This window comes from Pleurodeles waltl, chromosome 9 (genome assembly GCF_031143425.1).
Source record: "Pleurodeles waltl isolate 20211129_DDA chromosome 9, aPleWal1.hap1.20221129, whole genome shotgun sequence".
Lineage (NCBI taxonomy): Eukaryota > Metazoa > Chordata > Amphibia > Caudata > Salamandridae > Pleurodeles > Pleurodeles waltl.
In genome coordinates, this window is record NC_090448.1 from 373,524,224 (window position 1) to 373,668,402 (window position 144,179).

Consider the following 144,179-nt stretch of genomic DNA (forward strand, 5'->3'; position numbering starts at 1 on the left):
ACCATTTTGTTCTCTATTTTCTCTTCTCTTTTCCTTTTGTTCCTTGCTTTTAACATTTTGATAGCTTTCCATATTCCCCAAGAGCCTAATAGACAAATTAATATTATTAATATTCCCTTTACTATTTTTAGTAACAATCCGTTCCAAACGTTGCTGAGCCAATTTCCCACAGAAGCAAATCCTTTTCCAACTTTCTCCCAAACTCCTGGTTCTTTCAAGTCCTTTAAATCTATACTTTCATTAGTTAAATTTGTAAGCATTGTTCTAATTTTTCCACTGCTGTCCGGTATATATGTACAACAGTGACGTGTACCAAGCATTTTGCAAACGCCGCCATCCTTTGCTAAAAGAATGTCTAAGGCAAGCCGATTTTGAAGAGTCATAGCTCTTTCTGCAGCGAGTTCAGCATCCATCAGGATTATAGCTCCTGAAAATTTTGTCAGCATGTTATCCACTATATTGAATTCAATATGACTCCCACTGAAGGAATCAAAGCTCCAAATATATCTCCTACCACACCAGAAGCTGTCTCTCTTTTCTGAACATGGTGTGATTCAGACAGCTTTGGAAATTTCTTTAAGTCATCCAGTTGGTAAATCTTTGGGAACACTATTCCCAAATAACATCTCCCATACCATCCTTTAGGAAGACGATAATAGGCGTTAAGTCCACAAATATAATATATTCCAGGAATAACTGGGTCTTGTCCATTCAGCATGAATGTCCACTTAGGTTGAAACAAAAACGTATGTTTGCATTCACTCGTTCCCACAAAAACTGTGTCATAGTATGATTTATGTCTATGTATACAAAATCTCCCTACGTGCAATGTATCTAAAGCTATTTTCCCTTGTGTCTTTATTGCGGCAAAAGCATAGTTATCTACAGATGTCCTTTTGTGTAATTCCCTTTCTAATTCCTCCTTCATTTCTTTCCTCCTATCATCAGTGCGGTCTAAGAAGTTTATCTCTACCTGTGAAAGCAAGCATGTAAGGTTCTTTCTATGCGCGTGAGCTGTGTGAAAGGGTGATAACGGTTCAAAGAATTCCCTCATTAATTTGAAATAATAATCTCTAGCTATTTTACTCAGATACTCTATTATGGGGACATGTGCAAATGTGACATCATAATTGGAGTAAAAATAATGAATGTACGTCTGACCATAAAATCTGGACGTTATTATACTACATGTAATTCCGTACGTAAGAGGCATGCTATGATATGTCACCCCTTCCACTACTGAGGTAGGTATTTGTGTGCACACATAACAATCTTTCGCATCCATTGTCTCAACATACTCACTCAACAAGCGATAGAAAACGTTAGATGAAAGTTCCTTTTTATCATGCAAATGTCTCTCATCTTGCCCGAGTCTCTTCAAAGCTGTTAGTTCAGTAATAATAGTAGGTTTAGAAGTAGAAGCATCATTCATCTCACTCTCGTTCTTCCCATGCAGTCCAAGAACTATCGCTACAATTATTAGTACGCATGCGGTTATTAGACCTATACACATGTATTTACAACACTTCATTTTACGCCCCTGTGTAGTAAAGCTAGTCATGATCTGTATAGAATCAGAAAGTTGAAGGCACCTTATCAAAGCGGATTTGCAAATATTTACAAAGCTGAACGAGTTCAATGTTCACACAGTTTTCTTTAGCAGCTTAGTCTCTTATCGGTTAGCAGCGTTGTCTCAGAATCGGTTTCAGAAGTCAATCAAGTTAGCAATGTCTTAGCCGGTTGAAAAGTCAATCAGATTTTCAATGTCTCTATTCGATAAAGTTCATGGAGTTTCACTCCTCATGTGCCAAAGTGAAGTTCTGTCTCTTCGTTCTCGAGACTGAGGGATACGAATTCGTCTGACCAATCGTTAGTGGCTAAATATGCCCACTCAGGACCAGAATATCTTTTGCTTGGTTTTCTTTTTCTTTTCAATTTTGCATCTCTCTTTGACTCTCTCTCGCTGGTACTTTCTTCCTTGGCCAAGTCCTTTTCTTCACTTGGTGCTGTTATTGCGACAGACACTTCTTTTCTTTTCTCTTTCACCTTTGGCCCTTCACTTTCGTTTAATGCTTCTCTGATCCTTAATTTCACTGGCGATATGCTTTGTCTCCGTTTTGTACTGTCCCCACTTGATGGACCTGCAATCTCTTCTGAAGGAGTTTGAATCGCTTCGCTCTGTCCTGTCTTGTCTTCTCCCTCTGGGAAGTCAATCAGGTCTTCCTTTTCTTTTCCTGTCTCATCTGCTTCTGGGAAAGCCCTCCTCTGATCAGACTCTCCTGCTCCTTCACTTGTCTCGAGCTCTTTGTCACTGTTACCTGCTTCAGGCTCTTTGTCGGTTTCAGCTGTTTCAGGCTCTTTGTCACCTTCAGGACCTTTGTCACTTTCTGAGGCTCCTCCTTGGTCTTCCCCAAATGAATCGGTTGCTTCGTCCTCAGAAAATATTTCTCCTTCCTCTATTTCTACCTGTTCGCTTCTGGTTCCTCTTCGCTCTGTCTCGGCGCTTGGCACTTTGTTATTAGACACAGGTGATTTCAGCGCCTCAACTTCCTCTTCTGTGGGACACAATACCCTCTTTGTGTGACTGGCGTGAATCCAGTTGGGAACTCCCGCACACTTCACAGCGGTGGTAGTCGTCAGAATCACTTCAAAAGGTCCTTTCCAACGGGGTTCCAAACACGACTTCCTCATGTGCTTCTTTATCACGACCCAGTCACCTGCTTTCAGGGCGTGTCCTGGACCTTGGATCGGTGGCAAGGTGGTTGCCTCCACCTGGTGAGAGAAAGAGCGGACCACATCAGCTAGACCTTTGCAGTAGTCGAACACCATATCATCTGTAATATTCAAAAGAGCATTTGCAGGAACTGCTGGAAGCCTCATGGCTCTGCCGATGAGGATCTCGTGCGGGGACAGTCCAGTCTTTCTGTGAGGGGTGTTCCACTAAACCCGAGGCTTCAGGGCGGTAGCTACAATGCAACAATGCAACTTCAATGCTACAATGCAACTTTTGCTCAATGTTCAGCGCTGCACAAAGTAATTTTATTACTTCGTTATTGAAGTGACTTCCCCTATCTGATTCTAAGGAGATCGGGAATCCGAAACGTGGTATTAGCTCTCTCAAGAGCAACTTTGCAACTGTGAGACTGTCATTTCTGCGTGTAGGGTATGCTTCGATCCAGTGACTAAAAATGCACACAACCACCAACACATACTTCAAGCCTCCATGCACAGGCATCTCAATGAAGTCCATTTGCATCCTGCTGAAGGGACCCCCTGCTCTTCCAATATGGCTCAAGTTTACTACGGTTCCCTTCCCTGCGTTCATCTGTTGGCAAATGACGCAACGATGGCAAACTGCTTCAGCAACTTGACGGAATTTGGGGTTAAACCAATCAGTTTTAAACAGTCTAATCATGGCATCCCTCCCAAGATGGGCTTGTCCATGGTAAAATCTGGCTAACTGTGTCAAAAGACTGTTTGGCAGGACAAACTTCCCTTCACTTGAAACCCACAATTCATCTAGTCTCTTTACACACTGCAATTTGGTCCATGAGAGTTTCTCATCCTCACTGACATCATTCTGTAAGGACTTCAATTCATCCATTGTATCCACAACCTTTAGAGCCAAGACTTCGCTCGATTCAAGTTCTGGCTCATTTATCAAGTTCCATTCATCCCTGAGCAATATACAGTTCAATGCGCAAAATCTTGCGACTTGATCCGCATATCCATTTCCCAGAGAAACATAGGCCCTCATTCCAACCCTGGCGGTCATGGACCGCCAGGGTGGAGGGACACGGAAGCACCGCCAACAGGCTGGCGGTGCTTCCAGGGCCATTCTGACCGCGGCGGTAAAGCCTCGGTCAGAAAAGGGGATCCGGCGGTTTCCCGCCGTATTTCCCCTGGCCCGGAGAATCCTCCATGGGGATTCCGACCCCCTTCCCGCCTGCCTGTTTCTGGCGGTTTACACCGCCAGAAACAGGATGGCGGGAACGGGTGTCGTGGGGCCCCTGGAGGCCCCTGCACTGCCCATGCCACTGGCATGGGCAGTGCAGGGGCCCCCTAACAGGGCCCCATAAAGATTTTCACTGCACCCGTCGCACCCCTGCAACTCCGCCGGCTCCATTCGGAGCCGGCTTCATTGTTGCAGGGTCTTTCCCGCTGGGCCGGCGGGCGCCCTTTTGGCGGTCGCCCGCAGGCCCAGCGGGAAAGTCGAAAGCACCCCCGCGGTCTTTTGACCGCAGAGCGGTCTTTCGACGTGGTTACTTTGGCGGGCGGCGTCTGCCGCCCGCCAAAGTCAGAATGGCCCCCATAGTCTTGTCCCTTCGAGTGTGCACTGCATTTTACCACTGCTACTTCTCCTGGTAACTGGATGGCATGTAACAATTCTCTTATTCTTTCACCATTTTTCACTGGTGATCCTGAAGAGGTCATGAAGCCTCTCTGTGACCACAATTGTCCAAAATCATGCACTATTCCAAATCCGTACTGACTGTCAGTGTAAATGGTGACTTTCATTAATGCGGAAAGTTGGCAAGCTCTAGTGAGGGCTACCAATTCTGCTACTTGTGCGGAGTAAACTCCTTGAAGCCAAGATGCTTCCAGAACACCTGTTACAGTACATACAGCATATCCTGCTTTCAATATTCCCAGTGCATCTCTCAAACATGAACCATCAACAAAAATAACTTGATCATTTTCTTCCAACTGGGTATCTTTGATATCAGGTCTTGGTTTGGTGCAAAATTCAGTCCCCTGAAGGCAGTCGTGCTCAATGTCTTCAGCGTTCTCAATTTCGGCATTTTCACTGGGAAACAAGGTTGCCGGGTTCAACGTAGTGCACCTTTTCAGCTGCACATTAGGCGATCCCAGAATTATTGTTTCATACCTTGTTAGTCTAGCACCAGTCATGTGCTGCGTTCGGGAACGTGTCAAAAGTATCTCGACTGAGTGAGGGACCATGACTGTTAAAGGGTGTCCCTTCACTATTCCTTCACTCTGAGTGAGGCTGATCCCAACTGCGGCTACGGCACGCAGGCACCCTGGCAGTGCTGCTGCGAGCGGATCCAAAGTAGCTGAAAAATATGCTACTGGTCTGTTTACGCCACCATGGGCTTGGGTCAAGACAGACAAGGAACATGCATCACGTTCATGACAAAACAATGTGAAAGGCTTCGTGTAATCAGGCATACCTAATGCTGGAGCCCTGCACATGCACTCTTTCAATTCAATAAAAGCATCCATCTCATCTCTTTTCAGCTCTATTTCATCCAGCGCATCCTTCTGGGTCAGTTTCAGTAAAGGTTTTGCTAGGGTTGAAAAATTGGGAATCCATTGGCGACAGTAGCTCACCATTCCCAAAAACTTCCTCACCTCCCTCCTCGTCTTCGGGGTTCTCATTTGAAGTACACTTGTTATTCTTTCCTTCATAATTCTTCGTGACCCTTTCTCTATTTGGTGGCCCAAATATTTCACTTTCCTCTGGCAGAACTGTAATTTTGAAGGGGACACCTTGTGTCCATTCCTTCCCAAATGGTTCAGTAGGGCAATAGTGTCAGCTGTGCAGTCACTTTCGGTCTTGGATGCAATCAACAAATCATCAATGCATTGCACTATGGTTGACTCGAATGGCAACTCCAATGCTTCCAAATCTTTCTTTAGAATCTGATTGAAAATTGATGGTGATTCCGAAAAACCTTGAGGAATTCGACACCAACTGTAGACTCTGTCTAGGAATTTAAAACAAAAGAGAAATTGGCTGTCCTCATGAAGAGGCACCGAAAAGAATGCTTGTGACAAGTCGATGACTGAGAACCATTCAGCATCACAAGGGACTTGAAACATTATCACAGCTGGATTTGGTACTACAGGGCAACATTTTATTATTATGTCATGTATTTTCCTCAAATCCTGAACAATTCGGACCTTTCCACTTGGCTTTATTAGTCCCATGATTGGCGAATTACATGGGCTGCTTAACACTTCTTTCAGTACTCCCTGCTTTACAAACTCATCAATGAGTTGTGCGACTTTTATGAGGGTGTCTTGCGCCATATGGTACTGTGGGGTCTGGGGAAAGGTTACATTGGGTTTTACAGTCACTTTCACTGGTTCCACTCCTTTCACCAATCCCACCTCTTTCCCTGTCATATCCCACACTTCCTTTCCGACTGTTTCTTGTAACTCAGCAGGAATGTCTGCTTCAGTGATCATTGGATAAAGAGTAATCAGGGGATACTCTTCATCGACAGTCTCCATTTCGTCCCCTCCTACACTGTCCTCTTCTTCCCCATCACTGTTTGTCTGAATTTTAATTCCATCATTTGAACACATAATCGAACACCCCAATTTGCACAATAAGTCTCTTCCTAACAGTGATATCGGGCTTGAGTCACACACCACAAATTTATGTGACCCTTGATAGTTACCAATTCTGACTTGAACTGGATCTGTGATTGGGTTCGTCAGGTACCTGTTTGCTACTCCCACTACTTGAACTGTTCTCCCTGAAAGTGGCAAATTTAGTACTTCAATGCTCCTGACAGTGGAACGTGTAGCTCCTGTGTCAACCAAGAATGAAACGCGATGACCCATAACTCTTCCCTCCACATACGGACCCTTTTGATCAACTTCCAAAGATGCTGCAAGCATACAATTTCCTTCCTCATCTGAACTTTCACTCTCCCATGCATCGTTTATTCCATTCTCACTATGTAAGGGGAATTGGTGCACTGTGTCACTTTGATTCATTCCTTGACCCGTGACCTGTTGAGGAAGCATTGCTTGCTGCTGATTCATTGGTGCTAAGGGTATTTGCATTTGCTGATTAGGTACCATAGGAAACTGCTATTGTATTGCCTGCAATTGTGCCATTTGCACACAGGGCATTTGCACCTGTTGCGGTTGCATGGGTTGTAAACCCTGCATCTGGTTTATATTGTTTTGAAAATTTGGGTTCGGACCTCTCAATTTTTGTCCTCTCATAGTCTGAAATGCATTGACATCATTGTTTTGCTGACCTACACCTTCCTGCACCATCATCGGGCACTCCCGTTTCCAATGCCCGACAATTCCGCACGTGTGACATGGCATCACCTTCTTCATTGCATGTATACCGTTTGGAACCATAACGGTATTCAAATCAGGAACATTATTCACAAAACCTCCTCGGCCTCTGCCTCTCATCTGCGGCTGAAACATAGCATTTCCCTGCTGCTGCTGCTGCGGCATCTGTTGTTGGAAACCTTGCAACCCTTGCAAACCTGTCTGAGCTTCCCTAAGCTGCATCACCATCACCTTTTCTTTCAGTCTTTTCTGCTTTGTCTCAATCTCATCACTGCAGTATTTTGCATAATTCAACACTTCATCGATCGACTTTGACTGCCAACAAATCAAATGCGATTTAATCATCTGGCTGATTTCGGGTCTCAGCCCTTCCACGAACCTGAACACAAAATAGAGCATGTCCTTTGGCTCAATCGTTTCCGTGCCACTGTAATTTTTAAACGCCTTCAACAATCTCTCGTAGTACGCATGTATAGACTCTTTAACCTCTTGGGCTGTTCTGTCAATCCTCTGCCAATCCACATTTTTCGACGCAACCTTGGTTTTCAAGTGCTCGATCACCTTGTGGTACAAACTCATTACCTTAGGTGATGGCGCACCTGTGTCCCTATCTCTCTCTGGTTCACTCGTCGGCCAACCTATAGCCCTTTTACAATCTTCCCACAAATCTGCCAGAACCACAATTTCAAATAAAGTATTCAGGTCTTCCCAGAGACATTTCGCGAGTTTCCCAAATCTATCTGTTTGTTGATACCACTCAATCGGCTTCTCTCTCAATTTGGGAAAGTCATCCGTAAAGGATTGAATATCGCACCTGTGCCATGGTACATGTACAAGTTTTCCCCCTGCTGTCTCTCTCATTGGTAACATAGTTATCAGATCGTCATTCTGTTGTTTTTTCTCATTCCGCTCTGGAGTATTTTCTTTCTTTTTGTCCTTTTTCTTAACCCACCTGCTTTCCCATTTGTCTAAACATCTCCAGACCTGTGCACTCTGCAGTATCTCTTTTAGGTGTGTTTTCATCCCTGCGGATCTCATGTGTTCAAAAGTTTTTGTCTCAAAGTCCAACCTGTAACTTCTGCTCAGGTGTTTAGTTTTACTTATATCGATCTCGTTTCTGTCTGCAATTTCTTGTAACTTCTTATGTATGCTGCTTACTTCTCTTGTAATCCTAGGACACATGTATCTTAGTTCTTCCTCTGTGTATGATTCTAATCTATTCAAACCCATTGTTCCCTCTACCAATTCATCTGCCTCCATACCCAACCTTATTTTATTCAGGTATTCTTCTCCCTTCCCGCTGGATGTACTCTGTGGGGAGTTCAGGCTGTTGAACCATTGTGTTAACTGTTGCGCGTTCAGTCCCATTAGTGTAGCAGTTACATCAACTGCTACTGACGGTTTCTGTAATGCTTCAGTCTCTGAGGTTAACGGTACTAATAGTGGTGGATGTGACCTTACCACGGTCGACGGAGCACAAATTGGAATTGGACTGAATTCCGACAAGGACCCAGATCCATTTGGCAGTGCCGCTATTGGAGTTGTTTCTGGAGTGGTCTCTATGCATCTTCTCCCTGTCCCACTCTGTGTCATTACTACCCCTTGTTCGCATACGTTTGGGTCTCCTTGTATGTACAGTGGTACTGGTGGACCTACAGTAATAGGCAGAGATATCGCGTCTGGATTCTGTCTATTCCCCTAATTCTGTGGCATGTTAATCCCCACATTATGGTTCATCATTGCTGGCATACCTAACTGGCTCTCCGTCACTCGAGTATACTTCGGCCCTTCTTGTGTCTGTTTTTGAGGCATCAAAAACTGTGTTGATTTGGCTTGAATCAATGTCGGTCTCTGGTAGTTTTGTCCTCCCTGCGCCATTGAATCAGAAGTCATTCCCATGTTATGCTCATCACAGCAGTGCCTTTGAACCTGTGGCTGATAATTATCAGCAGGTTTCAAATTAGGCACGTCTGGGTATATTCTCTGAATCTGTGGTATTTGTGGTGAGAAAGGCATGTCGGAGCTGCTCGGCCTCTGAGATATTCTCAAATTTGGTGTTACATTACCCTGTACTGGTTCTGGAGGGGCAGTACTAATGCTTGAGCCTTTTTCGCTTTCCACGTATGGTGGTGGGCGATCATTCAGCAATTGTATAATGAACTCCTCATCGTCTGACTCGTCTCCCCTTTTCAAGTTTCTATTGTTCTCTCTATCTCTGGACTGACTCCTGTTTGTCTTATAGGTGGCTTTCCTTCCTTCCGTCTCCGTTTCATTGGTAATTGCTGGAAACAATTTAATCCCCTGCAATACGTCCGATCTCCAAACCTTTTGTGTGCTGTCCCATCTAGCATCCGCTAGTGTCTTTTCTACTTTTCTTATTCTGGTCTCGAACTTCTTTTGTTGTTGGTTTCTAGCTATTAGCTCCCAAATTGCTAGTGCCTCAAACTGTGCTGCTCTTGGAGGTACTTTCATGTCGTATAGCGCAAATCTCAGATTTTCTAAAACCCTTAGATTAAACGACCCATGGATAGGGAACGCTACACTTCCATGCTTCTCTGTTAATTTACACCATTGTTTTAACCAAAGACATGGTGCTACACCCTTTTCTTCAATGACAATGTAAGCTGGTGTACCCTCAGGCGGTGTTTCTTCTCCTACATTTGCTTTAATATAAACATCTCCCCTCATGGCACTCTAAAATGCTTTGAAAAATTTCATTTTTCCGTCTTTTGTTTTTCTAAAATGTAATCAATAAGTGACTTTGATTCCCGGAATACTCTTCGCTCGCCTTTCTCCTACCAATGGCGCTTCACGGACTGTGTCCAATCCGTGCGCGACCCTTCTCATCAACCAACCTATCCCAGCGCCGCTCATAGTGACGTCACACTCACACACTGCGGCTGACAAAGTCCCGCGGCTTGTCCTCTTTTCATTCGGCTTCACTCATAAACTAATTTCTGCAATATAACGCGAGCACTTAACCAAAACAATAAAACAGATCTGTCGGTTTACTACAGGAAAGGTAATACAATCGCTTCAGAAACCTTAGGGATTTTTCACTAGCCTCGGCAGTTATTCCATCTTTCTCGGTTTCCCGCTTTCGCAAGCAAAATTTGACCCACAAACTTTACTCTCGACCGATCAATTAACTATTCTAGTGCACTTTAGAATTCGTCAAATCTCAAAGTCGAAAATTTTCTTTCATTCCTCAAAATTCATACCGACTCGTTGACCACGCCCGATAAACCTATTAAACCGACCAGATCACAACATCAAACAAGTGTCTCATACACTTTTCAACATACTCCGGAGTCTCTTGACCTCGCAGGGCCCGTCTGAACATCAACAACCACGTGGACAATTTTTCTGCACAAAGCGCTACACACACATGAAGTTCGACGACTTCCCTACTCTCACACTTTTGGAGTAACACTCCTCTAATATCTTTTAACCCCCCTAAAATCCTCACAAACTTCTCAATTAATCTGCGGCAATAAGCTCTGCAAGCGCGAAACCCTAACTTCACTCATACCGTCACTAGAAACGCCGAAAACATTCTCACACCTCCATGTCCTCCATTCGCAAGCTCCGAGATCCCGGGAAAGTCACTGGGGACTTAGGGCATCATCATCCCTTCAACTTGTTTCATAAAGGAAAATTCTAACTTAACTCCGTCTATTGCTCGGGTGGGGTCCCAAAGGGCTAAACCATCAATCTCTGCTACTATCTACTGATAACGCGTCCAGCCCTTATAAATTACCTGTATCTGGACACGTTGGAGGTCGGTGAATCTTTTAACCAAGTCGGGCTCTCCTCATCCTAGAATAGTCGGGTCACTCAGATCAATAATCAATAACTATTGTAATCGGTAATCAATACTCAATTAATAGATCAATATTACACATCAGAAATCAATAACAGTTGGTATTCCGGCGCACCATGACCTTTCAGTCATGAATAACCACACCAGTTTATTAAAGTTAGTGAGTTTATTTCCCTATATTAACAAAGCTAACACGATATATATAAGTCTCAAAACCAAATGATATATGTAGATGAACATTACTGGCTGTCCATAACGGCGGAAGAAACGCAATCTACGCAAAATCTGGATAATGATACCCTCAGTTATCGCAATGCAAATTACTAATATGACTAACTGTATTTGACTAATTTCATACATTGGTCAGCATAACAAGATTTAAAATTAGCATGATGCATCGAATGAATACCTCGACTAACCTCTAATTAGCATTGGCATGTGGGACTTCATGCAAAACGAATTTAGTCAACACAAATTTGGAAAACTTCTAGCTAGGACCCTATCAAAATAGCAGTTGGTACCTAAAAGGAAAAACACAATGCATAATACATTTGTCCTTTCATATTTACCAAATACAAACAGCATTCAAGAAAAGACTTCGTCCCTCCGGTACCGGTTCGATCAGCATGGAGCAGGTTTCAGAGGGGCAAAGTTAAGGGCAAGCTTCCTTGCAGCGGCAAGGAGGATGGGGCAAAGTTACTGCATGGGCAAGACGGGCAAATCAAAGTTAAAGTCTCTAGGGTGAGAATTCTTAAAGTCTCTTTCTCTCAGATAGAGAAAAGGGCATCAGAGTATCGTCCAAAATGGAGTCTGGCATCTGGCTTCAAACTGGCATCAAAGAAAATGGCTGACTTCTCTTTGTCCAGTGGGTTTAAGTAAGGAACATTCCAAATTCTGCAGGGTCTTCCATTGGAGGGTTCATAGGTTGGCTTCAAATTGTCCAATGAAAATTGTCTTTTTACTAGCTCTCATTTATGCATACACTGTCCTTGGAGCCTTGGAACACAAGTTGTAACATGGTTTGCCAATTATTTTACTATCTGTACCTTCATTGTCCGCACCTGCAGAGACTGACCTTGTATCAAAGGGGAGGAAACCGGCCTAGTACGAAACCTTGGAGATAAGTGTATTAGTCATCTCTGCTAGAAAAATACAACTTCAAGCAAGAATATATGTTTCATTAGTTCAAGGAAAAAGCCACGCAGTTAGAATTTGAGACCAGGCAACTAGGCCAAAGCCTCTACTAAATTTAAGCTAAGCGAAACAGTTTCAACTAAGAAATCATGGCATACATTTGCAATTATGACGGATTACTACAATTTTCAATACTTCATGATTAATAAAGCTCGTTTACAATGATGGCGAACTACCCAGAGGGCACAATTTCCCTCATACATTATTTTCTTTACTAAAATCACACTACATTATGTGCTTTTGATTACATGATATGTATGAATATATGTTGGACCCTCTTTCCTGCGTCATCAGGGGCACACCTGCATTTGTAAAGACTGTGCCCTGGCCTCACACAATAGGGTCGTTAACCCCCCACTGATGTTTGGAGCCTGTGCTGAAAGGAGAGAGGGGGCACTCCCAGAACCAGTTGTAACTGGCTGGAACCTCCTCTCCCTACCATTGTAAAACACTGTAAGAACTGACTATAAGTACAGGGGAATTTTCCCCACAATTTGGAGACTCTTGGAATCATCTTGGAACTGGACACCAAAGGCTGAAAGGACTCACCAGGAACCGCCATGGACTGCTGCTGCTGTGCTGACCTGTGACCTGCCTGGTCACTGTGAAGGACTTGCCACTTGCTGCCTTTCCCTTGTTCTGGCCTGTAGCTGGGCCCTCCACCTGAGGACCTTGTCTTAAGATTCTGCTCCCCAGGGGCAGGGTGCTGTGGCCCCTGACCCCTGCATCAATTTCTTCACGAGGGGTGCTTCTCCGTGGTTTGCAGCGCGCTTATGGAGCCTTGGGAGCTCGTAGGCTCCTGGCTGCATTGTGCCCCTTTATATAAGATCACCGCAGCGGCCCGGGAAGCTGTAATAACACTCGCGCACCGCATCAGGTGCAGGCGAGTGTCTGCTCGGGCCCCAGGAGGGGTCCGATCTTCTTGTGGCTTCACAGCAGGACCAGGGGAAGGCGCGGGGAGTGCCCCCTGGACGCTCCTTTTCTGCTGTTAGGTAAAACGGGCATTATTGTGCCCCCCCCCTTGGTGGAAGGGCCAGTGGAGGCCCGGGGGGCCCCCAGAGATCGCAAGCCCCAGGAGGGGCCTGTCATTAAACCAGAGGGGGTGCGTGGTGCCCCCCTCCTGCCCTAAGTTGTTTTTGCTGGCTTTGGCCCCCCTCGTGAGGAACGGTTGAGGCCCTGGGGGGCCCCCAGTAATCACAGTCCCCGGAGGGGCCTGTCTATATAAGAGAGGAGGTGCATGTCGCCCTCCTCTGACCCCAGAGTATAAGGGAGGCCCCCATTTTGCGAATAGGAGCGCCGGGGGCCCCATTGTTCGCCTTCTAGGCACTGGATGTGCCTTCATCAAGCCAGGTACTGTTAAAGGAACAATATATGGAACATAAGTTCTTATTAGAGACTTCTCCTGATTTATATTTGCCTACCTGTTTTTGATGGTGTGTCATATACATCTGCAAATGTTCCTTTTATGGGCATGACTTGCTAATATGTTTCCCTAACTTGCCATATGTTTTCTAATGTTCCTACTATGGGCGTTTTATGATATTCTTATGACAAGTGTTCTAATGTGATAACGTGTTTCCTGACTACTGCTTATGTTGCAGAATACTAAGTAACCTGTGTGTTATGTGTGACTACTGCTAGTTTGCAGAGTAACTAATGTGTAACGTTCTGACAACTGCTAAGGTAGCAGGATAGTACTGATATGTGATGTTTGGTCTGATAATTGCATTGTGTACAATACAGTATATTTTCATATAATCTGGTGTTGTGTTTCCTTTGTGGTGGGGATATTGCGTCACATGTGTGTGTGTGTTTTGTGCAAACGCTTTATACATTGCCTCTGGGTTAAGCCTGACTGCTCGTGCCAAGCTACCAAGGGGGTGAGCAGGGGTTATCTTGGACGTGTAACTCCCTTGCCCTGACTAGAGTGGGTAAGTTCTGCCTGGCTGAGGTGCATACCCTAGCCAACCAGAAACCCCATTTCTAACACTCTTCTTGCCAATGGGCAGTGCCAGTGCGCACAATGCGGGTGTGACTAGCGCTAATGCTCTGTGTTACAAGTGGGGTGGCCAAATTTTGAACAGAAAACAACGGGACAGGTTTGACTTAAAAGTAGGGCAAAAGCCTTTAGTTTCACTTTTATATCTGCCCTGTCCTGTAAAAGAACGAAAGAAAGAAAAAAAGAGCGCGAGGGCGTGTGTGTGAGAGACGGAGCAGGCATCAGAAGTACTTGAGACTCTAGAGGGGCATGTGACAGGACAGCACACCTTTCACTTCCGATTGGCTGGTTGACCTGACCTTTGTCCTAAAATCCGGGATATTTATTTCAAATTAACAAAGGAGTTTGCAGGTTGACCTGACTTTTGCCCCCCACAAACGGGACATTTGTGTAAAATGAACAAAAGCGTCGGGACACCAGGACAGTCCTCTGAAAACCGGGACTGTCCGGGGAAATCGGGGACGTCTGGTCACCCTAGTTACAAGGGGCAGTACAAACACAGTGGGCGGCGCAGCAATCATGTGAATGCATGAATGATGCACCACCCTTCATGCCGGGTTCACCGTGACCGTATCTTCTGACTCCGCTATTTCTTGACATTACTTCTGTAACCCAGGGGTGCCTGGAAAAGCTGCGAAGCGGCCGAAAGGCTGCAAGTTGGCGCTATACAAAACACACAAACTCATCAAATCTTAGCGAGAGCTGCGGCTTTAAAGGGCCAGAGAATGTCTTTGGAAGTCCCTCCTTGGGTGCGATTCCCAACTCCGCATTGGCTCCTGGGGCCGTCAGTGGCCTTGGATCCCGGGACAGAGTCCAGAGTCTGTGCAACAACACGGGCGGCGTGACCGGCCGAGCCCAGAAGCCCTGGGCTGTGGGCGCGGTCCTGGTACCACCGGGGCGAAGGCGGCACAAACACCAAGAAGGGATCGGCGCTGCGGGCTGCGAACATGGGAGGCCACAGCTCTCATCACCTCAGCAAGATCCCAGATGTAGAGGAGATCCGCAGGGACACGGGCTGTGAGTAGAGAGCCTAGAGGCAGGCTGTGAATTATGTGCCTAGAGACGGGCTGTGCATTCTGTGCCAGGAGATAGGCTGTGCGTAGTGCGCAAGGAGACAGGTTGTGTGTGAGTAGAGTTTCGAGAGAGGGTGTGAATATTGTGCCAAGAGACAGGCTGCGAGTAGAGTGTTAAGAGACAGGCTGAGAATATTGTCCCAAGCAGTGATTTAAATGGAAAAATAGAAGTGCAGGTACTCTGTACCCGAGTACCTGCTTGTTTCCGAGAAGTGCCGGTACTCTCCAATTAAAAGTATTACGTTTTTCTTGAGATATGCCGGTACTCTCCCTCTCAGAATAAAAAAGTGCCGGTACTCAGTACCGGAGAGTACCGGCCCATTTAAAGCACTGGTCCCAGGAGACAGGCTGCGAGTAGTGTGCCAGGAAACAGGCTGTGAATACTGTGCCAAGAGACAGGCGGAGAGTGCTGTGCCAAGAAACGGGTTGCGAGTGCAGTGCCAAGAGACAGGCTGTGAGTACAGTGGCAAAAGACAGGCTTACAGTATTGTGTCAAGAGACAGGCTGTGAGTAGTGTGTCAAGAGACAGGCTGTGAATACTGTGCCAAGAGACGGGCTGTGAATACTGTGCCAAGAGACGGGCTGTGAGTAGTGTGTCAAGAGACAGGCTGTGAATACTGTGCCAAGAGACGGGCTGTGAATACTGTGCCGAGAGACAGGCTGTGAGTAGTGTGTCAAGAGACAGGCTGTGAATACTGTGCCAAGAGGCGGGCTGCGAGTAGAGTGTCAAGAAGCAGGCTGTTAATACTGTGCCAGGAGACGGCCTGTAAATACTGTGCCAAGAGGCAGGCTGCGATTGAAGTGTCTAGAGACAGGCTGTGAATACTGTGCCGTGCCAAGTGGCAGGCTGCGAGTAGTGTGCCAAGAAGCAGACTGTGCATACTGTCCCAAGAGACAGGCTGTGAGTGCAGTGCAAAGTTACAGGCTGAGAGTAATGTGCCAAGAGACAGGCTGTGAGAAGAGTTCCGAAAGACAGGCTATACATTCTGTGCCACGAGACAAGCTGCGAGTAATGTACCAAGAGACAGGCTGTGAGTAGTGTGTCGAGAGACGGGGCTGTAAGTATATAGTGCCAAGAGACAGTCTGTAAGTACAGTGCCAAGAGACGGGCTGTGAGTACATTGTAAAGAGACAGGCTTTCAGTAGTGTGCCAAGAGACACGTTGTAAGTCGAATGCCAAGAGACAAGCTGTGGGTAGATGAATATGCAAGGACGTTATAGACATGGAGGTCTCTTAAGGTGCTCCAGGAGACAGCTGTGGAGACCAGGTGACACGCTGTGAGTACTGTAGCATGTTAGGAGACATGTTGAGTTTAACGGAGTGTGCCATAGAAAGACAGCTAGTAGAGCAGAAATAAGTCAGCAGACAGGGCGTGGGCATGTACTATGCCAGTAGACAGGCCCTGGGTGTCTAGTATGTCAGCACAGGCAGTGGGTCTCTAGTATGTCAGCAGACAGGCCGCAGGTCTGTAGTATGCCAGTAGACAGGCCCTGGGTGTCTAGTATGTCAGCACAGGCAGTGGGTCTCTAGTATGTCAGCAGACAGGCCGCAGGTCTGTAGTATGTCAGCAGACAGGCCGCAGGTCTGTAGTATGTCAGGAGACATGCTTTGTGTACTGGAACATGCCAGGAAGTTACCAGGGGTGTAACGGGACACAGGCTCTGAATACTCTGTCAGGAAACAGATTGTTATTAACGCAGTTCGCCAAAAATAGCCAACTTGTACACCCGAGGTGTGCTAGGAGACTGTGGACACTGTGCCTCGTTTCATACACCATACTCCTCTTTAAAACCCTACCCCTGTGATACAACATCATCTAATCACCACCAGCCTACCTCACCAACCATTCACCTGAAAGCACATAGCCCCTGCTAATGACCGCCCCTACCCGGTGTTAATGTGTCACAAAGTGACTGGAGTAAATGCATGCGATGTTTCTTGAGAGTTCATGACTAATCAGAGTAACCAACAGTAATCTCTAAATTACCTACTAACCTTGGGTTCCGGAGTAGCGTGCTACTCGCCCTAAAGAGCTTTAACAGCTTATCGGGGCTAGTAAGCGCTAAATAAATCCAAATACAATGTCACGAGACAGGCAGCTTGTGTCTCAGTAGCGTGTCAGGGGATAGTACTGCAGCCTGCCAAGAGACAGGCTTCAAGTACCCCAGTATTGTGTAAATAGACGTGTTGTAAATACATTAGGCTGTCATAAGAAGGCAGGAGCCCCCCAGAGGCGCCAAGAGACGCACACTGACTGCTGTATTTAACGAAGGTTGCCAAAAGCCAAGCTACTAGAACACTAGAGCTGGGCCAGGAGACAAGCTGTGGGTACATTAGGAAGCCAGAAACATGATGTGATTAACTAGGTGTGCCAAAAGTCAGGCAGCTAGTACAGCAAAGGTGTGCCAGCTGACAGGCTGCGAGTACTGTACCACCTCAGAGTGCAGGCTGTGTTTAACACTGCACGCCAAAAGATAAACAGCTGGGCACCAGAGATGTGCCAGGAGACAGGCCACCAGTATTGTATCACCCCAGGATGCAGGCTTTAACACAGTACGGCAAAAAACAAACAGCTGGGCACCAGAGGTGTGCCAGGAGACAGGCCACCAGTACTGTATCACCTCAGGGTGCAGGATTTGTTTAACACTGCACGCCAAAAGACAAACAGCTGGGCACCAGAGGTGTGGCAGCTGACAGGCTGCGAGTACTGTATCACCTTAGGGTGCGGGCTGAGCTTGGGCACCAGAGGTGGGCCAGGAGACAGGCTTCGAGTACTGTATTACCTCAGGGTGCAGGATTTGTTTAACACAGTGGCAAAAGACAAACAGCTGGGGCACCAGCGGTGTGCCAGGAAACAGCCACCAGTACTGTGTCACCTCAGTTTGCTAGGAGACAGGAGGTGAGTATGGTAGTATGCCAATAGTTATGCTGTGAGGAACCTAGATTGCCAATAGACAGACTGAGCGCCCGAGGTGTGCCCAGATACAAGCCGTGACTGCTGTTGCTTGAATAGAGACATACATCAAGTATGATGGGATGCCTGGAGACAGACTGTGAGTATTCGGGTTGTATTTGTGGAGACAGACATTAGGAAGCATAGTATTCCATAATGCAGGTAACGAGTACGACAGATAAATGCTGATAAACTGAATGTGGATGGTGATGTGCCAGGCGACAAGCTGAAAGCACAATACTGTGCCAGGTGACAGGCTGCATATACAGTGGTCTTTCAGGATGCAGGCAGTGAATACCCAAGGGAGTACCAGAGAGCTGACAATAACACCAGTACTATAGTAAGCCAAGATACAGGTGTTGTGGTATGCTTGTGGAGAACAGCTGGCAGTATGGTATGCCAGTAGACAGGCAGTGAGAACCAAAGAGACGTGTTGCAAGCACCCTGGCGGTGTGGTAGAAGACTGTCTATGAGTACCAGTTGGTGTGCCAGGGAAGCCAGCAGTTACTGAGTATTATAGCATTGCATGATAAGTGGTATGAGCAGTATGGTATTATGTTAGTTTTGCTGCATTTACATAGCCTTACTACCCCTATGTGGGGCACTGAATCTCTTGCCTACATGGGTAGCACACTACAGAGTGTAGCATCTGTGGTTAGAAGGATGTTGTCTTTTTTTTGATCCAATGTGAGAAGTTGTTTCATGTCGTGCATGATGACCACAGAGGTGCGGTTATCGTGTTATGGGACGCAGTATGTAACAGTGTGTCGTATGATGAAGTGTGACAGACAGACGTGCACTTTTATGGTTTTCAGAATGCTGATAGCTCCCTTTATGGTATTTCTTATGATATAGTTTGTTGAGCTGGCTGTCGCACTAGGTTGTCCAAATGGGATTTTGTGTATAGTTGTGGTACTGACCTATCGTGGCTGGAGAAAGAGCGAAGTAGAGAGATCTGATCGGATGGGCATTGTTATCAATATCCCATATCTGAGTGTCATTGTGAGATATGAAGAAGCAATCGGAGTGTATAGATATTTTCAGGACCTGCAATAGTGGACTACATTAAAATCCTCCAAATTGTCCAATAGTGTGTGACATATTACTTCAGATATTCCATGCCTGTTTTATTTTATGATCTCTGATTTTTTTGACTGTACAGTTCTGGTGACGGCAGTCTTATGGGAATATAAGAGGTATAGGTTAATGTTACAATTTGCTACTTACTGTGCCTTATTGTGGTCTTAGTATTATACTGGGTCATAACTGTTATATATGGAAGTACATAACTATATAATGCCATGGTGAACCATAGGTCAACCCTTCTCAGCTTACTTCCATACTGAATCAATTTGTTGGTTGGGTTGTTTCCAATCTGTGGGTCGTAAGCTGAGGAATGCGCTTGAGGGTGCAACCGTTTTTTTGTCTCTATTGCCAGGATGTGGGTTGGTGTAGTTATCAAGGAAATAGCCATGTTTTCAACCATCTTCAGAAGTGCATATGCTCCAGGGTGCTTCTGGGAGGTAGTGAGTTCCAGAGCTTCACAGCTTGTACTGAGAAAGCAATGCCTCCTATGAATTTCTCAGGGCAAGGTGGTATGTTAGTAAGTGGTGTAAGTATGGAGTGCAGTGTTCTGTTTGGTTTGTATTACTTGAATTTACCTTGGAAATATAGCAGTCTTTTTTCTCGGCAGGCTATGTGGGCAATGCAGAGTGTCTTGAACATAGCCTTTCTAGCTAAAGGTAGCCAGTGGTGTGATTGCAGGACTGGAGGCATGCACTCTCTTGTGTAAAGGTGGAGAATAAGCTTTACAGTAGCATTTTGGATGAGTTGTATTTTGCATTTATGAATGTGGGTGCACCAAGGTATAGGCGGTTGGCATAATCAAGTTTGGAGTTTACAAGTGTGAGGATGGCTTGCAGTTTATGTTGTTATGCAAGGTATGGGATGATGCAACGTAGTGTTTTCATTGTGTTGCAGGCACTTTTTGTGACGTTGCTAACATGCAGTATCAGGGGTAGGTCTGAATCCTTGGTTACTACTACGTTTCTAACTTCTCTTGATGTTGTAGGAGGGTCTTCAAGTTCTATAGGCCATATGGCGGTATGCTGGTACTTTTGCCATTGTCCGCAGATCATAACCTCTGTGTAAAGTCGGAGTCCTTATATTTGGTATGAAATATTTATTAAGTATCAACAAGAGATAAGGCTTGCCGAATACACTGCACTGCGTGTCTCCTCTCCAATCCTCTCTCCGATCTCCCAACAACTCCCCATCCATTCTCGAATCCGAACTCCGACACGCGATGGAGACACGCGCACAATTCAACAACATATTTCAAATAACAACTCAGTATCTAGAATAATAGTATCTAGAATAATTACATACATAACAACACAACACATCTTCCCCTTAAACAATTACAAAAGAGTAAATAAAACAATACATACATATTAAAAATAAATCACAAAATATAATCATTTAACCATTTAGGTTTACAAGAAATCCTTTTACCCATTAAACTTGAACCTTCCTTGTTATCAACATTTCCAAAAGCTAATTGCTTTTCCATAGATCTAATATTTTGCCCTACTTCACTTCCCCCAACGTCACTAGTCACACATTCCAGAACCTCCTCATCCTGCAAATCTGACACACCATCCTCAACCCTGTCATTCATGAGATTGTCACTCACCATATTCTCTTCCATCCTAATATCTTCTAAAAAATCATCTACGTTCCGCCTATTAATAGGCTGTCCTTTAAATACTGCAATCCTCTTAAGGTTCCATACCTTCCCATCACTCAAAAGAACCGCATTGCGCAGAACTTTACTCACTTGAATAGGTTCCGAAAATTGACTCTCACCCTTCTTCACTTTCCATGGTTTCTTCACTTTAACCCAACTACCTACCCGAACTTCCACATCCTTCCTTGAACCTCTACTCTTGTCAAATGTCTGCTTATATTTCCTATGTTTTCTTACAATTTGATCTCTTACTTCTTCAAATGGTACTTTGCATTCAGAAGCCTCCAATAACCATTCCGGATTACATTTCGTCCTTGGTACCCTACCCCTCATTAGCTCAAAAGGAGATAACCCAAGTGCTTCATGATAACAAGTTCTATACGACCATAATGTTTTATTAACCTGGACCATCCAATCACTTCCATTCTTACACGCAATCTGAATCGCACCCTTCATAACTCTATTAAACCTCTCAATCATACCATTTCCACTAGGATTATATAAAGATGTCGTTCTATGTTTAATACCAACTCTTTCAAAATACTTCTTCGTTAAACCAGATGTAAATTGTACCCCATTATCACTAATGATTTGTACTGGTAAACCTTCCTCAACAAACGTAGAGTCCATAAATGATAGAACCTCCCACAAATCCACTTTATCCACCATTTTCACCACTGGCCACCTGGAGAAAACATCAATCATGGCAATAATGTACTTCCCAGGATTACCAATGGGACCCATAATATCAATGGCAATAGTATGCCAAGGTTTACTTGGAACAATTGGTTCACACATATTAGGCCTTAAAGTATTTAAGGTTTTATCAGAATTTGCACACACGATACACTCTCTCACAACCCTTTCTGCCTGAATATCAATTCCTGGCCACCAATACCATCTTTTTACCCTCTGTTTAGTTTTCACTATTCCACAATGCGTTTCGTGACATAACTTCAAAATCCTGTACCTAAGTGTCATTGGTGGAATAGCTCTATCACCTCTAAAAACAGTTCCCTTAACAACTGAAAGCTCACTCCTCACCTCCCAATACTGTTTAAGTATATTAGGCATTTTAGATTTGTTAGGCCAACCATTCATAACACATTTTAACAGGTTTTGTAAATCACAATCCTTGGAATATTCTTCCTTCCACACCTCTTCCCTTATGCTCAAATTTTCATCATCATGAATCAAAGCAACTTGTAACTCCTCCACTTCTTCTTCATTCCATTCCAAAATCTCTGTGGGCATACGGGATAAATAGTCTGCCAGTACATTATTTCTTCCAGGAACATACTCAATATTATATACAAAATCCTGCAAACGCATTGACATTCTTGCAATTCTTGCTGATGCCTTATACATTCCTTCTGTGGTCAGTAATTTCACTAGCGGTTTGTGATCCGTTCGTAAAATACATTCCTTACCCCACACAAAAGATCTGTAATGCTCCAGTGCCCATATACATGCAAGTGTTTCCTTCTCAATCACCGAAAAATTATCTTCATTCGGTGATAATGCACGAGAAGCAAAAGCAATTATGACCTCTTTTCCTGAAGCATCAATTTGTGTCAGTACACCTCCCAATCCTTTGTTGCTGGCATCCACGGTTACTACACTTGTACAATCAGGATCAAAACTACCCAAAATAGGAGCTTGCACAATTGCATTTTTAACATCCTCAAACTCCACTTCACACTCAGGTGACCAATTGAATTTAACATGGTTTTTCAACAGCTGTCTGATATTGTACACTCTGCTAGAGAAACCTTTCACAAATTTTGCATAGAACTCGATCATTCCTAAAAATGACCTGACATCATCTTTACACATAGGATGTGGAGAATTCAAAATGGCATCTACTAATTTAGGTTTCATGGTCACACCATTTCCACTTAACAAGACTTTATCATGTTCCATTCTATCCCTCCCAAACAATAGTATGTCATCTTGGAAACATCTTACATTGGTATGTTTCCCAAATAGCTGATACATCAATCTCTGAAAGATGGCAGCTGCCGAAGCTAAACCAAACGGTAATCTCTTGTATTGAAAACATCCCACTGGAGTAATGAACGCTGTGTACTTTTTACTTGCTTCATTTAATTTGATCTGATGGTACGCTGCGGACAAATCTATGGTGGAAAACCATCTAGCCCCCTTAATTAATGTCAACATTTCTGAAATCCGTGGTAAAGGAAATTTGTCCACTACGATATTCTTATTCAAGTGGCGCAAATCTATGCATAAACGAATCTTACCATTCGCACGTTAAGCTACTACCACTGGAGAAATCCACTCGGAAGATTCAATTGGTTCAATGATATTCGCTTCCTTCAACTTATCTAATTCTTTCTCAACTTCACTTCTAATCAGAATGGGAATATTCCTCACCTTGTGAATCTTTGGACAAGCATTGGACTTGAGAACAATATTATGTTCAAAACCTTCTAAAATACCAATTTTCCAGCTAAAAACCTTAGGAAATTTCTTTAACATTTCTTTTGCAATGCTCTCTCCCTCATCGACTACCATGACAGGTTCCGAACTATTCGGATCAAGTGTGATGTGCAAATCTCCCTGGTCCTTCCAACCTAGGACTGAAGGTCCCTTCCTTGCTATATATAATTTTCCTATAGACTTCCTGTTCTTAAAAGCAAAAGTAAGTTCCCTGAACCCTAACAAATCTATTTTTTCCCCAGAAAACCCTTCTGGACTAATATCAGGTTCCTGTAAACCTTTGCCTAATTTTCCAACAAATTTTGACCTCCACACTTCCTCATTAATTATAGTAAAAGGAGAACCTGAATCAACATAAACTTGAATTTCTATCCCTCCTATGCGCATTAAACATACTGGTTTCTTTTTACTGCAACATGACTCTTCACGTACATTGAACACAAACATTTGATCCTTGTTTATCAATTTACTACTCTGCATGACTCTATTGATCTTATCCTCATCTTCACTTGAATAATCACCTACTTCATCCACATACTTCACAGTGTTATTCTTTTTCTTTTTCTTACAAACCCTAGCAAAATGTCCTATAACTCCACAAGCCATACACTTCTGCTTCAATGCTGGACAATATTTATAGGAAGCCAAGTGTGAGCTACTATTACAGCGATAACACCTTTGACCATCAAAATTTGATGTCTCTTGACTCTTTCCACTTTCTTTCTTTAATTTACTCACATCCCTATATTTTATTTTGTTAACTGTGTCTTCCATAAACTCCTTATTTTCCATTTTAACTGCCTTCGCACTACGACTTGATAATTCAGCTTTCCTTACAATAGCTAAAATATCATCCAACTCAGCATCTCCATGAATCCACAGTCTTTCCTGAATTGCTGGATCACGGGTATGCATTACTACTTGATCTCTAATTAACTGCCCCTGCAAATGGTCAAATTTGCAATCATTCGCTAAAACTCTGAGCGCAGTAACATACTCATCCACCGTCTCACCACATTCTTGTTTCCTCTGAAAAAATTTGTATCTTAGGATACCTAAACATACTTTAGGTGCAAAGTAATTATCAAACTCCTTTAACACATTCTCAAATACATTAGTGTCCCCACTGCCACTAATCTTTGTCATGGATTCATATATTTTTAGTCCTTCAGGGCCCACCGAATGTAGAAAAATCTTTTTCTTCCTTTCTGAACTCATTCTTCCTTCCTCGTCTATAGTCTCTAGAAAATTCAGAAAATACGACTTCCATTCTGTCCATTTCATACATGGACTCGCACCCGCTGGCCAAAATGTCTGTGGAGGTTGAAGGGAAAATTGCTGTGTAGCCATATTGAATCTGTTAACGTCCAAAATTATATATTACATTTTTTATTTTAATATACAATAACTGGAATGAGAAGAAAAAAAAATTATAAATAAAAAAAATGTCACTAGAAATCGTTCCATAAAATTTACTTGTATAGATAAAGTTCTTAATACACATTTCCTCTTGTTAAACGCATGTCCAAAATATTAAAAAAAAATAAAACTCTTTGTATTTCGTTTCCTTGTCTCCTCGTCCTCCAATATAGCAAAAACGCTTCAGCAAGCGTTAACAGGTAGCGTTGCCAAAACCTTTCCTTTAATCAGTTAACACGCATGCGTAAGAGCGCGTGCAGCGTAGTTGGATCCTTTCCAATATATCTCGTGAAGAAGAATGGTGAGCGTCGTTTCAACTGTCACCAAAGATTAACGGTAACGCTTCTTTAACACTTCTTTTACCAACACATCCTCATTAAAAAAAAATAAAGGATGATAGAACGAATCCGTAGACGAAATCCAAGTACAGTAAAACCGAGTTAATTCTCTAGATATCCCGGCAAGCCTTACCGGTAATGCATACCCTTTCTTCTATGCCGCGCGGGTTTCTAACGTCGTTACAACCTCTTCCGATTTCCCTCGTCGCCAAATCTGTAAAGTCGGAGTCCTTATATTTGGTATGAAATATTTATTAAGTATCAACAAGAGATAAGGCTTGCCGAATACACTGCACTGCGTGTCTCCGTGTCTCCTCTCCAATCCTCTCTCCGATCTCCCAACAACTCCCCATCCATTCTCGAATCCGAACTCCGACACGCGATGGAGACACGCGCACAATTCAACAACATATTTCAAATAACAACTCAGTATCTAGAATAATAGTATCTAGAATAATTACATACATAACAACACAACACTCTGGGGGTGATTCTGACCGCGGCGGACGGCGGTCGCCGCCCGCCACGCGGTTCCCGCCGAAAGACCGCAGCGGTCATTCTGGCTTTCCCACTGGGCTGGCGGGCGAACGCCGAAAGTCCTCCCGCCAGCCCAGCGGGAAACACCCTTCCCACGAGGACGCCGGCTCAGAATTGAGCCGGCGGTGTGGGAAGGTGCGACGGGTGCAGTTGCACCCGTCGCGAATTTCAGTGTCTGCTAGGCAGGCACTGAAATTCTTTTTGGGGCCCCCAGGGGCCCCGCGGCACCCCCTACCGCCATCCTGTTCCCGGCGGGAGAACCGCCAGGAACTGGATGGCGGTAGGGGGTGTCAGAATCGCCATGGCGGCGGAGGGCAGCGGAAAGTCGGCGGGACACCGCCGACTTTCCGTTTCTGGCCGCGGCTGAACCGCCGCGGTCAGAATGCCCAGCGGTGCACCGCCAGCCTGTTGGCGGTGCTACCGCCGACCTCTGCCATGGCGGTAATTACCGCCAGGGTCAGAATGACCCCCTCTGTCTTTAAGATATTGAGCTTTAGATGATTATTCATCATCCCTGTTTTTATGGCATAAAGGAACTCATCAAGTTTTGAATTGCAGAAGTCTTTGTGCTATCCATTTTTTAAAATGATTTGGGTGTCATCTGCATAGTTGTAACAGGTGAGGTTGAATGTAGGAGAATGACATGGCAATACCTTGGTGGTGTGCCAGGAAACACGGTGCGAGTATATCAGGAGAATGACTGAGTGCCGTGGTTATTTGCATGGAATTGGTCTGTGTGTAGAGTATTGTGGCAGCAAACGGTCAGGAGGCAGGCTGTGAGTATGACACTATTCCTCTTGTATTCCTGAACAGCATGCCACTTGCCGAAAGTCGCTTTGACACCTCTTCAGAGGTAGTAAGCATTATATAAATACAACTTACAAATACAATTTACATGTGAACGGCTGTAAGTACCCTTGGTGGTGTGCCATGAGAACCATAACGTAACAGGAGACTGGCAGCGAGTACTGTCATAATGTGCAAGATGAGAGTCTGTGAGTACCCACCAGGATGTGAGTACCATATTATGCCATGAGGAATGTGAGTACTGGAGTAGCTTGCCAAGAGGCTGACAGTGGGTACCTCCATTGTGTGGTGTGCAGGGAGACCAGGTGAGAATGCAGTCATCGTGTACCAGGAGACCCGAAACAAGTTCAGTCGAATGATAAGAGACTGGCAGTGGGTAGCAAGGTAACATGTCAGAAGACTCTACAAGTTTACTTTCCCTAGAATTTTTTGGGGATGAATAAACTGAATTCATTATGTGACAGGAAAAGGCAAATTATGCAGTGTATTGCAGCATTTTCCTTGGCAGTATTTCAGTGTTTTGTAGTTTTAATAAACGTTGGGTCTGTATCAGCAAAGGTTTCACCTCATTAGTGCCAGTTTAACACCTTTAACAACAATTCAACAGTTTCCGCACTCACCTTTTCATGGAATCTAGAAATGCATAAATTACAGATGCTGTTGGGACATAATCTACGCGGCTGGGATGTTTGTGCTTTGGGATTGTTCAGCCGCTCTAAAGCACACAAAGCCCTGTCTCGTTTCCTAGGTTTAGCTCTTGTATTGGCAATAGGGGCTATCACATGCCTTTGGAAGGCTGCTGGTCCTCCCTCAGCAGATGCGTGTCATCGTGTAGTTATTGACGGGGCAGAAACAGAGCATATTGCTTAAGCTGGAGGAGGACGAGGGCCTTCGGAAATATCCCCTGTCGCTGAGGTGGGACGAGTTCATTGTAACCTTTTACACTCAATTCAAAGATGACACTCTTCCCCATAGAAGCGTAGTGATGGACTAACCCCCCCGCTGCAATTTGTACCCTGCTGACTCCTACCATAAAGTGAATGCCAGCTGTGATCGCTCCCCTCTTCCTCCAAAATGGCACACACAAAATCCTTGGAATCATCTCTAAGGGCCTGATGTAGATCACAGCGGATGGAATACTCTGTCACAAATGTGACGGATATCCTGCCTGCCGTATTACGATCTCCATAGGACATAATGTTATCGTAATACGGTGGATGGGATATCCATCATGTTTGCGACAGAGTATTCCCCTCCACCAAGATCTAAACCAGGCCCGAAGTTCCACACAGGATCTCCTCCTCTTGATCTGCCATCTGTAAAATGTGCAGATCGCATGAATCTCCCTTAAAGCTGCCTTGCGCCGCGAGACCTCTAGCCTTTGCAAAACTCTTTGCAGCGGACACTTTTGCCTCCTACACGGCATCAAGCAGTCAAACATATGATGTCTGCCTTTGACCTCTACAAGTTGTACATTGTTATGTAATTTACTATTGATTCAGCTATGGCAAGCAGAGCACTTCAGTGAACGTCCCTGCAACACAACTGAACCACTTCAAGCTTTACTGAAGATACTGTCCACCAGAGGCTCTGTCCTATTGTTAGATGAGTTAACACTGATTTAATATTCTTGTGAACTGTGTGTGCTTAAACCAGCTGTAATGTCTGTATATCTCTAATTGCCTGTATATCAGTGTGCCTTGCTTGCCACAAGGATATCAAAATGAGAAATGTTTAATGGTAACACATTAAAAAAAAGCATTGGTCGGGATCTCAGGGAGTCCAAATGCATGATATGGATGTTAATATTATAACTTCATGTTTCTACCTAGTTTCTCCATCCAGCATCATCCGCCTGCACCATCGCTTCCAGGCGCTGGACAAGGAAGGCAAGGGCTACCTCAGGTACATATAGTGTCGCCATCTTTCTTAGAGAAAATATTGATCATTTGTTTGCTTTTGTTGTTATGGAACAGCCAAGTATTGGTGGGTGAAAAGACCTTTGCATAAAATTGTCAGGATTATTTTAAAACATGTCAAGTATTCCTCTGTTTACGCTAATAACCCTTCTGAAGTAACTAATTTTGTTATTTTTGCTGTTTTAACACACCAGACTTCACTGCTTTTCCTAATATTTTTACCGGCCTGAGCTTAAACCTACAGGCCAGACCAGTTAAAACACAGCCTTTGGCAATCCTCGGTACAGCTACAGCTGCCTCCCTGAGATCCACAGCTGGGAGGCTGGGATGAGAAAGGCACGGAAAGAAGGCCCAGTGTGCAGCAGGGCACAAGAATGTACTCCCAGATGGGTGGATCTGAGACTAGAGGAGGCCGAGGCAAGTAAGGGTCGAGCCTGGCTCGGCTCTTGTTCCACTGGCAGTGATGTGCCAAAACAGAGCCGAGACAAACACCCAAAGCACACCGCTTTCCCGCTCCAATGCACATTAAAAAAGTAAATCCTCAGTAGAAGCAGGACAGCTGAGCACCCAAAATCTAAAAAAAAAATTACTTTTCTGCTGTGTGTGTCGGCAGCGGAGCCGAGCTGCAATTTCCATGTGTCTCACTGAAGACCATAGGAGGTCAGTGAGCTCTTTGTTTTACTTGTCAGTGCAATTCCCATCACCGAGGTGCTGATGTGCTTCTTCTCAGCTATATATTGCCGGGTGATGGCAGTGACAGCAACATAAAAACAACCTTTTCCAATCCCGTTATGCTAAGAATTATTGGATGAAGGCATTTTAACATTTTCTGCACCTACACAAATAACTGTACTTCACAGTGCCGCATTCCAATTGAGCCTCAACAATGAGACGAACTTCAGTTCAGGATGCATGCTATGTAAAACCTTGAACTACATATACTTTAATGGGTAATAATGTTGCATCACATGCAACATTATAGACCATACATATGGGACACAAAATGACAACTCGGGGTCAATTCATGGCAGTGATGTTAGGGCACCGGATGTGAGAGAAATGATGGGCCTGATTTAGAGTATGGTGGATGGCATTTAATCCGTCAGGGTGATGGAGTAAAATATTCCTTTGCCCTGACAGAGTACTCATCCTCCAAATTTAGAGCTGTTGTCCACCCTTAGCAGACAACTCTAGTTATTGACAGTAACTGATGTCACAGTGGTTCCTGTCAATGAATCAAGGTTGATGGAAGACTATGTGCCTGCCACCCGATGGATGCAAACATGACTGCCACCCCTCACACGTTTAACTTGTTTTTGTTTCTTCAAAAACAAAATCTCAAAGCGGTAGTTTGTTTTTAAAAGACAAAAACTAATGACCCTCCCACAAAGGGAGTATTCTCCCATAGTGTGGGAGTAATTTAAACGTTTTTACTGTCCCTTGCTGCCAGGTTTTACACAACGGTGAGGTATAGTAGGAACTAGCCATTCGACCTCCCACTCTAAATCGGGCAGGCGATCGAGTGACCAAACCTCTGATGGCCGAACGGAGGAAGACATGTCACTATATCTGTACATGACGTTTGCTGCACCATTTACTTTTCGATTCATTTGATGGTTCACCTCGTACTGTGACTCTTAAAGCCAAGGAAATCCTTGGATTGGTTTTGGCTTGCCCAGTGAGTTTCCTGGCTTGCCCATTTCTGTTAGGGACCTTATGGATATTGGAGCCGGTCCCTCTCAAATGAAGGCCTTTTGCAGGAGGTGGGAAGATAGGCCAAACTAGTAAGGCAGGGCTGTGGTTTGAGGATATTAGCTTGTCAGGGGATATGTTGTAATTGAGTTGTACAGACTGAAACTGCAGGGACAGAAGCCTTTTCTGCAGGCCGGAAAAAAAAGTTATTTTGTTTTCCAGGACTGCAGCCCTCACCCGATGGGGGTTCTAAGCAGTTCAGAGTGCTCCTATCTGTAAGAGGGTATTTTGGGGTGAATACCACAAATCTGTATTTTATTTGGAGGGAGTAGCCTGAAATGAGGGAGGGCACTTTTACATGGGTGTAGTCCATTGGCCTTAATGATGTGGTTTCTAGTGTGCAAACTGGATCTGAGGAGTAATTTGTATGTGAGGGTTGCAGATGAGTCTGGGTGATTAGTGTTCATTGTCAGGATGCAGCCCGGGCTTGAGGAAATGGTTTGTTGTTGTCAGGGCACCTCCTTAGCCTCAAGTTTATAATGCATCATTGAAGACCCTGAGGGAGGGGACCTGTCAATTTGGCATGTATTGAGTAGCTTGTGGCGCAATCTCAAGCTCATATGGTAAAATGTTGTTTGCAGTGTGTTACTGATTTGACACTTTGGGGGTCATTCTGACCCTGGCGGTAATTACCGCCATGGCGGAGGTCGGCGGTAGCACCGCCAACAGGCTGGCGGTGCACCGCTGGGCATTCTGACCGCGGCGGTTCAGCCGCGGCCAGAAACGGAAAGTCGGCGGTGTCCCGCCGACTTTCCGCTGCCCTTGAGAATCCTCCATGGCGGCGGACCGCGCTCCGCCGCCATGGGGATTCTGACACTGATAGAGCGTTCCGTACTAATAAATTACCTGTATTTGGACGCTCTTGGGTCGATGAATCTTTTGACCAAGTGGGGCTCTCTTCACCCGAGATTAGTCAATTCAATCAAATCAATAATCAATAACGAACATAAGCAATGCCCTGATCAACATAACACTTCACAATTAATCCAGAAAAACATTTCGGCGAACCATGACCTTCCGGCCATGAATAACCACACCAGTTTATTCAAAGTTAATGAATTTATTTCCCTATATTAACAAAGCTAGCACGATATAAATGTGTCTCAACACCAAATGATATATGTAAATGAACATTAATAGCTGTCCATAACGGCGAAACAGATGCAATCTATGCAGCATTTGAATAACAATGCATTCGATAATAGCAACGCAAACCACTAAAACTATAATCTGTAATGAGCTAATTGCATACATTAGTCAGCATAACAAGGTCTCAAATTGCATTGTGCAACAAATGAATCCTCATCTAACCTCAAATTAGCATCTGCATGTGGGATCTCATGCAAAAAAAAATTTAGCAACATTAATTTGGAAAACTCCTAACTAGGGCTCTTATCAAAAATCAGCAGTTGGTTACCTAAAAAGAAACACAATGCAATTGTACATTTTCCTTTCATATTTACCAAATTCAATCAGCATTCAAGGAAGTCTTCGTCTCACAGGTACCGGTTTCGATCAGCATGGGACGGGGGCAAAGGGGCAGGGTGGACGGGGCAATTGCCTCACAGCGGCAAAAAGGACAAACTATTACTTCATGCAAAGGGACGAATCAAAGTTAAAGTCTCTAGGGCGAGAATTACTTAAAGTCTCTTTCTCTCGATTAGAGAAAGCATCAAAGTTTCATCGAACATCAATTGGCATCGTAGAAGATGGCAAAATGACGAAGTCGGCAATAGCGGGTAATGTCCAATGGCTAATGGCGGGTGATGGGCTGGTAAAGGCTAAAATGGCGAATAATGGCGAATGGCGTACTTTCTTCTTGTGCACCAGGTTTAAATAGACAACAGTTCAAATCCAGTAGGGTCTTCCATTGGAGGGTTCATAGGTTGGCTTCAAATTGTCCAATCAAAAACTACAATTCACAAGCTTCTACCTAGGCATACATTATCCTTGGAGTCGGGAACGTAAGTTGCAACATATTTTACCAATTAACTCACTTTCAGAGCGTCCATTGTCTGCACCTGCAGATTGACCTTGGAGCAAAGAAGAAGATGCCAGGCTGGCACGAAACCTTAAAGATAAGCATGTGAACCGATCTCACTGGAAAAGTACAGCTTCAAGCAAGAATACACGTTTTATTAACACGTTAGAAAAACACGAGCATCTAAATCGTGAGACAAGGCAACTAGGCCGAAGCCTCCACTAAAGTTATGCTAAGTTAAAACATTTCAAACAAGCAAATCATAGCACACGTTTACGGTTATGTCAGATTAGTACAATTCTAATACATCACGTTATATAAAGCACGCTTATAAATGTTGGCGAACTACTCTGAGGGCACATTTGTCCCCGTACAATCTTTATTAGTTCGGTTAAAGTCACACTTGATTATTGCAGCACTACGTTTATGCGCTAATAAAGGTAAAACCTTCATTTCTGCGTCATCAATCCCTCCTCTGATGACTACTTGTCATCACACAAACCATTCCCACAAATTTTATTCCATTAAAATTCTGTCAGTTCTCTTTGCCTTTTATTTCCCCTTGTTCTTGCTTTGTATTCTTCTGCCATTCTTTTCATCATTTTCTCTTCCTTCCTTCTTTTAATTCTTGCCATGATCATTAGTATTCCCCTTTTTATTCCCCAAATCCCAAAGATGCAAATTAGTACTATTAGTATTCCCTGTATTATTTTTAGTAATATTCCATTTCAAATGCCACCAAGCCAATTTCCCACTGAAGCAATTCCCTTTCCAACCTTCTCCCACACTCCTGGTTCTTTCAATTCCTTCAAGTCTGCACTCTCTTTTGTTAGATTTGCAAGCATAGTTTTAATCTTCACACTGTTGTCTGGTATATACGTGCAACAGTGACGCGCACCAAGCATTTTGCAAACGCCGCCATCCTTTGCTAAAAGGATGTCTAGGGCAAGCCTGTTTTGAAGAGTCATAGCTCTTTCTGCTGCAAGTTCAGCATCCATCAGGATTATAGCACCTGAAAACTTTGTCAACATGTTATCCACTATAGTAGACAACTTTCTTATTTTGATGGAATTCAACACAACTCCCAATGAAGGAATCATGGCTCCAAATATATCTCCTACCACAGCAGCTGCGGTCTCTCTTTTCTGGATACGATGAGATCCAGACGTCTTTGGAATCACCGATAGGTCATCCAGTTGATAAACCTTTGGGAACACTATACCCAAATAACATCTCCCCCACCATCCCTTTGGAAGACGATAATAGGCATTATGCCCACAAATGTAATATACACCAGGTATGACAGGGTCAAGTCCGTTCAGCATGAATGTCCATTTGGCCTTAAAGATAAACGTATGTTTACATTCACTCGCTCCCACAAAAATGTTATCATAATAAGATTCACCTCGATATATACAAAACATCCCTACATGCCAAGCGTCTAAAGCTATTCTCCCTTGTGTTTTTATTGCAGCAAAAGCATAATGATCTACTGAAGTCCTCTTACTTAGCTCTTTTTCTAATTTCGCATTCATTTGTGCCCTTCTATCATCTGTGCGATCTAAAAAGCTTATTTCTACTGCAGTGAGCGAGCAGGTAAGATTTTCCCTATGAGCGTGAGCTGTTTCAAAAGGTTGCATTGGCTCGAAAAATTCCCTCATTATTTTAGCATCCCAATCTTTAGCAATCTGGCTTAGTTGCGTTATTATAGGAACATATGCAAAGGTAACATCATAATTTGAGTAAAAATACTGTATGTTAGTTTGACCATAAAATCTAGAAGTTACTAAACTACATGTAATCCCATATGTAAGAGGCATGTGGTGATAAGTCACCCCTTCCTTTACCGATGTCGGTATCTGTGTACACACATAACAATCTTTCGCATCCATAGTCTCAACATATTCTGTTAGTAGGCGATAGAAAACATTATACGAAAGTTCCTTCTTATCATGCAAGTGTCTCTCATCTAATTCTAGTCTTTTCAATGCGGTTAGTTCAGTGACAGTAACAGGAGCAGAAGTAGAAGCATCAATTTTCTCATTCTCACCCTTACCACGCGTTGCAAGCACTATTGCCATTATTATTAGTACACATGCAGTTATCAAGCCTATACACGCATATTTACAATATTTCACTCTACTGTTTTGTGTCATGATCTGTATAGAATCAGAGAGCTAGAAGCACTTATAAAAGAAACGATTTAGCAATTAGTTACAAAGCTTGAACAAGCGCAATGTTCACACAGTTTTCTTCAGGAGCCCAGTCACTTATCGGTTAGCAGCATTTGTCCCAATTCGGCAATAACTCAGTCTTTTATTTTTTTTTTATTTTTTTTTTTCAGTCAATAGTGTCCATAAAACTTTTCTTTTCTATTGGTATCTCTTCTTCTTCTTTCTCGAGGCTAAGAGATACAAATTCGTCAGTCCAATCGTCATTGACTACATATGCCCATTCTGGACCGGAATATCTCCTGTTTGGTATCCTTTTCCTTTTCAATTTTGCATCTCTCTTTGATTCTGCCTCACTGGTACTTTCCTCTTTGGCCAAGTCTTTTTCTTCACTTGATGTTGGTACCACGACAGACACTTCCTTTCTTTTCTCTTTCACTCTTGGCCCTTCACTGTCTTTCAACTTTTCTCTAGTCTTTACTTTTACTAGTGATATACTTTGTCTTTTCTTTGCACTGTGCCCACTTGATGGACCTGCGATCTCTTCTGAAGAAGTTTGAACAGTTTCATTCTGTTCTGCCTTGTCCCCTCCTTCTGGGGAGTCAATCAGGTTTTTCTTTTCTTTTTCTGTACCGTCTGCTTCTGGGAAAGCCCTCCTCTGATCAGGCTCTCCTGCTTCTTCACCTCTTTCGAGCCCTTTGTCACCGTTACTTTCTTCAGGCTCTTTATCACTTTCAGCTGCTTCAGGCTCTTTGTTACCTTCAGCTGCTTCAGGCTCTTTGTTACCTTCAGCTGCTTCGTCACTGTCTGAGGTTTCTCCTTGGTCTTCCCCAAGTGAATCGGTTGTTTCGTCCTCAGAGAATATTTCTCTCTCCTCTATTTCTGCCTGTTCGCTTCTAGTTCTGTTTTGCTCTGTCTCAGCGCTTGGCACTTTGTTATCAGGTACTGGCAGTTTCAGCGCTTCAACTTCCTCATCTGTGGGACACAACACTTTCTTTGTATGACTGGCGTGGATCCAGTTGGGAACTCCCGCACACTTCACAGCGGTAGTGGTCGTCAGGATCACTTGGAAAGGGCCTTTCCAACGGGGTTCCAGACACAACTTCCTCACGTGCTTCTTTACCACGACCCAGTCACCTGCTTTCAGTGTGTGTCCTGGACCTTGGATGGGTGACAAGGTGGTTGCTTCCACCTGGTGAGAGAAAGAGCGAACCACGTCAGCCAGACCTTTGCAGTAGTCTAACACCATATCATCTGTAATATTCAAAAGCGCGTTTGCGGGAACTGCAGGAAGTCTCATGGCCCTGCCCATGAGAATTTTGTGCGGGGCAATCCAGTCTTTCTGTCAGGGGTGTTTCTCATTGACATTAACACCAAAGGCAATGCGTCAGGCCATTTCAAATTTGTCGATGCACATATTTTCGCCATTCTTGATTTCAGTGTACCATTCATCTGTTCCACCAGTTCTGAGGCTTCAGGGCGATAGCTACAATGCAGTTTTTGCTCAATGTTCAGCGCTGCGCAAAGTAACTTTATCACCTCGTTATTGAAGTGACTTCCTCTATCTGATTCTAAAGAGATCGGGAATCCGAAACGTGGTATCAACTCCCTCAACAATAGTTTTGCAACTGTAAGGCTGTCATTTCTACGTGTGGGGTATGCTTCAATCCAGTGACTAAAAATGCACACAATCACCAACACATACTTCAGACCTCCATGCACAGGCATCTCAATAAAGTCCATCTGCATTCTGCTGAACGGGCCACCCGCCCTACCAATGTGGCTCACGTTCACAACCGTTCCCTTTCCTGGGTTCATCTGTTGACAAATGACACAACGATGGCAAACTGCTTCTGCAACTTGACGGAATCTGGGGTTAAACCAATCAGTTTTGAACAATCTTATCATGGCATCTCTCCCTAGGTGAGCCTGCCCATGATAAAACCGCGCTAGCTGCGATAAGAGACTATTTGGTAAAACAAATTTTCCCTCATTTGAAACCCATAACTCATCTGGTCTCTTTGTACATTGTGCCTTAATCCAGGAAACTCTTTCATCCTCCCTGACGCTATTCTGTAATGCTTCTAGCTCATCCATTGTATCCACGACCTTCAAGGCAAAAGCTTCAGCTGGTTCGAGCTCTGGCTCATTTATCGAATTCCATTCATCCCTGAGCAATATACAGTTCAAGGCACAAAATCTTGCGACTTGATCCCCATATGCATTTCCCAGGGAAACATAGTCCTGTCCTTTTGTATGAGCACTACACTTTACCACTGCAATTTCGGCTGGCATCTGAATGGCATGTAACAATTCCCTTATTCTCTCTCCGTTTTTCACTGGGGACCCTGAAGAGGTCAGGAAACCTCTCTGTGACCATAGTTGCCCAAAGTCGTGCACAATTCCAAACCCGTACTGACTGTCAGTGTAAATGGTAACCTTCATCAATGTAGACAGTTGGCATGCTCTTGTAAGGGCTACAAGCTCTGCTACTTGTGCGGAATAGACTCCTTGAAGCCAGGACGCTTCCAAGACACCTGTTACAGTACATACAGCATATCCTGCTTTCAATATTCCCAATGCATCTCTTAAACAAGACCCATCAACAAAAACAATTTGGTCATTTTCATCAAGCTTAGTATCCTTAATGTCAGGTCGGGGTTTTGTGCAAAATTCAGTCACCTGAAGGCAGTCATGCTCGACGTCTTCAGCGTTCTCAATTTTAGCATTTTCACCGGGAAGCAAGGTTGCTGGATTCAACGTAGTGCACCTTTTCAGCTGCACATTCGGTGAGCCCAGAATTATTGTCTCATACCTTGTGAGTCTTGCTCCAGTCATGTGTTGCGTTCGGGAGCGGGTTAAAAGTATCTCAACTGAGTGAGGGACCATGACTGTTAATGGATGTCCCATCACTATTCCTTCACTCTGAGTGAGGCTGATACCAACTGCTGCTACGGCGCGCAAACACCCAGGCAGTGCTGCTGCGACCGGATCCAAAGTAGCTGAAAAGTTCGCTACTGGTCTGTTTATGCCACCATGGGCTTGAGTCAAGACAGACAAAGAACATGCATCACGTTCATGACAAAACAATGTGAAAGGCTTTGTGTAATCAGGCATACCTAAAGCTGGAGCCCTACACATGCATTCTTTCAATTCAATAAAAGCATCCATCTCATCTCCTTTCAGCTCTATTTCATCCAAAGCATCCTTCTGGGTCAGTTTCAGTAAAGGCTTTGCTAGAGTTGAGAAGTTGGGAATCCACTGGCGACAGTAGCTCACCATCCCCAAAAACTTCCTCACCTCCCTCCTCGTCTTTGGTGGACTCATTTGAAGTACACTTGTTATTCTTTCCTTCATTATTCTCCGTGACCCTTTCTCTATTTGGTGACCCAAGTATTTCACTTTCTTCTGACAGAACTGCAACTTTGAAGGAGACACCTTGTGTCCATTCCTTCCCAAATGGTTCAGCAGAGCAATGGTGTCGGCTGTGCAGCCACTTTCTGTCTTAGATGCAATCAGTAAGTCATCAATGTACTGTACTAGGGTTGACTCGAATGGCAATTCTAACGCTTCCAAGTCTTTCTTTAGAATCTGATTGAAAATTGACGGTGACTCAGAAAACCCTTGAGGGATTCGACACCAACTGTAAACTCTGTCTAAGAATTTGAAACAAAAGAGAAATTGGCTGTCCTCATGAAGAGGCACCGAAAAGAATGCTTGTGACAAGTCGATGACTGAGAACCACTCGGCTTCGCAAGGGACTTGAAACATTATCACAGCTGGATTCGGTACTACAGGGCAGCATTTAACTACAATGTCATTTATTTTCCTCAAGTCCTGCACAATTCGGACCTTTCCACTCGGCTTTATTAGTCCCATGATTGGTGAATTACATGGACTGCTTAACACTTCTTTCAGTACTCCCTGTTTTACAAACTCGTCAATGAGTCGGGCGACTTTCATGAGGGTGTCTTGTGCCATGTGGTATTGTGGGGTCTGGAGAAAGGTTACATTGGGTTTTACGGTCACTTTCACTGGTTCCACTCCTTTCACCAATCCCACCTCTTTTCCTGTCATATCCCACACTTCCTTTCCGACTGTTTCCCGTAATTCAGCTGGAATATCTTCTTCAGTTATCATCGGAAAAAGGTTAATCAGAGGATATTCTTCATCGACAGTTTCCATCTCATCCCCTTCTACACTGTCCTCTTCTTCCCCATCACTGCTCATCTGAATTCCAATTCCATCGTGTGAACACATAATCGAACATCCTAATTTGCACAATAGGTCTCTCCCTAACAGTGCTATCGGGCTTGAGTCACATACCACAAAATTATGTAACCCTTGATAGTTACCAATGCTGACTGGTACTGGGTCTGTGATTGGGTTCGTCAGGTGCCTGTTTGCTACTCCCACCACTTGAACTGTTCTCCCTGAGAGTGGCAAATTTGGTACTTCAATGCTCCTAACAGTTGAACGTGTGGCTCCTGTGTCAACCAAGAATGAAACACGATGACCCATAACTCTTCCCTCCACATATGGACCCTTTTGATCAACTTCCAAGGATGCTGCAAGCACACAATTTCCCTCCTCATCTGAACTTTCACTCTCCCATACATTGTTTATTCCATTCTCACTGTGTAATGGGAACTGTTGTACTGTGCCATTTGTACTCATCACCTGACCCGAGACCTGTGGAGGAACCATCACTTGCTGCTGACTCACTGGTGCCAAGGGTATTTGCATTTGCTGATTAGGTACCATGGGTAACTGCTGTTGCATTGGCTGCATTTGCGTCATCTGCATACGGGGCATCTGCATCTGCTGCTGCTGCATGGGCTGTAATCCCTGCAGCTGATTTATGGTCTGAAAATTTGGGTTTGGACCTCTCATTTTCGGTCCCCTCATTGTCCGAAATGCATTGACATCATTGTTTTGCTGACCAACACCTGCACCTTCCTGCACCACCATCGGGCACTCGCGTTTCCAATGTCCGACGATTCCGCACACGTGACACGGCATCACCCTTTTCATTGCCTGCACACCATTCGGAATCGCAACAGTGTTCAAATCCGGACCATTACTCCCAAAGCCTCCTCTGCCTCTGCCTCTCGCCTGTGGCTGAAACACCATATTTCCCTGCGGCTGCGGTATCTGCTGTTGGAACCCTTGCAACCCTTGCAAACCTTGCAGACCTGTCTGAGCTGCTTTAAGTTGCATCATCATCACTTTCTCTTTCAACCTTTTCTGTTTCACTTCAATTTCGTCGCTACAGTATTTCGCATAATTCAACACCTCATCAATCGGTTTCGACTGCCAACAAATCAAATGCGTCTTTATCATCTGACTTATCTCTGGTCTCAGCCCTTCCACAAATCTAAACACAAAATGGAGCATGTCCTTCGCCTCTATTGTTTCCGTGCCACTGTAGTTCTTGAACGCCTTCAACAACCTCTCATAGTAACCATGAATCGACTCTTTAGCCTCTTGGGCAGTTCGATCAATCTTCTGCCAATCCACATTTTTCGCGGCAACCTTCGTCTTCAAATGCTCAATCACCTTATAGTACAAGCTCATTACCATAGGTGATGGTGCACCCGTATCCCTGTCTCTCTCTGGTTCACTTGTCGGCCAACCTACAGCCCTTTTGCAGTCTTCCCACAAATCTGCCGGAACCACAATCTCAAAGAGGGTGTTCAGGTCTTCCCAAAGACATTTTGCAAGCTTCACAAACCTATCAGTCTGTTGATACCATTCAATCGGTTTCTCTCTCAGTTTGGGAAAATCATCCGTAAAAGACTGAATGTCGCTTCTGTGCCACGGTACATGTATTAATTTTCCCCCTGCTGTCACCCTCATTGGTAACATGGTTATTGCATCACTACTCTGTGGTCTTTTCTCGTTGTGCTCTGGGACACTGTCTTTCCTCTTTTCCTTTTTCTTTGCCCACCTGCTTTCCCATTTGTCTAAGCACCTCCACACTTGTGCACTCTGCAGCAATTCTCTAAGGTGCGTTTTCATGCCTGCTGATCTCATGTGTTCAAAGTCTGTGGTCCTGAAATCCAATCTATAGCTCCTGCTCAAGTGTTTTGTCTTGTCTATCTCAACCCCGTTTTTGTCAGCTATTTCTTGCAACCTTCTATGTACCTTGTTCACTTCTCTCGTAATCCTGGGACATAGATACCTCAGCTCTTCTTCCGAGTAGGACTCTAACCTATTCACACCCATAGTCCCTTCCACCAATTCTTCTGCTTCCATGTTCAACCTGACCCTATTCAGATAGTCGTCTTCTTTCCCACTGGCTGAGCTTTGTGTGGAATTCAGACTGTTGAACCACTGTGTTAGCTGTTGCGCATTCAACCCCATCAGTGTAGCATTCACATCGACTGCCCTTGATGGTTGCGGCAACTTTTCAGTGTTCGATGATAGCGGTATCATCAGTGGGGGACTCGACCTCACCACTGTTGACTGAGCACATATGGGACTAAACTACATCAAGGACCCAGATCCAGTTGGCTGAGCCGCTATCGGAGTTGTCTCTGGAGTGTTTTCTATGCACCTCCTTTCCGTCCCATTCTGCACCATTGATCCTTGACCGCTCATACCTGCGTTAGGCTGAACGTACAAAGGTACCGGTGGACCTACAGTAATGGGTAGGGATATCGCATCTGGGTTCTGTCCATTCCCCAGGTTCTGAGGCATGTTCATTCCCACACTATGGGTCATCATTGCCGGCATGCCCGTCTGACTCCCCGTCATCTGAGCATGTGCGGTTCCCCCCTGCATCTGCTTTTGAGGCATCAAAAACTGGGTTGATTCAGCTTGTGCCAATGTTGGTTTGCGACCATTCTGTACTCCCATTACGTTTGGATCTAGAGTCATTCCCGTACTGTTGTCACTGCTGTAGTACCTTGGGACCTGCGGCTGATAATTTTCTGCTGTTTTCAATATAGGCACATCTGGATATATTCTCCTAACCTGCGGTATCTGTGGGGTGAAGAGTAAACTCGGGTCCTTAGATCCCGATGGCGTTTCTGAACTCGGAGTTTCATTATTCTGTACCGGTGCTGGAGGGGCAGAACTGGTACTTGGACCTTGTTCACTCTCTACATAAGGTGGTGGACGGTCGTTCAGCAATTGCATGATGAACTCCTCATCATCTGACTCGTCTTCTCTATCTTTGGAACACCTCCTGTTTGTCTTACAGGTAGCTTTCTTGCCTGTCGCCTCTTCTTCCTTAGCAATTGCAGGAAACAATTTTATCCCCTGCAATATATCTGACCTCCACACCTTCTGTGCATTATCCCACCTAGCGTCCGCTAGTGTCTTTTCTGCCTTTCTTATCCTGGTCTCGAACTTCTTTTGCTGTTGCTGTCTAGCCATTAGTTCCCAAATCGCTAGAGCCTCAAACTGTGCTGGCCTTGGAGGTACCTTCATGTCGTACATCGCGAATCTCAAATTCTCTAGGATCCTTATATTGAATGTCCCATGGATCGGGAACGCTACGCTCCCATGTTTCTCTGTCAGCTTGTGCCAGTGCTTTAGCCAAAGGCACGGAGCTACCAGATTCTGCTCTCAACTTGTCAATGATCTATTCTAGTGCACTTAGAATTTGTCAAAGCCCGAAGTCGAAGTTTTCTTTCACTCCCTTAACACACGTACCGACTTGTTGACCACGCCCGGTCAACCTATTAAACCGACCAAACCACAACATAAAACAAGTGTCTCATACACTTTTCAACATACTCCGGAGTCTCTTGACCTCGCAGGGCCCGTCTCAACAACAACAACCACGTGGACCTTTTTCTGCACAAAGCGCCACATACACATGAAGTTCGACGACTTCCCTACTCTCACACTCGGAGTCGCACCTCCGCTATTCTCTAAAATCCTCGCAACCTTTTCAAACAATCTGCGGCAATAAGCTGTGCAAGCGCAAAATCCTAACTTCACTTATACCGTCACTAGTACCGCCAACGCCGATCTCACACCTCCATTCTCTCCATTCGCAAGCTCCGAGATCCCGGGAAAGTCGCGGGGGACTTAGCCCATCATCATTCTCTCAATCTGTTTTACCCAAGAAAAATCTAATTCAACACCATATACCTCTCGAGTGGGGTCCCAAAATGCCAAACCGTCTTCTGCTACCATCTACTGATAGAGCGTTCCGTACTAATAAATTACCTGTATTTGGACGCTCTTGGGTCGATGAATCTTTTGACCAAGTGGGGCTCTCTTCACCCGAGATTAGTCAATTCAATCAAATCAATAATCAATAACGAACATAAGCAATGCCCTGATCAACATAACACTTCACAATTAATCCAGAAAACATTTCGGCGAACCATGACCTTCCGGCCATGAATAACCACACCAGTTTATTCAAAGTTAATGAATTTATTTCCCTATATTAACAAAGCTAGCACAATATAAATGTGTCTCAACACCAAATGATATATGTAAATGAACATTAATAGCTGTCCATAATGGCGAAACAGATGCAATCTATGCAGCATTTGAATAACAATGCATTCGATAATAGCAACGCAAACCACTAAAACTATAATCTGTAATGAGCTAATTGCATACATTAGTCAGCATAACAAGGTCTCAAATTGCATCGTGCAACAAATGAATCCTCATCTAACCTCAAATTAGCATCTGCATGTGGGATCTCATACAAAAACAATTTAGCAACATTAATTTGGAAAACTCCTAACTAGGGCTCTTATCAAAAATCAGCAGTTGGTTACCTAAAAAGAAACACAATGCAATTGTACATTTTCCTTTCATATTTACCAAATTCAATCAGCATTCAAGGAAGTCTTCGTCTCACAGGTACCGGTTTCGATCAGCATGGGACGGGGGCAAAGGGGCAGGGTGGACGGGGCAATTGCCTCACAGCGGCAAAAAGGACAAACTATTACTTCATGCAAAGGGACGAATCAAAGTTAAAGTCTCTAGGGCGAGAATTACTTAAAGTCTCTTTCTCTCGATTAGAGAAAGCATCAAAGTTTCATCGAACATCAATTGGCATCGTAGAAGATGGCAAAATGACAAAGTCGGCAATAGCGGGTAATGTCCAATGGCTAATGGCGGGTGATGGGCTGGTAAAGGCTAAAATGGCGAATAATGGCGAATGGCGTACTTTCTTCTTGTGCACCAGGTTTAAATAGACAACAGTTCAAATCCAGTAGGGTCTTCCATTGGAGGGTTCATAGGTTGGCTTCAAATTGTCCAATCAAAAACTACAATTCACAAGCTTCTACCTAGGCATACATTATCCTTGGAGTCGGGAACGTAAGTTGCAACATATTTTACCAATTAACTCACTTTCAGAGCGTCCATTGTCTGCACCTGCAGATTGACCTTGGAGCAAAGAAGAAGATGCCAGGCTGGCACGAAACCTTAAAGATAAGCATGTGAACCGATCTCACTGGAAAAGTACAGCTTCAAGCAAGAATACACGTTTTATTAACACGTTAGAAAAACACGAGCATCTAAATCGTGAGACAAGGCAACTAGGCCGAAGCCTCCACTAAAGTTATGCTAAGTTAAAACATTTCAAACAAGCAAATCATAGCACACGTTTACGGTTATGTCAGATTAGTACAATTCTAATACATCACGTTATATAAAGCACGCTTATAAATGTTGGCGAACTACTCTGAGGGCACATTTGTCCCCGTACAATCTTTATTAGTTCGGTTAAAGTCACACTTGATTATTGCAGCACTACGTTTATGCGCTAATAAAGGTAAAACCTTCATTTCTGCGTCATCATCACCCCCTACCGCCATCCAGTTCCTGGCGGTTCTCCCGCCGGGAACAGGATGGCGGTAGGGGGTGCCGCGGGGCACCTGGGGGCCCCTGCAGTGCCCATGCCAATGGCATGGGCACTGCAGGGGCCCCCGTAAGAGGGCCCCAAAAAGAATTTCAGTGTCTGCCTAGCAGACACTGAGATTCGCGACGGGTGCAACTGCACCCGTCGCACCTTCCCACTCCGCCGGCTCAATTCTGAGCCGGCGTCCTCGTGGGAAGGGTGTTTCCCGCTGGGCTGGCGGGCGGACTTTCGGCGGTCGCCCGCCAGCCCAGTGGGAAAGCCAGAATGACCGCCGCGGTCTTTTGACCGCGGAGCGGTCTTTCGGCGGGAACCGCGTGGCGGGCGGCGACCGCCGTCCGCCGCGGTCAGAATCACCCCCTTTATGTTTTTTATATTAGAATCTTCTGACATCCATTCTTTAAGTATGAATTTAACGCCTTTCCTTTCTCTTCTCTCTCCTTCCTTCAATTCCCCTCTTTTTCTTCACCTTTTCTACCCTTTCACATGGATTCTCCTATCTACTTTGCATTTTATTGTTCCTTCCCCTATCCTGATCATTCTTTTTCTTCACATTCTTTTTCATGTATGCTCTGTCACATCACGTATCGCCTTACTTTCCCATTCCTCCCCATCTCCTTTTCAATTTTTCTTCCCTTCTTCCACTCTATTCCTCCCCATACTTCTTCCCTCCCATTCCCTTTCATGTCTTTATCTGTTACCCTTTTCCCCTCCATTTGCTTTGCCCGTCACCTTGATCCACCTTTTCATCCTTTTTCTTCATTTCATCTGTTCTCCTTTTCTGGCTTCTCTACTATAACTTTAATCCCATTTCCCCTCTTCTTCTGTCCACATTTCTCCCTTCTCTTCCTCTCCATTCTTCTTCATTCAATTTCTTTGCTTCCTTTCTGTCTATATGTCTTCCTCCCTTCCCCTTCTCTTGTCCCTCTGTCCTCTCTGCAGTAAACAGAACTTCCTTTGTATCGGAGAGCTGGCGGTGAACCCTCTGGGGGACAGAATCATCAGTGCTTTCCTTGGCGATGGGTAAGTTAACCAAGCCTAGTCATTTTATTAAATCTTAAACAACTTCGACCCTTGGCTGCCAGAGCTGTTTGGTGCCTGAGGCAAATGGGAAAATTGGAGTAGTTGCCTCCTACTCCTATTAAAGGTTTTGTATTTGTACCCACTCCCCTCCACTACTGAATGATGGGGTAGGTAGTAGTCATGGGCATCAGTTAGGGGTAGCCACAGGTAGACGTTGGTGCACTTTTCAAGGCTTTTAGCACCACATTAGCTGCATTGGTCTTAGGGGTCATGAAGGCAGTAGTAGGGCCAGGAGCCTATTTACTTTCTGTAGTTTTTACTCCTTTCACTCCGCATAACACCAAGAGTATGCAGGAAATATGAGGCTGTTGTGAAACTAGCACTGAGACCAAGGAGTGACCTAATGCTTTCATCTGCTGTCAAAAGATGTTTGATGTTACTTTTGCTAATCTTGACATTTTTGGTGCATCAGCGATCACCAGGGTTTTCAGGAACTTTGGTGGGGCTCAGGTCACATACGTGATGCGGGGCCCTACTGTGGTTTTATGGTGACACCTAGCAAAGAGCTAAGGTTGCCTCCCTTATTGATAATATATAAATACATTTAGCAGTGGTTGTGCAAGGCCCATTGAAGATTGGGCCTGGGACAAATAACTGCAGCTGGTTTTCTTCATGTGACAATCCTGACAACCATATTGGTTGTCTCTTTCTACAACTGAGAGCTCAGTGGTAATCTCCTTCGACAGGTTAATGGGAAGTTTAGATGTTCCTGGATACAGGGGATGGATTGGGTAGTTGCTGCTACGAGCAATGGATGGGTGGTTATCACCTCCTGAAGGTGATGGGTCCATTGATTGACTCCTTCTACAGGTTATGAACTGTGTTGCCCAATTCACCCTAGAGGTGGGAACATGGAGGCAGTGCATCTAGATACAGACAAAAGCAGATATAAAAATAGAACAAGTCGGAGATGGAATGGTTGTCTTGAACAAAAGACATTGCAAAACACATTGGTAGTCTCATATTAAAGAAGACATCTGGATGACTTGCTTCCTACTTAAGGAGAAACTAGAATAGTTTATCTTCTAAATAATTGTATCTGAGCTTAGCATTTTCTCATCCTGTGCCAATTGTTTGTATCCAAAGGTCTCAACTGCTACCCCCTCGGCCAAGTGCACAACACTCTAGCAGGTCTCGTAAACACAGGATATTCCAAAAACTGGCCTCCAGCTATATACAGGTCCAAAGCCTGATCCAGACACAATGCCCCCTTTTGTCAGTCTTAGTCAAGGCCACTTACATCGCCCATACAATCCCCACTCAATGCCATAAACCCAACGGTCCTTATCACCTCCCAAATGACTCAATTCTTGGTGGCTTTTAATCTACTTGTCCTTATTTGGCAGATCCAGGTTTGCTCAATCCAATATGGCAACTCTATCTGTGCATTTTCTGTAAACATGTTTGTAGAACAAACCATCACAGGTTGCAGGCCTACTAAATACCTTCCCACTCACACAGTTTACTTTTTGGTGTCCTGTCTGTTCTCAGTATTTCTTGTAGAGATTGGGCCTCAAGAGTGTGACCATTATTTAGTTTTGTTTACATCTCAAGTCCAGCTCAAATCAGACCAAACGTTTTGGAATCTTACCCTGAATTTCGTACCTTGCTCTGTCTCCAACATAATTTTCCACCCTCCTTCCCACAACAGAGTAAGATGCCAATACAATTACATATTGTTATGTTGCACACTTGGGGGCAGATTTAAGAGCCCCTAGCGCCTCCTTGCGCCACATTAGTGTAATTTTTTTAAATGCTAATGTGGCCCATTGAGGCCAACATCTCAGAGCAGGCATTAAAAGGAGGCCCACCATTGTTTACAATGGGTTTTAATGGGCTTTGCAGGATTAGCTTCAACATTTTTGACGCTAATCCTGCAAAGCTCCGAACTGGTGTCCAAAAGTTTAACACTAGTCCCCTGACTACCTCCATGCTGCACCGTATCTTAGATATGGCGCACACATGGTGCCGTTAGAGGGGCTCTAAGGGGTGGAAGAAAAGTTTCCCTTGGTATTTATGTAGAACAACACTTACCAGCTCACCTTCCTCTTGGTGCTTTGTGCAGATCCCAGTCATCAGTTGTGATTCATCCAGTAGAGGTTCTCCACTAGGGATTTCACACCCAACCACCTTTATTTGAGTGGATGGTTTGAATGACAGGGTTTGCATTACAGACATGTCCTACAAGGGATATGGTATCCTGCACCTTCCAACTCAGCCTGTTTGTTTTTGTTTTTTTGATAATTATACAGAGCATATATACCGAAGGGTGTCAAAGTGCTAGCACTGTTGAGCGACAAATACAATGAAAAAGAAAAAAAATCTAAAATAACATGACTTCACATGAAGGAGAAAAGCCAGGTCTTAAGTTGCTTATGAAAGGCTGAATGAGCAGTTAAACTCACTATATGGGTAGGCATAGAAATCCACAGTCTGGCAGCTGTGACAGAAAAAGAGCGACCACTACACCTTGTCTTCTGAAATTTGTGTACTATCACCTTTATAAATGAAGATGACCTCAGCTGTTTCTTAGGGGTGTACCAATGAAAAAGAGTTCTTTTGGACATCAACCCCATTAGATGGAGAGCCAAATGAGCCAGACACAGGGCCTTAAAGATCATACACTTCCTTAGTGGCGGCCATTGTAGAGAACAGATACCCTTCTTAACAGACATACATTTAGGTACATCCAAAACCAGTTGACCAAAATTTTTTGTTTTTTTGGCATTCAGTTTCAGCCAATTCTCCTTCTTTCAGATACTGATTTCAGTCATACAGCTTTTAAATTTCTCTGCTACTACGTGTATGTCATTTGAGATAGAAACAATGAGTTGGGTGTCGTCCGCGTAGGGCATTACCTGAAACCTGAATGACTGCACCAGCCTGGTCATGGGGTTGATTTATAGATTAAACAGGGTGGGATTAAGGGTAGAACCCCGCTGAACCAAGGCACACACATCCATACACGTAGGCCCTCACTACAACTGACCTCTCAATTCTGACGCAGCTGAGAACAGAAGTTATTAGGCCCATGGGAATTATGAGCTCCTCACTGTTTCCACAGATATGTATGTTTTCACATGGAAATGTTGGCTGCTAAAAGCAGCCAAAATCTCTTTGTGAAAATTGGAATAAAATGAGGAATTACTGGGCGAATCGGATCCACTGGTTACTTGTGGGCAAGATGATTCTCTTTAAATTGCTCTGCATTGCTTACAAGGCTGCTGCACTTGAGGAATAAGCTCAGTAAATTATTGCACAGGATGCTGGCTGAGGTCTGCTGATGCCGCTCTCTTGGCTTAGGGGAAAATATAGAGTTTCTCGGGCTGAAGTTAGATCGTTTTCGGTACAGGCAGCTCACCTGTGGAGCAAATAACCAACCTCGCTGCCAAAGCTGCCAGTTCAGGAAATCCCTCAAAACCTGACTTTTTACTAGATAATGGTGAGTTAAAGTGTGACTGGCCGTATTAGGCTGTTTAGCGCCAGGGCACCTCTTTAGGCAATTGTGCGCTTTAGAAATATAAAATAATAATAATAATCTGCAATTCCTGATTTCCCCTGCTATTTCCTTATTTTTAAGGGGAGCCTGAGCATCCAAATTGTAATGCCCCCAGTATCGGTAGCTCCGGGGTGTGGAATATCCAGGCCATTGTGCAGCCTTTTCACAATGAGGGTCAAAATGCTTTATAAAGATCCGTCACTGAGTTGGACACATCATGTTTGTCTCACTATCCAATAAAAGCCATTACTTAAAAATACATTGAACAGACCATTCTTCACTACACACCGGCTTTAACCTCCATTTTGCCAAACAGTTTCCCTGTGTGTTCGTAGTTGGCTTTTTCTAAGGTAACACCCCAACTCACCTTGATTCTTGCCAGTGAATATGAAGAGACCAGTAAAGGGCTCCCAGGCGCTGATAGCGCTTCAGGTGCGTACAAATGGTGGAAATGCATTATAAAATTGATGTTAATAGAACATACAGCGCACAGGATCCTTAAATCCGATGCCAACAGATTCATATTTGTGAGCCCATAGTGTCTGACACTTGCTGTTTCATTAGTGTGTTTTGATTCCTTACAGAGATTCAGTTGACTTTCCGAAATTTGTTCGAACCCTTGCACATTTCCGTCCCATCGAAGAAGAAAATTCCAAGGAGCCCTGCAGCCCAGAACCCATCAACAGCAGGAACAACAAGCTGAAATGTGAGAATTGAATCTTGCCTTAGAGTGGTGGTATAAAATTGCTTCGGGCCCTAATAGAACACAGGAAAATGGACCATCCAGTCCCTGGGTGGGTAGGACAAGACCACCATAATTGTTGTTTAATGAACCACTGGTGCGCCATGGCGCACTTGCTATTGTACCTGCTGCACTAATAATATATACGCCCAACAAGAGAAACCTCTAATCTAAGGGAGGGTGCCCTGGTTGGCACAGGGTTAACTGGTGGTAAAGTTCAGATTATGATTCCCCCAGAGATTTGATAGACTGACGCCTATGTGAGTGGGTGAATGGAAGGTGAGGTAAGGGGGGGAGATGGCTATTGGTGGGGTGTGAGCATTTCATGCTTTTTTTTGTATAAGTTTTTCATTAGCATTTTTATCATAATCAACATTTCAATACTTTCATATTAAGAGAACACAGTGTGGTTCAACAATTAGTTTCAACTGTAACTCCTCCCACCCCCTCCAGGCTCTAAAATAATCACGGTTCTATAACAATACACAGTATAACGAAGTTGAGACTCTGTGAGGCATCAGATGAGCATAATCTAAACATATCTTTAATTTGTAATACACGCATGCATCCTGCCCTTGGTCTGTCTATGCAGTCTCACAGACCTTTGTCTGCATACGTATCTAAAGGGGTAGTGTGTCTGGGGGATCCAGCCTCTCAGTGAGCATTGCTGCCCAGGCCTGTAAGTCATCTACAATTTTATTGTCCCTGCGTGTTTTGCACTTATGACTCCCTTCAGCAATCGCCAGTTCGGCCTTTATCTCTCAGATAATCTGATTTCTTAGGTGCAATTTGGGGCATCCATTGAATGGCAATTCTATGCTTGGCTAGGGCGAGACCCAAAAGAAGGAACCTCCTACTCAGCCTCATCTTTTTCTTAACTGGGATCCGTCAAGCAGACATTATCCTACATCTTTAGGAACAGACCACCCAGTGGTTGCATTCAGGAATTTAGGACAGCCTCCCAATAGTTAGCTTTGGACATCCCCAAAACACGTGTCGGAAGTCCGCTCCCTGCCCTAAGCAGCGGGGGCATGAAGAGGGCTGCACTGGAGATATAGCATGTAGTGTACTTGGAGTAAGATAAACCTGATGCACCACATTATACTGGAGTAGTTTAAATCTTGCATTGGAGGAAGTGGTCTTCACCCCCTCATGGATTTCCTCCCAGCCTTTAGCTGAGAGTGGTGCTTGTAACACATCCTGCCAATTGGCCATGCACTTGTAGCTCTCCTAGAGGCATGTTCTCCCTCAGTGCCCTGTATATGTGTTAGATTAGTCTCCGGCCAGCGGCCATATTAAGCAGCATTCCCAAGGTCTAGGAAGCCTAGGGGACCTCTGAAAAGGATGCCCATATCTCATGAGCTGTTGCAGCATTTTTTGCAAATTGCTAAATGTTATGTGGCATCGGTCAAAGTGATGAATCTGTTGTGTGGTTATGGGTCCCGCAGGAGCTCACACCCGCTGGCATGCACCAGTCTTCAGACATACTCTGTGCAATAATTTAAAACGGGTGTAATGCCCTAATGGGCATGTCCAGTGCATAGGGGGCCTGACTCAGGACAAGCATGGCCACAGTCTCCAATACCCAGCACACCTGTCTGACCACATAAGACAATGTAGCCGGGGCCCTCGCCCCTATTTTTAAGAGCTCAAGCAAGGGAACCTCATAACAAGGACCCTTCAACAGTCTACTCTCCCAGTTCTCAAGATTGGCCATCCAGTGAACCGCGTGCCGCAGCTGTGCTGCCAGATACTAAATTTCCAAGCTAGGCAACGTGAGGCCTCCCTTCCACCAGGAGCGCTTGAGAGTGGCCAGGCTAACCCTCTTCCTCTCAGAGGCCCACAGAAGTTCAACTAGAAGTCTATCTAACTCCAGAAAAAATTTCCTGTGGATTTCAAACAGGGTCTCTTGGAACATATACAGGCAGCGGGGTAGTATTATCATTTTTACCAATGCCAGCTTCCCCGTCAAGGAGATGTGGAGGGTGTTCCAGAATTTCACTGTAGGTTTCAACCACACTATCACCCTGCCCATATTTACAGCCTCGAACTCTGCTGCTTCATGCGTAAGTCTTGTCCCAACATATCTGACCACCTTCGTCTCCCACTGGAGATCTCGTAGGAACTGCCCTGGCGTGACAACACATCTCTTTCTGTGTAAGGAAGACACTGTACTCTCTGAGCCAACAATGTTCGGGAACCTATCATATGTAGCCTTGATGCAAGCACATAATGAAGTATTGTGCAAAGACATGAATACCAAAGACCTGTAGAGAAGGACAATGGATAGGATTCAGAAAACATCACCACTAAAATGATGCCTCGCTAAAATAATAAAAGAAATAAAATGCCAAGTAACTTGTCGAAGGGTCACAGGTCTCAGACCTAGACTAAAATAAGCAAAACAGGTGTGAGTACGTGGCTACCAACTAACCTCATGACAGTGGTCTGCTATTGCCCCTGCACTGCGTTGGTAAAATTCAGCTGGCATGCCGTCTCTCCTGGGGGCTGTAGCGGTCTGCAGTGCCCTTATTGCTACCATTATTCCTTCACTAGTTATGGGGGCGTCCAAGCTGTCCCTTTCCTCCCTCGACAGGGAGGCCATCTGAAAACCAGCAAGGTAGGTTACACCGTCAGTGGTACACCGTCAGGCAGTGCTGTATGAACCGTCCGTAAGTGTGATGCAAATACCTTAGTAATGCCTTGTTGTGTATGTACCATCTGACCCCGTGCGCCCGAATCCCCACTATGGCCAGGTAATGAATTTCGCTTCAGAGGAGCGTGGCAAGCATTCTAATAGCCTTGTCTCCCTTCATATGGAGATGCTGTCTATAGTTGAGCGGACAAACTTATCAAGTCTGTCCCTCGACCCTACCAATTGTTGCTACACTCCTTCCATTCATGTAAACGCAGTGGTCGCTCAATCACATCTTTCTTCAGGATGCTAAGTTGTTTTCCTAGAACCTCCAAGGACCTAGATAGTTGCTGCGTCACATCATATGAAACTTTCAAGCACTCTCCACGCAGCATTGCTTTAATCGCATTCCATTCCCAGCTCTTGCCGTTGCACTATCCCAGTTCATTGCAAAGTAGTGATCAAGGATTTCAGCTACCACACCTGCAAACACTGGGTCTGGTAGTGCTTCTACATGCATCTTTCACAGAGGCACCTTAAGAGCCTCCCTACTCAGTTGAAAGGAGAACTGCAGGGTTGAATGATCTGAAAGGTATCGCACCAGATAGGAGTTATCTCCACAAACTGAATCAAGGCATCCGATAGTAAGCAAGTCTATGCAACTATGGACCCCTGTAGCATGTACACAGCAAGAATATACTCTAGTCAGCAGAAACAACACCCCCCATATATCCTGCAATCCCACCATAGTCTCCCTGAAAGTGCTCATCAGTGCAGGCTTGGGCCCATATTTATACTTTTTTAGCGCCGCATTTGCGCCATTTTTTTATGCAAAAGCGGCGCAAACATATAAAATATAATTGTATTTTGTAAGTTTGCACCGCTTTTGCGTAAAAAAAATGACACAAATGTGGCACTAAAAAAGTAAAAATATGGGTCTTGCTGTCTAATCTTGGAGGAAGCCATCCCAGACCTGCATGCAGCCCACAATTTAAGTCACAAGCCAGTATTACCTCAGGGCCCACAGGCTCCACTTCTGCGCTCATCACTGACCCAAAGAATTCAGGGTCATCTAGATTAGGGACATACACATTCACCAAGCATATTTCCCTAGCATCTAGCGTTCTGGAGACTATCACATAACAATCCTCAGGGTCAAGTTTCACTCCCTTAACCACAAAGGGAACTCCAGGTGCAACCCAGATCAAAGTCCCCAGGCATATCTGGAGTAGGAGGCTGCAAAGATTTTCTCCCTCCATCTGCATTGTAGTTGTTTAATGCATGCCCCATGTATGAGTCTCCTGTAAAAAAAAGCCACTGAGATCCTGACGCCAAAAGTTCCAGGTTACAAACTTCCAAGTAGTAGACATATCACCCTGAAACCCAGCACACCCTCATCCCACCGTGCTCCATACACACTACCCCCCTCAGATATACAGTGCATCACATTCCTAGATCTAGTCTCGTAGAGCCAGACTCCCCCATCTGCTCATGCATCCTCATGACACAAAAGCAACTTCGACCCCCCCCCCACCCACAGACAGTGAGTCCAGACAACAAAGGCCCAAACCGGCAAGGCCAACACAGAGTTTCCACCGCCCCATTCCACCCCTTCAGAGGCAATAGCCTCAGGGCCACTAAACGCATTGAGCTGAGGGCCTAGCATCCTTGCAGGAAGGCAAAGCCGGAGGCTCTCAATCCTCATAATAGGACCGCTGCCCACCAAAGCCTCCCACCAGAATTTGTTGTTGCCCACCTACATTATACAAAGGATACTGTAGTAAGGTCGAGAATAGCAATTGTTATCCTCTCATCATCACATCTCCACACAATGTTCGAACAGTCCTTGGCCCGATGTCTACCATCTTGGGTAACAAAGCTGCAAATCAAAGGCTGGAAGAAACAGGGGAAGGAATCATCATGGTACATGCATAAACCTTTTTGGGAAGCATCACGGTTCCATTCTGCACATGGAGTCACTCCAGCTCCTGATCCGTACCATTGCTGCAATAGTCTCTGGCTCCTCTGTGAGTCTGAAATGATTAGAGGGCCACCGTATTAATCTTCACAAGCATGGCCTCATGTCAGCTCTTAATTTCTGCCATGATATCAGCCATTGTAAGTCACCCCTGTTCCATCAGGGGAGGTCTGCTTCAATTCTTCTCCCGTGGATTTCCACATACACTGTCCCAGGTCTAGTCGTCTATTCCACTACAGGCCCACCTCAGACCCCCAAAGGCAGGAGCAGCCCCTCGTCTAGGCACCCAGTATGTAAACGTGGAGTGCCAGCTGACTGAGTGAGGGTCCAGATCCAGAAGTCCCATGAGGTGGACCTCTGTATTGTGTGTCTAGGGGAAGGCCCCGCATCTAGCAAGTGCCGCAGCCTAGCAACGCTGGCAGTGAAGGGGTGTGTGTACTACACACAACAACTTGGGGCCCTCAGTCGCTCACCCCCACGAGGTAAGTAGGGGTCAACATCATTCAGCCTTTTATCGTCTAGGACTTAGCGACCCCCCCCAATCATGTTGCACGGTTCTCGGGGTGAGGTGTCCTGCAGTAATCCCGATTGCCCTCTCCGGCATCGGGCCGAGCAGCCAAACCTGCCAATAGTCTTCACGGCCTCTACCCCTCCCTTAGGGTCAATGCTTAAGTCTCTGGGGCAGGATCCCCTGCCTGGGCCTCCTGGCCCTTTCTTCAGGCTTGTGCAGTTATGCCGCACAACTCCACAGGTGAGCAAGTTGTCGGCAGCGCACGACCAGGCTGTTCGGATCCACCGACCAGCCCCAGCAGAGTTCTAATGCAGGATCCCCCGGGGCCTACCAACCAGGGTAGCAACCAGGCACAGCACGGTGAGATTGGCAGCCACTGTCAGCCTACCTCAAACCTCCTCTGCATTCACAGTCACGGCCCAGTGCAGTGGAGTCTCCAGCCCAGAGGGCACTCAGGCCCCACTCCGAGGCTTAGGAGCCCCCGGGTCGGTTCAGGAGTCCTCTGATGAGGGGGGCGCCCCAGTGGCACCACACCAGGAAGCACCCCAAGCCTCCAGTGTCTCTCGCTCACGGGCCGCAAGGCATCAGGCCTTAAAGAGATGCAAACTATTTGAAACGCCTCTAAATTATGAACATTCTTGTGAATTTGTGAACATCTTTTCCACCCGATTTAAAATGGATTGGAATATGTAGGATATCTGGTTCCTGCTGTAGGCAAAAACAGTTTCCTCATACATCTATTAGGGATATTAACACAACCTGGTTAGAATTCTCGCCTCTTTAGTACCTGAATGCAGAGCTGAGGAATTGTAACATTGGATCTTTTTGAGCTAAAAACAAATTTTTGTTGAGTTCTGGAAATTATGCAGAAGATAATGGATTAGGTGTTATGCATGAAAATTCATAATTGCATGGAAAACCCAGCAGCCACAGAATCTCATAATTCCAATGACCCACCATATTCCCATATCAAATGGAATATCACCACCTTCTCTTGTATTCAATACACATTCTGGATATTCTCAGTGGTAAATGGAGTCTAGTTCCCATTTCTGAGGCTATGTCTCCAGAAGGATGAAAACCGTCAGAAGAGAGTTACATGGTGGGTTACCAAAATTGCATTGGTTTAAACTACAAGAACTTTGAGCAGAGGCGCACAAATTCAAACCACAGGCTGCTATCAGAAAACTCAATACAAGAACCTCTGGAGTAACATCAAAACATTACAGAAAGTATAATCAGTCAATTAAACAACCTATCAGCAAAGGAGATGCAGGTAACACTACAGGCAGAGAGCAACAGTATAATAACATTTAGGGAAAAGCTGGATCCTGTGTAGTGTCTGTGTGGGAGGAAAAGACAAAGGGGGTCATTCTGACCCTGGCGGTAGACTACCGCCAGGGCCAACGACCGTGGGAGCACCGCCAACAGGCTGGCGGTGCTCCCATGGGCATTCTGACCGCGGCGGTACAGCCGCGGTCAGAAACGGGAAACCGGCGGTGTCCCGCCAGTTTCCCGCTGCCCAGGGGAATCCTCCATGGCGGCGCTGCAAGCAGCGCTGCCATGGGGATTCCGACCCCCTTACCGCCAGCCTGGTTCTGGCGGTTTTGACCGCCAGAACCTGGCTGGCGGTAACGGGTGTCGTGGGGCCCCTGGGGGCCCCTGCAGTGCCCATGCCAATGGCATGGGCACTGCAGGGGCCCCCTAACAGGGCCCTACCAAGATTTTCAGTGTCTGCCAAGCAGACACTGAAAATCGCGACGGGTGCAACTGCACCCGTCGCACCCCTTCCACTCCGCCGGCTCCATTCGGAGCCGGCATCCTCATGGAAGGGGTTTTCCCGCTGGGCTGGCGGGCGGACTTCTGGCGGTCGCCCGCCAGCCCAGCGGGAAACTCAGAATTACCACGGCGGTCTTCTGACCGCGTAGCGGTATTCTGCCGGCGGAACTTTGGCGGGCGGCCTCCGCCGCCTGTCAAAGTCAGAATGACCCCCAAAATGTTTAATAACTGCTACACCGCCTTCAGGTCACAAATAAATCATATCATCTGTTTGTTAAATGAAGACAACACATCTCCAAGTCCTGACACACTTTGGCACCTTATAGCAAAATCTATCCTAGTGGGGCAGATGTCAAACTCTGTAAAGACTGTCCACCACCTTTTCACCTCAGGCTCAACAGAGTTGGGTGATAGAACCTAGGAATCTCCCTGGTGACTTCCTGCCTAGTCAAGATGGTGTTTGTGTTTACTTCTAAATTAAATGCTTCTCTCCCTGCTGAGCTACAGTGTCAACAGGTGAAAGGCTGTTTGGACAGGGGAGAGTTCACCTGTGACCCTCTGAATGACATTAACTTTGCCATTGAAGGTCCAGCAATTGGCTCTTGAGTCAGTGTTCTCTCTTTCTTGGTTAATGTGCATATGTTAATGATTTCCACCCAAAAGAAGTACCAGTATTTAGAGTGAAAAATGAGTTCTTAGCAATCTAGGGCCTAGTCCCAGGAGCACCCAGCATTTACTGACATTTGTTTTAAGCAAGAATGACCATAACACATTTCAAAACTGGCTGATGAAAAAAATACCATTTAATATACAATAACAAAACTCAACTTCAGAAAAGAATTTAAAATACCGCCAACCTTAATAATTAATTGCATGATCAATTTACATTATACTGATATTGGAACACAATGGGATTCAATGGGGTTTGTTTGCTGACACTAGTTAATATGTAAGTTTATATCGACATTCCACTTTTTTCACTGTGGCTGCTGCTTTGCATCGCAGCTTTGTTGCAGAACCAGATTCTAGGCAGTATACACGGATCAGGGTAAGTGTGCACATGAAGAAAGTAGCAGTTGCCTCCTGCGATATACTGCCCGAAAAAGTAGTTAATTTTCTTGGCTTTTTTTGTAATTTGACACTAACACCAATTGATGTATTAGGGTAGGAGTCTTACCTTGCCTTATGTAGAGGTCCTGAAGGACAAAGGGCACCAACTTCAAGCAAGGCAGACAGGAGCACAGCTGTGTAGCAGGTGGAAACTGGGAAAAAGCACACAATGTCAATAGTATGAGCTTTCAAAGGATACAGCTGAATACAATGGGCCATATGTACAAAGCCACTTTGTGTGGTGGCAAAGACAGCGATTTGCAAAATCACAGGTTTTATGATCACAGAATGGTGCTAGGCCTTGCCCATAAGCCCTTTTAAAAGTCACAAAAATATTTTTGGACCTGTAAAATGCTTTTGCCACCTTTATCGAATTCCACATTTGAGGGGCAGAAAGAGGGGTCTCCCTCCTGAGTGCAGTTCAAGAAGGAATGTAACAATGGTTTATGACCATTATTGCAGCCATAAAATCAGTTGTGGTGGTAATTGATATGCAGTAAAAGAGTTGCCTGCCCTACCTGATGTCTTCTCACACCAGAATTGTTTTTTTAATGCATCTCCTGTCCCATTAATTGGCACCAGCTGTTTAAAACAAAATATATATATATATATATATATATATATATATATATATATATATATATACATACACACACACACAAAAAAACAAAGGTTATAGGGACGTTATAGTTAGGGTCATGTTTTACCCGCACAAAACCATAGAAATGCAGCAGGTATAGCTATACTTTTGTTGAGAAACTATAACTTGTTGACAAAAGTTACTTAACAGCACGAGCTATAGTTTCTTCGGAAACAAAATGGCGGCCACAACTTTCCTTTCATGCTGCGGTGAGCCAATTGGCCTTGCTTTTCACCCGTATCCACGTATCCCCGTGAGTAGATCTGCGAAGGATCCACGTCCCTAGATATCTATATTTTTTTCCTTTAATAACTCCGAAACTACAGAACAGATCTACACCAGATTACAAAAAGGGGGAACAACCTGAACCATAACTCTGCAACAACGACTGTGTTGTTCACGAAAGCGGAACAACGCTTAAGTGAACAACGACTCTCTTTTTCTCTGCCTTCATCTATGGGAAAAGTTGGTCCTAACTATAACTACCTACTGCCTATCGGGATATATATATATATATATATATATATATATACATATATATATATATATATATATATATATATATATATATATATATAAAACCTACTGCCAGTCGCCAGTAAGTAGTTGTAGTTAGGACCTAGTTTTCATAGAAAAAGTGTTTTTTGACTTGGCTATATCTTTAGCGCCATTTGACTTTTCTTCATGACATTTTCCAAAAAAGTGTCAAGTTGGGTCTTGTTGTGCATGGAAAGTTTTGAGGTGATTCCTCAAGTGGGGGCTGAGAAAAAAAGAAGAGTCATAAAAAGTGTGTTTTCCATGTTATATCCCATAAAGTCTTTAGACACACCTGCAGCCCGGGCTGCTGGGCAGAATTACACCAAATTTGGCTGAAAGGTAGCTTTTGGTCCAGACATCACACTTTTTGTTATTTGGTGTAAATCCATTCAGTAGTTTTTGAGATATGAAAGGAAATCCAAATGTGTATATCTATAAGTGTGAATGCTGCTGATCTTGTGCAGAGAACTGATTGGCTACCAAAACTTCAACCAGGAAGTGTTGGCAGCCATTTGGGACTTTGGAAACAGAAAAAAGAAAAGTGGGGTAGGGTAGGAATACCCTAACCCTCTTGCCTTTGTCCTGGGGTCCCCCAGGACCCTGCCGGGACATAAGAGCTTTTTTTTAAATTCACAGCAAAATTAGCAAATATTCACAAATTTTGCCATGAATTAAAAATAAAAAAACAAGCGTGGTCACCTGCACTTGTTATTAATTTTACCCCAGGTGGCCAGGTCCCAGGGGCCTTGTATGTGTAATATATATGGAGGGGGCACAGGGCCCCCTTCTAGGGCTCTTAAAAGCCCTGGGGACCACCACCTCCCCAGGACTACACCAATAAGATGATGTGGGTGGCCGCATGGAACCCCTGGGCCCTGGGGACCATCTTCTCCCCAGAGCTATAATAAAAAAAATGGTGCGGGGGCATGCGGCCGCCCCCAGCCCCTGGGATTACCACCTCCACGGGGCCAATTAAGCAGTTATAGTTAGTGTTATTTCAAGTAACTATAACTCATGCCCTAAGGTAACTATAACTTGCACCCTCATTGTGCATTGCTAATTACCCCAGATATTAAAGCCCTCATTATATCTTTAAAAACATCATTGATTATATCACTGTAACATTTGCAGTACAGTAACATTATTGATGAGAAAACTGTGCTTGGCAGGGGTGCAAATTACCTTAGAGCACAAGTTATTACTACTTGAACGAACTCAAACTATAACGCTGAATTTCTCTGGTTGTGTGCGTTTAAAATGTGAGCCTAAATATAATGTCACTGTAACCTTTGTTTTTAAAGTGAAATATATATATATGTATATATATATATGTGTGTATGTTATTTAAAACAAAATGGCATCATACATTGAATTGTGTTTTTTGCGGCGTGGCCAGCATGAGCATGGCATAGGAGCCACCCACTGGAATCCCTTCCGGCGCCATCCACTGCACTGGAGCCGAATGGAAGCCTGTGAGGACCCAGCAATGACAGACCTCCCCTAGGAGGCACCTTCCAGCTGGAGCCTGATGCCGACTCCTGATGAATTGCAGCGCTTTCGCTGCTGTTGCCTGGGTTGGCCGGTGGTGCCATTTTGTACGCACTTCACTCATGCGGTGCCTCTGGAGGACAGGTGCCTACTTTCGGTGCTGGGGCAGTTCTGGAGATAAGTGCCCCCCCACGGGCACAGGATCACGGCCCTCTGTGACTGTGGGCTCTGGACAGTTGCTGTGCAGCCCTGAGCGTTTGGGGTGTTGGGGCAGCTTTGCTGGGAGTTGCTGCGGCCTGGAGGACATCCCTCACTTATCCCTGCGGCCCAGTGGGACTGTAGTGTAATGCTGGGCCTGCCCATGGTACCGGAGGACTTCTTCAAAGCACACGCAACCACAGGGGCATTAACGCTTCTCTCTTCAGTGTGAGCAGTAGCTCGGGGGTGGGCCTGGCAGCAGGGAGAGCATTTTGGGACGCCAATAGCGCTTGGAGACCAGACGCCGCTTTATACTACTGGTGACACAACTAGTGGATTGAGACTTTTGGGGGCGCTGTGTTAGTCCTGGCATCCCCGGCCACTACCAGCACTCCCTGGGAACTTTTGGACCCCCTGCCTCCCACTGCATGCTGTTACAGGGGCACTGCTCTAAGTGAACTGCTACTCATTCACTGGCACTTGGAGGGACCCCGGGCCACTGCTGGAGCAACCCCTGCCAACTCTTCCTTATTCTCTAATAAGACTTACCTTAGCAGAAGCAGAAGTAGCTATAGCGAGCATTCGAGAAACTCTCCTCCGCCTCCCTAACACAGTGGCGCATGGTGGAACCTCCATTGGTTACTAAAAGGAGACTAGCATACAATACCGCTATTGAAGGAGGGGGTGATTCTTGGGCCTTGGCAAGAGGATATGGCACACTCTCGCCTCCCTGGTTAGGCCATGCCACACAATTAACCCACCAAAGAAACCATCATCACCTTGTTGTGCACCAAGTCCCTTGGTCAGACTATGGACCAGAAGGATCAACAGCCCCTGGTACCTACAGATTTCCCTGTCTCTATCATGCAGGACTACATGAATCACTTCCTGCAAGAAATACGCTCTGAAATTAAATCCCTCAAAACAGATCTTAAGACATGGATACAGGAGGTTCAGAAGGAGGTGAATGAAATTGGTGAGCAGGTGGACGAACTAGAACGCGCTGTTGATGCGAGGTCAGAGGGTCAGGAAATGCATTGGAGGCATATTATGGCTTCGGAAGAGCAACCTATAGACCTCCAACTCAAACAGGAAGATCTCGAAAACCGAAGACACCGAAACAACGTTTGCACACGGGGAGTCCCCAAGGGGACGGAAGGCGATGGAATTATGACCTTCACTGCCACCCTCCTACACTCCCCCAGAGGGGATCCAAGTCAACCGCCACCAGCCCTTGATAGAGCACATTGGGTGGCTACAGCCCCTGGCTGCCCCAGTGTTACTCCGAATATCTTAACTCAAATCCACTTCTTCACGGGCAAGGTGCATGGTTTCAAACCGACATTGTGTTCCAGGGCCATAAGATCCAGCTAACCAAGATCTCTCACCTACCACTCAGAGGCGAAGAAAGGAATTCAAAATAATCATGGACACGTTATGCACAGTTAACATTAGATACCATAGGGTCACCCTTTTGCATTAATGCTTGACTGGGAAGGCAGGTGATGGGTGCTTCGCTCTCTGGCCGAGGCAAAGTGGCTGTTGAGTATCTCTGCACCCGACAACTCTGAAACTTGTCCCCTACACGACAAACCACCCGAGGACATGTCGAGGTCCACCGGGACCACGGCTGAACGCACCTGCCTTGGCAAAGCTTTGGTGACAACTGCATCCCAGGAAACAAAGAGGGACATTATTCAGCACCTTCGAAGCATGGATGAACCCACCTTGCCGGCCCGGTCCACAATGGCTCTGTTTGCAATGACTGATGCCCTGGCATCCGCCTGTGGTCTGACCTCAGCACCATGACTTACTTTGCGGCCACCTCCCATGGCAGTGGCGCTGAAACCTGATGGGTGGACGGGGCTCCCCTGGACCTGCCGGTAGATGAGACAACAAACATACTTGCCATTACTGACATGGTCCCTGTGTCATGCTCTCTTGGAGGGTGACTCCTCCATTGAGAGGCAGGTGCCCCCGAAACCGCTTTCTGTAGACCCCAGCCAAGTTTGGCCCAGTTGGCATAAGATTGTTTCTAGTTATGTTTTCACCTTGTTTTCTTTCAGGTCCACCTTGGATGGGACTTGGGGGCTGTCATCAGAGTTTACCCACACCGTTGATTACAATGTGCTGGGATAGGTGACCTGTTACCATGCCACCAATGGGACACTACACTAGGCACCTGACCCTCATCCACATACAGTGAGTCTATCGGGAGGTCTGAAATTAATCTCCCTAAATGTTCGGGGCTTTTACTCCCCAAATAAGCGAAATCAGGTGTGGGGATACATTATGCAGCATAACCCTGATATTATCTTCCTTCATGAAACCCATATATGTGGAGTGGACAGGTATAGGATGGCCCACCCAAAATACCCCATAAGGCACTGAGCATATACTGACTCTAAGACATTGGGGTGGGCATATTATGTAAACCTTGATTTGGCTTGCTTATTTCTAAAGTGATTCGGGATAGGGAGCGGTGATACCTCATGCTTCATCTGGAGAGTGGCAAAAGGCGACTGACTCTGATTAAACTCTATGCCCCCAACACAGCACAGGATTCCTTCCTCTGCCGCATACTAAGGGACCTTCAAGGGGGGCTATGGGGACATCATAGTGGGCTGCAGCCTGAACTTGGTGTGGGACACTAACCGGGAAAGACACACTACCACATATCAAGGTACAGTGGCTATGTCAACACAGTTAAAACAAGATATTTTAGACTAGGTCCTCTCTTTACTCCCACATCCATTCCACATACTCCTGAATTGACTATACCTTTGTATTGGATACACTCCTACACACCCTTGATACAACGGCAATATCAGACATCTCTATCTCTGACCATGCCCATATTGAGGCAACATGGCTCCCCATAAATGGGACACGGAGTGACACAGTCCAATGGCGGCTCCCTCCCCGACTACTCTGGGACCCGTTGGATGTAGCAGGCATCGGTAGGGTTATCACTAACTATTTCGCTCAAAGTATGAATCAGGCAATATCTCAGCACACTCTTTGAGATGGCTTCAAGGCCACCATCTGCAGAGTGATCTCCACAATCGCTATTGCCCATGGTTGAGAGGCGCGGGTAGTAGACCTTAACCTGACGTCTGAAATTAAAACCTTGGAGCAACACGCCTACTTAAACGGTAACTGGCAATTCTGCGGGGACAATTGGAAGCCCACAGGACAAATAGGGCAGAGGGGTCCCTCCTCGCCCTTAAACAATGCTATTACGAGTGGGGGAATAACGTAGGCAAGCTGCTGGCTAGTTGATTACACCAACAGCAAACCAAGATGCACATCGCTAAGATTCAAAGATGAGATGGTTCTTGGTTGATCACAGACCACAACAATCAGGAAGAATTTGGGCTCCTATTACCAAAAGCTCTATAACCCCGATGAGACATCACAGGCAGGGAATAACGCGCACCTGTGCGCCTGTGACTTGGCTCCACTGTTGCCCTCTCACAGGGAAGAGCTAGAGTCTCCCATCACTAAAGATGAGATCCACCTTGCACTTTGCACGCTCCCGCTTGGAAATACACCTGGACTGAATGACCTCCCGGTCAGTTTCTGTTGGCTGTTCCTCCCTGAACTAGGTAATCATTTACTCAAATTATATAACTCTTTCTCTGATGTTACGGGCCTCACCCCATCAATGGCAAGAGCTGAACTCTCCCTCATCCCCAAACCGGGCAAAGAGTCTGCCCTATGCTCCTCTTACCACCCCATTTCCCTGGTAAATACAGATGCCAAGATCTACACCAAAATCTTGTCATCCAGGCTGAACCCCTATCCACCCGGCCTTATAGACTCGGACCAAGTAGGATTTATACATAACAGACAGGGAGCTGACAATATCTGAAGAGTGGCCCACCAGATTGAGAAGGCACATCGTTGCAATATCCCAATGTGCCTCCTCTTGTTAGATGCAGAGGAGGCCTTCGATAGAATAGATTGGGCCTTTCTTTGCGCGTTTTAGCTAAAATAGGGCTGAGCCCCATCATGATATCTTAAATAATGGCCTCTTAAGTATCCCCTATGGCCTCTGTCCAGGTTAACAGGTGACTCACGGACACCTATCTCTATTGGCCGTGGTACCAGACAGGGTTGCCCCATGTCACCCTTGTTATTTCACACTGTCCAGCATGCCACACCCCTTTACACACACCCATATCAGCAACAGTGGGAAACTACACCTATATGTACTATACTGCCTGATCTAAGCAGAAGATCTGGCACGATATACCTAAAATCTTTTGCAGTCACTCCCTTAGGGTAACCGCCTACAAACATATGTATCAGTGATACTATACTCCTTCTTGATTGTCTGCTATATACCCTGGCACCACTGGTGTTATAACCTACAACAAGGGGCTTTTCATCATATATGGTGGTCCTGTACATTAATCACCATATTTTGGAAAGGAGGTTTGAGTCATATCAGGGCCACAGTGGGATTTCCGCTCCCGGCCACATACATCATAGTAATTCTTGGAAAGAATTTACCAATGCTGAGTTGACCATCATCAGTTAAATGCTGAATACAGCCAGGCAACTGATAGAACTATCCTGGACACAGAAGTCTACCCCCTCTGTGGCCCAGTTTTTTACTCACCTATAGCATGTGTTGGCTATGGAGCGGATCTCTCATACTTTGGCCTTCACGGACACCAAATTTAAGGCAACCTGACAACCTCTGCTCCAGTATCTCTCCTGCACTGAATTTACCTGTTTCTCCCCACCAAAGCTACAAGCACTCCAGCTATTTCTTTGACACTGTGATGACAACATCATGCTCATGCTCTAACGTTGAGCTCCCTAGCAAACTGTGGTTACCCCTGCCCCACACTAGCCCTCATACTTTGAACTTTACCCCCTATGCTCACACTTTTGGACTTGATTAGTGAATGGTTAGAGTTATTTATTTACAGTTGATGTATACACCTGGCTCCCAGCCCCGTTTCCCTTTCTTTCCCCTCCTTTCCATCCCCCACACCCACCTGAAGCCACAGGCTGACACATGGACTGTATACTGTTTTTGTACATTCTCTTGTATTTGCCTATGAGTATGATAACTGATGTATGCATGTTTCTTTACTTGCTCTGGGCCAAAACCATAGCACACCCATAGTATGGTGCTCATTGTCCTCAGCATATAGCTGTGTTTCTTAATGTTTAATCAATAAAGAGATTACAAAAGAATTGTTTTTTTTTTAAAGTCATACATTATATGTAAGGCGTAATAGTCCATACCCACTCAACCCAATCAAAAAATAGAAACATTGAAAACCTGGCTCCATATCATAATGGTATTTATCAAATGGGAAGGTATACTGATTCATACTATGTCTAATGCATATAAAAATAATTCATTGCACATATAATTATAAATGTATTACTGAAACATATTTCCATATATACCTAGTGGAAAAACTTATTATATTAATGCATATATCATAATCTCTCAAGTAAAGAATAAAATGAAAAACGGTTGCCACCTTGAAATGGATCTTGTCAAATAAGAGGATGAAATGAGCCATTTATTGACTTGTGTAATCTACAAGTCGTAGATTGTAGTAAACATGTAATAGGCCACAGTAAATCGAAAAAAAAGCATCAGCTTATAATAATTGTTTGTCAGGTAGTAAGGCATACTGACGTTTGCAATATCTTGGTCATTTTAAAAGTCATACAGTCGATTATAAATGTCTTAGCAAAACATTTTTCAATACATCTCCAGTGGAAAAACGTATTGCAAAACGTATTACAATAATGTGTATGTAAAGTTTTCTCTCATAAAGTGACATCTATTGACGAATACTATGAGTAGACAAGTGCCTATTGCATACAATTCAAAATAATAATAATTGTGGTACTCATTCATTAACAGTTGTAAATCATATGAAACAATTGAGACTATGTGGGCAATTGTTAAGCAGTTTTACACCTCACTTCGGGTTATATCAATAAAACGAACCCAAAAAAGATTTAAAAAAAAAAAGTTTTTTAAAAGAAGTTTCCTCATTTGAGATAGTGTCCACCTAAAGAATTGCAGATTGAAGAAAAGGGTAGGAGGAACCAGCCCCATGGGGCCATTACCACATTTCACTTGGGAGTCCCTTCATTATCTTCCAGTGAAGAGAACAATAAAATAGTTAAAATCAAAAATAATAAATCATAGAAAACATGCAGAATCAAAGAAGCAAATATCTACAATGTTTCACTTCTAGCTTAATATCTGGCACTTGGCTCACAGGGGGAACAATGCCTGGCATAAAGGAATCGCTGCCAAGCACTATTCAGTACACAATGTGGGCACGAGAAATACTGACTGGAACTAGAGCGACAAAATGCCATTCCCGAGAGTAAGACTTGTGATGTGACAGGCTGGATGTGAATCCGTCTCAGAGATCGAACAAAAACAACAATGATGGCCTGACAAAGAAAAAGTGCAGAAAACAGTGCACATCGAGAGAACTGCCTTCAGATGTCACAAACAAACGTCAAACCTCTTCCTATGTTATGCAAAACACGATCAACTAGAAAGGCATGCCAAGGCATGCTGTCGCAGGTTCTGGCAGTAGTTGCCGGCTGCAAGCCAACGTACCAAAGGACAAATCAGTGAAGTTGTATTCCACGACATACCTACAGGCATACACCCATCTAGCTGCTAGCCACACATGATAATACACACAGCGATCAAACCAGTGACCGTGCTACATACTAATACCACCACGAGCACAAAACTGTGCTGGAATGCAGCCAGTAGTTACAGTAAGAACCTGTGGATTCTAAATCAAAATGGCCAGGTGCCATTAATAAAAAATGAGTGGTTTAAAAGGTGACTGTAGATGGAAGGCTTAAAAACTTCCCTCACAATTTGCTTGCAAATCATCTGGAAATTGTATTATTTTGAAGTACATTAGACCTGTGATGTTCTTCGAAACTGTTGTAGTTTAAATACCACTTTACAGGACCCTTAGTAGATTTTCCCCAAGAAGCCTTTAATAAATGTAATAGATAATGGTGCATTTTAAAGCATACCAGGCCAGTAATAATGGTTAGATTCGAGCTATTTAAAGCTTCACAAGAAACTTAGGCCCAGATTTATGTGGACCTAGTGCCATTCCAATGCCACACTAGTGTCATTTTTTTTACGCTAATGTGGTGTTGGAAGGCCAAAAATGCCTCCATCATACTTACAAAGTGGCGCAATTTGTGCACTTTGTAAACCCTTGCGAAGCATAATGCTTGCACCAGGCATAATGTATGCAAAGGGGGTGTTCCGGCACTAGGGGGGGGCTGAAAAAATGGGCAAAGATATCTATGAGATTTCTTTGTGCCATTTTAATCAATATTTTGTATTGCCTGCTAACAGTAGGTGTTAAAAAGAGGCTCCCATTGTGTTCAGTGGGCCTCTGGGTGCTTTGCAGGATTAGCGTCATCATTTTTACACTAATCCAGCAAAGCGCCGCACTAGCAAAAATAAATTATGATGCTAGTCTCCCTGACTACCGCCATGGTGCACCTTATTTTAAATACAGCACACACATGGTGGCGTTGGGGGCGCTAAGAGGCGCAAGAAAAGTGGTGCCACTTATCACAAATCTGCCCCTTAATTTTGTACGTAAGTATGAATGTAATGCCAATCCATTAAATAATTTCCTCAGACTTCTAGTGCTTGCAAGGTCAAAACAGCATAAATTCAGAATATATAATTTGATAGCTGTCACATATAAACGTGTTATCACTTGTTTTGCTTAATGACCCTCAATACACATTGCTAGTTGCTCCAATGTTCCAGTGTCCAGAAAGTAACAATTTACACATATTCTAGCAAAATATAATTTATCCTGTTCCTGTAGTGCACACACACTTTCACATGTGGGCATTTTATTTTTACCAAGGCCTCTGTAATACCATTGGAGTTTCCACAATCCCCCTCAGAAATATGCATTGCCACTAGAGGTGTGCAAAATTAGCATAATTTGCTTTTGCATAGTTATGTGTAATTTCGAAAAAAATAGGTACAACTACGTCTAATTACACAAGATGCAAATATGACATTTAGGGCCATATGTACGAACACTTTTTCCCATAGACACAGAATGGGTAAAAACCTTTGCTACATCTGGCCCTTAGACCCATTTCTATTCTTTATTTGCGCCACATTTGCATAATTGTTTAACGCAAAAGCGGCATATACTTGCAAAATATAATTATATTTTGTAAGTTTGCACCACTTTTGCTTCAAAAAATTACGCACATGCGGTGCAAAAACAGTATGAATATGGGCCTTAGTGCTCTATTTTTTTGCAAAATGCATCCTTTTGTCCACTTTTATTCACAAGAAAGCATTTTGCTCTAAAGAAAGCATAAAATACACAAGTGACGCTAACAAAAGCTTCTTGTGTTCTGTCCGTCCTTGTTCCTATGTGCTAACTTTTTACCTAAAACGGTGCATAGTTACACAAAGTGGCATAACAACATAATTTTGTGTAACAGGAGTAACACGAATTTACCAAAATTACATGATGTTAAGGTGGCATAATGAAAATGTTGCCCCGGCCTAATTGCCATTCGTCAATAGACCATTTAAGACAACTGAGAAATTAACCCCTTTTACCAGTTTTCATACTGCTCCGTAACACGTTGATTGTTTACACAACGGCTCAGTAAACATATTTCCTCAGTTTGCATGAAAAACAGAGAGTCAGTCACACATAAACAGGACCACACAAACACTTGCAAGCACAATTACACATGTCTTTGGTGTGAGCATACACAATGTATGGGTACAGCATGTACAGCCTAAAACTGTGACTCAAACGCACAGAAATGAAAAACTATTAATAGCAGCAGGAATGCCATTTCTTTTCCAACAATAGCTTCTGGTTTTTATGAGACCAACCAAACCTATAACCTCACAATTAGAACACAGTTAATTTAGAACCCTAAAATACATCTAATTTAAAAAACCACGTTCCTGGAAAGCATGCACAAAAGCTCAGAGAAACCGTACAATATGGAGTCTAAGATGCATCTGGGAACTGCACTTACGAAGTAGGGAGTACCAGTGACTAAAGCTGGTGGCACAGCCTTCAAACCTACGGACTGAGCATTTACTTTAGCGGTCAGTGCATTCCCTTGCTATATGACCTTTGATTTAAAAAATGTGACCTGTACGGAAATTATTTATAATTCCATTAAACCAGTGGAATAGTTTACCACACTTTCTCTGTGGCCCAGATCCGATTTTGACTCAATATAAAATTCATAAATTCTGGCAAAGGGGAGATGATTTGAATATCTTATAAAAGCAGAATGAATACAAATACATAAGAATAAAGCAGACTTCTTCATCAATTCTGATCGACTTAAATAGAGGTCGGCTTTAAATTGTTTTTAGTAGATATGTAAAAGTTATGTTAAAACAATACAAGATTTTCCACATAGCGAGGCAATTTTTCACAAACTGGTGAACTTTGTTCTCTATAGGGAGGAGAACAGTGTCCCCTTGCCATCTAGTTAGTGGCAATAGCCAATACTTTGAAGGAATGTTTCTCACATAAAGTATTAGTACTGCAATGGAGCATCAGTACCGGACTCCTTCCACTCAGAGAATGATTGTACTCTTGAACACTAATTCAGCAGACAAAATATCAAGAGACCGCTAATGCATTTTTCTTATCCTTCGAAGGATTCGAAAACGCTTCCCTGAGGTTGATGGGATCTTTGGACCCAGTGAGGAGTCTGGTAACCATACACAGTCAATTCATATCTTAACTACAGCATCAACAAATTTAAACACCATGACCAGTTTGGCCACAGAAACAATAGTTCAATCCAAGAAAAGTTTCAAATATTTATTTTATAACCACAGAGCTAAAGTCACGTAAATAGTGCGCAAAATCACATTGTAAAAGTAAATAAATACTATAGTGTTAGAAATGGGGTCTTTGGTTGGCAGTCAGTTTACCCCCTGTCCAAGCAAGGACCCTCACTCTAGTTGTGCCCACCCTCTGGTGGCTTGGCATTGAGTAGTCAGGTTTAACTTAGAAGGCAATGTGTAAAGTATTTGTGCAATAAATCATGCAATAACATAGTGTAACACCACAAAAATACACCACACAGTGTTTAGAAAAATATAGAATATTTATCTGGTTAAATGCAGGTCAAAACGATCAAGATTTGGTAAGTATACGTTGAAATATCACTTCAGAGAATGATAAAGAGAGCCTTTAGTCTTTAAAAAGCAACAAGTGTCTCCTGCAAGCACAAAGTGCCAGGTTTGCATTCAAATTCTCCGCAAGGGACTGCAGAGGAGGAGATGTGTGGAAAACTGGGAGGTGTGCGTCGGTTTCACTGGGCGCACACAGACGATGCGTCGATAATTTTCCACACAGGGAAGGCTTTGCATCGATTTCTGGCACGCTGACTTGTATTGGTTTTTGGACACCCCGGGAACGAAGCGGCCAAATCCTGGGCGTGCAGAATGAAGTGACAAGAGCTACATCGATCCTGTGGGCGATGCGCAGAAATTTCTGTTGCACGGCAGGCGCTGCGTCGATTGTTCTTGCAGGAAGTTGGGCTGCGTCGTTCCGGCTATGCGTTGTTCCAGTGGGCTGTGCGTCGAAGTTCTGGTCACAGCGCTGCCGCTGCGTCGATCTCCTCTCGGGGGGGGGGTCAGGCTGCATCGTTCCAGTTCGCATGCAGTGATTTTCTCACCGCGATGTAGACTGTGCGTCGTTTCTGGCAGGCTGTGCATCAAATTTTTGCCGCACAAGGAGTTCTTTGCAGGAGGAAGTCTTTTTGGTCCTGAGACTTCAAGGAACAGGAGACAAGCTCTACCCAAGCCCTTTTCAACCGAGCCAGAGGGCAGCAAGGCAGCAGGGCAACAGTCCTTCGCAGAAAAGCAGTCAGGTGAGTCCTGTGGGCAGCCAGGCAGTCCCTCTTGGCAGGTTTCAGGGTCTGGTTCAGAGTTTCTTCACCAGTGGTATCTTGTCCAGAAGTGTCTGAGTTGGTAGTGTCAGAGGCCCTGTTTAAATACCCAAATGTGCTTTTGAAGTGGGGAGACTTCAAAGAGTGGCTTAGAAGTGCACAAGGTCCCCTTTCAGTTCCATCCTGTCTGCCAGGGTCCTTGTAGGGGTCTGGCAGTCCATTGTGTGAGGGCAGGCCACTGTCCTTTCAAATGTAAGTGTCAGGCCCTCTACCCTCCCAGCCCAGGAAGACCCATTCAGTATTCAGATGTGTGCAGGTATGACCGAGCATCCTGTGTCTGGGATTGTCTGAGTGAAATGCACAAGGGAGCTGTCAACTAACCTAGCCAGACGTGGATTGTAAGGCACAGAAGGATTTGAGTGCAGAGAAATGCTCACTTTCTAAAAGTGGCATTTATAAAATAGTAAGATTAAATCCAACTTTACCAGTCAGCAGGATTTTGTATTACCATTCTGGTCATACTAAATATGACCTGGTTACTCCTTTCAGATTAGAATCTACCACTCAAACAGTATATGAGGGTAGCCCTAATTTCCTATGAAAGGAGCAGGCCTCACAGTAGTGTAAAACAAATTTAGCGGTTCTACAATACCAAGACATATAAACTACACAGGTATATGTCCTGCCTTTTACCTACATAGCACCCTGCCCTATGGGTTACCTAGGGCCTACCTTAGGGGTGATGTATATGTAAAAAAAGGGGAGTTTAAGGCTTGGCAAGTATTTCTAAATGCCAAGTCAAAGTGGCAGTGAAACTGCACACACAGGCCTTGCAATGGCAGGTCTGAAGCATGGTTAGGGGGCTACTTATGTGGGTAGCATAATCAGTGCTGCAGGCCCACTAGTAGCATTTAATCTACAGGCCCTGGGCACATGTAGTTCACTCTACTGGGTACTTACAAGTAGATCAAATTAGCCAATTGGGTATGAACCAATGTCACCATGTTGTAAGGGAGAAAGCATATGCACTTTAGCACTGGTTAGCAGTGGTAAAGTGTGCAGAGTCCTAAACCAAGCAAAAACAGTGTCCAAAAAGTGGAGGGAGGCAGGCAAAAAGTTAGGGGTGACCACCCTAAGGCTGTCAGGTCTAACACATTGGTTGACCAAATCTACGAAATACGTTTAATCTATTCAACTTCAACACCATTAGACATTCAGGAAGAATAATGCATACTAATGAAGCAACCACTTGTGAGACAGAAACATGTTTTAAATCAGACTGCAAATACATTAGTCAAATCATATTACAAAGATTCAGAAATTAGGATTTTGGACATAAATTCTCATAGTGTTAACCATAATACATGCGGGCAAAAGTCAAAATAAAAGTCAGAAAAATTTATTGCGTGCTAAATTAAACTAACTATGAAAAATAAAATAGTCGTTTGTCAGCATGCTACCTTCTACAAAAGAAAAGCAGGTCAGGGGAAAATAACATTTGCATTAGAATATACCTCTCCTAGCTTCAGCATTCAATTCAGTTTTGTCATCAAAGCATGTAGATCATCAGCAAATTCCGTTAGCAGCACCATCAGGGGAAAGTGCAAAACACGGGCTACACCCGGAACATGAAAATCAGGAAACCTCCAAGCGGCAGGTTAACAGAAGAAGACTCTAAATGGGACTGCTTCAAACTTACTAATTTCATCCCTTACTTAAAAATACTCTAAACAGTTTGATTGGTCAGTTTGATGAGTCCACGATACGCAAAAGTGCCCATATTCAATCAGTCCATTAGCACAATTCAAATTTGCAGCATCACGAAAACTCTCAGGGTTTGTGAGAAGCCGACTTTCCTTTCCATGTGAATACAATAGTTCAACGATTTATACATCATTTGTTGCAATCCACATTCCTTCCCACGGTACAAAATCATTTCCACTGTTCACATGAGAAAAGGGTCTGCTAAACAATGGCAGTGCTTTACTTTTAGTCCTTAGGTCCTCATGTAACAATGTCCAAGGTCAATGGGAAACAAAACTTACACATAATACAATAGGGCTCTTTACTTTTCATGTGAAACAACCTAGTGGAAAAATTCATGTTAAAGGAAAATAAATGATTCATCACATTTTGTATATGCCTGTAAATATGAAATCTTCAGGCCTAGTTATGCTAACACAAGAATTATAATTCATTTAAATTGTTATTAATAACACACACATAATATGCAACTTATGAACTCAGCATTAATACTATATCATCAGCATATGAACACATAATAATTGAAATCTTTTTTAAAGCATCACACTAGACTTGACAAAGAAGTGCATTTAATTCTAGGCGCACATGCATATGTACAGTAATAAATCAAATTCATTTCACTACTAATCATAACTATAAATATATGTAAAATGGTTTCAACGTTCATTTCATCTTGATAGCACATTATCAGTTCTGGTAGGCACAATGTCCACCACAATAATGAAAAGGGAACACTTTTACAATACATGTCAATGCAGCATTTTCTCTACGTTAGGCTTTTAAACATGAATACAAAATTACCCAATGATGACTTCTGGGTCACTAAAGTATTATCAAGATTTTCGCTCCAACAGGACAAAATATTTAAAGGTAAGTACACCAGGGGATGTTTAGATTTACTTCACATCTATGCACCTTCATTAAAAATATATATATACATATATATATATATATATATATATATATATATATATATATATATAGAGAGAGAGAGAGAGAGAGAGAGAAATTCAGCTATTATAGTTAGAGTTATTTCAACTAACTATAATTCGTGCCCTAAGGTAACTATAACTCACGCCCTCGCCATGCACTGCTAATTACCCCAGATATTACAGAAGTCATGACATCTCTTAGAACACCATTGATAACATTACTGTAACATTTGCAGTCAAATTATTGATGAGATAACTGTGCATGGCTGGGGACGTGAGTTATAGTTACCTTAGGACAGTGTTTTTCAACCACTGTTCCGCGGCACACTAGTGTGCCGCGAGATGTTGCCTGGTGTGCCGTGGGAAAAATTGAAAAATTCGAAAGATTAAAAAAAAAAAAAAAAGTAACATTTTCGCCCACTAGGTGGGCGCCGGACTGTGTCCTGGGTATGGGGGGGGTTGGGTTTTTGACCCCACCCTCGGCCAGCAGGGGCGCCGATTGGCGCTCCTCAGGGGGACACCCTCCACTTTTCTGATGTCCGGGCTGTGATTGGTCCAGACTCCAGCCTGGACCTATCACAGTAGGACATTGTGAACGGGTCGTTACGACCACGTCCACGCCAGCGCCAACCAGCTTCTCGCCAGGAAAGCCCGATGAGTCAGTTCCGCGTTCCCATGTCTCCATGGGAACGCTCCGGGCGTCGATGACGCGTTTCCCTGTTTCCAGGGAAACGCTTGAGGACTTCCGGGGCAGCAACAGTGAAAAGGGGCCGGAGCCGAAAGACGCGGAGAGGGAGAGCGCAACGAGGTCAGGACGAGACGAAGGAGTGAAGGAGGTCAAGTCAGGAAGAACTGGAGTCGAGGAGCGGGACGAGGAGGACGAGAGAGCGGCAGTAACGAGAGACAAGGAGAAGGAGGTCTACCACGGAGAAGAGCCGGAGCAGAACAGCCGAGGAGCCAGCCACGACCCAGGAGGGTCGTGGCTTGCAAAGGTAAGGTCCCTCCTGGGGACGCGGGAACCTAGAGGGAAAAGGGCACTGGGGAAGGAAATAGGGAAGCTGGGAGAGGAGAAAGGGTAGGGGCACAATAACAGCAACCGAGGACAGTCTTGTTTTCCTGTCCACTTGGGAGCACGATGCACTAAATTAGAGACCCCTCACCATTACCCGTTCAGCCAAACAGGCCCAGGTTGCGCACTGAATAAAGTATTTTATAATTTTTCATATTTCTGTTTACTTACTATTTCATAATAAAGTAATTATAAAATACTTTCTTTGCGTTTATTTGATTCCTATTCAAGAGAATTACTTTATATATAGTCAATATAAGCACAGAGTTAAATTTTGTAACATTTTCTAATGGTGGTGTGCCTCGTGATTTTTTTTCATGAAACAAGTGTGCCTTTGCCCAAAAAAGGTTGAAAAACACTGCCTTAGGAAACCCATACCTACCCTAAACCCTAAAAAAAACCTTGCCACCCAAAAACCCATACCCATCCTAAACCCAGAAATTACCCTTGCCACCAAAAAACCTATACCAACCCTAATACCTAAAATAAAAAAGCCACCTATCACGCAAAAACCCATACCCACAGTAAACCGTAAAATTACTTCGTATTTAGTCAGCAATGTGCTTAAAAAATATACACTCAATACTTACATGGAAAACCTAACTAATATGCCTTTACCAATCATTACTTTACAATGAAATTCATTGTAATGGCATGCATTGTAAAGGTAAATTTGTTGTAAAGGCAAGTATGGTAATGGCATGCGGGGTTCAGATTTCATTGTAGAGGCTGTTTCCCCTTCAGCACTAACCATAATTTCTGTGACAAAATGAACTCCCTCATTTTGGTGCTTTCTAAATTAAGGCCCAGATTTGTGGTGGCCTAGCACCATTCCAATGCACCAGTAGCATCATTTTTTTTACGCTAATGTGGCTTTAGAAGGGCAAAAACACAGCAGCATGTTTACAATGTGGCACAATGTACCAGGCATAATGTATGCAAGGGGGGGCATTCTGGCGCTAGGGAGGGGCTTAAAAAAGGAGCAAAGTAATTCATGACATTCCTTTGCCCCATTTTTATTAGAATTTTTTAGGCGTTAAAAAGAGGCACTGATTGGTTACAGTGCACTTCTGGGTGCTTAGCAGGATTAGCGTAATCATTTTTTATGCCAATCCTGCAAAGCATCGGACTACCAAACAAATTATGACCCTAGTGCTTCTGACTACCGCCATGTTGTGCTGTATTTTAAATACGGCGCACACATGGTGGCGTTAGTGGGGTGCTAAGGGGCACAAGAAAAGTGGCACTGCATGTGCAGCGCCACCTTTCATAAATCTGTCCCTAAATGTTTTATGTTTTACCAGTTAGACTCCATTAAGATGGCTTCAGGTGTATCACACGTTTGTCATATTAAGACTGTTAGTGCTCTAGTTGTTGTTTAGAACAGTGTTTTTCAACCACTGTTCCGCGGCACACTAGTGTGCCGCGAGATGTTGCCTGGTGTGCCGTGGGAAAAATTGAAAAATTCGAAAGATTTAAAAAAAAAAATAAATAACATTTTCGCCCACTAGGTGGGCGCCGGACTGTGTCCTGGGTATGGGGGGGGTTGGGTTTTTGACCCCACCCTCGGCCAGCAGGGGCGCCGATTGGCGCTCCTCAGGGGGACACCCTCCACTTTTCTGATGTCCGGGCTGTGATTGGTCCAGACTCCAGCCTGGACCTATCACAGTAGGACATTGTGAACGGGTCATTACGACCACGTCCACGCCAGCGCCAACCAGCTTCTCGCCAGGAAAGCCCGATGAGTCAGTTCCGCGTTCCCATGTCTCCATGGGAACGCTCCGGGCGTCGATGACGCGTTTCCCAGTTTCCAGGGAAACGCTTGAGGACTTCCGGGGCAGCAACGGTGAAAAGGGGCCGGAGCCGAAAGACGCGGAGAGGGAGAGCGCGACGAGGTCAGGACGAGACGAAGGAGTGAAGGAGGTCAAGTCAGGAAGAACTGGAGTCGAGGAGCGGGACGAGGAGGACGAGAGAGCGGCAGTAACGAGAGACAAGGAGAAGGAGGTCTACCACGGAGAAGAGCCGGAGCAGAACAGCCGAGGAGCCAGCCACGACCCAGGAGGGTCGTGGCTTGCAAAGGTAAGGTCCCTCCTGGGGACGCGGGAACCTAGAGGGAAAAGGGCACTGGGGAAGGAAATAGGGAAGCTGGGAGAGGAGAAAGGGTAGGGGCACAATAACAGCAACCGAGGACAGTCTTGTTTTCCTGTCCACTTGGGAGCACGATGCACTAAATTAGAGACCCCTCACCATTACCCGTTCAGCCAAACAGGCCCAGGTTGCGCACTGAATAAAGTATTTTATAATTTTTCATATTTCTGTTTACTTACTATTTCATAATAAAGTAATTATAAAATACTTTCTTTGCGTTTATTTGATTCCTATTCAAGAGAATTACTTTATATATAGTCAATATAAGCACAGAGTTAAATTTTGTAACATTTTCTAATGGTGGTGTGCCTCGTGATTTTTTTTCATGAAACAAGTGTGCCTTTGCCCAAAAAAGGTTGAAAAACACTGGTTTAGAACACTATGGGAGGCTTCAGTACAACACAAGGGAATCAACTGACAGCCTGCTCCTGTTGGAAGTATGTGTTTTACTGAGAATGTCAGACTTCATTCTCATATGGTTGAGAAAGATAGTGTGAATTTACAGAAAATATGCTCTCATTTTAGCTTCTGGAGCACCTTCCATCACCTCTCCTGGAAAATCATGAGAAAACAATTTTCTCTCAGACATGATTCATGAAATCCCAGCAGGATGAAATCTCCTTAGAACACACCACAATTCCTAAAATTAGTATGGTACCATCAACAAATGATTTAAATTGTAATTAAAACGTATCACCCTTTAAACGCTCTTTTTGTGACCCTCAAAATCTGCCATTCACTACAATGCATTTCAACGGGGTTCTACCATGTATCTTGGTCCCAAGATGGCTGCCACCACTTTCTGGTTGACATGATTACAGCCAATAAGATGTCACCATGAGATCTGGCTTAGGCTCCGCCTAGATATACAAATGTAGCTCAAAAACTACTGAACAGATTTACACCAAGTAAGACAAGCTTGATCTGCGGACCAAACGCAAGCTTTCTGACAAATTTGGTATCATTCTGTCTAGTGGTTCAGGCTATAATCGTTTTCAAAACTCCTATGAGATTTAATATGGGAAACACACTTTTTGTGACCCCCCCCTTTTTTTTGTCCCCCACTTGACAGATCATCCTGAAACCTTCCATGCACAACTGTCATGAGGTTAGTTTAGCATCTTACATGGGCACATTTTTTAGTTCTGGGCCTGAGGCCTGTGCCCTTTTACCTACTTACATTTCATTTTTATTACTTTTATTATTTTAGCAAAGCTTCATTTTAGTTGAGATGTTTTTATTACTTTTATCAGTTGCCCTTCCTTGCCAAATCTGTTATTCATTTATTTGCACAACATTTTCATCTGGTGCTCAACCTAAGACTGTACATAATGTTTACCGGGTATTGCTGGGCCAAAGGTAACATTATATACCCTACACAGAAAAATAAGTGTTGTCACGTCAAGGCAGTTCTTAGAATGACAGACATGTTATTATAAAACATTACAGCGCCCACAACATCTCAGAGAGGACATTTTAGCCAGTTTGCCATCATATGCTGCAAGTCATAGCAATTTCTGACAAAAGTCTTCTCTACCTCTACACAGGTGTGAGTTGAGCTTCCTTCCCAGGGCCAGAAGGGCAGACTAGTGGTAACACTGCTACTTGCTCTCATGTAGAAACTTAGTAGTGTAGGTGGGAATACTCTGCACACTATTATGACAATATGGTGGGACTCTTCCTGTGTTTCACTCTTTTTGCCACTGCTATCATAATGGTGTGTTTCATTATCCTCTTAATGGGAAACACCCGGAACAACGACTCCTAAACCACGAAGTCGTGGAAAACGAAAGCAAAACAATGGTTTCGTTTTCCACGACTTCCTGGTTTTCGGGCCTTAACCATGCATGTGTGAACCACGTACATGCATGGTTAAGGCACAGAAGAAGGGATTCGATGCAGTGAAGGAGGAGGTAAGTTGGGCTGGGACTGGGGCTGTTTTTTGGGGGGTGGGTGGCTCGGGGTGATTAGGGTTTATGGGGAGGTGGAGGTCAGGGTTTGGGGGAGGTGGAGGTCAGAGTTTATGTTTTAGGGGTGGGTTGGGGTGCTTTAGGTTTTAGGGGTGGGGACTCAGGGTATTTTTTGTTTTTGAGGGTGGGGGGCTTGGGGTGATTAGGGTTTAGGGGGAGGGGGTCAGGGTTTAGGTTTTCGGGGTGGGTTGGGGTGCTTTAGGTTTCAGGGGAGGGGTGGGGACTCGGGGTAGTTTTAGTTTTTGGGGGTGGGGTGGGTGCTTGGGGTGATTAGGGTTTAGGGGGAGGGGGTCAGGGTTTAGGTTTTAGGGGTGGGTTGGGGTGCTTTAAGTTTTAGGGGGGTTGGGGTTGTGGTAATTTTGGGGGTGGGGGTTGGGGTGGTTGCAGTAATTTTTAGGGGTGGGGGGCTAGTGGGGACGCATGCTGGAACCGTGTATGCTGATCACTAATGCCTTAACCAGGAATGCCTTTACAATGAAAAATCATTGTAAAGGCATTTGTGGTAAAGGCATTAGTGATACCAACGAGGTCGTTGTTCCGAACTCGTTATTGAGCCATGGGTGGTTGAAGCACTCGTGGTTTCAACATATAACCCCTCTTAATTGCAATTCATACCTTTTTACATAAAACACAGTTGCTTCACTAAAATCTATTGAACCAAAATCCTGCTTCTGTTTTGTCCTTGCATGTATGAGACTGGTATAACTGAGAGAAAGGGATGAGATCTGCTCTACGACAACTTCCTTGAAGAGTCTGACTGTCATGCAATAGGCTGCCACAAATCTTCCTCTGGTACTTGTGAGGTGCTGTTAGCTAGCCAGAAAAGGTTAGGCTGACAGCTGTTGCACGTCATGGGATCATACGCAGTCCCCCACGCTTGGTGGTGCTGCCACCCAAAGACCAGCACTCTCATTGCCAAAACTGGAGTCTACTACATGGTGCCACCAACGTTGGTTAGGCACTGACTTTGCGGATCACCCAAGGATCTTTGTCTCATTACGTGCAAAAGACACCCTAACTACCTTACACAGAGACGTATGTGGAATTAGGGAATATTCTCTTCAGCTCGATATGTAGTACCTATTTGACGCTCTAGGTTGTTCAAGCTTGAACCTTTAAAAGAATTCCCCAATTGGTGTTTCCATCTCTAAGCAATCCAATTGCATTTTTAGTAATGGCAGACTAAAACAGGGTCGTAACTGCAGCAAACATAAGACTCTCCGTCACAACACATTAAAAAAAATAATGGCCTCCCAGACAAGGGAGGAGAAGTAACATTTGTCTTTGAGGCACACACAGCATACAGAACAGATATTTTCTACTCTTGGGTCACTGTTCCAGCAGCAGATGAGAACATGCATACATTTCATCATTACACTCTAGCAAATGCCCCCGCACAATATAGAGCTTATGCATGTTTAGAAGGACCACTATCTTATCAAGAACACCAAAATTTGCTTGATGGCACTCTAACCCACGTTCCACACAATGTTAGACTAGGTCCCTTGAGTAATGACAGACCTACATGGCCAGAATGGGCTACCTCTATACCACACCCTAATGTAGGTACAATGGCGGTTCCAGACGTACGCCACCTATACACTAATTTAATAAAAAATAAATAGATAATTAAAACAACTTGGAATGCAGATTTTAAACAGCGCCTGAGCAAGGGTTGCTCCAGCATAACCACTTGTGACCACCGCAGGAATAAATCCTGCTACTGTGCATTAAATTATGGATAAGGTAGCCACCAAACTTGAAGAGATTCCATTTTGGTTAGCACAGAACATTAGCACCCTGGAAGCAGTGTTTCTCGAAATAGGAACCCAAGATAAACATAAAATTCTCACAAAGTGCTTGCCATGTGGATTAGTTTCCTGAGTGGATATCTGCGCCACTTGGGGTGCAGTGTTTGCTGCTGCCTGCACTACCGCACATGGTACACTGACTATTGTGAATCTTCCGGAAGTGTTAAAACAAATTCAGGATGAATACAGGACTGCCCCAGCTCTAGATCTGGGGATGCAATTAATGGGCAGCAAAGGGATCTAAAAACGCTGGGATAAACAAAAACAAAACAGAGGTAATACAAAACAAAGAGGAGAATCTCAGCGATCGGAGAAGTCAGAGAAACGTTACAGTATGAGAAATTGAGATAGTTTAAAAACTCCTGATGGATACCAATATATTGATACATTTCAGGACTCACCAGAACAACACAGTGCGAGAGGCAGCCATTCTGAGCAACAAAACGAGTATGTGAAACCAAGAAAAGATTCACAACGCTCATCTGAACCTGCCATAAAAAAGGAAGAGAAAATACCACAACATAAAGCACAATTCAAAAAGAAAAAGGTGGCAGTGATTTTGGCTAGAAATGTCACGGACAATGAGAACTTTACTGAAGAACAGGGATAGGCACTGACTGTTAGGCAGCGTGGCAGAGGTCACAATATTTCACCAGGATCTTCAAGAGTTTCTAGAGGTGACAGCACCTAATGACTTTTTAGAAGTCAAAACTGTGTCACACGGGTCTCCCCGCTAGTTTGGGTTTACAAAGTGAAAATACAAATTGAGGCAGACATGGAGCACACCGTTAAGGTTAAATTCTGATAAACAACCCTAGATATTTCCACTGGTTTTACTGCCAAAATATAGTGCCGAAACCAGGTATTTGACCATTGTCAGCGCATTAGGCTCACAAAGGAAATTTTATTGACTCCTACAAGGGTATAAGAAGAGTCTTGGACTGTTCACAGCATGTATAACTACCCTACGTAGATCCTGAGGGGTTGTCCTGTATAGATGACATATACCTGACATACAATGACCTGGTCACACACCAAAGAAGGGTGGACAACATTGTGGTGAGGTTTACTGAAATAGGCTGCAAATTTAATTTCAAGAAAACAAACATTGCCTTTCTCAGAGTACGAGTTATCAGACGAGGGAATGAGTCTGGCGCCACACTCTCTAGAAAAATGCATGCAATTACAACCACCAACCACTATCAAAAAGCATCAATGATTATTGGGCTTTTTTAATTTTGGCTGTGCTTACATTCCAGAATATGCACAATGCATAAAACCACTTTATGACTTGATAAGTCCAGACTTTCCAAGTAAATATTAGACAGTTGAACACACTCATCTTTTCAGAGCATTACAACAGGACATGCTTGAAGCAAAACACTTACACTGCACATGATAATGAAACAAACTTGGTCATCAGAATTATTGCTGGTGCCATTGGGTTCACCTACGTAACATTCAATGAAGGTGATACAGTACCTATGGCATACAAATCACATCTGAATTCAATGGCAGGCCATCACTGTGCTCCCACAAATTCTGTCTGCTGTTCAGATGGCTGTCATAAAAGAGAGACTTTTAGGCTAGGGGAATCGCTTTGTAGTGTGACCCCAATACCAGCCTTAGAGGCTGTGACAAAATCCAATGTCCAAAAGCATTACATCCACATTGGATACCATGGGTCACCTATCTGACTGCCACTGATGTTGATTATGTTTTTGATCCAAAACTTCAGACACAAGAGTTCCTACAATATGAACTTGAATACCCAACACCTACAAACATTTTGCCTCTTGATCAGTACCAAATGATAATATACACTGATGGTTCTGAGCAATCAGCGGTAGGTACTAAACATCAATACTTGCCACTTGCGCGACTCTGAGTCGTTTCTTGAGGGATGGCAGGTTCCACCCTAAGAACACATACACACAGACCTTAGGGAACTGCACTGCACAATTGTCAAAGCCTAAGTCTCTATTATTGGCACTAGAACATACGGATCCTGACCTTCTGACACTCAGTATGTGTGATTTGTATTATTGTGTCCAGTCCTTTAATGAATACCTGCATTACTGGTGCCAGAATGGATTCAGAGATTCAAAAGGGAACACCATCAAACACACACTGCTGTGGGGGAAGGTAGAAGATCTAAAGGAGACACTACTAAATACCCATGCAGTACATACAATGGGCCATCAATGTGTAGGACTACACATTGCAGGAAATATCTTGGTTGATGAAGCAGCCAAGTCAGCAGTAGCTACAGCTTCTGTTGCTCCGATTACTCATTCCAAGATGAGGTTGGATGATGAAACACTGGCTGCTGTGCAAGCTTCTGCTAACAGCAAGCCCTTGCCAAGGCATATTCCCCCAAGTATTCCTACCCTCTCAGTGCCCAAAATGTTACATTTGTAATAGTACCAGGGGTGGGTGATCGTATGATCCCCAACAAAGACCAAAGATTAGACCTAATGAAAGCAGTGCATGAAGGGGTTGCCTCTACCCATGCAGATGTGGCGACTACAATTACATTATTGCAAAATAGCCAGATCTATACAAACAGGCCAAACAGTAAGTCCTTTGCTGCAACACCTGTCAATAAATAAAAGAATCCACCGTCAAACGCCCACAGCAGACACCTCTCCTAATTTCCAACAAACCATTACAATGTGTGTACCTGGACCATTGTGGTCTCCTAATACCTGATGGTGCATACAAATACATCTTGGGGCCCTGCCTTTGCTTCCAGGGCATTCAGGGACACCATGGTGACAATGGGCGTCCAACTACATTTCTCACCTCCATATCATCCCAAGGGAAACGCTGTTGTGGAACGGAATAATCAAGACTTAAAGAAATCCTTTAACAGCTATAGTATTAGATTCAGGTCATAGTTGGCTTAACCACATGTCTGGAGACCAGAGGGAACTTGATAATCTGCCCTGAAAGTCCTTGGGAGGGCACACCCCTTATGAGGTTCTGTTTGGCATACCTAGGTATGTCCCAGTTCCTGATGACCCTGGCGCAGTGGCGGCAGACACACCTTTTGACATAAATGAACGTGTCACCGTCTTGCAGGAATTACAACAGTTCCGTGATGACAACTCATCTGCATGTGCCGCTACCTTGGGAGTGAGAGATTCACCAACAACTCCTGTATTCCAAAAGTCAGGGATCTAGTGCATGAAAAGATTGCTGTAAAAAAGGAATTTGACCCTACATATCAAGCACCGGTTCCAGCCCTGGGAATACACGGTATCAGAACTGTCATCCTACCACCACTGCCTGGCTTTAGAGAAAACTGTTTTGTTTCAATTGATAATGTCAAGTTACCACCATGTGGCCAGTCCTACACACTAGACGACGAGGAAACCTGAGCAGTACCTGAACCCCTCTCACTGCCAATCTGGATGTGCCTCTTCAAAATTTGATCATCAGTGATGAAACTTCCCCGAGCTTGGGGAGGGTGTATGTGAGCTTTCATTAGTGCCTGTCACTACATCTACAACAAGAAATGCCCAATGTTCTGAGCAATATTACTCAAATTCAACACAAGTGGATGGAATCATTTACTACAAACCACCAAGGGACACATCTGCCAGTTCACCTAGTCCAACATCTGCTCCACTGTTTCCACAAACTGCTTCTGGTTATTTTGCCAACATCAATGATTCTATTTCAAATTCTTCAGCATCTTCAACTACACCTGTATCAATTACACATAAGCTATTTAATTGGCTCAAAACTAACTATCTAGTTTGTCCGTGGAATTAGTTATGGGCTTGGTTAAATGTGCTTGGCTTTCTCCTTTGGACTGATTTTGGATCTTTTTTTTCTGATGATACATGGTCTTTATCTTCCTGAACACTCTGCTGTTGAACTGGCTGATGAGGTTTTGAATCCTCACCTATCCTCACATAAGGTCTGCAGGGACTTGTCCCTAGTGAACATTTCAGGTATAGCGATTCCTGATGGGATTCTTTAGGATAAAGTATCATTTGATATGTATGGACCGACAGAAATGATTCAAATTTCATATGTAGTCATAGGGCCTGATTCTAACTTTGGAGGACGGTGTTAAACCGTCCCAAAAGTGGCGGATATACCACCTACCGTATTACGAGTCCATTATATCCTATGGAACTCGTAATACGGTAGGTGGTATATCCGCCACTTTTGGGACGGTTTAACACCGTCCTCCAAAGTTGGAATCAGGCCCATAGTCTCTATAAATGATCTGGTAACACCTGTGGTGGTTTCTGATGATTGGGGTGTGAAAGCAGTTGATTCTATGCTTTCTGAGCTTGGATATTTTACTGTGTTTGAAAGTGAAGATGTTTACCAAACAATAGCAAATTATGGGGTAATGTTCCATTACCATCATTACAGACATCACTTTATACATAAAACCATCACCCAGAGAACTGTTTATAATTATACACAATGGGAACATTGTCCAACTCCACCAGTGGGGAGTTCTAAAACATATGTAGAAAAGTTTGCATATTTTCTGGGCAAGATGTCACAAATGCTGAGAGACTTGTTTTGAAGGTGTGTGGGTTTTTCACTCGGAAAGTAAGTGACTCCAGATAATCAGTGACTCCAGATAATTGCAGGTGATGGACAGGTGAGCAATAGTGCTTAATTTGTGCATGATGTTGCCATTGTTCAAAGGTAGGAATTATTTTTCATCATCCGACTTTGACCCAAACCAAGAGAAAGAAAGGCAGAAAAGGAAGAAAGAAGAAGAAATTGGAAAACAGTGACTGAGAAACCAGGGTAGAAAAAGAACTTGCAAGAGTGTGATGGATAGGAAGTGCAGGGTGCTGGCAGAAAAGATATGTATGTATGTATGTATATGGTATTTCTATACCTCAAACCTAGCCAAAAGGCAGTGGAGCACTGCACATAGTCAAAGGCAAGCATAAAGTCAACAAAGAGTAGAAAAGGAAACTAGGTCATGGATGGTGAATGCATTGTGGTGCAGCGTTCTTTAAAGAGGCGAGTCTTCAACTTTTTCCTAATTTCAAGCAGCATTAAGGCAGTCCTGAATGATGTAAGGATGTTGGGCAAGATGTTTCAAACATTTTTGCAATTGCAAACGGCTCAACGGGCTGTTTGCGATCGCAAAAATGTGTTATGGTATGTAACAAGTCCAATTTACGATTCAGTAACTTGTTACCAAATCACAAATTGGATTTGTGACTACATACCGATTCGGTATTAGGAAGTGGGGTATCAAGGGCCTCCTGTCTAAATACCGAATCGCAGAGGTATGTATGATTTTTTTGTGACCGTGAATGCAGTCGAAAAACAATCGCAGTTACCATCTACTTCAAGTAGATGGTAACCCATTCGCAAAGTTGAAGGGGTCCCTAAGGGACCCCTTCCCCTTTGTGAATGCAGGTGAAAACATTTTTAAGAGCAGGCAGTGGTTTCATTTTTTATTTTTAAACTGCATTTAAAAAAAGATTGCTTTATTGAAAAGCAATCACAGACATGGTGGTCCGCTGAGCACAGCAGGCCACAATCCCTGTGATTGTAGACATTTGCAATGGCTCGCAAATTGCGACCTACCTCATGAATATTGATGAGGTAGGTCCATTTGCGAGCCCTTGCGAATCGCAGTATGAAACTCCTGGAGTTTCATACATTCCAAAAGCGATTACTTAATTGCAATTCGCAAAAAATCGCAATTAGGTAATCGCTATTGGTTAAAATGATACATCTGGCCCGTTGTTCCGGATCCTGAGTGCAAAGTCCTGCTGCCTTGTTTTTCCTTTATTATACTTCTTGCAGTCTGATGGTGTCCTGGCTCGGGGTCTGCCGAAAAACACCTGAGATGTTGAGCTTGTCTGCAAGATAAGCAGGAGTGCAGGTTGTGATGGCTTTGTAAATGATACTGCTGGTTTTGAAGATGGTGCAGGTTGGTAAGGGAAGCTAATGGAGTTCCATCAGGATGGGGGTGATATGATCATACATTTACAGGCTCTGGATGAGACGTGCATGAGGTGGATTGAAGATTAGGTAGGTAGCCTTGGTTTTTGGCCGCTCCAGCAGCAGGCTGCCCAAAAAAACTTTAGGCCCCTGCCCTTACTTAGTTTTACAAATGAAGAACAAGCCCTCCCACCATAGGCTGGAGAAACGACTGACTATGAGCCTCTAAGAAAAAAAAACTAGGAAGGAGCTTTTACATTAACTCACTTTGGTCATTCAAGAGGTACAGTAAAAAGAAGCTTGTCACCATGGACAATTTGCACATAGGGAAAGGGTGAAGGGTGAAATCAAAATGGGTAGGTGCAGAAAGAATGTAGGAGCCTCTGTCTCCACAGCCAAACATCTATAAAAAATGATTTGCTTGTATTTATAAACTATAGCACATAATTGGGTGGTGTCAAAAAAGCTCTCTCCCAAGTTGCCTTGATTTGCTTCTGTAGGTATGTCATGGAAGATTGATATGTTGTGTCTGCTCTGCAAAAAAGTAGGTTATCTAGGGGTATGCAAAATTGCATAATTGTTCTCCTGTGAAGTTCATGAAAATTATGCTTTTAGAGTGAAATGTTGTTTGCCAATATCTTGCCTGATTTTATTCTTTAAAGCAGTGGTTCCCAACCTCTGGTCCTGGGACACCTGCGGGTCCGCAAAGCATTCTCAGGGGGTCCACGACTGCTTAGAAAATTAGATAATATTAACAGATTAATAAAGTGCATAGAAATAAAGTGGCTAAATGTAAAAATTGAAATTTTAAAGAGTATTGTAAATTTCAAGGAATTTGAAATTGGAAGCTAAAAATTAAATTAGTGTCCTCAGATTAATTCTTGAGGGCAGTGCAGGTGCATCAGACAGAATATAGTATGGATGGTGTGTGGCTTCACTATAATTTAGAAAAGCCTCAACTTTTCCATTACAATTAAAAAAATTATTTTTTTATTTACATTTGTTTGTAAATTAAGTAAAAGGTATAATAATTTGTGTATTTGATGAATGCTTGTTTCTGTATTTTTGTGTGTATTATTTTGCGGTTCAAATCATCAACGATGTTTAGGCCAGGGTCCATGGCTTCTAGTAATGTCTCAGTTGTGGGTTCCCAGATATCATTAATGATTCAATGGTGGTCCCCAGGTTCCAGTACCAATAACGTGGGGGTCTACAGAAGTCAAAAGGTCAAGAACCACTGAATTAGAGGACATACCTCAAGTGAAAGGTAATGTAGTTTAGCGGCAGAATACTGTTCAAGTAGAAAATGTCACTTGGCAAGACATTTTCTGCATGAATCAGTCTTTTACCAGCCAAAATTAATGTGAAATCACATAATGCAAAATCTGCTAAACGCACACTATAATTGAAATTGAATTCACATCTAATATGAACTCCCCATCACGTTCCAGCACTCAGTTTTTATATCCTTATGGTTTGGTGGGTACATGTGTTAGTAGGAATAATGTTCACCTTTAGAGAAGAGACAATGTATACACAAAACATTCAACTACACCCCCTACAAGGACATTAGCAAGAGGGATTGCTTAGATTGTGGAAAATAACTAACTCTATTGTTCCTGATTTGTAGTAAAAAAAACAGTCACGCAAACTGACTTGTCATCACTAACCTGCTCCTCATCAAGGATGCAAGTTCAAGATGGGCCTTATTCTGGCTCTTTTTATCCTGCCTAGATAGGTTAATTTCAATAAGAGTGGTAAGTTCTGTCTTTTTGTACATGCATACTGTCCCCTAGTTTGTGAAAATTGTATATCGGTGAGTATATAACATTAATATTTCCCCCCACTCCCACAATGGTAAAATGAAGGAAGGGCATTGTAACCCTTTGTAGCTCAACAGAGTCAACATGTTTCAACCTATTTTTTACTGCCAACAATTAGTCAAAGGACCTTTATCAGGATTTGGAATGATTAAAAGACTGTTGATTAAAATGTCAGTGAATAGTGCAGAAGGCAGTGTGGCACCTACTTTACCAATATCCTTGTGGTCTGAAACACTTTTGTAACCTGCAATGCTGAAGAGGCCATCCATGTTTTTTTGTGTCATCAATAGGCCCTCTGGCACCTCTTCATGTAACTCAAGCCCAAACTTGTCTTTTTCTCTGTTAAGAAACAAAGGGGCATAGTTAAGAGCACCTAGCACCACCTTAGCGCCACCATAGCATAATTTTTTTGACACTAAGGCGGTGTTAAAGTGACTTTTTTGCTGCTGCATATTTACAAAGTAGAGCGAATGCAGGCAATGTGTCATTCTGTAAAGCCTTGTGCCACATTATGCGTGCACCAGGCATAATGTATGCAAGGGGGGGTGGCGTTCCTGCACTAGGAGGCCCGCAAAAATGGCGCAGTGAAATTTAAAAGATTTAACTGCACCATTGTTGGCGTCATTTTTGTAACCTATGGGCCAACTTGCACTACACCACAAGCACCACGATAGCATAAAAAATGTTGACCCTATTGTGCTAACAGCCGCCATGGTGCGCCGTATTATAAATATGTTGCAACCATGGTGTCATTAGGTGCGGGTAGGAGGGACGCAAAAAAAGTGGCACATCATGGATGAAGCCCCACTTTTTCTTTAATATGGGCCAAAACATTTCAGGATTAGAACGTGACTTCTCCAAACCAGAGTTAACAATTATCTCTGGATAGTAAAATGCATCATTAGTCTTGTAACAATTGGGAGGCAAATAGCATGTGATGTTTTCTCCTTATATGTTCTTCACAGATATCTCACACGATGTAGCATAGACGTCTCTAGGCAAAATTGCCCTATAAAATGTAAATTTAAATACACTTTAGTGGCACAGTGTCCTATATATTATGTAACTAGATATACTCATTCCAAAGAGGGCATACATTAAATATGCATGGACATACTTTACCCATGCTACAAGTTTGAGTATTGATTGAAGTCAATATAAATACGTCAGTATAGAAATGAAAAAATCTACAACCCATTGAAGGAGGGAGGCAACTGATAAAAAGTCAATGGGCGCTAATCCCCAAGATGTCATCTTGCTCTAGAGCAGTGTTTTTCAACCTTTTTTGGGCAAAGGCACACTTGTTTCATGAAAAAAAATCACGAGGCACACCACCATTAGAAAATGTTACAAAATTTAACTCTGTGCTTATATTGACTATATATAAAGTAATTCTCTTGAATAGGAATCAAATAAACGCAAAGAAAGTATTTTATAATTACTTTATTATGAAATAGTAAGTAAACAGAAATATGAAAAATTATAAAATACTTTATTCAGTGCGCAACCTGGGCCTGTTTGGCTGAACGGGTAATGGTGAGGGGTCTCTAATTTAGTGCATCGTGCTCCCAAGTGGACAGGAAAACAAGACTGTCCTCGGTTGCTGTTATTGTGCCCCTACCCTTTCTCCTCTCCCAGCTTCCCTATTTCCTTCCCCAGTGCCCTTTTCCCTCTAGGTTCCCGCGTCCCCAGGAGGGACCTTACCTTTGCAAGCCACGACCCTCCTGGGTCGTGGCTGGCTCCTCGGCTGTTCTGCTCCGGCTCTTCTCCGTGGTAGACCTCCTTCTCCTTGTCTCTCGTTACTGCCGCTCTCTCGTCCTCCTCGTCCCGCTCCTCGACTCCAGTTCTTCCTGACTTGACCTCCTTCACTCCTTCGTCTCGTCCTGACCTCGTCGCGCTCTCCCTCTCCGCGTCTTTCGGCTCCGGCCCCTTTTCACCGTTGCTGCCCCGGAAGTCCTCAAGCGTTTCCCTGGAAACAGGGAAACGCGTCATCGACGCCCGGAGCGTTCCCATGGAGACATGGGAACGCGGAACTGACTCATCGGGCTTTCCTGGCGAGAAGCTGGTTGGCGCTGGCGTGGACGTGGTCGTAACGACCCGTTCACAATGTCCTACTGTGATAGGTCCAGGCTGGAGTCTGGACCAATCACAGCCCGGACATCAGAAAAGTGGAGGGTGTCCCCCTGAGGAGCGCCAATCGGCGCCCCTGCTGGCCGAGGGTGGGGTCAAAAACCCAACCCCCCCCCATACCCAGGACACAGTCCGGCGCCCACCTAGTGGGCGAAAATGTTACTTTTTTTTTTTTTTTTAATCTTTCGAATTTTTCAATTTTTCCCACGGCACACCAGGCAACATCTCGCGGCACACTAGTGTGCCGCGGAACAGTGGTTGAAAAACACTGCTCTAGAGAAGCCAAGTACTGAATGGGCATGGAAAACAGTCTCTACACTCCTAGTACAGTGGTATATGATTCATCTGAGAGGCCAAGGACTTTACGAGAGTGGGATAAATTTACATGCAGTGAAATCCTTATACTATTGCTCTAAAAAGTCACTGTGCTAGTTGATGTTTTTTTCTAAATATGACTTTCCAGTTGCCTTCCAGCTGTACGATCAGGATAGAGATGGGAAGATCTCCAAGGCGGAACTGATGCAGGTAATAGATGAATGAGACAAGAGTGCATTTTTGCGACAAGGCATGATTGGAAGAGGGTTTAATGTGCACACAAGGGCAAGGTAGACTAGAGGCAAATAAGGATTAGCTCCTTTGATCCTGATAAAGTGAAGGGAAGGTCTGCAGAGCTAGACCACTTTATACCCTGGAAAGAACTCCAAAGACTAGTAAGTAGTGTCTGCTGAGTACCTTGGAAATGGCAGTGCCGGCTAGAAGAAAAAGGCCCCTGTGTACATAGGAGACATCAGCAAGGGCCTCACACAGGACCACTGGATTATGCATTTTTGCAGCCACACCGTTTTCTGTTTAATTGTGGATTTGCTACATAATCCATCATTTGCTGCATAATCTTCAGATTTTAACAAAAAAATTAGTAACAACACAGCGGCGTGTTGCCACACATTGGAAGGCCCTTAGCAAAGGTTGACTGGTCACCTTTCTGACGATTAGTACTGTATTTGGGTGTTAAACTAGTAGTAAAGAGGGTAAACCTTTGGTAAAACAGTGTTCATATGTGTAAAAATGGCACAATCAAGAATAATACTACTACACAATGTGGCATATTACGATGCATAATTGTCCTCTTGTTGCCACATAATGTAGTCAAGCCTGCTACATAATTTGGTCCTCATCTGCCACATAGTACCAGTGGCCATGGCCATAAGTACTTGAGAGACTGCAACAAATTTCGTCATAGACAGTAGACAGTACCTGTGTACCTGAGGTTATAATGGATGGACCCTTTGTAAACCTCCACTGAGACTTTTAGCAAGATAATGGATGAAGGAACTAGGTAGAATGGAGGGTGATACTGTAAATGAGGGAAAGAGGGAGAAAAAGAATGAAAGAAAAATTTAAAGAAAATAAACAAGGAAAAGAGGGACAGAACAAGTATTAGCTGTTAGACACAAGACTGAGGATGAGTGAGTGCAAGTGAGGAAGGGGGCAGTGTGAGTGAATGAAACTAGGAAAGTGAGCCTGAGGCTTAGATTTACTAAGCCTTTGCACTGCACAATGCAGCACAAAGGCTTCAGAAAGAGTTACAAAGCCATGTTAGGGGCTATTTCCACCACTGTGTGTACTTGTGCTGCATCAGATTACATTTCAAGCCGGTAGGTGTTCCATGGGTTGAGCCTGGGAGTTCCTGTGCACCCACCCATGGATTTGACAAAATTCCAGATTTACAAAGGTTACAAAACCTGAGAATGATTCAGTGTGCATGCTTCGTTGAGGTTGGCATAACGAGAACAATCTTTTTTTCTCCTCATTATTTCCACTTTCTATTACTGCATCACACGTAGAAAGAGAGAATGCCTCTTTGAATTGTTTTTGTTCATGAATGTATACCGTTCTGCACAAAAACCATCATGCCCCTAATGCAAGTATCCTTTCACAATGTTGCAAGGGTGCCTGTGTTGGGGCTAGACAGCACACAGTGAGCCAGGGCAAAGAGAGACCAGAAATGCTGCCTATCTTTGTAAATATGGAGCATCTTCCTCTCTTCCTTTCATGCAGTGCAGCACAGCAACGTCCCTTGCTGAATTGCATTGTGTGAAATAATAGTAAATAGTCCCATGAGTGTGTAAAGGAAAGTATGCTTGCTGATATCACACGGCTCCTGGGTGTGAGCAAAGGCATGATGGGAAGGTGAAAGGGTGGAACAAAGAGAGACAAGTAATCTAATCTTCCTGTCACCACTGTCCAGGTGCTACGGATGATGGTGGGTGTGCAGGTAACAAATGACCAACTGGAGAGCATCACAGACAGAACTATCCAGGAAGCAGATCTGGACGGGGACAATGCCATCTCATTCCAGGAATTTGTGCAGGTCAGCAGAAGAGCAATATAAATGATGGAAATATGTTGGTCAGTATGAGAACAACGCCATCTATCTGAAGTATGTGATAGTAATTCCAGCTCCCCTGTAAGTATCTGAAGGCTTAGGCAGTATTATGAAATCCTAGTACGAGCAACTGTGTAGTAATATCACCGCCTTCTGCTAGTACCAGACATCTTCAAACTCTTTCTCTCTGATCCCCCCCAAAGCAAAACATTTTAAATTTGCCCCCCTCCAAATCTTTTTCCGCAAGGATTGGGGGAGTGGATTAGCAGGGTTGAGCGCAGGGATAGGGGCTATGAGATCACTTCAAGGATAGTTTTTCGGTAGTTCATAATCCACAATAAATCTGAGACTTATAAAAAAGCAAATTCATCAAACAAAAATTTTCCTAAAATATCTACTCTCCATAATTGGTGTGTTGTGATCCACTCGCACTCCTGTGCTAATGAGTGGCCCTGCGTAGAAGGATATCTCCTCTGACATTTTCCCAACTTTCCCTCCAATGCCTGATCATCACTCCAACCTTGAAGCAGGCTATGTTCCTCTTTGTATGGGAATCCTATACAGTGCAAGCTCTGCCCAAGGGCATTAGAGTGCTTTACATGAGCATTGGTTACATTACACCAAGTCAGATTTTTTTTAGGCACAGGGATATTAAGGGATTTCCTCAGAATCATAGGCTGTTGAGTCAATCATAGAAATTGAACCTGGTTCCCCAGTTCCAAAGTTGACAGCTCTCACCGTTAGAGGCCACACCTCTCCCCTTTCTGAAAAAAATGAGCTCCATCATGTTGCCTCTGTTTTTGCAGCAAAGGTGCCCTCGGTCTAATGCTAGCAAGGAAATTGAGACCCCAAAACTTTGTTTTTGAAAGGCAGTCATAATTGTAATAAAGTGGGCCCATCGGACTACAGGACTCCAGTGTTGCTGCACCTGATTCACTTGTGAAGTGGGTTGTCTCCTCTGCCCTTTGTTAAAAACCTGGGCTCCCAATTTGCCCAATCCCTCACCCTGCCGTCTCTCTGGCTCCCAAACTAATCTGTCTCCTCTCCTTCGATTCCAAGCCCAAAGCATCACTGGCACAGCAGCAAGTAAGAAGGTCAATAAACAGTCGTATTTGGGATTTAGTTGGCCCCTCAGATCGCTGGGACTTTGTTCCACTGCCCTTGCAGCACTATGGATACCTACAGCTCTGCAAAGCAGGCTGTCTGCCCTGCCTACTACACTGGGTCATTACTCTGAATGCACCTGCTGGCCTCTTTTCTGCCACCTCCTGGTTTCACCTTTTTACAAAAACATCCAGGGCTGAATTTGAGATACCTCTGCCTGAAAGTAAAATGGCCTGACTCCTCTGCTGTAAACCGATCAGAAAACTAAAGAAGAAGCAAGCCTTCTCACAAGAAAGATATGTAAATGTGTGCAACTGATTAATCACCAAATATATACACTCCTAGGGAGCTATTATAGGCTTTAACTGACAAAGTCACTGGAGCTCCACGGTGACAAAGGTTTATTCTCCTTGAGAGTTAATGTTAACAGCTGAGTTCTTGAGTGCATCCTTTTAATGGACACATATCAAAATGTTTCTAGGTATAGTATTATTACTTATTGCTAAAATATATCAATGTAAAAATGACTTACATTTTCACAGTGCTTTCTGTCACAGGCTCAGACTTTGTAGCAGTATAAATACACAGCACTATTCCCCACTGCACCAACTAGGATTCAATTTTGTGATTTTCTGCCAGGACCACTGGAATTATGCCATTCTGCAGCATTTTGCATAATCACGGATTTGCCACACTTGCACTTAATCATTCACCTCTTGCATAATTTGCATACTTTTCAAATAGATCAAATGTTACTAAAAATGCAGTGACATGTTATCATGTAGTTAACAGCCCTTCACCCTTTGGAGCATCCATGACTCAAATGGAGTAGAACAAAGACCAGAAAAATCTTTAATGGAGACAAGTTCATAAGTTACACTAGTGTAAATATTGCATGCCTTAGCGCACATGCGTGAAAACTGGTCCTGAAGAAATCCATGCTTACCTTTCGCAGCTTGGACAACATGGCTAAAACATGTCGACCCACATTATGGATGTACGGGGTCATGGCGTCCTCAATATACATCCACCACTGTTTTTAACTATTGTTCCTGTTTACCATAATTAAAGTACACCATTCTTGTGAGGCATCTATTAGACAATTTTAACTTCACTTCTTCACCCCAGAAACTTCCAGCTCCACTGTAATCAGGTGTTGAAGCACACCCTTTACTCGTTAGGTGTCTGAGTTGGGACCCCAATGATAAAGCATGCCATCAACTAGGATGATAGGTGAGGGGTCTTTTACAAAAGCCAAAAGAGTCGCTGTGAATAAAACCTAAGGAAACTTAAAAAATGTCAGTCCCTTCTCTCGTCTTATTCACACCAGGGGAGCATAGAGCATCAAACATACTGACTAGTGTGCTCGTTTTTCATGTTGTTAGTTAACTCCTCCATAATACAACAAGGATAATGTGAGAGAGTGCTTCATGGACATTAGTCCAGAATGGCGAAGAATTCCACCAATCAAGAGAAGAAACCTTGTCTCTGTGAGGGCACAGGACTTGAGTGGAATAGCAGGTCATGCTGAGGAGTCCCATCAAATGACTACAAAGAGAACAGCCCATGTTCAGCTTGGAATGGAGCAATAACTCCAAGGTCACGTGTCAGATGCAGGGCCAGCACTTCCAAAATGTGAGATAAGTGTGCCCCACTTAGTGGCAGACAAAAATTACCTAAAAAGGGCCACAATTCCTTTTTAAATCAAAGCCTACTATCTGGTTTTCTAATGACTTCTTGGGGACATTCAGAAAGCTTTCCTAGGAATGCATTCCACCCATTGTTTACCAATGGCTTTTTGGTTTGTAAGTCACATTTGCTTGCTTTCTATTTGCTGGTTCTATTGGTCTTAGGCTTTCAGCTTTAGGTTTTTCCCTACCCTTGCCCATACCCTATTTACTGTATTCTTCCACCAGTACTGGATAGCTGTAAACAGGCCTTAAAATCTTGTTCTTATTATGTCACATTTGCTGTGCATACAAAGACAGATCTCTGCCCTACAGGAAGCTCTGTGTTTACTTTTCTTTCTCTGACTTCAGAATGAGAGGATTTATGTGACAGTCATGCTGGCTACTGGAGAAGTGCTTGGGCAAGGCTGTGCAATGTCATTTTTTTCTAGCACATAACAAAATGTAAATGTTGGTAAATGAACTGTGCAGATATTTCAGAGTGAATCAGACTTAGAAAAGCACAAATGAAGCACATTTTTGGTAATACTAAAGCGTGGTGGAAACAAATATTTTAATAGGATCAAAAAAATCAAGTCACTACGTGATGACATTTCCACACATCATTTGTGTGCTGTATACTTTTCTCAGTAAAATTATATGTCTGTGCAAATGTAATGGTCATTTCAATTGAAGGTGTGTTGCCTGTAATGCCAGTGTGCTACCACACCATGCATATTCCAATCTATGACACTCAACTCTACTCTGCTCTACTATGCCACCACACTCCACGCCACATCACTCTCCACCACTTCACTCTACGCCTCTTGACTCTACACCATTCTACTCTATGCAAATGCACTCTACCTCACACTACTCTACTTTGCAACAATGCACTCTTCACCACTCCAGTCTACACCACTCCACTCTGAGCCACTCCACTCCATGCCACTCTACTCTGCAACACTGCACTCTATGCCAGTGCACTCTATTATGTACCAATCCACTGTATGTCAGTGCAAACTATGCCAATCCATTCTATGCCACTCTAATCTACTCTGCACTCTATGCCACTCTAATCTATTCTGCACTCTATGCCACTCTGCTCTATCGTGCACCACTCCATTCTACTCTGATACAATCTACTCTACACCACTGCACTCAGCGTCACTGCACTCTACACCATTGCACTCAGCACCACTCCACTCTGCCCACTCTACTCTACTCTGAGCCCCTCCATTCTACTATGCACCAACGCATTCTAATCTGCATCCCTGCACTGTACGCTAATGCACTCTACACCACTTTACACAAAAGCAGTGCAATCTACACCACTGCATTCTATGCCAGTTTACTCTGCATCACCACTGCACCCTATGTCAGTATTCTCTACTCTTCAACACTTTATGCCACTGTACTCTACTCCATTGTACTTTATGTCACTGCACTCTACACCACTCTAGTCTACTTTGCACCACTGTACTCTATGCCATTGCTCTCTATGCCACTCTACTCTGGACCTCTGTATGCCACTGCACTCCACGTCCATGTACTCCACGCCACTCTACTATACCACTGCACTCTATGAAAGTCTACTACAACGCTGCACTCTCATCCACTGAATTCTTTGCCACTTCATTATATGCTGCGCCACTCTATACCACTCTACTCGACACCACTCTACTTTACGCCACTGTACTCTACAACAGTCTACTAAACACAACTTTACTCAGAACCAATGCACTGTATGCCACTGAACTTAATGCCAACTACTCTGCACCATTGCACTTGACTTCACCAAACTCTACTCAGCAACACTCTACGCAATTGCATTCTACGCATCTGCACACTACACAACTGCATGCCAAGTCACTCTTTTCTACTCTGCATCATTGTACTCTATGCCACTGCTGTCTGCGCCACTCTGCTCTGTGTCACTCTACACCACTGCACTCTGTGACACTCTATTCTGCAAGACTGCACTCACCACTGAACTGAACGTCATTCTACTCTGCACCACTGCATTATCTGCCAGTGCATGCTACGACACTCTACACAGTTGTGCTCTGTTACTGCACTCTATGCTACTCTATTCCACTCTGCACCACTGTACTCTACGCCACTGCTCTATACGTCCCACACTACTCTGCTGCCCTCTACTGTGCACCACACTACACTGCACGATTCTATGCCGCTGCACTCTGCAACCCTCTACTCTGCAAACCTGTACTCTCTGCCACTGCACTCTACACAACTCAACTCTATGCCACTCCACTGCACCCTACGCCAATGACTATTCCACTACACACTGTATCACTCTACACCACTCTAATCTATTCTGCACAACTTCACTCTACTCTGAAACAATCTACTCTATGCCACTACAGTCTATGACACTGCACTTGACACCACTGCAGTCTACTCTGCACCACTCTGTCACTGTACTATATGCCACTGTTCGTCACTGCACTCTACGTCATGCACTCTTCACCACTTTACCCCAAACCAGTGCATTCTACGCCACTGCACTCATTGCAAATCCACTCTGTACCACTGTACTTTACACCACTTCGCCATAGACCACTCTACGACACTACACTCTCCGATACTGATACTCCACTCTACTTCATTAAACTCTACTCCACTCCATGACACCCTATCCACTTATGCCACTTCTTTCTACAACACCTTACTCCACTCTGTGCCACTCTACAAACACTACTCCACTCTGACATTCTATGCAACTTCCTCTATGCCACCCCATGCCACTTTACTCCACTGTATTCTATGACACACTATTCCACACTACTCCACTCAATGCCGCTTTACTCCACTCTATTCTATAACACCCTACTCCACTCTACTCCACTGTATGCCACTCGACTCTGTGACACTCTGGTCTACTCCATTGTACTCTACAACACTCTACTCCAATCTATGCTGTTTGACACTTCTACACTACTACACTCTATGCCACTGTACTTTACAACACTCTACTGCACTCTACACCACTCTACTACACTCTATGCAATACCTTCTACACTACTCCATGACACTCTATGCCGTTCCACTCTATGACACTCTACTCCACTCTACAACCTTCCACTCTACGACACTCTACTCCTCCACAACATTCCATGCCACTCCACTTCACTTCACACACGACTCAACTCTAGTCTACACCACTCTACGCTAGTCCATAATACTCCACTCTACTCCACTTTGCAACAATCCATGCCAATCTCCTTTACCCACCTAACAGCAGCCACACTGGCGTACAACATGGCTAAAACATATTGGCAAAGCCAATAGCTCTTGCATGGGCTAGATCTATTGGCTTTGTCAATGCTTGTTTCACTGTATGGAGAGCCCTCCAGTAGGCTTAATGCTTGTGGGGCTCAATCCTTCGCACTGTTTCTGGCAATTATATCAGATTCTCAGTGGAAAGCAGTGAGAATAAATCAGGGGTCTCCAACCAGTTGATCACGAGCAACCTGTAGCTTGCCAACAAACTGTCAGTAGCTCACGGCCTAATGCCTACTTTTGTATCCTATCATTGTCGTTTTGTTTATTTGTGGGCCTTTTTGGCCTCTTATCCCTTGTTACTCACTGTCACACATGCTAAATGCTCCTATTGACTATTATACTTCACTGTGGAGGGGTGGGACGAAGTGGGTGGCATCAGCCCGGCATGAGCAGTGTTAGACTACCCACGGGGATCTAGTACACACCTACGTTCTGCTGCCTGGCACCGCAGTTTGATCCTGCGTGACGTCTGTGGCTAGAGCAGCAGCTTTAAAGGCCTGTTGTCCCTACAAACCGCACCACAGGATGTGAAAAGCTCAGAACCTTAGGCTCAACCAGACTGCTGGCTTAAGGTTTGTGTGAAGAGTGATACTTAAAAAGAAAAAAGATGCCTGTGAAATGTTTTATTTGAGGCATCAAAATGCGAGAGCTACTTTATTTTTTTGAAAATCCATTTGAAACTCTGTTTTAATGTGATCATGTAAATTAAAGCAGCATATCACAGGGATCTTTTATTTTGAAATACATAAACGACATTGCAAGTCGTTCCTGGCCACAAACCGGAGCCAAGAACATAAGTTTACATTTATTATCATTACATTTTAATGAAATAATGAGAGAAATGAAAATAGGCTCCTGGCTCCGGTTTGAACCCCGGGGCAACTTGCAAGGGGTACTTTATTTACTTAAAATAAAACCATGTAAACGCTGCTTTCATTTAATGAAATAATTTGAGAAATTTAAATTGCAGTGTTAATGTTATGGCACAATGCACATAAGGCTTAACATTTACCCCATTTCAAAAAGGTACCTCAGCCCTGTAATTGCTTTATTTTTCTGTTTTAAATGTGGCCATCAAACAGGGAAAGCTGAGATGCGAGCCAAGCTTAGGTGTATGACCCTTTGCTTGCAAGAGCACAGATTTCAAAATAATGCAAATAGTGACACAAAGGTCATGCAAAATGGTATCTTTAAAAAAATCACAACTTTTATTTCTTAAACAGGCAGAAGATTTTAATCAGAGCATCAATTTATATCACTGCTTTGAGAGGCATTTTTAGAAGTGATAGTTTTTAACCATGAATCAGTCATGTTCTCCTATCGTCCCTGATGACAATGCTATATTAATCAACTAAGAGGCAAATCAAGTGTACCGTAGCTTATTACATGGATCCACTTTATAGTCTTTTAGGGAAGAGTTGTGTACAGTGCACAGCCTGAACTCAAGCATTCCAAGGTGCTGTTGTGTGATGATAAAGAAAAAAAGGCATGCTGTAATTTATTGCAGCATTTATATTGCGCTTATTACCCTTATGTGGAGCACTGAAGCAGTTATCTACATGGTTAGCACGCTACATTTGAGAGACAAATGTGCAGTTTATTGTTTTCAGTATGCTGGTAACTTTGCACAACTCTGCAAGTCCCTATAATTTCTTATGCTTGCAGTCTACTTAGCTGGTGACTGCAGAGGTCAGGATCTCACAATTTGTTGAAAAGGAAAGCCTGGACTACTGTCATGTTTTCTCGTTTCATGTTGTGCTTCGCATACACTAAATGGGTAGCTCTCTCTCCATAGTTGCCCTTTATTCAATGAAATTGGGCCTGGCTCTGGGAACAATGCATGAGTTGCTTGGACTTTAGTAGCCCATGATGATGTTCACGTACCAGCAGTAGCTCTCACTACAGAAAAGGTTGGAGACCCCTGGATTAGATAGACAACCACACACTACAGCAGCCAGCTAATTGAGCACATGAGGGTAAGAAACCAACATCGTAAGGGACAGAGGAGCATATGTAGGTGGCCACACCCAAAAGTATACTGCTAAAAGAAAATCATGTCAGGGTGTATCAGATTGAAATGTATACTTCAACTCTCCTTCATTTGCAGGGTGGCACCCTCTTTGGACTCTTCATCCGCAACTATCAAAATGCCTCCCATTGACTTCAGTGGGATTATTACGCCTGAAAAGAATCCTCCCTCACCATGATATTTTTAATTTCCATTGATGTCAATGGTTTCACCATCCAAAACAACGTAGTCTCACCCTCCTTCGAAACTCAAAGGCCCATATTTATACTTTTTTAGCGCTGCACTTGCGTCGTTTTTTGACGCACAATCGGCGCAAACTTACAAAATACAATTGTATTTTGTAAGTTTGCGCCGTTTTTGCGTCAAAAAGCGGCGCAATTGCGGGGGTAAAAAAGTATAAATACGGGCCAAAGTTTGAAAGGGAGGGCAGACCAAGGCCACATAGCAAGGCCACAGGGTAATCAAAAAGCAAAGCGAGACAAGGCTTTTTGTCTACTGAAAAAATGTTAGGTAGGGACATAGTGGAGATGGAAAAGGGATCCGGGTCTCGCTTTTGCACAATGCATAATCAAGCAGAATAAAATATTGTGTTTGTACGTTACAAACTTACTGAAACAGTGTTGAAAGTAGAGGGGAAAATAAGTTGAGTAAAGGGAAAGATTTACATAAAGAAGCATTGGCTAAGCCAACATGTTTGAAATTTTTTAAGGCATGTAATTGGCTTTGCCAGTCAATTTTTGTGTTTTGAGAAGCAGGCACAGATGAAAGCATCAGAAAATGGATGTTACAGAAAAATAAAGGGCCATTTTCTTTTCTGTTGCATTGCTTTTACGATTATTTTGTCAGCGCTTGCTCCCAGTGCTATTGGGCTGCTCGCTGAGTGCATAATAATCCATCATGCATCTCAAAGAGGAGGAAGAATACACCCAAACACCAGAAAAACAGGAGACTGAATTCCCCTTGTGGGCTGAGCCAAGATGTAACCATCAGTGTCCCAAGCCATGGGTGCAGGTTCTGAACAAAAGGCACCAATGACTGAAGGAGGCTGACCCAATGGCCCTAAAGTGTGTATAGAGTACAATAATGTTAGCCGTAAATGGTGCAAGCACCATTACACGTGCATAATTTGATAGACGTGCACATGTTTAAACACACATGCACGCTCCTATGAAATGACGTGAGCACTATTTTTTTTAATTCACCGATCCAAGATGGATTGATAAGTCAAAAATAATGAAAATGTGTAGCGTTGAAGCACTATTTGTTTTCTTTTTATGAAGCAGAGTGGTTAGCAGTAATTTGCTGCCATGTCTGCAAAAAAATAAATAAATAAAAAAGGACCGTGGGTGAACGGGGGAGTGGGTGGGGTCGGGAGCAACAATAGGGCAGGAGAGAAGCACACAAGGAAGAGAACAAGATGGACTGCAGGGGTGTGGTGTTTGGTGGGGCAGAAGCACACAAGGATAGGGTAACTCAGAGAACCGGGGTGGGTATTTCGTGGAGATAAAAGCTCACAAGTGAGACAGCTGTAAAATACATGTACTCTCATTAATTATTTAACCAATCAGAAAAATGTAGTTCCCTAAAAGTGAGCAGTAGATGGGTCAGCCATTCAAAAGGATGGTAATGAGACTATGCGTCAGGGGAGGGACAAACACAAGAAGAGAAAGAGAAGCCATCGAACTAGGCGCAAGTCTGTGAGAGTGACAATCAGTGCTCAAGTGTTGCCGGTATTCGCCAGTGCTTGGCAGCAGTATTTATTTCTAAACACCTGCACTTATTTGTGACGTGTCACCAAATGGTGGCGCTGTCTATTTTTATAAGAGCTCATAAATAAATAAAAGGTTTAATATACTTTAAAAAAACGCGGGCCAAGCCATCCCTACAGCTTGAGGTGACCTCAAAATACCTTGGGCCCTGGAATTTCTATTTTTACAGATTAAGCACTGCCAATCACTGGTATGCATCCGTTGGGCTGTAAACTCACTGTAACGTCCCAAAAGTCAACAAAAGGTATTTCACGACCAACCTGCATGTGCTTGGTAGGCAAGACCATGCTTGGAAGAGACCAGGGGCGGCTCCTCCCCCGCCAGCAGCTGAAGCTGCAAGCCTTTCAGAACGAAAGGATAATAAACTATGTTGTGAAAGGGGCAGGGCCATGGGGGTGGTGAGCAGTGAGGGGTAGTGCACAGCGGTCCCCCTCATAGCACATGTGTGTTTGGCCAGCCGTCTTGGGCTGGCCAAACACACATGCACAATAGGCTCTCTCCAGCCAACATGCACAGGCTCCCAGTCAGCCTGGGAGCACCTTGGCTGGGCCCTCCCAGCCAATCATGACGCTGCTCTGAACAGCGTCAGGATTGGCCGCAGAGCAGGCTGGGAGCCTGTGCCTGCAGTAACGCTCGCGCTGCACCCACCCCGCCCCTTGTTAACGCAGCGAGCCGCGAATGGAAGAAACTATATAGAAGCCAAAAAAAATTGAATCTCTGGATATAATCATGAAAAGGCAACTTCACATGGAGAACATAATAAAAACATTATAGGAAAGTAATGAGCCTGATCTGAGGTGAAATTATGTTCCCGATACCGAAGAAGTTTGCAGATTTCTTCTAGTCCTTATTTAAGATCATTTGAAGGCATATTGCGAAGGAATACCACTAGATGGCAGAAGAGGAAAAGAAAACCGAAATAAAACGTTTTAATTAACACGGATGATACTGTGCTAGAACATTTAATTTAATTTTCCATTAGGGCCCCATCCTGTTGTCTATGTTGGTGAGTGCTGTCAATTAAATAAAATCCATATGTAACAAAGGTTATTCATTAATAACGCACACAGTATAAATTGCCTGTAGGACCAACCAGAAGCGGCGTGGAGTCTTACACTCTCTCCATGACTTGCAAGGACCAACACACAGTTGAAAGAGTGGCCTTTCAGCTCCCATTCGTCTGAATTACTAGCTTGGCAGCTTATTCATCGAGGAACTCTAGTGACTGCTGTTACCAACGTTTGTACTTATATTCAACTTTGACTGAACTGCTCCTGTCCTAAAAGAGGTTGGAGATTTGTTTTCAAACAGAAAATGATTGTAAGTGAAATCATAGAAAAACAAACTTGGTAAGAAGGTTTATAACGGCCCTTTCCACGTTGTGGAAGGACTTGCTTTGAACATATCTGTTGAGCGCCTTTTATTTTGAAAACTATGGGGCATATTTATGAGTCTCTAGCGCCACCTTGCGCCATATTTGCAGCATTTATTTTGACGCAAATGTGGCGTTAAGGTGGTATTTCCCATGTGCCATATTTACAGTGTTTTCAGCGCCAGACATAAGGTATGCAAGGGCGGCGTTCTGGCGCTGGGGGTAAAAATGACGCAAAAGGAATCTGTGAGATTCCTTTGCGCCATTTTTATCTGCATTTTTTAACGCCTGCTAAGTGCAGGCATTAAAAAGAGGCTCCCACTGATTACAATGGGCCTCTGGGTGCTTTGCAGGATTAGCGTCATCATTTTTTACACTAGTCCTGCAAAGCGCCGGACTAGCATAAAAAATTATGACGCTAGTCACTCTAACTACCGCCATGGTGCGCCGTATTATAAATACGACAAGACCATGGTGGCGTTGGGGGACGCAGGAAAAGTGCTGCTGCACTAGGTGCAGTGCCAATTTTCATAAATATTACCCTATTTTTGTGCTGACTGGTTTCTTAATTTCAATACAATCATTTGTTATACTTTTTTTTTAGTGGAAACACACTGAATAGGCCACTCTTTCTCTCCTTCAAACCCTATTTTGATTTTTTTCTCTCCTTCAAGCTCTATCTTAAGGTTTTTTTTGTGGTCTGGTGTTAGCCAAGTCCTTTTGGTTTTAGTAAAATTATATGTATAATTACTTATTGGGGCTGTCAACACGCGCTCTTCAACAAATGGCCTATTATTGTGTCATTCACTTTTTTCATCAGCCCGCTGTTGCATGGGGTAGTGGATCGGTCCACTTTGGCCATTGGTTAACTTCACTTTGAATGACGTCATTCTGCCCTTTCACCAGGGGCATATTTAAGGACTACTATGGCATTGTGTACTTTTTGAGACCAAAAAATATTTTTGTTTTAGCCTATGTTATTTTCAGATTGAAGGGGGCTCGGCAGCTTCCCCTATAAAGTTTTGCACAAGCATGACAAAACAAAATAAACATTGACAAAGCCAAAAGGCTAGAGCCAACATCAGACCTATTAGCTTTGCCATTGTTTGTAATTTTTAGCTAGTGTTGGCATTTCCGAACCACACTTTTTTCTATGCAGCCCCCACCCTATGCTCACCAACACCACCCGTTTTCCGGCACATGTAACCCTTTTTCTCTTCCTTCCACAATTGTTTTCATCCTGGCACTGGTCCTTTTTCTTTCTTTCTTTCCTGTAGAAATGAAAAATGAATTAATTATCCTTTTTTTTTAAATGTGCCTATTTATTTAAATTGCATTTTTCGATACTATTCTGTCATTGGTAGGCTATGTGGGTTAAGTTGGGCTTTTTCAAAATTACGTTTTTATTGAAATTAGTTTGGGATTCGAAAAGAGGGTTTCCTTATTTTGTCAGTTCTCTAAAACACCAATTTCCGTTGTGCTCGCCATTTTGGATTTTCACCAAAATTAGGCAGTAAAATAGAAAATATTGTTTCCTTTTCACCTTGGATAAATTGATACAGTAATTAGCCTTCCTCTGCAGTGGACCAGCCCACTTTCAGTCTGTGGTGTAGCAAGGATGCCATGAGCCTGATTGCAAGCAAGACAGATGGGCCCTCTTACTGCTAGACAGCTGGTAAAATACAACAATAAGCAGAATTCAATTGACCCCTAAGGCCTATGGGCCCTGGTGTCACTGCACCTGCTGCATCGTTAATAGCTATGCCCTGTACATGGCCTCTTGCCACTGCTCTAAATTTGGAAGGGATTACACACAATAGAAAAAAGATGAGTTGGAGGACATGGTCTGAATTTTCTAATCTACAAGTTAGAAGTGAATAGTTATCTGCTACTCTCAAACAAAGGGCTTGCCCAGATTTTGCTGCTCTTCGTTCTGTGGAACATTCTGCCCCAGTGCTACCAGAAGGTGCTAGTGTGAGCATGGGCGGCTCCTCCATTAGGGCGGAGGAGCGGCACCCCCCCCACCCCCCAGCAGCAGCCGCTGCAAACCTTAAACAACCAAACAATAATAATAAACTATGTTTATTATCATTTGGTTATTAAGGGAGGGGCACCACGGGGTATGACGAGAGGAGTGCACTGTGCACTCCCCTCAGTGCGCATGTGTGTTTGGCCGGCCGTCTCAGGCCGGCCAAACACACATGCGCACAGGGCTCTCTCCAGCCCAGCAACACAGTTGCCGGGCTGGAGAGAGCCTGCACAGGCTCCCAGTGTGCCTGGGAGCGCCCTGTCTGGGTGCTCCCAGCCAATCCTGACACTGCTCTGAGCAGCCTCAGGATTGGTCGCATGGCAGGCTGGGAGCTTGTGGCTGCCTGAAGCAACGAGGGAGAGAGGAGCGGCTTGGGAGCGGAGCAGGTACGTTTTTTTATATATATTTTTAAATTTTATTATTATTCTCCCCATTCGCCCCAACCCCCGCCACATGCCGTGCCGCCCCACACCTTTTAATCCCCACAAGACGCAACTGAGTGTGAGGTATTTTCTTTTGGCCCTGGGGCACTCCCCGGTTATGGTTCAGCAACCTTTGTGTTGTACTTTATTGTATGGAAACTGAATGAATATAGCGCTTAATGCATCTGATGGGCCTTTTGGTAAATGGGAGCACGGAACATGAGTGAGAGCTAACACAGATGTGTCTGAAACAGTATAAACGCAGGCGACTTTTCTTTGTAAATCGGGTTAAGTGTAGACGTTGGTAATCCAGTCTTATCTTTCAGTACTTATGGCATTACTACTCCTGGTCTTAGAGTTCTTGCAGAAGGAGTCAGTTGCAGAAAGTGAAAGCGGTTCCAAAAGCTCTCTTTACTTTGTGTTTGTCCAATCCTTCAATGCCCCTATGCCCTCAGCATCAAATAGAGGCACTTATATGACTAGACGTGGGAAAATGGTTAATGCTCTTAGGGTGGGGACAAGGGTTGCATGCCGTCACTTGAGCCACGCCTGGCATGATGAGGATGGAACTGTCTTAGCATCCCAAAACATTTCTATAAATTAAAAATTTGTTTGGGTTTTTGCAGAGCCATAGTTTCAAGAGGGGGTGAAGAGTTGTTGGGGTCTTACATCCCCATTAATAAATGTATTCTCTAATAAATAGTTGGGTACAGGTGCCTTCAGTCGGATATGGTGAGGTGTGTACTTGTACTTCTCTAATTTATTTAGCTAACTGCAAAAATATATTTTATAAGATTCACCTCAAACAATTTAATAGTTTCAGAATGAAATGACCGTTGATGTTTGTAGGATGGTTTAAAGGTTTTGAGCCTGATCCACAAAGGTAACATCACTTTAGAATAAGTTTACTACTTTTCGGTATTTACAAACTGCACCTTTATAGTAACTTACACTAACTTACACTTTTGAAGTACCTTACACATGTAATTTACACCTTTGTAGTAAGCTAATGCCCTAAATGTTTAATATGTATTTTGGAATAAAATAAAAAATAAAAAAATGTTCCCTATACTTTACCAAAGGAAGACACCATTCTCAGGTCAGCGATCTCTGTGTGGTAAAGTAAAGGGAAAATTAAAAAATAACTTGAAAAGGAATATAACAATATTATGTTAGATATTAATGTAAATTAATGTTATATATTTACTTTAAATGTAGAACAAAACAGAAAAATGACACAGCACTAATAAATTAATAGTGCTTTAAACCTTTAATGGAAATATATTAAATTACAATTATTTTTTGAAGTTTCAATTAAAAATAAATTCCCACCTAAAGGAAAAAATATATTTTTAATGTGCATAAATAATTATTAGAAGTGAGGAATTAATACAAATTCATGTAGCTATTTTAAATAAATTATAATGTTACATTATTTTTCAAATTATAAATAGGTTATGAAATATTTTCAAATCAAATGATAAATATATACTAATCAAAAATATTTTAACATGAGTTAATATTTATGTATATTTTAATCTATAAAATATTTGACATTTGATCCTAAACTTTTCAATATTCTAATTTAAATTAACATTATTTCCTATGACATTTTATTTTAAGTCTGTACCTTCATTATTTTCTATGGAAGGATTTTGCAGTACCAGTATTGGCCATGTGTAGAGCTGGACTTTTTCTAAAAGTGTGAGGGCTACATGTGCCAAAATGAGAAATAGCAGTTTCCTAATTGTGATTTCCTGCATATCGCTATGTCTAATGTGTGAAACTCTTATGAGTTCAATCCATAGTGCAATTCGTAGTGGATCTCAATTAGACCTACCTCATGAATATTAATGAGGTAGGTTGCAACTTGCAACCCATTAGGAATCACAGCCATCATAGTGAAGGTGTCCTGCTGGGTTTAGCAGACCATCATGTCCGTGATTGCTTTTAAATAAAGTAATCTCTTAATTTTGTTAAACGGAGCCCGTTTTCCTTGAAGGAAAACAGTATTTGTTTAAAAAGGGAAAAAGGAAACTTCATTTTTTAAGAGTAGTCAGTGGTCGGTGGGACCACTGCCTGCTCTTAAAAAATATTGTCCCAACCATTCTTTCCCATTTGCAAATGGGTTACCTCCAACTTTGAGTTGGTGGTAAAGTGTGAATGTTTTGAAACCACATTTCGGTTGCAAAACATTCATACATACTATTCCGATTCACTATTGGGAAGGGGCACCCTCAACACGTCCCTTCCAAATACCGAATTGCAAACCTCAAATTGAGATTTGGTAACAAGTTATCGAATTGTAATTTGGGCTTTGTACATCCCAAAAATAATTTTTGAGGTCGCAAACAGCCCAATTGTGTGAATCGGGCTGTTTGCGACCTCAAAAATGCTTCGTACATCTAGCTCTAAGTCACTACAAAAGTGTAAGCTATTACAAATTTGCAAGTTACACATGTAAGTTACTTCAAATGTGTAAGTTACTACAAAAGTGTAAGTTATTGCAAAAGTGCAGTTTGTGACTAGCACCTTGAAATAAGTTTTGTAGTACTACAAAACTTACCATAATGTGCAATTTGTGAATCAGGCTAATTGGATATATATGCCAGTGTATAACTTCAAATCCCAATGTTAAAAAAGGAATAACTCTCACACTGTATTTTTTTCAGTCTCTTGAGAAGATGAGCATAGAGCAGAAGATGAGCATCCGATTCCTGAAATAAGCACTAGGGGGATGGATGAAGACCACAGAAGTACATACTGCTTGAAAGCCATGAACTAACAATTCTTTAGAGGAAGGCTCATTCGTTGGCCTGTGTAATGATGAGATCCTACAACTTGTGGCAGGAAAACACTGTGCTGGCCCCGGCATGTGCCTATAAGCTATCCGTCACTTGACGTAGGATGGGTGTTGAGCGGAACGTAACAATACTGTGAGACAAATCCCCATTCTCCCATCTTAATTGCCAGTCTTAATGTGCCATACTATGGTTTTCAAATTAGGGGGTGAGTCACTCTTCCTAATTTGATACCAAATTCAGCACAGTAGTTGCCAAATGGAAGGAAAATGCCTCTTCTTATTTAATTTTCTATCTTCTTTTTGATCATTCTAAAATGCAGAACTCCTTTATAAAACTCCTGGTGACTGAACAGTTTAGCTCTTGCAGCACATAGGCATTAGCATTCTATTTATGATGTACCCAGAGTCAAGGTGGGAAGCTGGGGCTACATTCCATTATCTGCCCCTGGTGTAATGCGCAGACCTCACTTAAATGTTTTGTAGAGCTGTGTTAAAGTCGAGCAATTTTATAGTAATAAATAAACTGCATAAAAGGTCATATTATAAAACACTTGATAATTCTGTATTAAACCTATTTCTATAATACACAATAAAATGATCAGGAGGCTCTGTGACATGCAATGAGAAAGGCCCGACACACAGTTTGAGTTTCTGAGACAAAGATTAATCTGAAGTGTTCCAAGCTCTTTGCAAAACTCAAGCTACAAATATGCCAAACCTGATGTCCTTAAAACTGAATTCGATATTCTTTACGTGTAGGATGAGGAGCTCTGATCTTAGGTGATTTTTTTTTTAATATTGTGAGTTATCAATTTACTGCATGTAGCTCAATCCTTCATACAGAAACAATGTGTTGACAGATATCATTTTTATTACAATTTATATAGTGCCCTAAAAACAATGCAACCAAATGTAAAGATTGCCCATACCTCCACAAAGCAGCCATAGTACTGAATCAAAATAGGAAAGATATGATTGTGTTTTATCACCCATACTGCAAAGCGATCCACTAGAAGAAACTTTTGATGTTATCAATAAACATTTAAATGCATTTCCGAAGTCTAAATGTGAAAATACTAGAATTTGAAATGTGGATTAGAAATGTGATATTGGAATAAAGGATTTGATTCTTCTAAGATGAAGCGATTTATTATAGGAAGCTTGTGTTTTTAGCTATCTAAGTCCTGACAGTGTGTCCTAGAAGACATGTGGATGTGGATTGTATTTTGGACCTGAGCTTCAAGTACTGAGAAGGGCCTTCTTATTCAGAGAGCCTTATCAACAGGAGTCGGCACACAATCGATGACCACCATTTGCTTAGGAGCCGTGTCTGATGAGGTCTCTGTGTAGGGGGTTAGCCGTGTACTTCTCTCAGTAGCCAGAGAGAGAGCTCATGAGGATTTGGCACGCTTTGTGATAGAATACAGCCAAGTGGCCACGTTTTGTCTTTTACTGACACAGATGCAGCAACTATCCATGAAACCTAGCAATGTCTCTGGCCTCACCACCAGTAGCCCAAACAGCAGCTCCATGGAGAGGGAGGTAGGAGGTGGTTTTATCCAATGCTCCTGTGTTGCATGTACTCATAGAGCTGCTGTGTCAATTGCATGGCCACATGTAGCTAGAAATGAAATGCTCCATACATATTCTCTTTCCAACTGAGATATTTGGAAAAAAAACATTCATATGTTTTCAGCTAAGCAAAGGGTTCAAATTGTCAATGCATTTATTTCTTCTAGACTGGACTATTACTTTTAAAAAGTTACAAAAGGCTAAAAATGCAGCTGCCCCACTGACATTAAATGTCAGCAAATCCAATTCCATTTCGGGAGCACCAGCTAAACTCCATTGGATGCTAGTTCAGCAAGCGATCAATCTCAAAGCATGTTACGTACTTCACAAAGCTGTGTAAGGAGGGAGACATAGCCCTATAACAAAGCATTTCTCTTTTTACTCTCCGAAACACAATCTGAGGTCGAAATCTATGTTACCAGTACATGTGCCTAGATTTTACACATCAACACTGGGAGGCAGATCTTTCTCAGTAGTTGCGGTGAAATTGAGGAACACTCTTCCATTTCAAATTAAAATTAAAAGGTCACTGCTGAAATTTAGGTAGCTCTTCAAGACCTGACTTTTTTACATGTAGGGTCTGCCTTATTTGTGCATTTTCAACTGTTGAAATCTGTGTTTTTTTCCAGCACAGGGGTACCTTCAGGGGTTCATGCTTTATAAAAAAAAATAAAAAAAATTGATCAATACATTCATGAATGTGGGCTGACCAGTAAGTGAATGATCTAGTAACTAATGATTGAGAGAGACTGTATAAGTCTATAAGTGTGGATGGTGTAAGCTTTTGAGAGACGACTAAAGAGTTCTCATACCAAAAGTAACAAGCATTGGCAATGCCTATCGGTCTTGCATTTGTGAGAGTTAAAGCTATTGGCGTTGTGAATTACAATATCTTTACTCATGGGGTTTGGTTTGGAGTGGAGTGGATGTATGTGGTTTGGAGTAGAATTATGTGGGTTGGATTGGAATTATTAGTTGTGGAACTGTGTAGCATTCAGTGGATTTTGTAGTGGAATTACGTGGTATGATGGTATAGACAGGGGTTGGGGCTGTAAAGATGAATTAAAAAGAAAAACGAGGGAGCTGCAGCAGCAACTGGGAGTTAGGGGAACAACAGTGGGTGGGATGTGGGCTGTCTCTGCCTAAAACTAAACATTGTTGTTGTAATGGACAATGGGGCATATTTACAAGCCTCTTACGCCTCTTTGCGCCACATAAGTGTAATTTTTTTATGCTAATGTAGCGTTAAGGAGGCATTTTCATTGCACCATATTTACAAAGTGGCACCATGCAAGCATGGCGCCACTTTGTAACCCCTTGCGCCACACTATGCCTGGGCCAGGTATAATGTATGTAAGATGGGGGGGTGTTCCCCTGTTAGGAGTCCCAGAAAAATGGCATAGTGAAAACTGCAAGATTTTACTGCTTAGTTTTTAGCATCATTTTTAATGCCTGCCTTGGCAGGCATTAAAGTGACGCTCCTATTGTTTTCAATGGGCCTTCCTTGACTTTGGTGGATTAGCGCCATCATTTTTGGCGCTAGTCCACCAAAGCGCCACAATAGCATCAAACATGTTGATGCTATTGACCTAATGTGTGCCATTGTACGCCGTATTGTAAATACGATGCACACATGGTGTTTTTAGGGGGGGCGCAATGAGGCACAAGAAAATTGGTGCATCATCTATGATGCGCCACTTTCTTCTAAATATACCCCAATATCTTTTGCTCATGTCTTATGGAGTGGATGTATGTGGTGCGGTGTGGAATTATGTGGATTAGCTTGGAATTGTTGTGGAATTGTGTGGCGTGGAATAGTGTGGTGTGGAGTGGATTTGTCTAATAAAATTATATGGCATTGGGTGCAGTGTAATTATGTGGAAAGCAATTATGTGGTATTGAGTGTGGAGTGTAATAATGTTGATTGGTATCTTGTGTTGTTGAGTGGTATGCAGTGGAGTTTAATTATGTGGTGTGCTGTTGAATTTTGTGACATGATGTGGAATTTTGTGGTGTGGTGTAGTTTGTCTGTATGTGGTGTGTTGTGTAATTGTGTTTTTGAGTTGAAATATATGGTTTGTTGTGGAATTAGGTGGTGTGGAATACAAATGTGTGGAGTTGAATTGTGTGACGTGGAACTTTGTGGTGTTGAGTGAATTTATGCTGATTGGAATTATGTGGAATGCTGTGCAGTGTATTTTTGTGGGTTGTTGTTATGTAGCATAGAGTGGTTTTATGTGGGGTGTATTTATCTGGTATTGAGGTGAGTGGACTTATGTGGAGTTGAATCATGTTCCGTTGAGTGGTATTATGTGCAGTGTAATTATGTTGGGTATTTGTTGAATTGTGTGGCAGTGAATTGTGTGGTGTTTTTTGTCATGTTGATAGGAATACTGATTGAAGACACAGGAATGCTCTGAAGACCAAAAGTACTGAACCCATCATGCCCAACTGCGAATTGCAGCCATTTTGATGCAGGAGACATCTGATAAACCAACATTTGAAGCCTGCATTTTTAACTATGGCCAGATGGAGAGCCCTTGAAAAGCAAAAATCAAGTCACCTCATAAAGGCTGCTTATATGAGGGCTATGCAATAGATTTGTTCAATAATTAGCTTATCATTTTATCATGCTACTATAAACTATGCACCTTTTACTTTAAATCACAAAGCTCATTTAAAACACTAATGGACGTAACAAAAATTTAGTTTCACTAAGTGTCTACCAAGAAACTTCAGACCTTTAGAGGAGTGTGATTTTTAAGCTACCATTCTGCATTTCATTTTTAAAATGCTAGACTTTCCCCGACAACGTGCTGGTTGAAAACATGGGCAAAACTCAGTACCAGAGTGCTTAAAATATATACTGAAATTTGGAAAGAAACATCACAAGCACAAATCATTCAGCTGCACCAGATTTCCTACAATGACTACTCCGCAGCAACACAAACAAGTAATAAGTTAGCAATGTGGCATAACACACAGAGCTACCTACTTTGAGATTGGGGAACCTCTCGGCGTTGGCTCCAGAGTACCAAATAAAATGAAACTGGTAACAAATACAATTAAACAGTGGGTTTATATTAAACGTTGTATGCATATGAAACTTGAAGCACGTGTGCCACGCTGCTTGTAAGAAGAAAACCTGTGTGGGCTCAAAAAACATATACTTAAACTTTGCATACACATGCTACAACTGTAAATGCCAAAAAGCACCAAAAGAATATGAGCCGAGGCAGGAAACAATTTAAAAAAGAGTTATCACAAACAGCAGATAAACAATTCAAAGCGTAAGGAAACTGTACTTGGCCGGTGCTCCTCAGCCAAGAACAGAAGTGATGTATTGGCTGTGTGAACCAGTTAGGAGGCAGCAAAGAAGAGCCACGCTGCAGTCAATCTATGATGAGCAACGGGCGGGATCAAAGTCCTTTTACTGAATACAGCAGGTCTTGCAGACAGCGCATGCATGCTGCCTAGGCTCGACCTAAAAAGTAAGAACCCGGACAATTGGAATGGTTTAATTCTTAACTAGGAAAATGTCTCCAAAGAGACAAAGAGATGCTGAAATATGCCTGAGGGTGACATTGTTCTTTGAAGTGGATCCTCCCAGTTATTGGGTGTGGCACTTACAGCCACCCGATAATCCCCTAATTCACTCGTGACCTATGATTAGCTACAAATTGGCATATATGTTTTACATGCTGGATCCTCATCAACGCTAGAGCAAAAGTGAACAAACAGAAATATCTGCCTTCCAACCTTCGGGTGCTGGTGTGACATGGTGCTTTGGAAACTGTGCATAAGTGTAGTCCCATTGCTAAAATATGTTCCAGAAGCACAATCCCTATCGCACACCTTAACTAGGAGTGTCATTTCATGCAGTAAATGCACACAGCTAGAGAGAAGGCCATATGCATTTTCCTAAACCCACTGAAGAGTAATGGCTGATGATCCCACAGGAATGGTGTTTGGGCAACCAACAAATGATTAACCGTTCACTCTTTGAAGATGGACATAATAAGGGCCTTCCCTTGAAGATATTCAAGTTTTTCATTTACAAATGGATTTTGCTGTTCCAGTAGCTGACATGTGGCCTAGACACTGAACTACATATGCCCAGCAGCAAAAAGTGGCAATTCAATGGGTTAAACATAATGAGAAATCAACTGGCAATTATTAGTCACCAATAACCAGTTCCAGGACACTAGAGGGATCACTATGACTGTTCTCCCCGTCAGTTCAAAAGATACAAAACAAAGCATTGAAGCAAGTGGATCCAGTAGAAAAATATTCAGAACTGGTAGAGTTTGCAATTAGATCAGAGCTCAAATGTTTTACCAAACCAGTCACAAAGATGTCGCCCCATGTTCTTTGGTACTCTGCAGCATGCAGTCCTGCAATCATAATGGACAATTTAAAACTTCAAGTTCCAGAATGCAACGGAAGAAAACAGATTAAGTTACTGAATGCGGACATGGAGCAAGAGGAATTACAGTGAAGGCTCTTGCGTTTCAAGTTAACATTAATACAACAAAAAGAAATGGAAACAGGGAAGGATATGCCTAGATGCTGAAAAGAGGTGTGAACTGTCAAGTGGCCTCGTCCTGTGTTTGCAACCAACAACATTGTGTGGGCATGGAATTTTAAGTCACCACTTGCAATGATAAAACTATAAGTTCCAGAGTAAGATAACTTGATGACTGAGCACAGTTGACAGCTTTGAGGTAACAGTGAGCTTCAAATCCCATTTTACAGAGAACAGTTTAAGCAAAAGGGGATCATTAATTGTCATTGACTTAAAAATCATCACCAATGGCGTAATGTTTTGAGGTTGTGATTCGACTGTACCCCTCAACTTACATCAGTGGAATTTTGGGTCAAATTCCTCATTTATGTTTTCTAGGCTGCATGCAAGTTTCTCTACCTTTCTAGGTAGAAAGGGTCATTTACATATGTAACTTTTCATGGAATTTATTTCCAATCAGGCAATATTGCGCCCTACATTTTAACACCTACAGTCGGGTTTCAGCTCATCCCGGTGCCCCAGCTAACCTTTGCCTCCCTTCAATAAGCAATAAAAGTGCATGTCCATCACCTCACGCCGTGCAGTCATGGTTAATATTTAGCTGCAGAACAAGTCACAGAACAACAAGAAACAGAAACAGAAACAGCTATTTTTTAATAAAAGAGGGTTCTCACCCCTAGCCACCTGTGTGCCTCTATGAAGGCTGGCTCACAGTTTTCCATCAGTCTGTCTCTCCACTCCGTGGTGGGCTGTGACGGTGGCAACTCGGACAGGAATGGTCAGCGGGTGCACCGAGACTTTATGCTAATGCTTAGCTAAGCTTGAGTTCCCACTGCCTGATCAGTCAGACCTGCAGCCTAAATTAATTAATCGAGAAAGCGGCAAGTCACACACCCCATCCCTGCTGCAACCGCTGTCTGGGACACTAATATAATAAAAAACATATGCACTCCCGCCAGGGAGGAGATATAAAGAAAACTTTTTGCTAGGCTCGCCTCCATCCAACATGGAACTGTCTCACACACCGTGTAGCCCGTTTGAGGAAAGCGGCAGTCTAGCTTAGTTAGTCATGTTGAGTAACATACAGTGTTGCTGACCTTGGGACTGGGGAACCAGGTTCGAGCTTCACCTTCGGCTCTGAAATAACAAATAAAATGAAACTGGTAACAAATAAAATGAAACAATGGGTTTACATTAAACTTTGTATGCATACGAAATCTGAAGCATGTGTGCCCCACTGCTAAAATAAAAGCTGTATGGGCTCAAAAAACATATATTTAAACTTTGTATACACATGCTTCAACTGTAAATGCAATAAAGCACCAAAAGAACACCAACTGCCGCACGAAACAATTAAAAAAAGAGTTCCCACAAACAACAGATAATTCAAAGTGTAAGGAAACTGTACTTAGCTGGTGCTCCTCAGCCAAGAATAGAAGTGATGTATTGGCTGTGCGAACCAGTTAGGAGGCAGCAAAGAAGAGCGAAACTGCACTCAACCTATGGTAAGCAGCAGATGGGATGAAAGTCCTTTTACTGAATACAGCAGATCTTGCAGACAGTGCATGTGCACTGCCTAAGTTTGATCTAAAAATGAGGGGGAAGAATATTGGAAGGACAGGGGGTAAAAGAGTGTGTTGGGGTGCTATAAAGAAGGTAGATGATATTCTTGGTAGCATTAATGTATGCAGCCATAAATCTAATCAAAAGTAAATGTAGAAATAAATTACCTATTTCATTTACTGCCTGCAGAGTCATTATTACATGTTACTAGCCCTGAATCAACTATTCTTCAACTAATGAGACATCCACAGATCTCTGTCAAAGTAAGCCTGTCTGACTTGTGTACTGCAAGCAAAGTATTGAGATACAAATAGCTCTTAAAAACTATCTGGGCCAAAGTGTTTCAAACGGTAATTGGAGCAAGTCTTTCTTTTTGGTGCGATGGTTCGGGGCTTCAGCCTGTCTACGTTGAGATCTGCTCAACCGGCAGGTTCACAATTTCAAAACTCGAAGGAGCAAACTCAGCTTTTTATACTTTTCAATACCATTGATTTTAGTAATAATACCTGTCAGCAGGTTCTCCCTGTGACATGTAATGTGGATGTCCCTGAAACCAGACAATAGATGCTACTGAGACCTCTTGGAAATGGTTAGCATCATCTTTTTAGACTTTGACTTTCAAGGGATAGGAAAAGCCAACAGTCTAGGCTTACTCTTGAACAATGGTGTAAGGGAGAACTTCAACAAGCACAAGTAACACTCACAATAAATATATTGTCCATGCAATGTTATTCTTTTTAGAAAGAGGAATAATATTTTATTTGTATTGAGTAAATATGGGGGTCATTACAACATTGGCAGTAAAAGGCGCTTACCGCCGTGCAGAAGACCGCCAATACACCGCCGCCGCCGCGGTAGTCCGCCACAGCTATTATGACACACATCTTGGAATCTGCCGAAATTCAGACACCCACACAACACCGCCACACCAAAGGTCAGTGATAAACTGGCGGAAACAAATCCTCCACCTCCACGCCAACAGAAACACGCCCATGCTATTACGACCCACGAATCCACGCGGCGGTCTTTCAACCATGGTATTCCATTGGCGGTACACACCGGCGCGCTCAAAATACGCACACATCTCCAAAACACCGCCACATTGGACAGTTCCAAATACACACACCTGATACACATACAAACACCACTCCCACACACCCAATACAATATAAAACAAACACCCACATCACCCACAAACCCCTATGACCAAAAAATCACGAACGAAGGCCAGAGAGAGAGCACAGAATAGACAACCCCATCACACAGAGACACACAACACCATCACCCACACAACATCCACGCACAAAACACCACACACCAATATACTCACCACACTCATCACCACATACACCACCCCACACATCACCCACACCACCCCATGTCACGCAAAAGACACCCCCGCTTCTCCGAGGAGGAGCTCAGGGTCATGGTGGAGGAAATCATCCGGGTAGAGCCACAGATATTTGGCTCACAGGTACAGCACACATCAATAGCCAGGAAGATGGAGTTATGGCGCAGAATAGTGGACAGGGTGAACACCGTGGGACAGCACCCAAGAAACAGGGAGGAAATCAGGAAGAGGTGGAACGACCTACGGGGGAAGGTGCGTTCAACGGTCTCCAGGCACAACATCGCGGTACAGCGGACTGGCGGCGGACCCCTACCTCCTCCCCCACAACTAACAACATGGGAGGAGCAGGTCTTGACCATCTTGCATCCTGAGGGCCTCGGAGGAGTCGGTGGAGGATGGGACACTGGTAAGTCAAATCTTAACTATCATATCCCCCACCCTACCTGCATGCTATCACACACCCCCACCCTCACACCCTCCCCTATCACTCCAAATCCTCACTAATGTACCCATAACACAAACCACCCATCCCAACACCAAGCCCTGCATGACACAACTAAGGATGGACACCCATCACCAAAGTATGCCCACTGCACATACCCAGAACACCCCCCCAACCATCATCACACAAACCCACACACAGGAATGCTTGCACTGGGGAACACAAACACCCACCCATTGCACACCATTACACACACACATGCAATAATCATGCTCTTATGCCCCTGCAGGAACCCGAAGGACCGTCACCACACCAGAGGGTCCAGACAACACCACTCCACCCCCAGAAGAGGCCCACAGTGACGACAGCAGCTCTGCCCTACTGGATCCTGATGACCAGCCCGGACCATCGTGGGCCTCGGGACAGTCGGTTCCCCTTGCACAGGCACAGCCCAACACCCACCTTCCACCCTCTGGTAACACCAGCACAGCACCCACCCAGCGGGCCCAAACCTCCCTACCCAGGACAGGTCAATCAGCGGTGTGTCAGACACTACAGGGAACCCAGGCTAACCCGCCACCCCAACAACAACCTGGGGGGCAGTGGTAGTGGCCACACGGTCCAGGGGACGGAGGCACAGGAACACAGGGGAACTGGGAGGGCTGCTGTGCGACAGGGGGCGGACAGGCCAAGGGAACCCACTCTCCACGAGGCCCTATCCTCCATCATGGGAGCATACCACCACTCCCAGGAGACGATGGCGACGGTCCTGGACAAGTTGCAGGAGACCCTGCGCCTGCAGGACGAACTGTATGTGGGGTTCAGGGAGGAGCTCAGGACCATCAGCTCCACCCTGGGCACCATCGTAGGGGTGCTGAAGGACATACAGCAGACCTTGAGGGACACCGTGGCACTCCAAGGGGCCCCTGAAACTAGCCAGGACGATGAACTGCCCACCACCTCCGCCGGTGCTAGTGGACAGGACGCCCCGCCACAGGACCACCACACCAGCACCCCACCCCCTGCAGACGGACAACCAACACGCAAGCGGTCCCTGAGATCCAGGAACAGGACAATGCAAGATGGCAAGACCCCCGCCAGGAAATGAGACCACCCTGATTGTCCTCCCACTGTCCCACTTTGTTACCCTGTCCATACTTAAACTGCACCAGCTCCACTTCCTATGCCCAGATGGGCAGTGCACCTGTGAGACTAATAGACTGGACTCTGCCATGGACATTCCTCCACCATCACCCATCCTCAATTTACAAACCCCTCACATTTTTTAGCACTTCAATAAACACCCTTGAAACACAAAACAATCTGGAGTCAGTCTGTGATATAGTAAATATGTATTATCAATGACAGTTTCATAATGGGTTTACCATTGTAAGGCTAACATACCTATGTCACACATCACAAGCCCTTGAAGGATGCAAGCAGTTGACACGTAGGTAACCACACCTGTGAAACCGTAATGGAAGGGTACAACTCAGTTACCAAATAGTAATTTAAATCGAGAAACAGGATAGAGGTAGACGTGTGAAAGTTAATGTAATGTTAAACCTGAAAATGTTCTCACCTGTGTCTCACTGAAAATATTGCTGTATGACTGACTCCCTGTAGTCGTTGTCTTCTTCATCAGCTTCATCCTCATCACTGTCCACAGGCTCCACAGACTCCACAGCTGCTACAACACCGTCATCTGGATCATCCTCCTGCAGAAAAGGCACCTGGCGTCGCAAAGCCAAATTATGGAGCAGGCGATGATGATGTCGCACACCTTCTTCGGTGAGTAGAATAGGGATCCACCTGTCATATGGAGGCACCTGAACCTGGCCTTCAGAAGGCCAAAGGTGCGTTCAATCACCCTCCTAGTCCGCCCATGGGCCTCATTGTAGCATTCCTCTGCCCTGGTCCTGGGATTCCTCACTGGGGTCAATAGCCAGGAAAGGTTGGGGTAACCAGAGTCCCCCAATAGCCATACACGGTGCCTGTGGAGTTGACCCATCATATCAGGGATGCTGCTATTCCACAGGATGTAGGCGTCATGCACTGAGCCAGGGAACATAGCATTTACCTGAGAGATGTACTGGTCTGCCAAACAGACCATCTGGACATTCATTGAATGTTAACTGTTCCTGTACACCTGTTCACTCCTGTGGGGGGGGACCAGAGCTACATGGGTCCCATCAATGGCACCTATGATGTTGGGGATATGTCCAAGGGCATAGAAGTCACCTTTCACTGTAGGCAAATCCTCCACCTGAGGGAAAATAATGTATCTCCTTACGTGTTTCAGCAGGGCAGACAACACTCTGGACAACACGTTGGAAAACATAGGCTGGGACATCCCTGATGCCATGGCCACAGTTGTCTGAAAAGACTCACTTGCAAGGAAATGGAGCACTGACAGCACCTGTACGTCAGGGGGGATTCCAGTCGGATGGCGGATTGGTGACATCAGGTCTGGCTCCAACTGGGTACATAGTTCCTGGGTTGTGGCACGGTCAAACCGGTAGGGGACGATGACATGTCTCTCTTCCATTGTCAACAGGTCCACCAGCGGTCGGTACACCGGAGGATTCCGTCATCTTCTCATATGTCCCAGCTGACTGTGCCTACGAAGGACAACAGCGAAGAACCAGTCATTATTCCTCCAGGTATGTACCCACAGTTACACCCAACACTACACCACTCACAAAACCCTTCCTGTATGTGTGTTGAGTGTAGGCCTAGCTATGTGTGACGCAGTAGTAAATGAAGCCATGTGGGCCCCTGAAATGGCGGCTGCCTGACCTCTAAACTGGGACAATGGGATTGTGGGGTAACTGCGCTGGCGTTGCACACGTCGCGGTAGGCGGTCGTAGACCGCGGCGCAATGCTGCATTGGTTAACATTGGACCCTATGGTCCCAGGAGCCAATGAACAGGTGTGCCGGCGGTGATGATGCGCACCGCCGCGGACGTCACCGCCGCAGACGTCACCGCCATTTTCTATCTGTTCAATCAATAGATACCTGACCTTCGACAGGAGAGGACCTACACTGCAAGTGCTGCTGTGACCTCGGTCTGGAAGCGACGATGGCTGCTGCGTCTGGGGAAAGGGCCCCTGCCTTCACTGCACAGGAGTTAGAGAAACTGGTAGACAGGGTCCTCCCCCAGTACACGCTACTCTACGGTCCTCCAGACCAACAGGTTAGTACACAGGGAGCACGTTGTATGGGCTAGGCCTGGGTGGAGAGGGCAGATTGGAAGAGGGAAGGGGGCAGAGTTCATAGAACAACAATGCATGGGAATGAATGGGCCACATGGCCAGAGTAGGGAGGGGGCAACTCACAACGACGGTGCAGTTGGTAATGACTGTTCCTCTTCCCTTGTGCATGTCATGTTGGTCAGCGCACACCAGAAGAGGGACATTTGGCGTGCCATCGCCAAGGAGGTCCGGACCCTGGGGACCCACCAGAGACGGAGCACCCACTGCCGTAAGAGATGGGAGGACATTCGCCGCTGCAGCAAGAAGATGGCGGAGGCTCAGCTGGGGATGGCCTCCCAACGTGGGAGGGGTGCCCGTCGCACCATGACCCCCCTGATGTTCCGGATCCTGGCGGTGGCCTACCCGGAGTTGGATGGGCGCTTGAGGGCATCACAGCAGACACAAGGGGGTGAGTACAACCTCATTCTGCTCACTTTGCGTGCAGTGGAGGTGTCTGGGTGGGGGAGGTGGGCTGTGAGTGTCCCTAGGCCAGGGCGAGTTAGGTAGGCAAGGACCCTCCGTAATGTAGGCCATGCGGCACTCTACCCCACCTCAGCAGAGTGCCAAGTCGAGGTACAGTTGTCCCTGTGGCATACATGTGCGCAGATGTCCACCATTGCCATGTAGGCCATATCCCAGAAATTGCATGTGCAGAGGGCAGGAGCACGGCGTAATGCAGGGGGCTTCTGCGTCTGTCTTGTCCGCCAACGGTAGCGGTAATCCATGCACTAAAACTCTCTTTCTTCTGTCTCCCCCCCTTTTTCTGCTCTCCCTGTCCTTTTGTACATCAGCATCAACAGGCGGAGGTACAGTGGCACCAGAGCACGAGGGAGCTGCATCCCACATGGCCATGGAGGGCCACACCACGGACTCTGAATGCACCAGTGGGACGGAGGGCGAGGGGAGCTTCACGTCGGCCACCGGATCACCAAGCAACGACACAGACTCGTTCGCCGATGGGGGCTCCCTTTTGGTGGCGGCACCATCTGTGCCCCCCACCTCTACAGGTACAGCCGCCACCTCCCCTACCAGCCCCGCCCTCCCAGCAGCCCCTCAGCGTTCGCCCCGTGCCCGCTCACCCAGGAGGGTGGGCATCACCTTCGCCCCAGGCACCTCAGGCCCTGCCCCAGTCACCCCTGCTGCCCTCAGTGAGGAGGCCATTGATCTCAGGTCACTCACTGTTGGGCAGTCTACCATTGTGAATGCCATCCAGGGTGTAGAACGAGAGTTGCAACACAGTAATGCATTCCTGGAGGGCATTCATTCTGGTCAGGCTGTCCTTCAGCAAACCCTGCAATCTCTGGCCTCAGCACTGATGGCAGTCATTGTCCCTGTGTCCAGCCTCCCCCCTCCAACCTCCTCCACCCAGACCCAATCTCCTGTACCCCAACCCATCCCAAGCACAGCTACAGACCAGCATGCACACAAGTCAACACACACAAGTAGCTCAAGCAAACATAGGCACCACACAACCCACAGGCACTCACACAAGCCTCACCCACGTACAGACACAGCAACATCCACTGCCTCCACTCTGTCCCCCTCCTCCTCTTCTCCCTCCTCCCTCCCAGTCTCGTCTACACAGACACCTGCATGCACCACATCTACAGGCACCATGAATCGCACAAGGACACCCAGCACCACAAGCCGCTCACCTGCACTCACCACCTCCACTGCCATTTACACGTCCCCTGTGTCCTCTCCCAGTGTGTCTGTGACGCCCCCTCCCAAAGTACACAAACGCCGGCAATCACTCACCCAACATCCATCCACCTCACAACAGCCTCCAGTACCTGCACCTGCACCCAAAACAGCTAAAGTGACACCTCCGACAACCACCTCCTCTTCCTCCACTCCCAGACCCCCTCCAGCTACCCATCCCAGTGTTCGTCAGAAACTGTCTCTCTGTAAAGTTGACCTTTTTGCCCCCAGCCCCCCCTCCAATTCATCAGTCCCGCCGTAACGCCTCAGCCAAAAAGCCTCCAATACCAGTGGTGCCTGTTCAAGGTTTGTGGAGTGCACCGGCCACCAGGGCTGGCAGTATGACCCGGAGACAAGGCACTGGCAGCCCACCCCCTGTAAAGGCTCTAAAATTGGAGAGTGGACGACAGGACCGTGTTAAGACTCCTGGTGGGAAAACAACTGACAAGGGTTCCAAGGAGATTGGAGAGTCAGCTGTGACTCCACCAAAGGTAGGGAAGGGCCAGAGGAAGTCTGCCCAGCCTGTTGTGAGTGTCACGGCAGAGAAGTGCGCCATCATTTCCGGCGGTCGAGACACAACCGCCAGCACCGTCGTCACTAGTCCAGAGACCACCGCCAGAGTCACAGCCCAGGAGGGCCCAAGTATCGTCACTGGTCCAGAGACCACCGCCAGAGTCACAGCCCAGGAGGGCACAAGTATCGTCACTGGTCCAGAGACCACCACCAGAGTCACAGCCCAGGAGGGCCCAAGTATCGTCACTGGTCCAGAGACCACCGCCAGAGTCACAGCCCAGGAGGGCCCAAGTATCGTCACTGGTCCAGAGACCACCGCCAGAGTCACAGCCCAGGAGGGCCCAAGTATCGTCACTGGTCCAGAGACCACCGCCAGAGTCACAGCCCAGGTGGGCACAAGTATCGTCACTGGTCAGGAGACCACCGCCGGAGTCATTGCCCTGGAGGGCCCAAGTATCGTCACTGGTCCGGAGACCACCGCCAGAGTCACAGCCCAGCAGGGCCCAAGTATCGTCACTGGTCCAGAGACCACCGCCGGAGTCACAGCCCAGGAGGGCACAAGTATCGTCACTGGTCAGGAAACCACCGCCGGAGTCATTGCCCAGGAGGGCCCAAGTATCGTCACTGGTCCGGAGACCACCGCCAGAGTTACAGCCCAGGAGGGCCCAAGTATCGTCACTGGTCCAGAGACCACCGCCAGAGTCACAGCCCAGGAGGGCACAAGTATCGTCACTGGTCAGGAGACCACCGCCGGAGTCATTGCCCAGGAGGGCCTAAGTATCGTCACGGGTCCAGAGACCACCGCCAGAGTCAGTGCCCTGGAGGGCTCCGGCTGCCACAGCCCCGCTGGGCAATGATGGAACGTCATGCCACACACCAATGCCCAGTGTAGAGAACGTCATGCCACACACCAATGCCCAGTGTAGGGAACATCATGCCACACACCAATGTCCATATCAGAACCACCATGTCAAAGCACCGCTGAACAGTCCAGAACCGCCATGGCTAAACACTGCTGAACAGGGCAAAGACCGCCATGGCAAAGCACCGCTGAACAGTCCAGAACCGCCATGGCTAAACACCGCTGAACAGGGCAAAGACCGCCATGGCAAAGCACCGCTGAACAGTCCAGAACCGCCATGGCTAAACACCGCTGAACAGGGCAAAGACCGCCATGGCAAAGCACCGCTGAACAGGGCAAAGACCGCCATGTCAAAGCACCTCTGAACAGGGCAAAGACCGCCATGGCAAAGCACCGCTGAACAGGGCAAAGACCACCATGGCTAAACACCGCTGAACAGGCAAAGACCGCCATGTCAAAGCACCGCTGAACAGGGCAAAGACTGCCATGGCAAAGCACCGCTGAACAGTCCAGAACCGCCAGGGCTAAACACCGCTAAACAGGGCAAAGACCGCCATGGCAAAGCACACTGAACAGGGCAAAGACCGCCATGTCAAAGCACCGCTGAACAGGGCAAAGACCGCCATGGCAAAGCACCGCTGAACAGGGCAAAGACCGCCATGTCAAAACACTGCTGAACAGGGCAAAACCGCCATGTCAAAGCACCGCTGAACAGGGCAAAGACCGCCATGGCAAAGCACCGCTGAACAGGGCAAGCACCGGGTAGGAATGAATGGACCGCCACATCAGGCATCCTTATCCCATGTGCAGCTGGGACAGTGACAGGACAGGAACTTTCACGGGGAGACTCATCCAGTCTGGGCACCAGTCCCCCCCAGTACCAGTGGAGACCTGCATCTACTTGAGAGACTGGCTTTGCACTCCCCGGGATGGCACAGTGGGCAAGCCACCCACTGTAGAGACTTGAGAGACTGTGGCTTTGCACTCCCCAGGATGGCACAGTGGGCAAGCCACCCACTGTAGAGACTTGAGAGACTGTGGCTTTGCACTCCCCAGGATACATCAATGGGCATGGATCCCCGTTGTGGATCTGGCTTTGCAGTCATCCGGCTGAGGTGCCCCCCCCTTCCCTTCCCCCTGAGGTGCCTGTAGTATTTCTATCTGATGCCCCGGCAGTGTTCTCTCCGATTGTGGTCAGGTATCCTTTGTGGCCCTCGCCCATGCATTTTTGGACTGTTGGTGCACGGACATTGTTATGTACATATCTGCACTACTTCTCGTATTGTATATAATTATGACTGATTTTCATATATATATCTGTATGTTTTTGTATGACATGTATATTGCCACATTACAATGTTTGAACAAATTTCGCTTTGTCTTTTCATTCTTCCGGGGGGATTGTGGGTTGTTACTGTGATTTTTGTGAATGCATTGGTGTGTATGTTGTAATATGCGGGGGTGGGGGTGTTTGGTGGGTGTCCCCCTAACTTTTGCCTTCCCTCTCCCCCGTGTCGTAGATGCAGTACTCACCGTTGTCTTCGGCGCCTACGTAGCTGTTGGTCGTAGAGGAGCAGAAACACAAGGGCAGGGAGTATTTGGAGTTCCGGGTCCATGGAGTCCTCGTTCCTCGTGGGATGTGTTCAGGTGAGCGTTTTCCCATTGCAAAAGCTGATTCCGCCGTGTTATTAACCACGGTGAATCCGCCCCGGAAAAGGTGGCGGATTGGCGGGTTGTGATACTATGGGCGGTACTTTGTCTTCCGCCTGTCTGTTGGCGGTGACCGCCGCGCTGCTTGTCTGTACCGCCGTGGCGGGCGGTGTGTTAAAGTGGCTGTCTTTGTTGGCGGTTTCCGACAGGGTCATAATTCCCTTTTTTTGTCCGCCGGCCTGTTTGCGGTATTACCGCAGCTTTAACACCGTCCGCCAGGGTTGTAATGACCACCTATGTTTAGTAACTTCAGGAACTTGTATGGCATAAATAAATGCTAAGAGTAAATAATACTGAATACGCTATACGCTATATCTTGATCTATCTCCTTCCTGCACTGGGAGGGATGCATCAAATGTTAACTTAATAACCAAAGTACAGTATCTGGGACAACAACTTTCAATGTACTTCTGAAGGCAGGAAAAGCATGCATGGCTGCTATGCTGATTACAAAGGAGTTTGGGCTGTGCCAACACTGGCTGTACCTTGCAATTCTGCTAGTGTTTTTACAGCAGTTCTGGTGAACAGGGTTGCAGCACTCATCATGGAGGTCATGTGCACTTGCAGTTTCAAACTGGGTACAGGAGTGAGCCTGGGGCTCAGATCCAGTTTGAGGGACCCTGGAATTAGAGGTGGCTCCACTCAGCAGGCAGGTTGTGGGCGCAGAGGTCCACTGTCCCTCACGCTTCGGTCGGTATCACTGCAGGAGAAAACACAAGTGCAGCAAGAGAAGTAACAGAGGCTCCCGGGCCCTCCCGTCAGTACTAGCACAGATGCATTTGCTGGTCAGACAGGCCCATGAGGAGTTAGAGACACGAGGCAGTTTATCTCCCTCTTCTCTTCAGGATGCATCAGCAAAGTATTTTCCTCGGGCCTTGAGAAGGACATCGCCTCACCAAAATGCCAAAATGACCTTTAATGTTCATTTTATGTAAAAACGTAATATATCAAACATAATAAATGACTTACTTACAGAAGGGACAGCATGTCACATTTGTCCTGGATGGAATCACAAGAAATGATATTAAGGATGAGGATGTAACATTATACATATAATTTTTAAAAACTACACTAACTTGCACAAATACCAAAACACAACATCTTAATGTCATTTCCCGCTGAAAAATATTCACATCGCAGGCAGCTAATTGGGACAGTCACATAATCCCGATCCCAAAACCATAATTGGGTGCAAATCTTTCAGCGAAGTCACAGCTACTCAACGCCAGAAATAATTCCCCTAAAGGTGTGGGCACCAAGTCAGACAGTCCTTAACATACAAGAGGAAGTCACAAGATTCCATGTCTATCGGGCCAGCCGGAGCTAGCAGAGACCACGGACAATTTAAAAGATCAAAAAACAGCTAAGCATGGGCCTGGAAAAGACAACTAACTGCCAAGGAGCACGGACACGCATGAAAGCAAAGACCCAATAAAGACAGAGAGGCACAGTCCATAGTATCAGATGAAGACTGATGCGCTCCCCCAATCCAATCCACCAACAAACAAAAAACAGTCCAACTCCTCCAACTTGCTCACTCATGGACCTACCAAGCGATTGTACTACTGAATATGAACACCAACAGTATCATGGAATAAGAATATGGAGGAACAAAATATTGAAAGGTAAGTGCATATAGGGAAGTACAGACTTACTATTCTTTACTCTATATATATGTACCTTGAAGACATATGTACCACGTGGGGATAGAAAATCTAGACTTACTTACCAAGCCATATTTTTGTTTTCAGTACTTAAACCTCGATATTCTGTCCAATCAATATCGTGGGTTCAATATTCAGGGAACATACGCTCCCAGGCAGTTCATGACAACACAGAATGAATAGTCATCAGAAGCTGGCCATCTCTGTTACACATTTATCTCAAGATCTTTATCTTAGCTGTCTGGCATCTTCCATGCTTGGCTCGATGTTTTTCTTTTTCTTTTCCATTACCTACAACTATAGCTTCTAGAATGGTGCGGGAAAGCATGGAGGGGAGAGGAAGGAAAAGGATACAGGAAGAATTGGGACAAGACCACTTTTGGTCACTTGATGACGTAGGAAATACTCATACGAATATCAGGGCGAGTAAATATATAATGCTGTATGAGAGTGGCATCAAGGCCACAAATGAACAGGCAATCTTCATATGATCTCTGATGGCTCATCTTCATATAGTTTATCTGAATGTGCAGACTGTAAATACTTCAATTAAGAGGCATGTAATGCTAAAATGGTGACCTGACAAAGAATACAATATCGCTATACTGGGGAGGAGGCATCGGCTGAGTCAAGATGAACCCAGATCAGATCCTACATCGATGTTCTAGAGTCTGTCCAAGGAACAAAAACAGGAACTCGAAATCTAGTTCAGACCATGACGTGCCACCATGAAAGAGAACTAGAATATCTTTAAATAGGGTAGTTAGCAGGAGAATGCTCTAAATTGGCAATGCTCTATACTGCTCCATTTTCCAAAAGAGTAGGCAAGGCCGATCGCATCATAACATTCAAATTGAAGGCCATACAGACATGCAATTCTATACAAAAGCTTGGGTTGAAGATGGATCAGTAATGTTGCACAGCTAAGAGATACAGAGAACCTACACTACATTTTACAATGAGCTGTATCAGGGCCAAGTCATAAACCCAGATGCGGAAGATGCCTATTTAAGGCATCATAGATTCCCAAAGGAAGCTCTGATATTACAGAAGAATGAAAAACTTACATCTCCCCCCTAGAGTTAAAGTAGACATTCAAGTGGTGCCGAAAAATAAAGCACAAGGGCTTACCCAAGTGGTTTTATAAAGAGTTCTATGATATTGTGACTGACCTTTGTCGCAATAGTTCAACTATATTAGCGAGGTCCGTCAGTTTCCAGACATATTAATAGAGGAGATACTCGCTGTCCTTCTTAAACAGAGGGCTTCAAACTGTGGGGCGTGCCCACCTGGTGGTCCTTGATAGCATTTCCACAGGGGTGCAAATGCCTCAGTCAGAACTTGAAATTAAAGTGGTGTGGACGCAAGTCTATGCAACTTTTTGGATTGCTAGGTCTTCTTCATTTACTTGAAGCAGTTGCAGTGCATAAAAAAAAGTGTGGCAATTGTGATCCAGAGCCCCATGGTAGTGGGGTCAAAGACATGATAAAAACAATTAAAATATTCTATAAATGTTTTGTTGTTTTTCACCTTAACAGCAACTGCAAATAAAATAATACACATACCTTAAATGAAAAATAAATGCAAATCAAACTAGCTGGTACTGGCACTCATGGGTTATAAAAAGTCAATTGTTTAATGCAATTACTGCAGATATCTGTTTGTGAGCCCGGAGGGCCACGGATTTGAATCCTGCTTAGTGCTTTGTGGAATAGTGACATGTGAATTTATAGTGCTATGAGGCCCAAGCAACAGAGAGCACTGCCAATATGTAAATCGTTAAACAGAGTATAAGAAAGCCCGCCTCGCAATAATTTACTGCATTTGATAAAACAACTGCTTTCGAAGAATACATAGTAGAAATAGCTAAACAGAATGTGCTTAGAGCAGACATTTTTCTAAATGCATTGAAAGCTCACTTTAAAAAACTCATCATTCTTACCTCTAAAAAATAACAAATCTTTGTTACCATGATGGTGCAAGTAACACCGTAAATTAAAGTGCTTTCAACACCGCCTCCCAGTTTCACTCTCATCCAGACGTATCTCCAGGTCCCTATTAACTATTCAGGGGTGGTTGTTTTAACAAAAAGCAGGGGCACTGTTTTTCTAACATTAAAAACACATGGGTACCTTAGTTCCAATACACCTGACCAACTTCTACCTCTGTTTACATGCAGATGTCCTTTCCTGTGAGTCAAGGGGGTGACAGGAAGGAGGATCATATTCAGAGTCCTCGTCAGCCGGATCCCAGGGACCTCAGTCTAATGGGCCAGTAGAAAGCAGAAAGGAGCTAAATCCAACAGATAGCGCGGAAAAGGGAGCGCTAAGTGAGGTCAATTTTTTTTTTGATTACAAATCGATAGAGGCAACTTCCCCACTTCCTATGAGAGATGCCCTGAAGAAGGCACTGAAACATGCTGGGTTGTTTTATGTGTTTTTAAAGCATCTTTACTACCATTAGTGCAACAGGTGCATTGGCACTGGTGCGAACTGTGAGGGGCCACTGCACCCCAAATGTTTATGAGTTACTGATAAAAAGGGGAGGGGTGCCATTTTCCTTCTTAGCAATGAAGCTCAGGTCACTCTTGCTGTGCATGGAACAGGCCCAAGCAACGGGGGGCACGGGTCTTTTTCCCCTTTTTTGAAACAACGGGGCAGACATCCTGCTTTGGGCCTCAGGCCTATGAGTGATAGGCCAGTGGAGTGCAGTAGGTATCATTGATACCACAGGTACAGGGCCACAGGGCCCCGGGGGGTGAGGACCCGACTAAACTCATTTTATGGCTGATTTACTACAATTGCTTCTATTAGGGCTCAGTGCAACCTTGCTGTGCCAGTGTTGATTTGGGCATTGGACCAGTGGTCCAAGGGAGGGGAAAGTTGAAACAGAGGATACACCTTAGCTTAGGCCTCAAAGAAATGGCAGAAAGTAGGGTGGGGTGGGTTAACAGGGCAGAGTAAACTCCTTACTTCACCATGCAGTTGCTTTCATTAGTGAGACAGGTGCAGTGGCACTGTGGCCCAGGAGTGCGAAAGCCCCAATGCGTCACAAGTATGTCTGTCTTACAGAGGCCTGGAGGATTGTCTGAGGACTGAGGACAACCTTGCTGCAAAGACACGGGCAAGACATGGGAGCTCATTTTTTCTGAAAGGGACAGAGAGTTTATTTCAAGATTGGAGTGATGGCCAAGCTTGGTGGGAAGGACTGAAAGAGGAAGAGGGGATAGCCTGCTACTCAGGGCCAACGCTATTATTAATGAGGAAGGTACAGTTGGACTGGGGCCCAGGAGTGTGGAAGAGGTCTCAAGACCCAAATTAATAGGAGAAGTGTTTTTTTGTATAGTTCAGTTTTTTTTGTATTTGCTAACATTTGTTGTGGATTATGAGCTACTGAAAATGTACCCCCGAAATGATCTCATAATCATTGCTCCTTTTGCTTAGCCATGGTCCGCTAAGTTTTTCCATAAAATTCAGGAGAGAAGGTCCCGACTTCAAAACATTTTGGATAGGGGAAGTCAGAACAAAAATGTTTGAAGACGTCAGGTCCTAAAACTTGGCAAGTGCCCTTTGAATTTTAAGTCCCATCAACCTATAGTGTACCTTAATAATGACACAAAGAGCATAACAAGGATCCTTGTCACAAGACTGAACCTAATCTGGTCAACACGTATATTCCCTCTCTAACCTGGGTTCGTCTGTGGATGGCATACAATTTTAACAAAACAAGACTAGTTGTCAATTTAACCGATTTAGCTGCCAAAAGCAAACCCAGGTGACCCTTCTGTATGATGAGAAGGTTTTGGAAAAGGTTGGTTGCAATTCATATTTATTTCTAATTGCCCTATTGCCCAATGTTGACCTTATTTATTACAGCTAATTATGTGGACCCATTGCCCTACATTAAAGTTAATTGGGAACTATTCCAGTTCTTCGGGGAAACAAGGCAAACGTGGTCCCTTTCACCCCTCATTTATTTTTGCCCTTGGAATGGAACCCCTCATCCAAAACATTAAAGATAATCATGCAATAACTTGGTATGGAAATTAAAGGCAAAATGTCCCTTTTCGCAGAAGTCATGTTATGTTTTGTCACAAATCCAGCAACCTCCACGACAGCATTAATAAAGCTAGAGGCTTTCTCAAAGGCATACGGATTTAGTTATTTACACAAAATATTCAGGGATGACAGTAGCAGATCCTACCCAGAGTGCAAAGCATCACTTGCTGAAGCGAGTGTCTGATCTACAAAGAATGCTTGTTACATGGCATTCCAAATACTGGCAGTTTGTAGCACCCTATAAAGTAGTACCTATCCTTCTGGGCATCCAAATTAAAAGATTGATATCACTGAGGGAGGCTTATCTGGATTAGCAGAATTAAATGCAATAAAATTACTTTTTTCCCTGCATGCAATATGTAGCTCAAACCCTTCCTTTTCAATTTTCTAAACACATATTGACCAAAATACAATATTGTTTCTATGGGATCACAAATCCTCTTGGATCACCAAAACAACCCTTTCCAAAAATCAATCAGAAGGAGGCCTTGGCTTCTTGGACATAGCACAGTGGGCCTGATTACAACTTTGGAGGAGGTGTTAATCCGTCCCAAAAGTGACGGTAAAGTGACGGATATACCACCAGCCGTATTACGAGTCCATTATATCCTATGGAACTCGTAATACGGCTGGTGGTATATCCGTCACTTTACCGTCACTTTTGGGACGGATTAACACCTCCTCCAAAGTTTTAATCAGGCCCAGTATCTTTTGCATGCTCAAATACGCCTAGCACTCGAAGGGATCATGGGTAGTGGTAGAGGAAGCTCCCTTCCATATCTATCTGCAACACCTTTTATGGCTTCCAATGTAACATAGGTCTGAATATGATACATTAACAAACACTATCAATGTGCTATTAGGCTACTGGAAGATCTTGCTGAGGAGCAAGAGGACCACATACTGATAACCCCTAGCTCCCTCTGTCATATAACCTGGGCTTCCCACCAAGCATGCATGAGCCATACTTTAAGAAGTAGGAGACCTAGATCCGAAAAGGTTGTGTGATTTCTTTCAAAATGGGGACTTCAAAACTAGAGAGTAGAGTGAAGAGTTATAAAAGATTCTCCCAGGATCTAGATTTCTGCTAATACAGGTGCTACACTTGATGGTTCAGTGGGGCGAAAGCTGATTTAACTGGAATTTATTGGTCTGTAGGCCTCAACGCACAATGGTATTTCCCATTTGTATCTGAAATTACATAGCACACTCATAGCAACTCCACAAGGCTACATGGCAATATGGGAAGAGGAAGTCAAAAGAAGCCTGGGTGGTGAAGACTGGGCGGCCATCTGGTGAAGAGCTGCTAATATATTGACTTCCACTACGTATAAGGAATATGCCTATAATGTTCTATTTCATTGGTACTTAACCCCAGTCAGGCTCAACGCCATGTTTGGTGTGGGGTTCCGATTGTTGGTGGAGAGATTGTTAAATGAAAAGTACAATGGGACATGCCTGGTAATTTTGTTCACAGATCCAGCCATTTTGGTGCACTTGGTAATTCTCATCAAGAACTTTACAGGCATAGATTTACCACGAGACCCCATTGTGATATTGCTAGACCACCCAGGACAGAACATATCTTAAGCACTCTTTTTAATAGCAAGCAGGTTAATTTTATCCCAAACTTGGAAGCAAAAAATCCCACCTCATAGGGCACCTGATGGACCAAAGTCTACACATCTATCGAATGGAAAAATTAATCACAACAGTAGCAGAATAGATGTACAGTTTTGAAAAAAATAGGAAACATTTGAAGACATATGTTAAGAATCAGATGAGGGGCTAGAGAATGGCAAGGCATGTCCCTGACTGGGTGAGTAAGAGACAATTGTATACAATGTCCAGCTCATCCCACGACGTTGACACGGAAGCCAAAACATCTTAAGGGATCTGAAAAGCTCCAGGGCGCAGGGAAATGTTTGCTTTTTTCCCTGATGTGATATAGTTTAAGTGACTTCTGCACTAATAACAGTAAAAATAGCTGATGTTGTACCTTTCTATAGTAAAGCCCCCTTTCTTTTATTTGATTTTCTTCATTTTTATTTTCTCTTTGGATAGCTTACCAGTCCTCAAATTATTGTGTATCATTTACTTATGTCTAACTGTTTTCTGGTTCCAAACGTATTCTTTCCTTTTCTTTATCACAGGCTAAATAAAATGTTTTTAAAAATCCTGATAAATATGTCTATTAAACTAGTCATCCTTCTGTGTTTTGCTTACCACAGACCAGGATATTGTCCTGGACAGCAGAACATATTCCATGGCCTCTAACACCTTCTTCGTTACGGGCTGGAAGCATGCCACAGCGACACTAACCCAAACAGCATGCTGATGAAAAGAGATGCTCCCAGCAGTGTAACAAAAGTCAGTGTCTTTATTCTTCACATAACACGATTTGATGGTACACAAGACTTACCTGCGCTAACCCCAAGGGTCACACACGATGTCTCAAATGATACAAATCTGTTCTCAGGAAAAAATAGTCTGCTAAGATTAGGCAGCCCCACAACCCCCTTTTTCACCTTTCCATAGACATAGTCAGCGCTATCTGTATGAAGGATGTAATATTCCACAGTGGCATGTCTAATCCAAAGGGTGGCTATTCAATTATTATTGTCACCACTCTTTGCCAGACAGAGCAGGCATGTCACGTAAGGAAGATGGCATGGGGTCCCCTGCCCCTCATTAGTAATGCGGGTAATAGCTCATCAGCATGAGAGCCTCCAAGGAGTCATTTCTCCCAAATGTCTACATAATTTAGCCAGTGGACCAACTGGGCTACTATGTAGTGGGGTGTGATATAAGGGACCTCCAGCCCTCCTAGCTCTAACACTCGCTTCAGCGTGTTTAGTGTAACTCTGTCCTTTTTACCTGCCCATATCAACTCTGCTATCATCTGATTAAGGGTTACAAAGGTCTGCCGGGGGTCATATAGGTGGCCCTCCTGTAGTACGTAAAGACATCTGGGTAGGAATGTCATTTTGCCACCACCACTCCGCCATGACTGATAATGGTAGGGTTTTCCAAAATGTAATGGGTGACTGTAGGCCATTTACCACATGCCTCATATTCAATCTAGGGCTGTTATCCCCTCCTAATATTATTTGTATGCTTGGCTATAGAAAGTCTGATGTTTCCTAGGGTATCCCCAGCCGAGGTAGGTCACCAATTTCCAAGTCTGTCAGCCCCTCCCATTGGGAATAATTTGTATTTATTTTGGTTGCTACGGAGACCTGAAATCTTCCAGCATTCAGTAAGAGCCAGTAACAGGATCAGAACCAAGAGTTCTGGTGTTGGAGGCACACGAGGGTGTCATCAGCATACATGGACACCACGTGGGTGGTAGTTCCTAATTGTATTTCCCATGGTTTAAGCACACTTTGCAGGCTGCAGGCCAGCGGTTCCATCACAAGTGCAAATAGCAAGGGCAACAGAGGGCAGCCCTATCGCGTCCTGAACTCCATCCTTAATTCCTCAGAGACTACACTGTCCATCTGGACCCTGGCCAGTGGGTGGGTGTACAACAACTGGATTAATTTGATATAGGTCTATCCAAGGCCCATGGTCTGCAGCACTTCCCACAGATAAGTCCAACAGACCAAGTCAAAGGCCTGTCTGTTTAAAATCAAGAAGAGCCAGGGTACAATCCTGATCTGACCTGCCTACCTTGCGCAGCATGTGTCAGTTGGTGTATATTATGAAGCATGCTTCTTTGTGGCACAATGCTGCATTAGTTCTTGTGTGCAAACCCCGGGAAGGCCTCTAGGAGGTGTTAGATAGGACTTTACTTAATATTTTAAAGACCACGTTTAACCTGGACAGTGGGGGATAAGTCAAAACATGGATCAGGTCCCTACCAGGTTTGGGAATAAGAACTTTCTGAGCTTCTCTCATCAAAGGAGGTAGCACCCCCACCTCGTAATCCTCATTATTCACCACAAGCATTCTATCCGGCAACAGGCACCTATAACACTTTCAGGCCATCCACTCCGGGTGCCTTGGCCTTTACCAGTTCTTCTATAGCTGTCGGTTGGACCTGGCCCTTTTTACTGAGTGGTCCCCAAACTTTTTGCCTTCCTCCTCCTATTTTTTTCTGACCCTTTTTGTTGACGTTAGGACTTTGGGCACTTTGCCACTGCTGATCAGTGCTAAAGTGCGTGTGCTCTCTCTTGTAAACTTCGTATGAGTGGCTTATCCCTGATTGGCACATTTAATATACCTGTAAGTCCCTTGTACAGTGGTATCCCTATAGCCAGGGCCTGTAAATTAAATGCTACTAGTGGGCCAGCAGCGCTGCTTGCGCCACCCAAAGAAGTAGCCTTTCAAACCTGTCTCTGGCCTGCTTGTGCCGTTTACTGCCACAGGGACTTGGCATCTACATTTAATTGCTAGGCCTGGAACTTCCCTTTTACTACATATAAGTCACCCCTAAAGTAGGCCCTACCTAGCCCTAAGGGCAGGGTGCCATGTATGTAAAAGGTAGGACATGTGCCTAGGTGTGTGGCTTGTCCTGGTAGTGACAAACGGCCTGTTTGGCTTCTCACTGCTCTGGGGGCTGCCTTTCTCATAGGACTGCATTGGAAATGCCCTACTTTATGTCTAGTGGGTATTGTCTGATCTATGAGGGATAGCGTAGGCATATTTTGTATGGTTTTAATGGCAGTGAGAAATGCTGCTTACTGGTGTAGGTGGATTTTTATTACCATTATAGAAATGCCACTTCTAGAAAGTGGGTATTTCTCTGTGTTTATGAGTCTGGGGTTTTGCAGCTTGACAAAGGACTCATCTGGACTGCTCTTCTTTGTTGCCCTGCTGCCTGGTGTCTGCCGTATGGCCCAAAGGAATCATCTGGATTGCTTTTCTGTATGTTGCCCTGCTGCGTGCCTGTTCCCTGACTGCCAAGGATATTGGGTACTAACAGGAGGAACCGCAATCAGAGTTGTCAGCTTAGTTTTGTTGTCCTGTCTGTCTTCAGCACCCCTTGGGCCCTCCGTGTTCTCCAGGGAGTACCTTTCTACACTCCATGTCTGTGTGTTATTAGCTGGGTGAGTACTTTATTCTTCATCCCCCCTCTTCCCCCAGAGCCTAGCACATGGAGAGTTCTGTGTCCTGCTCCTGTCCTTTAAACAGCACAAGGGAGTATTTCAGCCTTTCTCAACCCCAGCTCTCTACCTAGCATATAGCGAGAACTTTAGTGTGTCCCCATCTTTAGAGAGCCCGGTGTGAAGTCTTGTCCGAGGGACATGTGGGCTGCACTGCTCTTGTGCCCTTCATGCTGCTACTCACGAATATGGAATATGGAAATGTCCCCTTTATTTGCATTCACAAGGATAACTCAACATCCTTAATCTTATGTTTATCCTGACATGTGCATCTGTGGTGATGACAACCTGACTATTGCTTATGTTGCAGAATACCAGTAACCTATATGTTTACCTGACTACTGCTTATTCTTGCATACTATTAGTAGCCTATGTGATGTTCTGACAACTGCTTGTCGCAGGGTATTACTGACATATGTTTGGTCTAATGATGTTGTGTACAATACAGTTTATTTTTATATAACTTGGTGTTGTGTTTCCTTTGTGGTGTACTTATTGCGTCACATGCAATCGCTTTACACATTGCCTCTGAGATAGGCCTGACTGCTCGTGCCAAGCTAACAAAGGGGTGAGCAGGGGTTATCTTGGGTGTGTTACTCCCTCGTCCTGACAAGAGTGGGTAGGTTCTGTCTGGCTTAGGTGCATACCCTAGTCAACCAGAAACCCCATTTTTAACACAGTCATAATCTCTTCTTTGCTCAGTGGGACAGAGAGCCCTTCTCTCTGTTCTGGGGATAGGTGGTGCAGCTGAAGGCTAGCAATATATGCTGCCACTTGCTATGTGTGGTTGCGTCTTAGCATTTTCTGTATAATATGTGCATGTGTCGGGCAAGTAACCTGTTAATACCTTTCTGGGAATAGAGTGTGCAACCGTGTTCATCCTGGAACCTCAAAATGGGTGCCTGTGTGGTCTTTTTCTTGAGCAATCATGCCAGTAACCTGCTAGATTTGGCTCCGTCTATGTACAACCGTCGACTATACGTCCTACTAATATACTTATCCAGTCTGTCCCATGTGTCAATTAGTGAAGGTCTGCATAGCACTCACCTTGTCAAGTTCTGTGGGTGTGTGGGGAGTGACATCCCCAGGTCCTTTAATCATTTTTCCTGTGTGCCGTATGATTGTTCTAGTTCTTTCTGTTATTGCATATATTTGGGCCTCACATTCCCCATGTAGCACAATTTTCAAGGCTTTCCATTCCACCACCCTGCTACTAGCCATGTTTGAATTAGTCTTAAAATAATTTTGGATTGTGTCTGCGAGCCACTGGGAGAATTCACCACCTCTTAAAGCATAAGCTCAAAGGCATCACATTGACACTCTCTGTATGCCTCCCCGCTTCAAAACTGACCATTTACCAACCAAGCCAAGTTGACCAAGCTGATAAGTATCTCTCATGAGTACTTGATGCCCAAGTAAGAATAAAACGATTGTAGCTTCTCGCGAAATGCCTGGCAGCAGCCATCTTTACCTCAAAGGTTGTCAATGATTAAAAGGTGTAGTTTTTCCTCTGGACCACAAAGAATGCCTTGACACTAAGGGGGCATGACAGGAAGCTTGTAAGACATCTCTAGAATTACAGGGATCCATGCTTGTGTTCTTCAAACTAAAGTCACAAGAATCGTCTCCTGTTCTGAGCTGGTGCCCTGTTTATCATCATATGAGGGTGCAGAGAGACGCAAGGGCAATACAAGTCCTTAAGTTAGATTTAATATGCTACACAGAGCTGTCTTGCATGGTTGTGCCTGACGTAATAAATCTGGAGCAACACAAGGCAGCACAAGTTACTGCCTTGTGATCCTATGCCCTCGGAAGATGTTTTTTTAGTAGAGCCTATGGTTTATGGCACTTTCCCATATTTACTAACACTAGCAAACCTGGCAATGAGTCATAATACTACAACTTCCTAGGGGAGGCATAACAGAGAGACATATGTCTATTTCGCCTCATTTTTCCTCTTTCTACATGTGCTGCAGAATGCAAGTGCAGGGGCCCCCAGGGAGCCCCCGACACCCCCATTCTGCCAGCCTTTCCATTGCGGTCCAATGTCCATTAAAAGGCTGGTGGACTGGGGAGTGTTAATCCCCACCAGGCTGTCAACTTGTGGCAACCTGGCGGTGTCGGCAGTCGGACCGTGGCGGTTCTGCCACGGTCATAATGTGGCGATCAGACCTCCACGACCACAGTGGCCCGACTGCCACCGCAAGTCTGGCGGTCTTAAGACTGACAGACTCGTAATGAGGGCCATAATATTTATGATTGAATAAGCCAATCCTAACTACTCCCACAACATTAAAGGAGATTGTCTACAGTAACTAAGCTTCAAAAGATTGCCTGAAATGACATAGCTGGTCTTTCTTAAATTGCTCTGCTGTTTTAAATGTGCACATGCCAATGACCACTAAAATGACAACAGGAGGTATGTGTGAAAGAGCCACCAGCTGGAAGCAGCTGGAAGCAGCTGGAAGCAGCCCTGCTCCGTGCAGAGTGGGTATTACAAGTGCTGCCTCCTGAGAAGCTGCTCAGGACTGCTGTGGCACTCTGCCATCTGAGGTGCCTAGGTGGCATAGTCTTCTGCGGGTCCACGGAAGCACACCGCACCCCCACCACACAGGTTTTGCACAAAGCGGGAGGCACCGGCGCACTAAGTGCAGAAATCTGAAAATAAATAAACAGCAACTTTCAATAGCTCAAATATATTTAAATAAACAAATCTTTATAATGGAATGTCACTTATCTCAGCCGCCGCAAGCAGCAAAGAAGGTGGACTGAGTAGTGCTGCGCCATTCCCATTATTATTTTCATGTGCCTGTTTGTGACTCTCCTCGCGTGGTTGTTGAAATGGAATTGGAACATTATCAAAAGTGGTATCAAAAGGGACATCTTAAGAATTTTGGGGCACTGTGCCAAACGTATTTTTGGGGCTCCTGTTCAGAACAGCTTTGAAGTTGTAATCCAGTTTTAGCTCTTTCATGCCCATTTTGGCCAGGTCACAGACAGTGCACTGGCACACGCGTCAACATTCCATATGTGTTTTCATCTAATACTCATAGATAGTGACATGTGTTTTCAATATTGTAACTCAATAGCAGCTCATCAATATTCCTTACTGCAACTAATGTCTGGGATTCCCTTCCCATTTCTCATGTGTGAGGTCCTGTTTTGATCTAAAAGAAACATTTTTTGTGGAACTTGCGTGAAATATAAAAACAAAATTTCTCTGAAAAATGTCTGTAATAGACTCTCACACAATACCCACATTAAAAATAGATAAATGGAAAACAATATTTAAAACAATCTGTTTAAGAAATATTCAAGGCCATGAAGACACAACACTCTGCCTAATAGAGCTCGCTCTGTCAGCCCCCACCCCCTGAAAGGCAGGAGCCCTGGGCCAGAGCCCACTATGCCCTTGCCCTAGATCACCTCTGAATATCAGCAGTTATTGGCATTCTGTTTAGAGCTTTGAAAGTGAATACAGCTTGCCTGTTCCTGTGTCCTGGTCACTACGTGGCATTTCTGGTCTGGTTTTGTGTACCTCAGTGTATGCACTGCCAGTCACCTGCTTCTGCAGGCGAATGCACAGCACTTGCATCACGCTCTCGCTGCCTGCCATAGGTCTTTCTCCGTTCTCCTGACCGGTAAGGAAAAAAACATACATTTGCGTATCTAATATCCAGTCCTGCAGCAGCAGACTTACAATCTCATAGATAACCGTAACCCGATTCAGGCCCCAGTAAAAGTCAATGGGAGAAATACATTCTCCTGATTTTTTTCTAGAAATCTCCCACTTTTCTCTCCTAAAATGTTGGCATGTATGCCCATGTGACACCTGTGTCACACAGACAGGCCCCTCTGAGCAGATTTCCCCCCTTACAGCCAGCCTTTGGGTGGAGTCAACAAGTCGGATGGTGAATGGGAGAGTCCCACCTCCTTCATTCCATCTTATGGGGATTCCAGTGATCGTTTAAACCACCAGAGGAAGCCATCCTCCATAAAATACTTACAGCATTTTTTAAATTACAGTTTCCACAGCAGTCTTATGGTACTAATGAACTAATGTTTACCCAAATTCTCCCAAGTTCAAATTCACAATTGGGGTTAAATATCTATTGTGTGTTTACATTGTCCTGCATATCTAAACATCATTCTAAATAATAGCAGGAATGATGAATGCAGTGGCCATGCCGTGCACTTTTCTATAAGTTCCAAGAGCATCCACAGAGAAGTGGTCCCAGTGGTGTTTCGTATTTAGAGGCTATTGATGCCACAAATTTCAGCCCACAAGAAAACAATCTTTAATGTATAATTATTTAGGTTTTAAGATAGAAGACTGTTTGATCATATTGCACCTGTTGAAAAGGATGAAGGAGACAAAATACACAAAAGGGAGTGCCTCAAGAGTCCAATAATTCTATTATAGTGTTTGGTCCCTTTGCTTCGTCTCTCCTCCTTTCACGAGTTACACATAGTTGAATGGTGTCAATATCAATGTATTCTTCTCCAATATCACAATGACAAGGGAGCTGTGTTCATGAAGTCTCAAAACAATTCTCTTTATCATTCTTCAATACATCAAAGAACCAGCCTGGCGTACACGTTTCATCCTCCGAGAGGACTTCATCAGGGTTAATGTATTTCTTTACAGCAATATCACATCGATGTCTAAGTGAGAAATGGTTTGGTTCTCCACTAAATTCTTGAAAAACTTGTAGTGCTTCTATATTGCTGTAGGGAAGTAACAGGTAACCATATATAAATATCACAGCTAAATATCCACACCCCATTGGGTTCTGTAAGCGGAGACCAAATAATACGACATGCCACCACCGACTTCTTCTGAAGAAGGTCAGTGACGTGGTGGCACGTCATATTATTCGGTATGCTGCAAGTGAAAACACCATGCGCGCCCCTGTGATGAGAAGCAATACAGTAATAATTTAGATGGAGCAGACTTAATGGTAGCATGTTTGTCTAAAAGTGATAACTCTAATATTGTCATAATGAAAATAGATTGCTTGACAGCTGCTGAGAGTTATGACATACAAGAAAAGATAACAAATACATTGTGAGGAGATGGCCTTGTTAAAGTGTGTTGAATGAGAGTATTCAAAAGGAATGAAAAATAACAGAGGAACTCACAATAGTAGATGAAGTCATCCTACGTGGTGATGCACTAGTTGCACCGACATAATTGAGAAGGTGCTTAATAACTCCGGACATGAAGGTCATGTGTATATGACAGGGACAAAAAAAAGAGTAATGTACTTGTGGCCCTCAACAGACCATGACATAGACTTTCATATGAGCAAATGTTGTACTTGCGTCGATGCTGACAAAGCTCATACTTTATGTTACTGCCCCACGACATTGGTTGAATAACCAAAAGTCCCCCGAGCTAACGGTAGACTTGACTTCACAGAACCTATGAATCCCTTGTTTACTGACTTGTGACATGTGATTGTTAGTTGATTATTTCAGTAACTGGATTGAGGTGCATTATGTGCCCCAATCAACAATTGCAGTAGTAATCACATTCTTAAAAGAGATATTCTGTGGAGAAGGATTTCCCTGACAATTACTCAATGATAATTGTTGTTGGAAGTGGCCTTTTTTGCAGGGTCACCCCCAAATATTTTGCCTTTTACCCTCCACTTTGTTCTGCATCTTTTTGTTGACCTTAAGACTCTGAGCACTTTACCACTGCTAACTAGTGCTAAAATGCAAGTTTCCCCTAAGCATTGTAACATTGGTGTATCCACAATTCCCATATTTAATTTATTTGTAGTCACTTGTAAAGTGGTATACCATATACCCAGAGGCTGTAAATTAAATGCTACCAGTGGGTCTGCAGCACTGATTGTGCCACCCACTCAAGTAGCCCTGTAAACATGTCTCAGGCCTGCCATTGCAGAGCCTGTTTGTGCAGTTTCACTGCCACTTTGACTTGGCATTTAAACCCTCTTGTCAAGCCTTAAACTCCCCTTTTATTACATATGTCACACCTAAGGTAGGCCGTAGGTAGCCCATAGGGCAGGGTGCTATGCAAGTTAAAGGCAGGACATGTACTTTTGAGTTTTACATGTCCTGATAATGAAAAACTCCCAAAGTCGTTTTTCATTACTGTGAGGCCAACTCCT

The 144,179-nt window shown here is 44.3% G+C and overlaps 1 protein-coding gene across 1 annotated transcript; it reads left to right on the top strand.

The window, feature by feature from the left end:
- Nucleotides 1–14,881: 14,881 nt before the first annotated feature.
- On the top strand, nt 14,882–110,851 carry CHP2 (calcineurin like EF-hand protein 2). Its single transcript, XM_069206957.1, has 7 exons — nt 14,882–15,098; nt 28,254–28,326; nt 45,028–45,108; nt 49,252–49,373; nt 91,292–91,353; nt 93,077–93,199; nt 109,585–110,851. Exons 1-7 carry the CDS (start codon nt 15,029–15,031, stop codon nt 109,636–109,638), a joined length of 585 nt encoding a protein of 194 aa, XP_069063058.1. The 5' UTR covers nt 14,882–15,028; the 3' UTR covers nt 109,639–110,851.
- The last annotated feature ends 33,328 nt before the right edge of the window (nt 110,852–144,179 follow it).

Excerpts from the sequence above, each read along its gene's own strand:
- CHP2 (XM_069206957.1), top strand. The coding sequence starts at position 15,029 with ATGGGAGGCCACAGCTCTCATCACCTCAGCAAGATCCCAGATGTAGAG. Across the intron at positions 91,354-93,076 it reads CCAAGGCGGAACTGATGCAG|GTGCTACGGATGATGGTGGG; the intron begins GTAATAGATGAA and ends ACCACTGTCCAG. Across the intron at positions 93,200-109,584 it reads CATTCCAGGAATTTGTGCAG|TCTCTTGAGAAGATGAGCAT; the intron begins GTCAGCAGAAGA and ends TATTTTTTTCAG.